Source organism: Trachurus trachurus (genome assembly GCF_905171665.1).
Source record: "Trachurus trachurus genome assembly, chromosome: 12".
NCBI classification, from domain to species: domain Eukaryota; kingdom Metazoa; phylum Chordata; class Actinopteri; order Carangiformes; family Carangidae; genus Trachurus; species Trachurus trachurus.
In genome coordinates, this window is record NC_139908.1 from 21,870,226 (window position 1) to 22,002,575 (window position 132,350).

The 132,350-nt window shown below is 42.0% G+C and overlaps 5 protein-coding genes across 10 annotated transcripts; 4 read left to right on the forward strand and 1 right to left on the reverse strand.

Moving 5' to 3' along the window:
• The first annotated feature begins 18,253 nt into the window (after nucleotides 1–18,253).
• Nucleotides 18,254–30,971, forward strand: stom (stomatin). 2 transcript variants are annotated; one of them, XM_083982911.1, is made up of 8 exons: nucleotides 18,254–18,400; nucleotides 19,323–19,343; nucleotides 19,661–19,770; nucleotides 20,028–20,100; nucleotides 23,933–24,015; nucleotides 24,217–24,420; nucleotides 27,359–27,493; nucleotides 28,634–30,971. In XM_083982911.1, exons 1-8 carry the CDS (start codon nucleotides 18,346–18,348, stop codon nucleotides 28,817–28,819), a joined length of 867 nt encoding a protein of 288 aa, XP_083839037.1. In that variant the 5' UTR covers nucleotides 18,254–18,345; the 3' UTR covers nucleotides 28,820–30,971. The 2 variants fall into 2 exon arrangements, with proteins under 2 accessions (XP_083839037.1, XP_083839038.1); XM_083982912.1 differs by lacking the exon at nucleotides 19,323–19,343 and having other exon boundaries at nucleotides 18,256–18,400.
• Nucleotides 30,972–31,037: 66 nt separating this feature from the next.
• gsna (gelsolin a) lies at nucleotides 31,038–54,499 on the reverse strand. Of its 3 annotated transcripts, none has more exons than XM_083983580.1 (17): nucleotides 54,376–54,499; nucleotides 44,775–44,975; nucleotides 42,570–42,724; nucleotides 41,934–42,095; nucleotides 41,620–41,769; nucleotides 41,439–41,528; nucleotides 41,003–41,135; nucleotides 39,832–40,136; nucleotides 39,337–39,470; nucleotides 37,363–37,453; nucleotides 37,129–37,155; nucleotides 35,552–35,722; nucleotides 34,336–34,510; nucleotides 33,390–33,511; nucleotides 33,150–33,227; nucleotides 32,993–33,053; nucleotides 31,038–31,913 (listed from the first exon to the last, which is right to left on the reverse strand). In XM_083983580.1, the coding sequence occupies exons 2-17, from the start codon at nucleotides 44,968–44,970 to the stop codon at nucleotides 31,744–31,746; spliced, it is 2,220 nt and encodes a 739-aa protein (XP_083839706.1). In that variant the 5' UTR covers nucleotides 44,971–44,975; nucleotides 54,376–54,499; the 3' UTR covers nucleotides 31,038–31,743. The 3 variants fall into 3 exon arrangements, with proteins under 3 accessions (XP_083839706.1, XP_083839707.1, XP_083839708.1); XM_083983581.1 differs by lacking the exon at nucleotides 54,376–54,499 and adding an exon at nucleotides 50,311–50,466; XM_083983582.1 differs by lacking the exon at nucleotides 37,129–37,155.
• Nucleotides 54,500–61,447: 6,948 nt separating this feature from the next.
• Nucleotides 61,448–74,454, forward strand: ppp2r2ab (protein phosphatase 2, regulatory subunit B, alpha b). Of its 2 annotated transcripts, XM_083982892.1 has the most exons (10): nucleotides 61,448–61,740; nucleotides 63,782–63,850; nucleotides 66,537–66,634; nucleotides 66,933–67,098; nucleotides 67,292–67,404; nucleotides 69,086–69,263; nucleotides 69,603–69,767; nucleotides 69,953–70,122; nucleotides 72,320–72,411; nucleotides 72,825–74,454. In XM_083982892.1, the coding sequence occupies exons 1-10, from the start codon at nucleotides 61,734–61,736 to the stop codon at nucleotides 73,102–73,104; spliced, it is 1,338 nt and encodes a 445-aa protein (XP_083839018.1). In that variant the 5' UTR covers nucleotides 61,448–61,733; the 3' UTR covers nucleotides 73,105–74,454. The 2 variants fall into 2 exon arrangements, with proteins under 2 accessions (XP_083839018.1, XP_083839019.1); XM_083982893.1 differs by lacking the exons at nucleotides 61,448–61,740; nucleotides 63,782–63,850; nucleotides 66,537–66,634; nucleotides 66,933–67,098; nucleotides 67,292–67,404 and adding an exon at nucleotides 67,949–68,031.
• A 485-nt stretch (nucleotides 74,455–74,939) lies between these two features.
• On the forward strand, nucleotides 74,940–88,717 carry bnip3lb (BCL2 interacting protein 3 like b). The gene is made up of 6 exons (XM_083983556.1): nucleotides 74,940–75,480; nucleotides 80,150–80,390; nucleotides 82,495–82,573; nucleotides 82,846–82,949; nucleotides 83,986–84,135; nucleotides 86,019–88,717. The coding sequence occupies exons 1-6, from the start codon at nucleotides 75,423–75,425 to the stop codon at nucleotides 86,065–86,067; spliced, it is 681 nt and encodes a 226-aa protein (XP_083839682.1). The 5' UTR covers nucleotides 74,940–75,422; the 3' UTR covers nucleotides 86,068–88,717.
• Nucleotides 88,718–97,061: 8,344 nt separating this feature from the next.
• On the forward strand, nucleotides 97,062–127,490 carry dpysl2b (dihydropyrimidinase like 2b; the record flags this gene model as incomplete). Of its 2 annotated transcripts, XM_083983734.1 has the most annotated exons (15): nucleotides 97,295–97,325; nucleotides 99,465–99,753; nucleotides 111,693–111,781; nucleotides 113,551–113,735; nucleotides 115,345–115,509; nucleotides 116,080–116,141; nucleotides 118,383–118,463; nucleotides 118,881–118,949; nucleotides 120,271–120,391; nucleotides 121,259–121,415; nucleotides 121,551–121,692; nucleotides 122,172–122,342; nucleotides 124,771–124,950; nucleotides 125,317–125,482; nucleotides 127,359–127,490. In XM_083983734.1, 14 exons carry the CDS (start codon nucleotides 99,712–99,714, stop codon nucleotides 127,448–127,450), a joined length of 1,722 nt encoding a protein of 573 aa, XP_083839860.1. In that variant the 3' UTR covers nucleotides 127,451–127,490. The 2 variants fall into 2 exon arrangements, with proteins under 2 accessions (XP_083839859.1, XP_083839860.1); XM_083983733.1 differs by lacking the exon at nucleotides 99,465–99,753 and having other exon boundaries at nucleotides 97,062–97,325.
• Between the last annotated feature and the right edge of the window lie 4,860 nt (nucleotides 127,491–132,350).

Genomic DNA, 132,350 nt, shown 5'->3' on the forward strand with positions numbered 1-132,350 from the left:
GATTTGCGGGGCTAGAGGCACAATCCTTCAGATATTTCCCAGAGATCTAAAAGCTGGTTAATCAGCCCTCCCTTCATGATCTCCCTGTCTGTTCATCTTCCCATGGACGACTTCTATCAGTCTTTTTTACAACCAGCCCCCCCACACCCCCATCGCGCTTTCTGTGCTTTTCTCCCGCCGTGTTTGTGTTTGGGATTTGCCCAAGTGGCCCCCAGATCAGTTGACCTGACCCCCGGCTTGGCAGATAATGGTTCCAGTCTTAGCCGCTGCCTCTCTTACATTTTAATCACAGCTCTGGTGGTTCTCCGTCGCTGCCACACACAGAAACACACCAAACTTTTTTTTTCTTCTTTCCCCCCACAAGGTAAAATGATCTGCACAGTTGATGCTACGATGCTTCTCTTTAACCTGTACTTTTAAACCGCGGTGAAGATAAACTCGTCTCTCGCAGCGTCTCCGGTAATTAAGCTTGCTGTCTTTATTTCTCTTGGATCACCTTGCATTAAAAATTTCCCCCTGGATATCAAGTCCCCCCCCCCTCCACCACCACCACCACCAAACCTGCCTCATCCTCCTTCCCTCCCTCTTTCCAACTACACCCCCCCCCCCCCTTCCTGTGCAGTTTGTCAGCTGAAGTGATTGCCTCCCTCTCTCGCCCCCTCAGTGGCATTTAGCTATTCTCATTTGCATGTACATGCCCTTGCTGTGCGGCCCGTGGGCTGGCGAGATTGATCAACAATGCCACGCCGTGTTTTATTACATGTCAGTCGGGGGAAAAAAAGGCTGGTTACCAAACGCCACGGGCACGCCATGTGTGAGAGAGCGCAAGCGAGCGTGTAACACCACCGGTGGGTAAACACCACGTTGTGACGCGTGCATGCGCGCGACGGGCACCCGCGCTGCTCACTAACAGAGAAACACACACCTCCACGTCACCACCACATTGACACTTTACAAACATAATGTGTGTATGTATACCTGCACACTCGAGACCTGGTTAAAAGGTATGGAAAACACACACATCATCTTGGACTGTGCACCCCGCGGGAGTTCGATGGGGCTGTATCAGCTGCTCAGTGGAGCCTGCGTTTACAGTGTAGTCTATAAGCCTTCATCTCCTCATATTACATACTGAGCTGACAGATATTAATATGCAAAATAGCAGGATGCTGAACAAAATGCTGATAATTAAGCGAAGATGTTCTGGGTAGAATCGCGCTTAAGAGTGTGCACGTGGGACCCAGCACATGGTAAGCCATATGCCTCTGCGCAGTTAGCACTATCCTTTGGGGTAGGGGTAGGGGGTGGGGGGGTGTTGGAGCCTGTTTCCACACAGGCATTGTACAAATGGAGCCTGGGAGACTTGAACTGTATCCTTATCCTACTTTTATAGAGTCATCAGAGGAGAAGGATGCTGCTCCCACTCCGCTTCGCCGAGCAACACGACGTCGCTCGACTGTAGCAGGAACACGGAGGGCAAAGGTTGGCGAGATCTCCTCAGTCTGACATCAGCCGGGTGCCACTGTATGAAAATGGGACGCAGTTAGTTGTTATATCTCACAAAGGCGCATCTACCTCCCTTACCCACCACCACCATGCTCCTCCTTCCCCTCCTTCTTTCCTTCCTTCCTTCCTTCCTTCCCTCCCCCTCGGCTGATCTCTCTCTGCATCCCCAGAGGGGGTGAGGGAAGTGGGGAGGATTTTTGTGCTGCCGGGGGCGACAGGCTCTCTGTGCCATCCACTTACACAAACGGCAGGATCAGCGCTCCACACAAGAATAATTAGAAGATAATGGGTAGTAATGCGGCCCGATCTGTCCCGATTATCTCCTGGCACCGACCAGCACAGCGCCATCTGGTGCCAGATCTCGGGGCAGCGGCTGCTCTGCCACATGAAAAGAAGGTGGGCTTAGGCTTAATCTCACACCCCGTTCTGTTATTGACTGTCTGTATGGTGCTGTGTTCAAAAAAGTGAGTGTGCGTGAGAGTGCGAGAGCGAAATGTGTGTCAGTCTCTTGTCTGCCCCTCTCGAGTCGGTCGATATATATCACAGAGAAAACGTGAGATTGCATTTATATTACATGTATAGGTGACAGCCGGTGTTGCTGAGTGTCTTGGTGATCGACAGTAAAGCAGAGTGTTGTTGAGAGCCCGGTGTGAATTTCTGCAGAGCTGTTACATGGACAAGTGTCTGTCATGCTGGGCTCTCTCTCTCTCTCTCTCTCTCTCTCTCTCTCTCTCTCTCTCTCTCTCTCTCTCTCTCTCTCTCTCTCTCTCTCTCTCTCTCTCTCTCAGCTTAACTCCCACCCTGCGTCTTCTTAAACAGCCTCTCTCCCACAGCTCTGGGCCAATTCAATATGACAGTCCATTGTATGGCCGGTGTGGCTGGAAGGTTTAGTGTATTAAGGCTCTTTGTGCTTTGTGTTTACAGATGCTTTACGTCCCTGGCAGAATTAAAAAAAACCTCCCGCTCACCCCGCACCTTTTGCACAAACCAAACGGCCTAATTCTCATAATGCTCCCGCTATTGTCTGTTTGATTGAACAGAGGCACGCCGCTTTATCAATTATCCCATCACGTATTTCGCAGACAGCCGGTGCCATTTAGGAAAAGCTGTGGTGTTCTTTTTTCACACAGTGGTCATGGATTGATTCCCGCCTGTGTGAACAGAGGAGAACCTACAAGGTGTACTGCATCATTATTTTCTCAAAGTTTGGCACTTTCTTGATATTGGTGCTGAAGGAATTAGACTGAAAAGTTTAACTGCTGAGCTTGAACATCAAACTTATGGCGTAGAAAACAACTTTTCTGTTTCAAATACCGATTACTGAACAATATAAACATTTTAATTTCATTATACAATCAGTTTAATAGTCTAATAATCCTAGAAAGAATGAACTCGTTTATTTTCAAGTTAACAGTTTATTTATCAATGGAAACAACTAAAATACACACACACATAATACATACATATCTGTGTACAAATGTAGTTATTGTAGTATATTTAATGTATTGTGTGTATATTATGGAGATAATGGGAGTTTTTCTTTTCTAAAACCAGGTAGCCTAAACAACACATGTAAGAAAATAATCTAATTTCAAAGGTCCACTTATACTTACCCTCTGCTGCATCTTATGGTCTTCCTGAACAAACCTTGTATGCTGCCATAGACAGTATATTACACTGTTATCTATTCAAATATGATACATAAAATAAAGACTTATATATACACACATATTGCTGTCATATATTAGATAATTTTGATCAATTCAATTCAATTCAATATACTTTAATTGTCCCCGTAGGGATATTCGTTGTGGGCTTCACTGGTGGTCTGCAGTTTGACAATAAAACAATCAGACAAACAATAAAAATCGAGGGATCAGTAACCCGTACTGCTACAGTACACAGCAGCATAAAATATACATCAGTCAATCAATCAATCAATCAATCGATCAATCAATCAATTAATAACCTGTACTGATACAGTACACATTAAACAACATATGTTACCCATACCATCACAGCACACAGCAGCACACATCTTCATGATCATTTATTTCTCACTTTCACTTTCACATTAACTGAATACTGTATATTGTTTTCTAGATTATTTCAAAACAGTGCAGATCAGCATATTAGAATATTAAAATTCCATAGCTTTTCTTTAGCACTTCTCATTCTCATCACATCATCTTCATCTGCTTACCCACTTGCCATTGGACTCTGCAGGCTCATAGGCTCATAGTCTCTCTCTTGTCCATGTTGAGTTACAAATTTAATGCTATGAAATTATAAACCATATTGAAATGTGAATCTTATTGGAGGATTACCTCAGTATATGACCAGGTCTGAAAAACCATCAGAAACAAACTGAGGTGTTTAGGTTTTTCTCCAACGTGACACCTCTCAGATGATGATGCCCTGATCCAACACAGTTTCTTTCAGTTTTCATAAACACACTTCGGACTATTCAGAGTCCCCCCCCCACCCCAACTGTGACTGCATCAACCACTGCCCCCTCCCTCTGTTATTCCACTTCTGTCCTTATCCTCAAACCGTCCCTCTAATTTACTCTCCGTACACAACCTTTGCTGTTTATTGAGATGCTAGCTCTCTTTATGAGCACCTAATCCCAGGGCAGGGGGGATAATTTATGAAGCATTTACATGAAGAAGCCCAGCTAATTGGAAGCATGTGTCTGGGTAAGCCTCGGCAGTGCAGACACACTGCAGATGAGCAGGCCTGGATTCTCACTCGCTTGTAATCTTACATCATAATCATTGCTTTATCTCACAATAAAAAAAATTTCTCCGAGAGACTCTGCGAGGCCGGTGCCATATGTCACAGGGGCCAAAGCTCGCAGCGCAGAAGAGTCTGGAAAGCTGCCTTTTGTTTGCCCGCGCACGTACTGAGGCAGCATTCTTCTCAGGGCTAACTGCCCCATCAGCAGAGAAATGAGCCGTTGGAGCAGCACTCAGCGCTGCCTCTCAAGGCTTGACCCTCGATTCTGCTGCGTCCAGAGGGAGGTCAGAGGTCAGGTAGGCAGGTCTTTGCCAGCCAAGCCGAGAGGGCACTGGCCATTTTGATGTCAGATGACACCTCGGTTCTTCATTTACCGACCTTCTCCAGCATCCGTGGCCCTATTCTCTCCAACGCCTTAAAAACCACCACCCCCCCTCTCCCTCCCATCCTCATTTACATCAGGTCATTTGTTATGACTTTATGATTATATATGGGGCTTTGTCTGGCTGTGCATGTACCTTCACCACTCCCAGCTGGTCCCCATTAATAACAGGGCCCCGGTGTAGACAGAGCAGGAGAGATGGAGGAGCTTGTTAGCGTCATCGCCGAGCGCAGGGGCTCAGCATGTGAGAGTGGAAGGGCCGACAGGACAGGAGGGAGATGCACAACACACACACACACACACTTACACACACACACACCCATAGTCACCTGAAGTATCCTCTTACTCTCCAACCACCAATTTGAAGTACATGACATGATGTCCGGCATTTGTCCCAGGAATTGCACAAAAGCCATCATGGCGTATTTGTATGGACCTACATGTGTAAATGTGTCAGTGTGCTTCTGGTTGTGTGAGTGTGTGTTTGTGGGCCACTGGGCATGTGTTGGGGTGAAAGCATAATGAGGCTGACTGGACGGAATGGGCCCGCCATGCAGACAGGCTCCATTGTGGGTCCCAAACGGCAGCAGAAGCTCCTAAAATCTGCGTCCCCTGATCTACGCTCCAGGAGTCGGTTGGGAATAAAGGCGTGGAAATAGGATTTATTTAGCACGCCTCATCAAAAGGGAATTAGCAGGGTTTGGGGAGTGAAGACGGGGCTCTGTTTAGAGCTAGGATGAATGGCAGGATCATCTCTGTAATCCCGGGCTCCCCCCCCCCACCCCCAGCCCCCCACTCCTCTCCCCTCCTCTCCTCCTGCATCCCAGAAAAAAAGAAGAGAATCACCCACATTAGCTGTAAAGGTGCCTCATCCTGAAACCTCACGCCAGAGATCCTAAAAAAAGAGAGAGAGAGAGAGAATCAGTTTGTTAGATCTTGGCAGGTGAGGTTAAAGCACAGCACCTGGATCCTTTCTTCTCCTCACCCGCCCATCTCTTATCTTTTAATTCCTCCTCTCCCCTTCAAAACATGGCCGCGGAGCTGTCAGACTCGATGATAGCGCGGCTGACGGCGGAGAGCTGGCGCGCCAACATGCAACAAACAACGAGCGAGCGTGTAAACTAAAGCAAACAAAGCCCCTCTCCGCTCCTCCAAAAGGCAGGATCCCTCCCACCTGCCACCCGGCGCCGCTGATGAAACATACAGTAACAGAGAACAGCCATTAAATGGGCGAGCGGGTAAAACCGACTTGTACAATGTGAGAGGGAGGTGTGTGTGGTGGGGGGGGGCGGCTTGTTGTGGCACATCCCGCTCTCAGTCACACCACGCACGAGCTTGTTCATTATCATCCCCCTGCTCGTGTTTGTGGTTGCTTTTTTTTTCTTCCTTTTTTTTCCACTTTCTCTCTCCTCCTTCGACTCCTCGGCTCCAGACATGGCGGCTGGGGCTGGGTGCATTGTGGGGGATTTGTTATACCTGAGGTAAAAAGGTGACAGGCTAAAGGGTGCTTGACTGGCAAATCTCTTGTCAGTGAGGCAATAAATTCAAGGTTTTGCTCAGGTTCCAGACAAATCTCATCAACGCCGCTCTTGGTATTTATATAATCAGATTTTCGGAGGTGGTATCGATAATTGACAGGGAGCCCATAGTTTCCAGAAGCTGGGGAAAATGAGGTGTAACTATCTATTTTTGAAATCTCAGGTGTTTGCTGTGAATGTTTTCTGGTCCAAATCTTAATTTCTCCTATTTAAAAAAAAAAACTACCAAGCCACCAAAGGCTTAAATGAGGCTAAAGTCCACACATTTAGACAAATGAAGTTTTAATTGTGGTAAAGTATGCAACAGTATTAATCTACATTTTCTGCTCCCAGGGGCTCATCTCGCTCCCACTTTGCTTCTCCCCCCTCCTCCTCCTCCTCCTCCTCCTCCTCCTCCTCTTCGTCGTCTCAGGAGCATGGCTGATATAATGGGCTTGGCTAGAATAAGCAATGGTGCCGTGCCCGTATATATCTCAGCGCCTGGGTAATTTCAGCTCACTTTATGTGTCCTCCAGGCTGCGTCGGGCCCCCGGCAGACCCATAGCTCCTTTATGTAACACCCAGGAGAATCTGCCCCCTGCTCAGGTACAGGCCTTGGAGAAACAAACACCATCAGTAACCTGTCTGCTGCTGTGCACGAGGCTGCCGGGGCCCACCTTCACCCCTCCTCCTCCTCCTCCTCCTCTTCCTCTTCCTCTACCTCTCCTTCTCCAATCCATCCGTCCTCCTCTTTTCCTCTTCTCCCTCTCTTTCTGCACCCCGCAACCTAATCATCACCGGCCTCCATTCCCATGATTTATCGCTCCACGCGCTGCTGAAAACCAATAGATCAGGTTTGCGGCGGGGGGCCTGGAAAGGCAGAGAGGGGACAGAGGATGGGGATGGTGGCGGAGCGGGGGCCCCCGGATGGGATGGGATGGGAGGGGATGGGAGGGGAAGGGGGAACCTGGAGAAAAACCCACCTATGATGAAGTGCTCTGTGATGCGGAGGGAAAGCAACGGCAACATCACAGCTCGCGGTCGGCGTCCTGCCGTCCCTCCGCGCGCATCCCTCTTCCTCCCTTTACTCCATCTCTGTGCAGCCTTCTCTCCAGCGTCCTCCTGTGTCTCTGTTGTTATCATCCTTCTTCTTTATGAAGAGCTGCCCCCCTCCTCCTCCTCCTCCTCCTCCTCCCCTTGTTAAAGCCCTCAACTGTTACTCCATGAGGGCTGAATTTCGATATTAGCACTGGGATAATTTCCTCAATTAGTTTGGATCAGCAGCCTGTGCTCAGTGATCGCTGACATGGAACAGGGACGTAGCGAGGATTTTGAGAAATACTGAAGTGATGAGCACAAGTTTTCCCCAGTGAACCACCCACCACCCAGGAAAACATTGTTTGTATTCTGCAAAGCAAGGCAGCGGGAGCCAATATCAATACCCAGCTCTTGTTCCTGATCAGTTATTCATTATGGTATATGCCATAACCCAGTCAGATTGAAGCATGCCAAATCTAAACCTGCTGGAATCAGTCATGTGTAAGTGCTTAACTGCACAAGTGAATCCATTATAAATTCCCAGAATAAATCCCAAGACCTCAGTGTCTGCAGCAGCAGGTGAAGCCTTCATGAGTGAGGGGTTGTGGGTAAATTAGTGGCTGTCAGCTGTGAAACTGCCTTGTCAAGGTGGTGACCACTGACCCTGACACACACTCACCAAGTATCTACGAGAAGAAAGAGAGGCGCTGATCCTCTTCTAATCCCACTTGTTCCGGCTTCAGCGAGCTATGGAATATTCTCCGTCCGCAGCGTTTTTGTTTGATCATTCTCCAGATTTAATCGATCGCAGTACATCAATATGATATTTTCATACATATTCATTATGGATGTGGATGAAGGTGAATAGAATACAACTTCTGGAAGGGTGATCGTTCTTGTTTGCACATATTAAATGACAGAAGTTGAAATGAATTACCATCTATGAACACCGTGCGCTGCTAGAGATCTCAGCTGCCACCTGCAAACGTTCACATGCAAATAGGCCGACTTTTCCCAGAAATCCACTTTGTGTGAAACTGGTGCAATAATAAAAAAATTGTTATTATTGTGAAATTATGAAATCATCCAATCAAAGATCAAACAATTAACAGAAAATAGGCCCTCATGGTTTTCTTCCAATCGACGACCTTATTTACTGACAGCACTAGAGTCACTTGAAATGGCCTAAGGAAGAATAAATAATAAACTCTGTACAGCTTGCAGAGTTTGTCTGAGTGTAATAAACCGCGTATACGCTTAGTCATGCTGAGCTGTCCGCATCTTTACACCAGACCTGTCAATCTAAGAGAGGACATTCAGGATCACAGACTGAATCTTGGCCTTGGAAAAGACTCAGAGTGGCACAGGTATACGACCGAATACTTGACCCACCACCGACCACCTGTCCTCCGCATTTTTACGACGCACACATGGTGTCGGTCCTCAGAGAGTACACTTCATTACAAACATAGATTGGATTATGTCTTCCAAAACAGACTGACCGTGTCCAATCACTCTAGAGCAGCTTTGAATGAAGAATGCTCACCTTATGTCTGGACTGGTGGGTCGGGATGGCTCACACACACACACACACACACACACACACACACACACACACACACACACACACACACACACTGAGAGACCGGTCCTCCTGGGGACTGGTACATGGGGCTGACAGGGGAAACACGGGGGCATAAAGAGAAGCGAGGGGGGAGTGAGAAAGAAAGAGAAATGTCTTTTAAATGACATCCCCATTGTGAGCTGGAGCAGGACGATGGCACTTTGCAAAACTGCTAACAATGAGCACAGGAGAAATCCCTTATCCTACAGGGGCCCGGCAGCATGCTCGCCATTACCATAGTCATTTAAATACAGTAATCTCATTTTCTGCCTCAGCCGAGGGGGCATGCTAAATTTCCCAGTGTGAAGGGAGGAGAGAGGGGTGTGCATGGCGTCCAGGGCATGCAGGATTAGTGTGTGTGTGTGTGTGTGTGTGTGTGTGTGTGTGTGTGTGTGTGTGTGTGTGTGTGTGTGTGTGTGTGTGTGTGTGTGTGTGTGTGTGTGTGTGTGTGTGTGTGTGTGTGTGTGTGTGTGTGTGTGTGTGTGTGTGTGTGTGTGTGTGTGTGTGTGTGACTTTGTGTGGCTATAAGTGGCAACACGGCAAAAAGCTCCATCTTACTTTGGTCTTATTGTTGTGGTTTACGGTCAACAATTGTTTGACCAGTGGTAACACTGGAGTCACAAAGTTAAAGAAGAACTATGCAGGATTTTAACCTCAACTATGCTACATTTTTAACAGCTTCATAGTGATTGTGATGGTTTAATAAGTGATTTCGAGGGGGAATGGAGACTCTCTGCATTCCACCTAGTGTCTCTTGGCCGAAAACCAACCTTGCAAGATCAGAGCCTCCCACCCGGTGTCACAGATCTCGTCTTAGTGGCTCCACGACGCAAACCCCCTGCCCCCTGACCTGTAATCTCAGATAAGACAAATATACATGTCGTAACATCGTATATGATATATAACGTACGTTATCCACCGCTCCATGGACTCCATGAGGAGGGTTAGCAAAACAGCGAAAAAGCGACCCTACTTGCATAGTTCCCCTTTAAGTGCTGAGATCTATCAGGGAGTACATTAATAAACAGAAATCTGATGGGTCAAGAGGTATGAGCAGTCAGATGATCAGGCTGGCTGTAAACACGTGTTTAGATTAACTGAACAGTTCTAAATTAAACCTGGGAAAGATAAATAGCAGTGAGAGGAGTATTTAAACATCCATCACAGTTCTCCAGATGAGGGATTACAAATGACATTTTAAGTAATTTGGCTAAATTGGTTTGTTTTCAGCCCATCTGTGATTTTTCTTTTTCTTTTTTTTTTGCAAGATGCCTGTGTTCCTACATCTCAGACATGTCCATGTTTGGTTGGAAGAACTTTATTATGTTTGACCCAAGTTTTAACACACTGGATTTGCCCCTTAAAACAAGTAAAAGAAGCATCCTGTTCAGTCAGTCAGTCAGTCAGTCAGTCAGTCAGTCAACTACTTTTTCACAGCTCAAATCAACTTTCAAAAATAGATGTAGACACAGCCAGCAGATATTTACATTCTCAGCTGATATGTACAGTTATGGTTCTGTCTGTGAAATATAAGAAAAAGGGTTCCTCATCCCCATGGCAACATCTTGAAATATCTTGTTTTAACCAGCCAACCATCCTTAAACCCAAACATATTCACTTTACAGAGACATGAAACAGAAAGAAAGAAAGAAAGAAAGAAAGAAAGAAAGAAAGAAAGAAAGAAAGAAAGAGCAAATCTTCACAATTGATGAACTTTAAAGAGTCACTTCACCAATTAACTCATGCACTTCCACAGTGCTGCAGACGAATGAGATATAAGATTTAAAAATAGAATAATCAAAGAAGCACATTGAGATTTATTGACTTTTAATTATAGGTTTGGATTTAGCTTTTTTTTATTATTTTTTATAAGAGGCCTGATCCTACAAGTCCCACAATGCAACCAGTAACAATAGAAATATAGTTTTCAATCCTAACCCCAAGTAATCCTGAAGGCATCATCAGGGGTTGAGAGACTTACAAGGTTCTCGTAGAAGATATTAAAGGTGTATTGTCTGTTTGTTTTCAGAAGATATATGTTCAACGTACACTCATCCTGATATGAGGAAATGGTTGAACCGCTCCTTTATTGTTCTGACAATCAATTCAGTGTTTCAGCAATAACATCAAACGCCCTCTGTCTTTGTTCTTCTGTGATGTCCTGCTTCAGAGAGCGACCCTTGCGTTGAGAAAATTCTTGAAACAAGTTGATGTGCATGTGCAAAAAAAACAGGAAACACAACTTTTAAGGCATGATTGACAAAAATGACGTGATGAGGGTGGACATTTCTTGCAGCGCAGGTGTCTGTCTGCATGAGCGAGAGTGTGCGTTTCAGGACGGGAGGCGGTGTGTGTGTGTGTGTGTGGGCGGGCATTGGTTGGGGTTGCTGCAGCAGCTTTGGGGATATCATATCAGATTGCACAACAAAAGAGGAGCAAGGGAGAAAAAGCTGTTTCCACACAAGCTGTTTTCATTCTTCTCTGCTTCCGGTCCAGTGGAACAGTTGATGAAGTTTAAATGAAGCAGAATTAGGAGATCAAGCAGACACGGGAGCCGGTGTTGATGGTATCTGCAACTCCCCCCACCTCCCCACACACACACACACACACACAGAGACTCCTACACCCAAGAGAATCGAACCGGGGGCAGCTGACCTGGATGAAATCGAGAGAAAGAGAACTGTGGAGGAGAGGAGGGGGGAAAAAAGGGTGGGGGGGAGCGGGGGAAGGGGGAGGGGGGGTGAGAGAGATAAGGGGATGAAGTATCTCCTAAATGTGATAATCTCCAATCACCTCTAACATCAATTCTGTCAAGGCCTGGGTTAATGAGCTCACAGCCGATCAAGCGTTATGCACCGCCAGCCCCGCCACCCCCTGATTCTCCCTTTCTCTCCCTCGCAGTCGCTCTCATCATCATTGTTGTTCTTTTGATTTAATCCCTCTTACTTCAGCTGATTTGAGCAAGAGGGGAAAGAGGGATGGAGGGAAGGGAAAAGCCTATTACCCAAGCTCCTCTGCTCTCAACTATCTAAATGCTAACGATGTGAGGGGGCGAGAGCGAGGAGGAGGAGGAGGAGGAGGAGGAGGAGGAGGAGGAGGAGGAGGAGGAGGGGAGGCTGTAGGAAAATGATGATGGGGAGAGGAAGGCATCGAGGGGAAATGGAAAAAGAGAGCACGAGTGTGTTGGCAGGAGAGGACAAGACGCAGCAGAGGGGGGCTAATCTGCTGTTGCTCGGGGTCTCCGGGAGCAGTTTGGTTATTTTGAAAGCAGGTTAGCTGAGGAGAAAGCCCAGCGTCCTGTGAGCTGACCCTTCCATCCCCAGGGTCAAAGCACCACATCTTGGTTCTTTACTTCCTCTTGAACAGTTCTGACACCCCAACACCAACAACAAGCTCATTCTTTTTTCTTTTTTCGTTTTTTTTTTACCTGTGTTCACTTTTGTATTGATTAAAACACAAGGGGAGCGTGTCCGCCTGCTGCACAGAATAGATTTATAGACTTATGGATTTGATTCGCTTTGGCTGGTGTAGTTGGTTGGAAAAGACTGGGGTAAAAGCTGTGGGTCACCTTGAACTGAGAGTAATGTCTGTTTCGATCTGGGTCTGTGCGGCGCACCGAGGGACCGGAGGCATTTTCACAATTGTTTCATTATGAGTTTTTGCTCCTCGCTCTGCCTCCTGAACAATTGTTTTCTTAGTTAGGCTTCTTGATACAGTACCCAGAGGCCCCTAAAAAACAACTGAGTAAATATTTGGCAATTGCTCGAGCTGAAATGATGATTATGAGCCAAGGTTTGGCACGACCACGGGATGCGGTGTCTGTGTGCCACCACAGCTCGAAACCTACTGAGCTTTAATTGGACTACAAATTCTCCAAAGAGAGCACACGCAATCCAGTGTTTCCCTTGTTTAATTTCGCTTTTGTGAACTTTGCAATTACACGGCGGTAGGTAGCGAGGCACCTGTGTGTCACAAATTAATTGCCTTGCAAGTTCGCATGGCAGCTTGGCTAATTTACATGGTGATATGAGCGAGAGGAACACAGAGCGATGTGCCATTCCTTCGGCTGTAACAATCATTTTGACTTGTTTTTTCGCCGCCTTGGCACTCAGCATTTCAATTCATCTCGAATACACAAGAACAATGGGAGGAATTTGCTCGAAACACACACACACTCATTGGGCTTGTTCACGTCTGCCTTGAGAAGCACAGTTACTTATTCTGTGCATAACAACTCCTACCCCTCAGATTCTCCTCTTTCAAGAATCCCATTTGATTTGATATTGGCCAATGAAATAGTAGAGGGTGAGAGGCAAGTGAACAATCAATCTTTGTAATGTGATCCATGGATTGAGCGCGGTGAGTAAATGTTTGCACAGGCAGTCATCCAAGCCCGCAGTCAAACGAATTCTGCAGAAAAGGAATCTATCCAGGGCAGGCCTCTCTCTTTATCTCTCTCCTGCCCGACAGCAGCAGGTTATCAAGCACATTATATTCCAGCGCTCTGTGCATTTTTCATATAGGCTCGCCTTTTATGTTTTATGTACGCCAGCTCAGGGGAGAACAGCTGTGTGGGCGCCGCATCCTCTGTAAGTTTAGAGGGAGAGAGAGAACTCATTTCAGTGGGAGAAGTGGAGCAGAATGCCAAACGCAGCGAGCGCGGTACCTGCGAACAAACAGGAGCTGCAGACCAAGGCCCTGCCTCAGCTATTACATTACCATAATACACGGAAACAACACCTCGCATGCTGTTACTGCAGTAATTTGAAAACAGATTGACAGGATTTACAAGTTCTCAGCTTATCTTCGCCGTGACCTCTGTGACCTCTATCTTCACTGTCAACTTTTGGAGTAAAGTCATATGTTGGAGGCTTATTCACAGTTGCTGCAGACTTTTCCAGGATAATCTGGTATTATATATAATAATGGAAATTGATTTTTTTTTTCATGTTGCATTTGTTTCTGTGGAAATGTAGCCAGACTAACACAAGAAAAGAAGAATATATATAGTGTGATTTTATAATTGACCTTACTTGCTCTTTCATGCAGAGTTGATAAATCCCCACAGGCTTCTCCTGTGACTGTCAGTCTGTTAGAATATAATACACTTCTTATATGGAAGATCTCATTGGGTGAAATGTCACAGTGGTGATAGAACAACAGCTCTTTGAGACACCGGCTACATTGTAGATTAGTTCATGTGCTTTCTATAGGAAATGTAATAACTTCTCTTTCTGCTAATGTCAATAGAGGGTCAGTGAAAAATAAATATATGTTAATAACAGATTTTGGTCTTATAAAATAAAATACACAATTATATAAGCATCTGACACTGACACTTTGTGTTTCAAAAGATAATGTGAGTTTATAAAATATTTCTAGATTTTAAATAAAGTTGAAAAGGTCTTCATGCAAATATGTTAAAATGAAAAATCAACACTCCATTATAGTTGAATTGAAATGAATATTCACAAAAAGGCAATTTAATAATTTATCGTTTGATTAATTGAGTTAATCAATTAAAGCAAAAACAAAAACTTCCCACTGAGTGACTACAAAACACAGAACATAATGATAATGGATAAAAAGGAGCAATTTTAATACATAGTTCTCTATCTAGGTTGATAGAAGTGAATTAGAAATAATGCTCAGTGATTTAGATCCTTGGCAAACACAGTTTTAGTACAGTTGACCTCTTTTAAGCTTCAGGCCGGTCAAAGCGAGATGAGGAATCCTCTAAAGTCACCTCAGAGACTCTCACTAACACAGACTGAGCTCCTCTGCTGGAGACAGAGGGTGAAACCTCTCTGTTCAGAGGGACATACTGCCACCCAGTGTTACAGGCTGTGAGGCAGGAAAAGCTGCACCTCACTGAGGTTTGACCATCTCTGAGTCCAGACTCAGTCACTATGTAATTATTGTATAATCACTAAAGTCATAATTATATTATTAAACAAACAGTTTCTATGTTTCATCACAATTATTAGAAAAATACTAAACTTTCATTTTCATAAGTCATATACATCTTAGACTTTATTATAATATGTGTTACTAGATGGATTCTCTGTCTTGTGTATGTTATGTGTCATTATATAATTTATCACATGGACTACATTACCTGTTAAGCTGATTATCTTGAAATTATAGAGAGGTTTATTTTAGAGTTTGATTCATATTTTAATGAGAGAAAGCTGAGAAATGGGGATTTGTACTTTTTATGCTGATTTTGTGTTTTTCTCGTAATCACAACAAACATCTTCTGCCCATCAATGCCAGCTTCAGCAGGTCTCTATAACCTGCTCACCACAATGAAACCTTGATGGTTGAAGAGTGTGTGCGTGACAGATGCCAAATGTCTCCTCTGAGGCTCAGTTACAAACTGGCATCTGTTGGTCAAGTTTCCTCTGGTTTGCGTTTTGAAAAACTTTAGAGTGTGTGTTAATGCTTCATCCCTTACACTGTACACATCCAACATCAGCAGTCAGTCAGTGTGTCTTAGAATATCTTGATGCTGATTAAATTTTCTTCTGATTTTAAAATTAGAAACCTCCCCCTATTTAATTTTAACACTCTTGAAATCACAGTGGTCGTCAGAGAGCAGGTTCAACACTTAAAACCTGGCTGAAATTGACAACATTTAAGATAAGACGTAAAAAAAAGGAGACACTAGCTGTCTAAGAAAATGAAAGGATGAATTCACACACTGACCGTTAATCGTTAATCTATTAACAAGCATTTTCACCAGTTCAGCTGCAGAACTGATCCATTAAATGTCCTTTGTTTTAATCAGTAGTTGATACACAACTATCCATATATGAATGGACCACAGTCCTGTAAACGAACGAATGAAACTCATAATAATCACCCTGAACTCTCCACTTCAGTTTTCCACAGAGCCGTAATTGTGTTTTTGGCTCTGATGGGGGGAAAAAATGCGTAACATATTTGTTAATTAAAAAACATTGCTCATTCCCTGTAGAGCTTTGGTTCTTTATCAGACCTGTGCTCAGTGTTTTTTTCTGCGCATAGTGACACAACATCAAGAGGGAATCTCACTGGAACCACCTCAATGACCCCTAGTGGCCACTCAACCAATCCTTTATCAAACGTATACAGCCAGGTTTTTACAGAAAGTAGAGCCCCCCCACTAACAGTAAATTTTACTTTTATAAACCCATGTCTTTCATGTCAGCTGGATTCATTCCCATGTGCCACCTGCACTCAGATTCCTCTGCATTCTTGTAATTTAGAACAAGACTGTGTGACTTTTCACCTTGTGCTAAATTGAAACAGTTCCTTTGAAGCCCTATCTTAGTGGGCTGCACGGACTATTTGATTCTTTTGTTCACCGCAGTTCCCGATCAGCATGAGGTTCAAGCCTTTATTATCGGCCAAGAAAAGAAGAAGGGAATGTAGAAATGGACAGACAGAGCATGAAGAGAGATAGTTAGGGATGGAGAGCGATAACGAGGAGGGCAAAGTACCCTGTAGGCTTAGCAAAGAGGGTGGATAATAGGGAGCAAGTGTGACCGCAGATACAGTAGCCTATCAAGTGAGAGTGAAAAATGGGGGGAAGGATTGGAAATGAGCGAATCATATGCTGTAACTTATCCTCCCAGTTCACCAGAGACACTTTTGTTTGAGAAGCAGGAAAGCCCAACTCCAGGTAGCCACAGGGAGATGGGGGGGGTGGGCATTTTTTCACGCTTGAGAGGGTCTTTGCTGTACCTAACTGGCCACACTGGCCACCAGTCCTGTACACCAGTCCCAGCTTGGTGCTTTGTCAATGTGCTGTGACTAATCCAGGAGGGGTCCCGCATTTTCTCTCACCCTAATTAAAAGAGGATTAGATGGGATGGAGCGCTAGGCCACTCCAACATGCATAGCCACCATCCCCTTTGCTTTCCCAGGATAATCACACTCACTGGAATTGCCTGGATTTTCTGTGCAGACCACCACCTGAACTCAGCGAGCAGGTCCCCTTCTCCGAAATGGTTTGGAGCTTGCAAAATTGGTACAAAAGAAAAAAGGCACTGAAGCAATTCTCTAACTGGAGTCTTTATTTGGTCTACACATGGCAAATCTTCTTTCTTATAATTTACAACTGATTATAACATTTAATCCTGATGACTTGTGCATTTGCTGTCATGATATTTAAAGTGAATTCAGTGGCCTGTTTATTTCCTTGAAAATCAGCCTGAGAGCGACTTAATTAAGCTCACAGAAAATATGCTAAATCGAGCTCAGGCCTCTTTATCTTCAATTTTATCCCAATACAAATTATCCGACATTTCACTATTGAATACATTAGCATTTCAGCAACATAAGAAATCGAAATTAATGAAAGAAAACAGAAAGAGAAGTGCCAATATGAGGATTTACTGATTTAGGGATTTTAGGATTTTTCAGAAATGCCCACATGACATGTAGGACGCTCAAATTGATTCAGCCTCAAGTTCTGTCCAGTAGGCTACATGTCACAATGCTCTTATGATGTAGTCATTTAAAGCTCTTTTCACTTAGGCTACTACAATTCAATTAAAACTGCTATTTTGCTATATTTTTTCCTTGGTGTCAAGAGACAGGCAACAGCGTCATGCAGACATATAATGCAACACATGAACATGGCTGGTTTTCACAATAGAAAGTTAGTTTGGAGGGTTATTAATGGAAGCTGCTGTCAGCTGTTAACTAATCCTGCACTGTGGCTTATAAATAGCCAGCTGAGATGAGCTAGTTTAAAGTGCTGGCTAATTTAGCTGCCAGCTGCCACAGAGAGGAGGGTTTCACTCCCACTGCACAGAAAGGTATCTGGAGAGGCCTTTAAAAAGTGGACCTCCGAGACCTCTGAGTGGCCCCAGAGCGTGAAGGCCGCAATATATTTTCAAGCTCATCTGCAGTGTGATTAGTCAGTTGCAGTTTGGTGTTGATTCAAACCATCCTGACCACAACACAAGCCAATAGAAAATGTCAGTTATCATGTGGTTTCTTCTTTTACTTGTCCCATTAAATATCATTTTAGCTATTTGAAGTTCTGCTATCCTGTGGAGAGTAGCTAGAATAGGCCTACAATAGTGAAGAGATTAGGATTTTAGCAGAGAAAGTAGCTACTTTTGATACAAGCTTTCAACCATGTCCCACAGTCATATGCATTTTTTTTTAATCCATACATTTATATTTTAAGATAACTTTCCAGTGTCATTGAATAGGCTACTGCAATTTTTTTTTTTAGCACTATAGTAGGTAGGTTATTTGGTTGTGAGGTGGAGCGAAAAGTAGCTTAATGGTTTTAACACTGTAGCCTATTTGAAAAGAGGTTTTAACCTGGAGCAATAACAGACCTTTTAAATTACTACGGTGTTTGTGAGCCGCGCCCACTTCTGTGTTCCGGGAAAACAACCTTCTGCGTCACAGCAGCGCCTTCCAGTCCTCACTCCGGGTGAAACACAGCACCAGTCCATCAGCAGCTGAGTCTCGCAGGGCAACGGTCCCTCCACAGTCCTCACATATCGGTCACATTCATTAGTTTGGTGTTTATCATGCAGGACGAACGCGTTGCAATGAAAAACACGCAAAGACGGGAGCGTCAGACAGGTAAGAGTTTATTTGTTTACATCACACGGCGTCTTTCTCTGTCAGACGTACCCACACAGGTTGGCATTTACCGTAGTAGCTAACGTTAACGGTTGCGAGCTAACGTTAGCAGCGCTGACCGACCATGGATAATATAACCATGTGGCCGACCTAAAGCAACGCCTCCTCTGTCAGTTCGGCTGATATAAACAAGTTATTACGTCCCAGTGTCGACTGCAAATGTATCAGTGCGATTTAAACACTTTTAATGGCGCCGTGGTTTGTATCAACCACCCTAGTACCCTGAGACACAGGGTGGGAGCAGTTGGTGAACCGCCATGTTGATCAGTATTGATTGTTTTGTATCGACAGACTGAGTGAAGTAACGTTAGCGGTGAAGTAACGTTAACGTTAGCGGTTACCTACGTTACGTTACCTCGGGAAATGATGGTTGAATTGTGACGGTCGGAGACTGGCGCCTAAACACAGACTAGTAAAGAAAAAAAAGAGAGGGAATATCCGCACACTGAGTTAAAGCTCCCAATTATTGTATTTATTTATATGTAGCCTAATTATTGTTTGTAGTCAAGACCACCTACCCCGAGACCGAGTCAAAACCAGAACCAGGACCAAGGTGGGGCGAGACCGAACCAATGCGAGACCATTTTCAAGACCATTACTCTATTCAGTAACGTTACCAGTATTCATAATGATCAGATGGCTCGATAGTTACATATTCCTCAGATAAGAAAAAATAATTTTGGACTGCAGCTGTGGTCTTGAGAAAAAATCCAGAGTCCAGCTTGACCAAGACAAGACCGGGTAAAAATGTAGGTAGTTGATTCCGAGTTCTCCAATATTTAAGTTACTGACTTCTCACTGAATGCCTAAAACTGTAACATTGATCCCAGTCGTTAAATGGCATTTTCGCCTCTGTCTCTAGGTCCAAGCAGGTATGATGAAGGTATGGACCTCCTCAGCTGTGTTTGGTTGCATGTCACTGACAAAGTAACCACTGATCAGCTGAACATGCAAGTGTATTAAACATGACTAACCATATAACGTTACATCTAGAAATGTGTCTGTCTTCAGAGTTGGGTGAAAGCTGTGTCTGGATCAGAAATTTAGTTTAACAAGATATCAGTTCTGTTTAAATGAACTTGCTTTTTTGACTTACTGTTTGTAAATGTTTAAGATATTTACAGATTGACACTGATAATTTGATCCAGGTGAATGTATTGCAGCACATGTACTATTTATCATCTTCTTCTCCTCCCTCAGCTTTGGAAAATGACGATGTTAGCATTGGCTTCTGTGGCTGCGTGTTGGTCATTTTCTCCGTCCTTCTCATGCTGCTTACTCTGCCCATATCCATATGGATGTGCATAAAGGTCAGTCATTTGTAAAGTTCAATATTTAGCTAATTCCCACTGTTTGAGTGAAGCATAGGCTAGCACATAGAATGGGTGACCAAGTCTGTTCAGGGTTTCAGAAATTTGAGAACTTGTGCTGCAGTGTTACATGTATTTATACAGCAGCCTTTGGAGGTTTTTGTATTCACATAATTAAAAAGCTCTCAGTCAGCTGGCTAAATGAGTAGGAAAAAGATATTGCTCTTGTGCAAGTCATTTGTATTTCTTCTGTACAGATCGTGAAGGAGTATGAGCGAGCCATTATCTTTCGCCTAGGGCGTATTTTGCGAGGAGGAGCCAAAGGACCAGGTCAGAAACCATCTTTTTTTCTTGTTTTGCACAACATCATACATATTTTTTATCCTACCAACGTCATCAATTTCTCCAAAAAATATTTGAGAAGGAGCAATCGCTGCGCATTGCCTTCAGTTTCTCGGTAGTAATGTACTTCAGCCATCTTTCCTGCATATGCATTACACACTTTTCACTGATTGGACAAAATTAGTTTTCTGGAACCAAAAGATGGTCTATGTTCCCACGTATCACTATCCAAACATTCATTCCAGTTTCCATTTAAGGCAAGATTAACCTAAACAAACAAAGGTTTGGATGAGAGCCTAGAACTTATTGTAAATTGCTTAATAGCAGGTCTCGGCTTGATTACTCTCTGTCATCTGTTTCCTATTGAAAGAACTTTAACTAAGATATCTTTGGGACCAGTTGTTTCAGAAACACATTTTTAGACTTTTGGTTTTATCCTCTTGTGAAACTTACAAACCAGAGGGCTTCGGGTTTTTTACTTTGTAAAAACTCTGGGTAACACTTTATAATAAGTACACACTATTAAGCGTTAGTTAAGCATTAAATTCTGAATTCATAATTTATAAAACATGATTACTCATTAGTATGTAGTTTATAAACACAGTTTTAAAAAATTACTCGTTATTGATAAGCACTAACTGTATTTATAAACTACATTCTATAAGTATTCATGTATTATAAATGAAGAATTTAGTATTTATTAATGCTAAATAATGTGTACTTATTATAAAGTGTTACCAAACTCTGTTTTTTTGTAATGTGTGCATGTGGAGGAAGATTGACAGATGTCTCCACACATGTCTTGCAAGCAACGGAAATCATAAAGACGATGATAAAAGATATTGGTTATATACTGTATTATCTAGTATGATGTTGGTGCATGCCATGCCATTTGTGGAGAGAGTGTGCGCCTCCGGTTTGTTTATCATATTATTGTGCTCGTGCCCTGAGCGTCAGTTTGAGTTTACGCTGACATACAACAGAGCTGAAAGAAACCAAGCGCTGCTCTGACATTGGGAAGACGAGGGCGTGGTGCTTGTGTTGGAAATAAGGGAGAGGTCACATGACCAGCTCTTCAGATGATCTTGCTGGTCCTTGGTCGGTAATGAATTGGATTCCTGATTGATGGCTCCTCCTTCTCAGCGGACGGTGACGTGGGCTGCTATGACAACACGGATACGCATTTGAATAGCCACTAGTGTTTTGTTGTTTTGACTCTGTGTTCTACTATATAGGGTTTTAGATGAAACAATAGCTGTGAGGTTTAAGACTGTCAGTTCTAAAGTAAGGGTATTTACATCCTAATATTGTGCAGCTTCTTCTTAATGTGTGTATGGGGAATATGTGGAAACCGATATCTGCTGCATACGTGGTGTCTGTCAGAGTTCTGATTACCTTTATCATCCTATTCTCAATGATGTGTTTTTTTTTGGGGGGGGGTTTATTTGTTTTGAAAGGCAGCACATTTGTTTAAATAAAAATACACAGACTCCCACAAGGAGTAATTTGCATACATATCATTATTCACTGTCTCTTTTAGCTTTGATTTCTTGTTTTTAATGGATCTAAAAACCAGGCAGTGTCCTCTCAAAATGCTGAAATGTGGCTCCTCAGAGAGCCACCGGGCCTGTTTGACAGCACGTGGTAATAATAGCTCTCTCCAGTAAAACTCACATTCCTTAGGTGCTGAAGGAGCTGAGGATTCAGCATCTGGTTTTTCCCATAATGCCCCTCACCCTCATCTCGCAATTAAGCTCCCACTCCACTTAAAACAGATGTTACACAGTAGCAACTAAGGACATTATTCCCATATATTGTGGTTGAAACAGGCTCTTGAGGACAGTTTATAACAAGAGCCGAAGGGTGTGTTGGAGCATTCTTGACAACAAACAAATCTTTTTTTAGGATGCATATCAGTGGAATTTCCCTCTGGGTCACATGACACAAGAGCAACTTTGACCTCATCATTTGCCTGGTGTAAACTGAAATGGTTGAGGATGCCGGGGATGTCATGGCGGAAATGGCACAAACAGAATTCCTTTATCTTGCATTTCCCCTTCTGAACAGATGGCAGTGATCCCGCCATTTAAATGCACTAAGTCTTCGGAGGAAACACAGCTCACAACTCTCAAATTGACGGGGGTATTAATGTTTGCAAAATGATTGCACACCTAGCACATGTCTATTTCGCTCAGGCACATGCCTAGTAATGTTTATTGCACTAATTTAATTATTGTGACGTGAGACAGGCCCCGTTGAAAGCTGCAAATATCAGCAGCTTTGCCTCGCTGTCAGCACAGCTGCAGTCTTACAAAGAGAGCTCGACTTGGCCTCCTGTCAGAATTTCATTCATCCTGGTGTGTTCACACCAAGCCTGCAAACAATGAGGAGAACCTGCGATGTGGAGTTCGATATTTGTTGATTCATTGCAACTGTGATCACAATATCAAAGTGTGCATACAGCTCCTACGTCTTCCTCTACCATTGTGCAAGCTAACCTCACAATCATCACCCAGTTGACACCACCACCCCTCCATCCAGGCTCCAACTGAGGAGTCAAATGTTCACATGCTGAGTGTGAAAGCAGGTTTACTCTTAGTTTGAGTTTGCAGCAGTGAGACAGTGGAGGAAAATGTTATAATTTTTCAGTATCAGACAGCTTATCTAGCTCGTCATTGATACTAGGTTCTTATTATTTCCATCAAGAATGAACATTTCCACAGGATTAGAAATCAAAAAGTGTTTCCAGAGTAGCAACAATAATGTTTACACTACAGTATGTGAACTCATTACTATCTCTATGTCAGTAAACAAAATAATGTTCCTGGCATGAAAACACTGACACAGACAGCTACTTACTATCAGCTATCTCCATCATTAGCTTGTTCAGTAGTGGTCACTATTTGCTCAAAGGGGAACTATGCAAATCTGGTCACTTTTCCGCTGTTTTGCTAACCCTCGTCCTGGCCATGTGCATTTGTTTTTAACAAAGCCGGCGAAAAATCGATCCTTGGAGTGGAGGATAACGTTATTTCAATCAGGACAGACTATTAAGAATGGAATAGACGGGATGTGAAACGAAAGACATTTATTGTGAGCATGCTTGGAGAGATAGTCTTCCTGTCTGCACTTTCGCTAAGCTTCATATAACACATACAATGTTACGACGTGTATATTCGTGTTGTCATAACTGTCATAAACAAAAGATTGCCAGTTACGGAGCGCGTTTGTGTCGCGGTGCACAGAGACGAGAGCTGGGACACCAGAGGGCGGCCAAGTACTACAGTGATGTTACGAGGTTGGTTTTCAGCCATGAGACGCCAGGTGGAAGGTCACTCGTAACAAGTCACAAGTCATGTAGTTAACACAATTACTCCGGAGCTATTTCATTAAGGTAAAACTGTAGCATAGCCACGGGAGAAATCCTGCTTAGTTCCTCTTTAACATTAGCATGCTGCGTTTGAATAGAGGAAACTGTTGTGGATGGCAAATGTTAAAATATAGCTTTTATCTGTGTTTAAATCTTGTTCTGATGACACTTGATACAAGTGTGGTTGTTGTTATCTAGTTTCTTTCCAGCTCATCTCCACACAGAGATGTTGAGCATTATTTTATTGGTTCATCCGGCTCAGGCTCTGCACCTTAAAAACCTCAATGTGAATGTAAATAAAAACATTTTCTTCTCATTCATCACATCGCTCTTTGTTGTGATGTGTTTATTGCACACATTCATGGAAAAATCTTTTAGTCGGCTTTCTTATCGTTGTGTTGACAATGACTTCAGTCATTAAAACTGCTTGCTTTTCTTGTGATTCTGCAGGGTTGTTCTTCATCTTGCCATGCACCGACAGCTTCATTAATGTGGACATGCGCACCATCACCTTCGATATCCCACCACAAGAGGTTGGTACCACTTGCACACCCCATCGTCACATTCCCTTGGAATTCAAAGGGTAGCAAGACGATCGTGCAGATTCTTTACAGAGGTCGCCAGTAATGCCCTCTGATAAACTGAGTGGTAGATATCAGATGTTTCCTCAAAATGCATCAATTTCGTCCTGTATTCACTTCATTCTTAGTATATTATCACTCTCCCGCTCTCAGGTTCTGACCAAGGACTCCGTGACAGTGAGCGTGGACGGTGTGGTTTACTACCGGGTCCAGAATGCTACTCTGGCTGTGGCTAACATCACCAATGCCGATGCTGCCACCCGCCTGTTGGCCCAGACCACCCTGAGGAACGTCCTGGGCACCAAGAACCTGGCGGACATCCTGTCTGACCGCGAGGAAATCGCACAAAGCATGCAGGTAACCAACAGTGGCAGCTACACAGTCGGATCATGCTACATGCTATATGAGACTTGTTGGCATCTTTCTATATCTATACACAGCCATCTGCTCTCATGTCTGTCTGTATTACACCTGTTGTCCATGTTCAGACTCATCTTTGTTCCCTTAGGTTTTTTTCCCCAGTTAATATTTTTGAGTTTAAAAGGATTGAAAAACAATTTAATTATTTATATGGATTTTAATTCCACTTAAAGTAATTTATGAATCAAAGTAATAGATGAAGTATTGGAGGTGTAGCTTCAATACTTCTTTTACTTTAGCTTATCTTGACAAATTGACAGGAAAGTATCAATAATTTAAACACAAAACAAAACTCTAAACACTGATAAAGTTGACCTTTGGTGGTTGGTGACCACACTAGTGTCTTTTTACACTCATCAAAAAGCCTTTGACCTGCTTTTTTTTTGACAATTGAAAAGGCTTCAATCTTTAGTTTGAATGTCAGAATTTAATTCTGAATTTCAACTGTTCTTATTACCTAGAACCAACTTGTCTAATCTTGTCCCACCATAGTCTCAGCATGAATGGAAAGTTAAGCTTCTCATAATACAACATAAAGGATGTGTAATGTGTAATGTGTGATTTGCTGTTGCTGTGTGCAGCAGCTAAACCCTACACCCTCCCCTCAGGGTGCACAGAGCTGCTACGTGTGCATGTATCAGGACTGGGTGCACTGGTCGGTCATAACATGTTATCAACTCGCCACAAATAGAGTTAAATTCTGCGTGAAATGTTGCACCATTATAATAGCAAATACCCAAAGGTGCAAGCACAGCTGACTTATAAAGATAATGGTAGACAGGGCTCTGATTGGTTTATTGCGTGTTATGCCCAAAACACTCCATGAATAATTGAGAGACTAAAAGTCCAACACTTGTGTGTGGTTGGAGGCAACAATATGAGACTCCAGTAACAGTGTTGCTCTGACAGGATGGAGGATTACAGTGCCACCTTGCTTCGAGTCAGGTTTCCCAGCTGCTTAATACGTCTGTCACCTGAAGTTAGTGTCAGTGTCAGAGTTACACAAGTGAACTGTAGTTACAGACAATGGAAACTCCTTATGTCATGCTGCAGTGAGAGATTAAATATAGAATTTATTTTGGTTTATAGGTAGAGCTGGGTATCGCTACTGATTTACTGAATTGTTTTGATTCCGATTCACAAGGTCCTGATTCGATTCAATTCGATATTGATTAATTTAGAGATATTTCAGTTTAATACAAATTAGTTTGGTTATGAAATAAATTTTCACAAAACTAATGTTGCAAATTGTACAAAGATGGAACTATCTAACCTGGTCTATTATTAAAAATATTCATGTTTACCTTAAATTGACTGAAAAACAGTTACATTAATGCACATTTATTCAACATGACCCATCCAGAAGTACAGTGCAACACTGCAATGGCATACATTAAAGGTCCAGTGTGTAATAATTGGCATGGTTTATTGAGAAAATCTGTATACTACCCATGAATATATGGGTAAGTGTAAGTGTATAATCGCTATAAAATAAAATTCGATTAGTTTTCGTAGCCTTGTAATTATTCTTTTATATACAGTATAGCAAGGGTCTTGCTTTAGAGAGTGTTGCCATCTTGCGGCACCATGTTTGTACGAACAGAAAATCCAGCCAGCCAGAGAGCACGTTTCGTGAGTTTCACGTTCATAAATAAACCAACGAAGAAGGCGAAAGGAAAGAAGAAGGAGGAGGAAGCAGCAGACATATCGTAAAATGGTTTAGATCTTCACCTCATCACTCCATGCTCCTAAAATACCCCCAGTCGTCCCAGTCGTGGTAAACACGTTTTTTTGTCCTCGGAGGCGACGGGAGGGGTGAGTGCGAGCGAGTGAGTGAGCGCAGCAACGCTAGATATCACGGTTCCCCCTCCCCATTTTACACACTGGACCTTTAAAAGATTGATTTAAGGATTTTATGAATCAATATTTGATATTTCAAATGAAGATCAATATGATGCGGAAAATCGATTTTTTTTAGACCCAGCCCTGTTTATAGGTCAGTGTGTCACTTCACCATTCCCACGGACTGCAACAGATAATCAGTTTCATCCTCCTGTGGTGTCTTTAAAATCTGTGCGTATCGGCTTTCATCTGGCTTTGAGCCGAGTTGAATTAAGAGGCCACTTGGACATTTGCATGTTTTTGAAAAGGACATGTAAACTGACAGGTGATAACTCTCCAGTTTAGTTCTCAGACAACTGTACAAATACATCTTGATTTTAAGTACTGAAACACAGGTATTTGTTTACCCACATAGATTCATTCACTGCTGCATGGAGAGCTACAATTGCCGCTCAGTGGTGATACAATTATTGACAGCATGAACACACACACAGATTAATTTACAAACACGTTCAAACAGCTAGTAGAACAGAGCATAGCCTTGTACCTTTCATTTTTGTTTTCACAGTAGGAGGCTTTGTCTGATTTGATTTGATAGAACAAAGCTCTTTTTCTCCAGCAGCCTCAGCCTGTACTGAGTACAGAGACCAGTCTGTGTGTGATGATCATGTGAAACACTGTTAAAATACTTCATGTATTCAACCTGAAATAATCTGACACTAAGTAAAATAGTAATTGTTTTAATGTGGATACTGGTGGTTGGTGACAGATTTGTAAGTGTTGCTTTATGTAGACCTCTATGTGTATTACCTGTTTGATGAACATTTATTTTTAAAGGTGAAGGTAATCTAGATGTGATGTGTGTTATTTGCTGGACAGTTCAGAACAAATACATGTTGTCTGTTTCTATGGGAGCTGAACAAGTGGAGCTCATTGGTCCACTGGGGTCAGTGCAGACTGTATGGGCAGTTAGATAATCTCATTAGGGCCCTTCTGGAGTAAATATTAACCACTTGCCTCTCTGTCCCCTCAGGCCTCTCTGGACGACGCAACAGATGACTGGGGGATCAAGGTGGAGCGGGTGGAGATCAAAGACGTCAAGCTGCCCCTGCAGCTCCAGAGAGCAATGGCAGCGGAGGCTGAGGCCACCCGCGAGGCCAGAGCCAAGGTAAAAGTGGTTCTTTTTATTCAAAGTAGGGGATTGTCTCAGAGTGCACATGAAAAAGTCACGGGTGTAAAACCACCAAACTTTTCCGTCATACCGTTCCTGCATTACGAGCTGTTTTTTATGTCTCGTCAAAGAGAGAAAGTGCAGGTCAGAAATCCCTGCAGTGTAGAATATCACATGTTGCGCTGACATGCTGCCACACAAACACACTAACAACAGAGAAGAAGACGTGGAAAGCTTGAGAGCTGTATTTCACCTCCAAACATTATCGGCTAAATGTTGACTGGCCAGTCCAAATACGCTGATCGTTGCCAATTTTGCGTTTCAGGTGCAGTATCCGAGTTACCCGACAGTAGTCAGCAGTTGTTGTTGTTGTTACGTTACATCTAGCGGTGTGGCTCAGGTTACAGTAGGTTAGAGAGAGGTGGGACTGTGACAACATTGTTTCACAAAAGATTCATTTTGGGTGTCTCTACAAAAACTCTGGGGCAGCTTTTTAAGATTTACCCACTCTGGGACCTGTTTCCAAAAGATAGCCTCCTTAAAGGACTGCATTACTTTGATTTTATTTAGAAGAATACAATTATTTATTTGAACTAATTAACATTTACTTATTCTCCAAATATTGTATGTTATGTTATTTAACAATAAAACATTGTGTTCAATTGAAATTTTTTTTTTTTTTTTAACCTAGACATTTCAAAACAACACCTTTTAGAGCCGTAATCGCAATACAGCAACACCGTGAAACTGTGAAACCGTGATGTTTTATCATACTGTCAGAATCTCATAGTGGCCCATGCCTAATGAGGACTAATGCTTCATCTAATCCCAGACTACACAGAGTTTTTTTTGTAGTGCATTGTTGAGTTTGTGGAGGAACAATTATCCCAAAACAAAAGTTAATGTTGTATGTTGATATTATATATTATAAAATTATAAATTATAGCAATCACTGAAAAGTCACTGCACAGCAGGTAATCAACATATTAGTCTAACCCATAGTTTTAGTGTATAGATTTTGTTTATCTTGTAAGGAGCAGATGGAAGATGACAGTAGATGTTTCCTCCAGTGAGCTGTGAGATCAAAGGCCTCTGTCCCGTTCATTCACCTCCCTGTCCTGGTGTTTCCCTCTCAAGGTGATCGCAGCGGAGGGAGAGATGAACGCTTCGCGGGCACTGAAGGAGGCCTCCCTGGTGATCGCAGAGGCTCCGTCAGCCCTGCAGCTGCGTTACCTTCAGACCCTCAACACCATCGCTGCCGAGAAGAACTCCACCATCATCTTCCCGCTGCCACTGGAGATGCTGCAGGGCTTCATCAAATAATGAGTTCCACACACACTGTTCACATGTTCACTCTACACACATCATTTACACACCTACAATTAGGCCCTGTGTCCGTTAAGTACATTTCTTTTAAACTATAAGACTCTGACAATGTTTTAGGAAGTTTTGATTGTGGGTCATAATGCAGCAATGACCTGTATGTAATGTCCTTCCATTTAAACTCATCACAGATTTTATTCAGCGGCAGTATGTTTGCACCTGTGTTAGAGGAAATAACTCAACACGAGTGGTGGTGTTGGGCTGTCTAGAAATCCATGAAGGAAACCTTAAATGCATAATTTTTTCTTCTTTGTTTAATGTATTCCTAAGTGCCATGTTGCAAAAATAATATTTTAGCTCAGTAAGAAAACTTCAACAGATCAGCAGAAATGAAAAAGGTCAGTCAGAGCCAATGGTGCCTAACACACAGTCAAATCTACAGTACACCAGTCAGAGTGGTGTCTGCCTAGAACTAACCAAAGTGGGTGCTTTGCTTGTTTTTAGATTTGCTGTCATTGATCACACTGATCTCCAAAGCCATAGTGCACTGTCTACTTACGCTGTTGTCCTGCACTTTTATGTTTGTCTTTGTTTTACACTACAAATGGAGAAGGTTCAGAGACTAAGCATGGAGGTAGGAAGCCCAAATCTTCTCAGCATCCAATTTAGGCCTCCACACATCCTTGTATTATAAATAACATATCTTGTTGATGTGGCACTCATGCAACCACTGCCAGTATCATAGTGCCATTACCATTTTATACCCAGTATGATGATATCCAAATCTTTATACCTGTGTTTTTAAGATACGCCTCTAACAGGTTCTCCCTGAGGTTCAGTGTTAAACTCCAAAATTTAAAGTTGAGGTTAAAGGTTCAACCTCACACTAGGACATACAGTATATATGAGGAAATGCTGATAAGATCCCCTCTTCCTGTTTATAGTGGAAGTGTAAATACAGTGATTGTTGTACAAGACCAGTCTGACTAAACAATGAAAGATGCAGCAAGTAGAGGTTGGCTAGGGACACGCACACATACACACACACACTCACACACTCTGTTACTGCTGTTCCAGATTAAAAGCTAAAACTCAGATTCTTCCTGGTCGTCAGGCTGGATGTCACTATTCTATGTTTACGGTGTACTTTCTATTCATATATTCTACATATATGTAGAGGTTGGACAAAATGTTATGAACACTTCATGTTATCTCAAAGATGACTTGTACATTTCTCGTACATAGTTAAGTGTTTCAGTGCTGGGAGTTGTTGCTGTTACTTTGTCCAACCCTTGTCTGGCTTCTTTAGTTTACTTAGGAGGAGCACCTAGTGAAATTATTTGCAAATCTTTCAGCCAGAAAGCCTTAACTTACTACCATTGCTTATTTTACAGTCTGAGATGACATCTCTATGCACTACAAAGGGCAAACTTTTTTTTTTTTTTCAGTTTGCAAAATATTTTATCACAAATGCTCTATATACTCAAGCCAAATAGTAGTTTAGTTTGTGTGTTTTTCCTGCTTTGTAATGTGAAGAAGGGATGCTAGTATAGAGAGAGATATACTGTATAGATATATATGTTCACAGTGGCAAGAAAAAGTATTGAAATGAAGTGAAATGAAATAATGACCTTGTTTGTTCTTCTTTGTGTTGTCATAGTATTGTAGTTTTTCTGTGTAGTTGAATGGTTCAGTTTGTCAAAACTGATCCCTAGTTTTTTATGATAGACAGACATATTATAGTTATTGATATTTCTCATCTAGCTTTGCTATGAAATATGAAGCCTGTTACATTATTTTACTATGGTAACACCCGTTTGTTTGTTTGACTGACTGTTACTCTGCTACAGCTGCAGTAGGCCTGTTACTGGGGCAACCATTCAGACCTGCTCTTAGTTGAGTTTAAACACGCTTACTCCAAGAAGAGAGGTGGTTGAATCAAACCACAGCACGCCTCGGTGTGACAGACCTCTGGTCTCAGTAAAGAGTGAAAAACTTCATCTCTTGAAAATGAACACTTCCGCATGCTTTTTCTTTTTTTTTAGCTAATGACCTTTTTTGTACACATTACTAACGTTTGATATGGTTTTATTTTGATACAGTTCTTGTATCGATAATATACAAAGACTTAAAATAAAGATCCTATAAATATAACTTTTTTCTGGATTTCATTCTTTCACAGGAGCGCTGCTTGTTAAAGTACTGACACGACACTGTAACATGTTTAATTTGGTTTTATTGAAATGATAACAAGGCTTAGGGAAACCTCAGAAAGTGTCACAGAAGGCCTAACTGGTTTGTAAAGCAGCAAAGCGTTGGTTTCCCATTGCAGCGTCACACAAGCTTCCTGTCATTTAAAAAAAATAATAAATATCATAGGTGACATCAGGTGAAGGTGCAAACAACTTGTCTATAAAGGCATCCTTATACTAGAGCAGTACCAGTTATAAAGGTTGAAAGCTAAACATGTTAACTGTAAACTAGAGGAAAGAATATTAAGGCATCGGTTGTATTGCTTTAAGAAGACGTCTTTTCTTGGCAGTGAGTTTTCCAATGCTGACACCATGGCTTTTAAACTGACATTTCACTAGTGAAAAGGTTTTACTGTCAAAATATGAAACAAATGATAAAAAGGTTATAGTAGATTGTTTAGTGCAAAACACTACAGGAAGCCTGTGTATCTGTTAAAGATAAATCTACTGTTATTGGTTGGTTTTCAATAATGGGCCTGAAGGCATCACTGTAGCGTGGGACACAAAATGAAGTAAAAGTTTCCTTAGGCGTCTGTCCTTTAGAAACACAACAAAAGGTTAAAAAAAACACACAAAAAATTAAAAAAGTCTTTCTGATTGGAGCTGGGTGCTTGCGGTGGAGCAGCGGGGTGAAAGGTCAGGGCTGGCAGCGAGGTAGGGTCAGGTGGAAGCTCACAGGGCCAGTTCAGCCATAGCGCGCTCCAGGGGGTCGCTGGTCCAGTAGTCGTGGTCCCAGCCCAGGAACCAGCCGGTGAAGGTGGGCGGCTCGAAGTCCTGCTTGATCCTCACGATGGGCGTCCTGCGGTCTCTGTTGGCCGGATCTGTCTCGATGTAACGGGCCGCTGAGGGGGAGAAAGGCTGGATTACTGACAGTACGGAGTGTGTCGTACACCCACGCCCTTGTGTGATCAACTGTATTGTATCCCTGAAATAGACTGGAATGGTCAACAACAGGAGAGAAATATGTAAACGAGTTGATGTGCGTACAAACACAAGATGTATCTCTCTATTGTATGAGACATAGAGCACAAAGCAGAATAAAAGACCAAACAGATACTAAATGACAGCAGTCGCACGTCTCAGCTGAATAAAAATCATATAAGATTGTGTCCATGTTTCAGAGGCCCCAAAAAACATTTGTTTCAGCCACTCCTTTATTGTGAGTGGTGTCTGACATGTAAAATATATAAGTGGGTGGGGCTCTGATGGAAAATAAATTATATCATGTCCAACGTGCACCAATAAGGATTTTAAAACATTTATGAAACCTACATATTAAATCCAAATAAATAACTTTTTACTTAATAGTTCATGCTATACAGAAATAAACTAGTTACCCTAATATGGGGCTATTAACAGTTTAAATTTGAAATTAAAAATATATTTTTAAAAAAACTTAACATTGTGTAATAAAGAGAAATGATACTAAAATATATATATATTTCTTTTTTTAAAGTGATGTGTGGGTATGCTTCACATGACATAACAAGTCAGGTTGTTGTGTTATTAAGACTAGAACCACGATGTGTTTTTAATTCAATATACAAGGTTATTTAGCTCAGTTAGTACAGTATGTGTTTCAACAAATATTTGATTCTTAACTGAATAATCTAAGCACACTTTACTTTGGGAGATTAAATTCAGCTTTAATTATTCTCAAATATGATTTTATGACTCGGCGATGATTTCTTATTTGAGTGCAATATCGTCTTGAGGCACACACTATAAATATGTTTAAACTATCTGAGAGGGCAATTAAGGATGCCACGGAAAAATGGAGTGAAAATTCTACTGGTGTTTTCACTCGTTTTTCACAGGCCTAAATGATTTCAACTCGTGAGTGAAATAAATATTTTATAGTGCGTAATTATTAAAGAGTAATTTAGAGATGTCAAATCTTAATGAGCTGAAATGTATTTACCAGATGCCATGGCTTCAGTCTTCTCTTCCTCTTGGGCCTCATTTCCGATCCATACAAACACCTAAAAATGGGAATGATTAATGCATATTTGTTGTTTTTATTCTACTGACTCTCAATTCATACTTCAGCTACAGCCGACTATCTCTGGTTTCTTTACCTGCTCCCAGGTGTCAAGGATCATGACATCATCAGTGGCGAGGTCATCTTGGGTCAGCTCCCCAGGTACCTCCTCAATCTGAGAGAAGGGCAAGGATTAAACAGGCAAATGTGCATTTTAGAGAGAATATACAATGTGTCCGTCTTATTTCAGTGTTGTTCACTTTTTTATTTTAGTTGTCCAAAAAAATATTTCTTTGAGCCTTTAAAATCACAGAGGAAGCTCAGAGAAAGGACTCACAATGAAGTTTCCAGTCTTGTTGGAGCAGGCAAAGAGTCTGGGTGGGTGAGCGTCCATCTTGTCCTTAAGTCTGGTAGAAGTGCGATATTCTGTCTTTCCTCCCATAATCTCCCAGAACTGATCTGTGAACAGAGCAGACACACTTCTAGTTATCCAGGAGTTAAATGAGAATTAAATGAGCAGTTCGGCTCAGCTTAGCATGGAGAATTTCACAGGCGGAAACAGCTAGGTTGTTAACAAGCTATAAATAGAATTTATAAAATGTTCGTTCATAAGCTGTTTACCCATTTAAAGTAAGTGCCTAACACACAGTTTTACAAATCACACAATCACAGCATAAATCTTGAATAAAGAAGGTTATTATAAGTAATCTTAAGCTCACAGACATAAAATGATGCATTTCCTAACCGATGGCTCATTAGCCCAATTTCCACCCATGTTATTGTCTATGTTTTGGAAAATCTAAAGTACATATACTGGTATGTGTGAGCTGCTGGACAAGTGAATTTCCCTAAGGTGATAAATAAAGTATCTGTCTGGGCCTATCTATCTATTTTGTCTTTAACAGCCTTCAGCTGAGGCCAGTTCTTAAAGGCAGGGTTTTTATAAAAATTTGATGTGTTGTGTTTTAGCCCGAGGTTCTATATTTGAAATTGTTCGCAGAGAATCCAGTTTTTTTTCCAGCTTTGAAAGCAAATCACAAGATTACTGAACATCTGAAGGGCTGATACAGTCGTGCCTTTGTTTTAATATAGATGAACACGAGCACTTAGTGAAGCTGGGATACAAAAACACTACTTAGCTTCACACAAAAGTGCAATATTCACATCTTGACTGAACTATTTTCAGATTGAAGCTGATACAAAATATATACAGTATGTACACATACTGTATCTGTGAATAGTGTACTAGTATACTGTGGTGTTCATATGTTATGTTTCCTCACCAGTCTCTCCTCCCTCAGACAGCTCGGAGGCCGACACTCCCAGGATGTCGCACAGCTGCTGAGCTCCCTGCTTCTCTGTGTCGCTGGCACCCACTCCCACCCACATGAAGGTGTCTCCAGGGGTCGCCAGAATAAAGGCATCGTTGGAGTTCAAGTTGGATGCCGCTGCATCAAGCTGCATAAACGCACAGATGCTGCAGGTTAGAATACAGTTCTACTGGTTTGAACTAGCTCTACTGTGCATGTTTCAGCTTGGTTAGGGTTTCCCAGTAAACACACAATCAATGGGCCAATAACGTTCATACTGTTTTTATTTTAAGGCTTAAATTTTTATAAATTTTCAGCGCTGCTAGGCTGTAAATGTTTTCTATTGTTATCTATTATAAATTCCATCAATTAATTTTCCTTTGATATTCTTTGTGCAATTTTTTTTTTCCAAAAGTAAACTCTACATAACAGATGCATGGATAATATCTTACAGTATCCTTTATCAGCCGGGCACTGAGATAGATAGATAGATAGATAGATAGATAGATAGATAGATAGATAGATAGATAGATAGATAGATAGATAGATAGATAGATAGATAGATAGATAGATAGATAGATAGATAGATAGATAGATAGATAGATAGATAGATAGATAGATAGATAGATAGATAGATAGATAGATAGATAGATAGATAGATAATTCATCCATTTTTATTCTATTTGATCCTACTACACCTGTCTATTTTACTTCATTTTATCTAGTGTATTTATCTTCTTCTCGTTTTATCTATTTTACTTCATTTTATCTGGTGTTTTCCCCATTGCAAATGATTGAGTGAGTGTAAGGTAGCGTTCCCCCGATGTCTCTAAAATCCAATGTTCGAAAATTATTGTGTGAATGCGTATGTATATGTGAATGTATGTGTGTCTCCCAATATGTGTGCCCTTGTTTTTATCATGTGAAGCACTATATACAAATACAGACAGATAGACAGATAGATAGATAGATAGATAGATAGATAGATAGATAGATAGATAGATAGATAGATAGATAGATAGAAAGATAGAAAGATAGAAAGAAAGATAGAAAGATAGAAAGATAGATAGAAATCCCTTCAGGAAATTTTGGTTCCAGTTGCAGCACCATGATAAAAGAGAAAGGGAAATAATACACACAAAGAAAAATGTATGATGATGATATGGTTGGATGATGTATGTGGTCTTACCTCCACAGCTCTGGTGTGTCCTGCAGAGTTGGATCGCACCTGGAAGAGGCGATTCTCCGCAGGGGCGGACTGACCTCCTTCTCTGGACGTCCCCCCCCTGTACACCACCATGGGCTGTCCTCCAAACAGACTCATCATATGGGCCGGCTCCTTCCCCTGCACCACCCTCACCTGGTACACCAACACAACACATTAATACTCAGGAATGACGACACGGTTGTTTTACTAACTCCCCCCGTAGCAAAACACTTCATGCATTTTGATGTAGTGAGATATATGAAGGTGGTGCAACCAAATCACAGCTGACAGATCCTCCCCTCCTCGTGTCTGGTGAAATATGCATCAACAATATGTAAAAAAAAAAAAAAAAAAAAAAACAGCTGCAGTTCCCATTACAGACACAAGATGGCAGCATTTAGTTGAGCCACGTGTTCAGCGTCCGTGCCACAAGGTGGGGTGAGCATAGAGTCGAGGTTTGTGAGATTAGAGACGCAAAGTGATGACACAGTGTCATGTCTGAAACAGTGTTATGAGTCTCTCTGGTCTGCAGCTTTCGTCATAAATATTTATGACAGTGAGGTGGTGCAGTCAGCTCTCACTGCAAACTACGACAATCCTGAGTTAACATGAGCAAATGGAGACATTAGTACAATTCACTGAAGAGATTACACACTGTTAGTCCACAGTTTGAAACTACAAACAGAGCTGTAAACATTCCCAGCACACGTACGTCTGGTTTGATGCGAAACTGTTGCCAGTTTTATGCTTTCAAGTTCTTGTGTTTAATAGATTTTGTAGAAGAACTTCTCAATATTCTTCAAAACATTGTTTCGGTATCTCTACCAAAACTTATTCGGTGTGGTAGTTGTATCAGAAACATTCAGGTGACTTCCAGACATCGCCTGGTGAATTCAAGTCGAGTTTAGTTTGACAAACTGTGGATACAAAGGTGACATGTGCAGGACGGCTGTGCAGGGAAACACCTGGAAATACAAATATGACTTTTTATAGATGTTTTAACACTGGATGAAATTCAAACACACACACACAAACATATGTTCATGCTGAATGCAGAGTCAGCACATATGAGGACAAAAACACAAAGGTTGTACGTGCAGGGTAGAACACAGAGATGAATGAATGAAGACTCAGGTGAACTTTTTTGAGCTCCATATTTAGAAATCTAATAAATATTATTGTATTACATATTATCACTGACAGGTTGTGTCGTCATGGTGTCGGGTCAGGTCAGAGTGTGGAAGCTGGGCTGTTTATGTGTGGCAGACTGAGCTGGCGACAGAGCAGGAGGGAACCTCCCATTAACACCGACATCGGAATGTCCTGTTTGTGTTTGACTGCGATGGTTTCACTGTAGATTTAATTGAAGCTGTTATCGCACTAAAGGAGCAATAAAATGTAGATTTAAAGCCCCTTTTACTATCGAGATATTTATATTTATCTGGAAATAGGCAAAGAAAGTTTTGGTTGTTTCTTTTCATCTCTGGCTCTGGACACAGTCATATATGAGTCATTGTGAGGAAGAGAAGGAGCAAGGAAAGGATGGGGACGGAGGATACCTGAGTGGTTATAGGAGCACCAACAACCTGAAGACACAGAAAAGGTGAAAAACCAAGGAGGAGGAAGGAAGCAGCAGCCGGGAGGAAGAGGAGAAAGAGTGAAAGGATTTAAAAGGTCAGACAGGAGGTGACAGGGATGAGTGAGCCAGAGACATTCATAAAATATGGATGATAAAGTGAAGGTAAACTGATGGAAGCAAAAGTCAAACAAACTAAAGGAACAATGTGTTTTACCTGGACGGGACCACCACCCAGCTCCTCATCCAGCTGAGCACCCAGGATGGCTGAAGCCCCGATCTCATCCTGACTGGAGTCCATTCCCTGCCTGGGGAACAGGTTAACCATGTTAGCATCACATTCAAACACAATGAGAGGAACAGACTGGACACTAATGGTTTTCTTGTTGAGTGGTTACACATGTTGTTTTTTTTATTTTACTTATTTGTATTCCTCTTTGTTGCAGTTGAAAGGACACCATCATGTTTTCTACTAGTGCACATTTATGGAGCCTCGTCTGAGGGCAACTCTAACCCAACCCTGTTCAAGTGTGTGTGTATGAGCTTCCTCTTGTGTTTGCATGAGATCAATCAAAACAAAGGTCCGCCCATGATGGCACCAGTGGTCAGACTTTCATATTGGGCCTGGGAAGTGTTGTAAAGCACTTTGTGATTTTATCTATGAAAAGCTAAATTAAATTTACTTACTTACTTACCAAAAACCCTATAGTCTTAAGCCTGCCACACACATAAAGATAATCGGGCTGATTTTGCCCCGATTTTCCCCCTTCCGACCACGGACAGACATCGCCCGCTTATCTTAAGCTCTTAAGATTATCTTTTAAGATTCTCTTGGTGTGTGGTGTGCTAAGAGTCAAAATTCCCCCGACAATCGGCTCGGAAAACGTTCGGCGCCGATAATCGTAAGTATTAAACATGTTCATACGATTATCGGGGCCGACAACCGTGGCCGTTTCAATAGGTAGGTTCGCTACCTTTAATTGTCGGTGCAAGCTATTTTTAGAACGGCGGAGCCGAGCCGCGAGCTGCTCAGAGCTATGCTAAGGAGGCTAATGGGATTTCTTGGTTTCCCTCATGTTGTGACCTGCACATTCACCACGCTATGAGATAATAACGGAATGTTGCGAGACAGAGTGAGTTTGATGAGGGAAACCAAGGAATCCCATTAGCATGGATGCAAACAGCGCGCCGAAAAGCGAAACTCGCTTTTTTCATGACCAATTAGGTGACTTGTGTGAATCGTTCAGATCCGAAGAGTTTTTGTTTTTGGGAGGGGGGGGGGGGGGTCTCAGCGTCTCAGCTGGGGTCAGTAAAATGTTTTTGTAACAGGCTGACAGTGACAATCACGTGAGGCGAACTCATTCATGGTTGTCTCTGATTATACTGATAACAGCCTACCTCCAATGTAGACGCGTTTGCATCCCTGCATTAGCCTCTGTAGCGTAGCTCTGAGCAGCTCACGGCTCTGCTCTGCCGTTCTACAGCTTGCACCGACAATTAAAGCAGAAGTGAGTGATATATTTGTGTTAATATAGGCTAAGTCTTAAATAGTTATATCTTCCGACAGCAATCACTTACATAGAGTGTTTGGACTGAAACACGGGTCTCTCAGTCCCTCTGCTCTGCTCTGAGCCGAAGAGAAAACATTTATCGTATCCTACAGTTTTTATCCAATGAGGAGAGAGAACGGCATGCAGGGCTGTGTGTGCAGCCAAGGAACGCCGTGAATGTGGTGACGTAGCGACGAGGACTGTTATGGTGCGTTCAAGGAAACTCGTATTTTTCCGACCGGGAAGTGGTACCAGTTCGATCTGGTACGAGTTCACCGGTCGGAAGTTACGAGTGGCCGTTATAGTGACTTTCACCGGTAAAACAGGTCGGAAAAACACGAGTGGGTTGCCTGGAACGCTACAAAGTCGTAAGTTGTGACTTGAAGCTGTAATTTACGATTTCAAAAGCCTGCCTGGAACGCAGCATTAGCGAAAACGACCGGATCACTCACTTCTGCTTTAACTCCTACTCCTAAAACTATAGGGATTATGGCAATGGGCCAATTTGCCAAAATGTTGAACTATCCCTTTAAGAGCCAACTCAAACACATTGAGTGTTTCATGCACTTTTGTTTATCACTATCAGGCCATACAAACATGTTTCTGATTTCAGACTGCTTTGACATTCATATTCTTCTCACCACATGTAGATGATGTGTCCCTGACGTCCTCCATGACGGTAGTTGTAAAGGATGATGTAACTGTCTCCTCCGTAGAACTGTCCATATGTGGATGGATCCACTGCCACTTTGTCTGCTCCCTCGATACGCCAGATCTGTGAGGCAAAAACAAAGAAACACAGCTGTGAGTAAACTCTATTTAATGTGTTTGTTTTTTTAAAGCATTTTTTGGGCTTTTATGCCTTTAATAGAATTGAACCAGGGCCGTCTGCAGCGAGGACCTCTGTGGGGCGCCTGCTCAACCCAGTGAGCTATATGGTGCCCCATGTTTTGTCCTATTTATTGCAACCTACCGTATAGATAATACCAATTACATTTCACTTTGTAAAGATTCCCATTTCATTATATTTTGTAAATCACAAATGCACATTTATTTAAATTTAGGCTAAGGAAGAAAGAAGAAAGAAAACAGAAACTAGATGACCAAGGCTGCACTCCGTCTGACAACTCTCTCACCTGCTTCTCTCCGCTGCCGTCGTCCACCATGCCGTGCTGGGCGGCCATGGCGGCCGAGTCGTGCAGGCTGGCGGCGTCGAAGGCCACCTTCTCGATCTTGGCGATGCTGTTGGCGATGTAGGCGATGCCCATGCCCTCCGTCTGATCCTTGTCGCGCCAGTTTTTGAAGAACTGCTTGAAGAGCGGCGTCTCGCCCATCTCCGGCAGGATCTGCACCTGCGTGTGTTTGGGGTAACCCATCTTCTTGATGAACTGATCCGCTGCCTTCATCGCCTCCTTGCGCTCGTCCATGTTGGCGTCTTTGCCTGAAGAAAAGAGAGAGTGAGGATTGTATTTTTTAAATTCAATTAAATAAAAGCTAAAATTTTCAGGACTATTCTAGAAATAGAATAGGCTAATAAGAATAATTTAGGAACTTCTTGCGTGGGGAAGTTGTTGTAAAATCTTATCAGCTGAAAGTAATTCCACTTCTTGCACTTCCTTTTGACTTTGGCCACATTTCGTAGAAAAAGTTGACTTCCCCATTATTGTAATATTTTACGAAATAAGGAGGAACAAACAATGATTAATCTAGGCTACTATCAAAGGTTTTATGGGATAATGATTTGTCAACTCTAACTTGAGTTGAGTTACATGATGAACAAGTTTTCCTGAGACTGGCAGGGAAAGGTGATCGACAACTGACACACACATCTATGAACTCTTTTAAAGAGCGGCGTCATTTATCCACTGCTACATGAACATACGCACCTTATTTTTCTACACAGTTACACACATTGCACATTTTCTTCTTGCACTAAAATCAACGCTGCCAATTTGTTTTTGTATATAATTATGTACATCACATTTTATTTTATTTGCTATTGCTATTTTATTATGTATAGTTTGTTCTTTATATTTTACTATTTTATTATGTATAGTTTATATTCTTATACTATATGTTGTTATCGTCAATGTGTGTCTGTGTAATGCTGCTGCTGCACTGTAATTTCCCAGATTGGGATCAATAAAGTATATCTATCTATCTATCTATCTATCTATCTATCTATCTATCTATCTATCTATCTATCTATCTATCTATCTATCTATCTATCTACATGCTGTATCCCCCTGAATCCACCGCAGCCGCCCCCCCCCCCCCCCCCCCCCCCCCCCCCCCCCCAGCACTGACCTTTCCAGACGAAGATCTTTCCGTCGGAGCCGTGGTCCAGGATGAAGCAGTCACTGGACTCCAGGGCGCTCTGGGCGAAGGGGTTCTCTGCTGCCACCAGCGCGATGGTCATATCTCCACTGGCATTGGACACCTGTGACAGAGACACAGAGAGTTTGATCCAACAGCTGTGGAGAGTGAAAGTAGTTCAGGCTGCACTGCTGCCTGCTGGGCTTTTTAACCTGGTAAATATCAACAGTCATCAAACCACTTGGACATAAAGAAGAAGAAAAGCTCTGATGGCAAAATGTCTGTGATGAAAAACAAATAACTGAGCACCATCCACTCAAGAAAACAAGCTCTTCATATAAAAAACACAGTGAAGAACCATCTAGAGATTAAAAAGTGTAGCAAACAGTAAATGAACTGATTACCACCCAGCAGCCATTTCTCTCACCTTGTAGAGTTTGGCCTTCTTCCTGTTTGACGCGTCGGCTTTGATGTCGTCTGAGGCTCCGACAGGCAGGTCTGGTTTAGGACCTAAGACCTGAGAGCAGCAGAGGCCACAGGTTTAAACAAAGGGGTCGGACACAGTGTGAAACCAGAGTCACCGTATTCTCACAATTCACTGATCTCACCTCCAACATCTTCTCTCTCTCCATCCCCTCGTCACAGACGTAAACTCGGGCCCTTCCACTGCGCTCGTTGTCACGGATACCCTTGGCGACCGTCGTAGCCTTCAGCTTCTCAAAGCGGTTGCTCTGGGAGCCGCACCACTGGAAGATCTCCTGTGAAACAGAAAGAGGAGCAGATGGAAAAGAAGGTGAATAAAATCCTTGGTGTTGTTTTTCTTTTATTAACGACTACTAAAGAAAACTCAAAATGTATGACAATCATATAATATAATAACACATAGCCTAATATTATTATTATAATGTTCAGTCGGACTCACATCACCCAGGTCCAGGATGAAGCAGTCTCCCTGGTTGAAGCTGTCCCAGGCCACTGGCACCTCTGTTGCCCGGACAACACGGCGACCTTTGACCTGGAGCACCCGCTGCACAGTCACCTCGTTGGTGACGACGTGTTTGAACCCAGATGCCACGCCCCCTTTCTGGAAGGTAGGAGTTGCATGGTTTTTCAAAATAAAACATCCGCCTTTTTAGAAAAGTTGCTCTCACATCAACATAACTACAGTTTTAAGAAATATTGAAACTACTGGAAAGTTTAGAAATGACACTGAAAAAATAATGGCATCATAATTCATGTTATGTTGAATGGTTGTAATAATTATTCAGCAGAACATGAAGAGGTCTAAATATATTTATATTTTGAACACTTGTCTAATGTTGTTCAATAAAGTTTTCAATCAATCAATCAAAAATTGTTATGGATAGATATTTAGAGATTTAAAAAGTTAACAAACTTTGACAAAATAGTAAATCTTTTAAAATATGATGAACCCTAGATTTAAAAATGCCAATTAACAAGCAGAAGGGTTAAAATACTTTAAAGCAAAAGCAAAAAAAACATGTGACATACAGTAGTTCTTGCAGATAGATGTCTATATACAAATACAACATCTTACCATGTATTTGATTCCAGACTTGAAGTAGCCCAGAAAGGTTTTGGACTCGTGTCCCTGGACCTCGCGGTACTGGATGGGTTTCCCCCCAAGGAAGTCGTCCATTTGGACAGTAAAGATGGCCGCCGAGCCGCTCTCATCCTGAGTGCAGAAATCACCTGCAGCAGAAGAAGCACACAGACGCTCCATATTAATCCTGGTCTTGTCTTACTCCACATCAGCAGACATCCTGCGCATCCACACAGAGCTGCACATCTAGTGTGGGACCAGTTGTCTGACTGAGGACTGAGCCAGGAGATCGATGGGTGGGGACTGAGCAGCAGGAGGTCAGACCACGGCAGACACATTAATACGTGCAACATTATTCTACTGCTGCTCACTGCATGGAGTTCAGAGGCATGTGGGAGGGTTACATCAGATCCTGTTTACTGATAAATGCCGCTTCCATGATCAGTCGTGCGGACTAAAAGCACATGGAATCAATACAAAAAAAAAATACCAGACTCAGCTTCTGGCTTTTCAGTTTGCTCTGAGCTAAATCATAATAAATGACCCAGTCAGATGCACCTTCTGTCAATACTTCTGGCTGAACCAGACACCACTTTGATTTAAAGTACAGACACTGAGATCAATAACAGTCCAATGAAAACTATGAACCTCCATATTTGGTGATTTTGAAGTTTTCAAATATGCTTAAAGACTAAACTCTCCTTCTGTTCCCACTGGGTTCAGACAGTTATTCTTAGATATAACTGACCACAGCAGCAGCTTACTTTGCTTTAGATGTTAAATACAAAACATCCAATGAGTTTATACAGTTTGGATGTCGGATTACAACATGTTGCATGTTATGTAAAAACAACAACACCTGTGTGGATTGATACAATTAATGTTATTTTAAAATAAGATTAATATTAATTATTCATTAGCATGTGAAGTAATTCAAATTTGCATCACTGTTGCCGGCTGCAAAGTACAAAATGCTTCCTGGACGTTGATGTGGTTCATGAGGGAAAAATAATCCACTGTTCTGACTTTTAACTTTTAAAGAGAATTTAGGAGTATGCAATAAAACAGAAAGGAATAAAGGATATTTTATGTGCCGAGATGTAGGCACAGAAACATTTTGAACATCAACAAACTTCACTCTCGACTTAAAGCCCCTGTACAGACTTTTCATTTACCGTAGTGTTGATTTTGGCGGCCCCTGTGGACGAAAGCGGCGGAATGAAGACCACATTTCCCACTGTCATGAAGACGTTTGTCTGGCCGGCGCGTGTAGATTTATTTTGGAAACGTCGGAAAGAAGACGGGACTTGCTTTTTTTTTTCTTTTTTAGCAGCGTAATGTATCTATTCGTATCGTTTCGTCAGTGGTCCAACCCGACCATGCCTTCCAGAGGTATAGAATTAGACTACTTAGAAATAGCCTATCTTCACACTGATGGGCTCATTTGCTGTTGTAGGTAACAGAGACACATCAGCAGAAACCAGGGACTTTTGCGTGTCCAGTTAAAAGCTCCGTACAGGGGCTTTAAGACGTCATTAACAGTCAGACTCTGAATCCTGAGCTCCACTTGAAATTGACTATTTACAATCTTGTATTGCTGGTATTACTGTACTTAAAGCAGGTGTCTGAATACCAAAGGTAATATTTTTGTTCATGCTGAATGTTGCTGAAAAATAATAACAGGATAAAACACCTTATACTGAAACAAAGAAATTGGATTTAATGTTAACAAGCTGATATTACAAAAGCACATCTGTCTCTTCGTCTTTAAAATGAAACGTGACAGAGACATCAAACACAACAGCAGCTGTGTCTGTGAGCTCACAGTGGACAGAACTGCACACTCAGTCTCTACATCATGTCACATGTACAGTAAAACACTGCAATGCAGCAACACTGTCAGGTGGAATTACATCCCAGGGGCACAGATGCAGATCCTCATGTGCTTTGCAAGTTAAACCACATCATAGCTTCAATGAAAAATATAAGATCACTTCTTCTATGTTCCACCACATACCGTATGTATATATGGAAACAAGAAAATTTTTGTCAGCTACAAGTGATTGTGTCGTGTAGCTCGGAAAAAAGCAGTGATCGCACGTCAGCAGGCTGCAAAGTGTTAATAAGTTCATCTGGTATCTATACATTTGTAATGGATTTTTCCTTTCCCACTACTTATCCCCGCCTCACTGCACTCACCCAGCCAGAAGTGAAGGTCGTACTGCAGGTTCCCGGAGCGTTGCTTGATGGTGTTGAGGATGAGGTAGGCGTCTCCGGTGTAAAATCCCCCGTACAGGTTCTCTGGGACGGGCACCAGGTCGAAGCTCTCCACCCTCCACACCTGGAGACCTGGCTTCTGTCCGGCCCGCTCAAACTCTGCGTGGTGCGCTGCCATGCTGCCTGCAGAGAAATCACACAGTTGAGATTTTTGGTGGTTTTTCTACCCCAAGGGTGTTCCTGTAGCAACAAGCTGTGATTCTTCCAAGTCGGTGGTCAAATACAGCAGAGATAAGAGTCGTAAAGCTTTGTAATAACCTTATGCAGAGTGAGAGTGGGGCTCTGTGTTTGTTCCGGAAAACATGAAGCCACTCCCCTTATGGTTGAGTTGTTGCTATGGATATGAAGATAAAGTTTAGGGTTATGGCTTAGATATTAATACTCAGCAGCGTGAGTCACTGTTGCCCTGTGCTCTGGGTGTTTCCTCCAGTGAGAAGGAAGAGGAAGTCCTGGCTGGAATGACTCAGGCCAAGTCATAACTGCCAGTGATGGTGGCTGTAGAAACACTGTGTATAATTATATAGGAAGGAGACTGATTGATAGTAAAGCTTATTTCCCAACCATCGTAACGCTGAGCACGGCAGCACAAAGGTCTGCACGCCATGGTCTATTACAGTACATGGACTCCTGAGTCCAAAGAAAAAGAGTAAAACACATAAAAACAGATGCTTCTACAGAAGAAAGAAAGACTCTGTGAATGATCAGTATGAAAAAGATGCAAATCAGTTAGAAAATCTTGTCCTGCATCACTGTCCTCAAAACAGAAAACGAGGGAAGATGTTATGGAAGAAAGGAGTTCATATTATCTCCAGCAGGGCTCAGGTGACTGAGAGGCACGAGGCATTCTCATAAATAAATCACACGAGCAGATGGAAATGTCCACTTTCAGCCGACCCTGTAAATGAATTACCTCACAAATCAAAGTGCTTCATTAAAGCTGCTGAGTCAGACTTGACACTTTGTCAGAGACCCCCCCCCCCCCTTCAACGTTTTGACTTGATACTACAAAGGAAAAAGAAAACCTCTGAATATTAAAAAAGAATAATAATGAGTCGATGACCTTGTCTCTGCAGCTCCATCATTTAATCATTAGGCCTGTGCATGAAAGAATTTGTGGTACACAGTTTTGGAAAATGTGGCTCATTGGGAGTAAATGCAGACCATTCATGCCTGAAAAATGCTGTACTCTACTCATGTGATTAATTAATTTATTAATTGATTGATAGTCTGTAGGGAACTTCGGAGATATATATACAAAGTAGCGATATGCAACTTCCTGTCTGTATTTTGCATACTTCCTGTTTTATTTTGTAGTGCTTAGCTTCTCTTTTTTTTCATGTGAGGAACTTCCTGTTGCTCATCTGTTTCCTGCCTGTCATCATCTGCACCTTTGCTCAATTACACTCATGGTCCTGATTATCTCCATAGTGTATACAGTACACCCGCCCGCCCTGGTTTCTCATGCTCTTTACTACATTGTCCTCCTCCCCTGTGTATCCACTACAGCTCTAGTTGGTCTAGTTTGTGGATTTTTGCCAGTGCCCTGCCCCCTGCCTGCTTTGTTTGCCTTTTTTGGACTGTGTGTGACCTTTTGCATGGTCAGTAAATACTTCTTACCTCTAGTGGGTTTCTCTGCATCTGAGGCTCTGACCCAGTAGGCCTAGTAATCAGTGTTTTAGTCTCTAGTAGACCTGTGGTTCAAGCTCCAAAGACTGTACATCCAACACTTCCGATAAGGCAACTCACATCTTTACATTTGAAACTTTTCTTTTTTTTTTCTTTTTTTTTTGCAGCAGTACTTCTGTGTAATCTTATTAAGTTAAAAATGTTTGTTTTCCATTTTCATGTGCTGGACCCCAGGAAGATAACTTGTCGCCAAGGCCTCAACTAATGGGGATCCATATTAAACAATACAAAAAAAAGACACTTTTCATTATGTTTCATTAGTTGCACCATGTCCTACAAATGAACTCACATTTCAAACTCCACGCTCCAGTTGTTGCACTTTGTTATAAATGTGTGATCTTCAAACACAGTGGCATCAATTGAGTTGTTTTATCAGAACTGATTGAGTCTCTCTCAGCAACAGAGAACATCACTGTGCATTACTATTCTCAGCTGTCAGAGACACTCACACACCTAAACATCCATGCTCATGCTCACTTCAGTCGTATCATAAACACATGGCGCCCAATCAAGAGCCTCAAGTATGTGTCTGTGCCGCACTGGCTCACGGCCCGCCGGCCTCTCATTATGCATGTGTGGATGTTTGAGATTTTTTAGATTGGAGCTGAGCATCCTGTTAAGATCTTTGCTTTGGGGCCGTATGGAAACTACTTATAGAACGAGATAACAGTGAGGAAATCATGGGATGCTGCTGGTGTGGACTTGTTTTAGATGTCGGTGACAGAGACAGAGAAGTTCTGATTATGCGGGGAAGGATTAAAAAGAGTGTTACACTTCCTGTTTGCCCCACTTTGATAAATAATGCAAACAAATAAGTCACTGGCCTTTGTAGTTTTAAAGATGCACATTACATTTTTGACTTGTACTGTACTTCATATTTCAGTAACACTTCATTAAAGATGCAGATTCCTTGTTTAAGATTATTATGTGAACAGTTCATCTTCCACTTCTGCAAACTGTTTTTGTGGCTGAACCTATTGGCGATGTTTTGCGAACATGTTGTTTACACAATCGACTCTGTGGAGCAACTCTTTGGCCATGAGTGTTTTTGCTCACACGTTGAGAGACTCCAACAACCTCCATATTATCTGAGGCTGGGCACGGTAAACACCACACAGAGAGCGTAAACAGTTCCTCTAAAGTGAAGCTGTGTTCTCAAACTGGAACCCGACCTCTCTGAAAGCGGCCTCTGTCACCTCTCGTGGCGCAACTCTTTATTTCACTTGTTTATTTAAATGATGGGCTTATAAGGCATCCATAAACACCAAATTTAGGCATTACCAAAAAAAGAAAAAAAAACATGTGTAAAGTGGAGGTCATGTAGTTCATAATGGACACAGAATCCAGTTTTCCACAGGAATGCTGCTTGGACCTGCTGCCTCTCAATTTGCATGACTAACCATCCACAATGGAACAAGAACCATCCATTCTTCTGCACGGCCGTCTGCCCACAAACATGGCAGGAATCTGCTGCTGACCCTGGAAAAGGGAAGTGGCTCGGTATCAACGCAATTGGTCCAACAAATGTGGGGATCCTTCTCCCCCATTTCAGCTCTGCTGTTATGTAACACCCAGACAGCAGCACTGCACAGCTCTGTAGCTAAGGGGGAGTTCCCACATGGAAAAGTGAGTGAGTGGATCATTTTGGCAACAACCGTTATGGTCACAGTCAGAACTTTCCTGATTTTATTTTTTGCCACATTGTGCTGGAAGATCTCTCTTATATAAATGATTTGGACCAATATCTGACCATCCTGGGTTTTGAATACTGCACTACTCTTATAACTGATTAATACTCCATGTGTACAATGGCGATATGGAGTGAGTATAGTCAAAACAGTGACAGTGTAGTCAAAACAACAAGCTGTGCCGGAGCCGTACAAAGTTTTGCATACTCTCTTTTGAAATTGACACTGCAGCATCTGTATCCATGTTTTGGCCGGACAGACAGCAACTGGGGGCTGATGGGCTGATGGGCCGGGGCGATTCCATTACAGCCTAATCTGAGGATGTGGAGGGCTGAATTTTTCCTACAGTAACTCTAAAGTGGCCATGTGTGGATTTTCCAGCTGTCCCTCCCTAAAAAAAAAGTGAGACAGCAGCTCTACAGCCTCTGTGGACACACAGACACATTCACTGTAGTTAAGCATTAACACTTTAATCTTTAATCTATAAAGTCCTGCTGTGTGTAGTCTTAACACACAGAGAGCAATAGATGAATAATAACTGAGAGAGGAATAGGCCTTCACTGACACACTTAGTCATCAGCTGATTTGGTCTGTTTTAGTGTTTACAAAGGTTTTTAGTGTCTCTTCATGGTCTCCATGGTGATTTTTTTTTCATTACGGAAGAGTGAACAGAATGTTTTGGGACATGGAAATGATCAAATATGGAAACTTTGAATATCAGCTGACAGCCAACAGACATATTAAGTATGAAGTAAAGGTGCTGTAAGATTTTTATTCCAATTTTATCACGATAGTGGATAAAAAATGTTGTGTCTGGCCTGGTTAGTGTGCTATTCAGAGCTGATACTAATCCAGCGGATCAGATCAGGGCATTGCAGTTTGGGTAATCCTCTGTGTCCCGATGAGCCAGGTTCAGACCAAACTGAATTCAGTGATACAACGGTCCAGTCCTCCTGAGTCACTGTATACTGTCTATAGTGCAGCTGTTGAATTTATTCATATCACTGAATAAATACCAGCCAAACAAGAGAGAGTTATTACAAAGTTTCACAGTATTTCAACTGCTGCAGGAAGGAGCCCTAAAACCTGGATCACTGTCATTTAAGGACTTCCTGTTCCAAAGTCTGTGGTTCATAGTCTAACATTTAGCTTTTGACTTCTGGTGATTGTATTTAGACTTCAATTGTTATTTTCTGCTATAATCCAAAAGCTGGTGTTGAAACCCCATTGGCTCTTTGGCAGGTGATGCTAACTTCTGGAATGGTCCACGAAAATACCTTCTTCTAGAGCTCAGGATTTTGGAGGCCATGCTTTTTTTCTTCATTAGATACTGACACCAGTTGAAATCAATATGTCATTATCCCACGCCTTAAGACTGCAAACATTCTTTAGGCTAAGAAAGGCTAATAACTTCCCATTGACAGCTGCACATGTGACCCACAATCATGGAAATCAACAATTACTGAAAGCATCTTCTATGACAGTAATGAGTTTAGTGACACTAGTGACCCCAGCTGACATCATATGATCTCATGTGGCAACAGATCGTCATTAGCATCAATCATTTCTTCCACGCCACTGCTTCCCAAATATCTGGTGACAGAACACAGTAACTTTATGATCTCAAGCAACTGTGGAATAAATCAGTAACTTCTGCGAGATAAACTTCATCCATTCGTTAATGTCGCCCACGCCCAGCGATATGTGAACAGCTTGCATGCGCAGATCTGAGCAGCGCAAGAGGATCCTCACTAACACGGAGACGGATGTACAGCAAAGGAAGCCAAGTCCCTGAAGGCAACACGGAGCATATTAACACCGAAAAACTGTGGACAGTGTAGAGAGCAACAGGAAGAAAAAAACTTTTGTTTTTACTTCATAACCGCTTGAAGTAAAGTTTTGCATCTTTGTGAATTTCACAATAAAAGTACCCATGTATCTCATTCAATCCTCATGATGAACGTTCAAAAACATACCGCAAAACTAACTCTCAAAGTCTGAAAATAGAGGTGTCTTTTCTTTTAAATCTAGAAAACTTGACTAGTTCAATGAGACAGCCTTTTCATCCAGTAACAGCCACATACCTTTACTCTGAAAAGTCTTCACTCTTGGAAAATGGAACTTGGTATCCTAAAGATCTGAGTCTCTGCGGCACTAAATAAAAACGGCTGCCTTTGACTCTGATCTTTCCCTTCTGATGGAGAGAAATGTTCTTCTCTGTCTCTGCACATCAAAGCTGTTTCATCCCGGAGTCAGAAACAGTCTGTGACTTAATAAAGCAAACATCAGAGGGAATACACAGCATCTGAATCACCTCACGCTTTGAAAAATCAAAGCCAGTATTAAAAAATGTGATAACAACTCTTGACAAAAGCTGGATAATAACAAAAAAAAATCTAGCAGGGAGACAAAGAGTTTAAGTTTTATGGAATATGTGTGTGTATTTGTGTGTGTGTGTGTTTGAGCGACAGCTGACTAGAACAAACATTAACCATTAAGTGTTTCTGGCTGCTGCAGTGACTCAAGGAGCTGCAGTTTGACTGAGCCATGAGCGTAAATAGAACAGGTCACATGACTGCTGGTTAGTGGGTCTTTACAGGCCTGCTGGTAAAAGCAGATGGTGTCTGCAGGCCGACCCCACGCCTCTGCAGAGCCCCAGCTATTTTGTCGATTTTCTACACCCACATTGTGCTCCTCCCTCCCTCCCTCCCTCCCTCCCACCACCATCCAACCCCCTCCTCACCTCCAAACAAACACGGAGCGAGCGTGTCTCATTCCTAGTGCAGTTATTTAACCCCCTCCCCCCACTTTTACCACCCCCCTCTTTTGTGTCTGCCTTCGAGGCCTGAGTGAAAACTCACAACTTGATCCGCTGTGCACAGATAACAAAAGTGGATTCATGTGACATGGGATATACTTTCAGCCTATGTGATGTGTCCCACCTCAAAAACCAACTCTAGATTCCTCATTCTGTAAGAAGTATGGATTTCTTGGCTCTGGTCTGGGTTTCGTCTTTCGGGAAGGTGGGATTCTTGATGACTCATTTTCTCCGTGCATGCCACTCTCAGTGTCTCACGGCCTGCTGGGCTTCCCCGCAGCCCAGGACACATAAGATGATATTCGCACACACACATGCAGAGACCCTACACTATTTACTAGAAGCTTCCCTCTTGTCTATTTACACAGTGTAAAGCAGACACAACCAAAATGACAGTTAATGGCTTATGATAGGCTTACTTCAGGAACAATCCACCTGTGAACACTTAATGGAACCACTAATGAAGTCCTATTTTCCTGATACAGAGTTATAAATGTGGATTTATGCATTTAATGTTATCTAACTTTAAAGGGATAGTTCAACATTTTGGCAAATTGGCCCATTGCCATAATCCCTATAGTCTTGGGAGTTTCCGGAACATTACGAGACAGAGTTGTTTTCGAGTAATAGACTGCTTGCCAAAAAACAAATCAGCGGTTTTGCATGAATTTACCTTAAAAACAACTCTCATAACGTTCCGTTATTATCTCATGTCTCCAACTTGTTGGATTGTGTATTTGATGATGAGTTTGATGAGGGAAACCAAGAAATCCCATTAGCCTCCGTAGCATAGCTCTGAGCAGCTCGCGGCTCTGCTCCGCCGTTCTAAAAATAGCTTGCACCGACAATTAAAGGTAACAAACCTACTGCTATGACTATAGGGATTATGGCAATGGGCCAATTTGCCAAAATGTTGAACTATCCCTTTAATGAAGCATCATCATCATCTCACATGTCATTGACAATGGTGGACAGCTATACATAGTGGACGGACACAGGGTGTCTTGTACCACAATACAGTATGTTGGCAGAGACAGTGAGGACGAGACAAAGACAACACATCTGTATAAAACCTGTTTTTTAGATGAACTATCCCTTTAATATGTGTGTATGTGTTTAATATGTGTAGATACAGTATATATCAACTCAATGTGTCACAGTAAATACAGTGATGCAGAGTTTTTAAACACACTCTATAAGATGACAGTGTGTGTTTTGTGTGAGGCGTGTGGCCTAATCTGCTTCCTTGTCTGGAAAAACAGTGACAATTATGAAACTCTGTGGGGGAAACACCAACTTTTTTTTTTTTTTAAATACTGTGGGTGACTCCACTTCCTCTAATGTGTATTTTCCTATGGAGATTACGATGGATACTGTATCATGAGGAAGACATGAAGAGGAGAGTGTTTTAGAGTTTCTTTGCTCAATTTACATGTAGGCTACGTCAACCTTTAAGTGCATGCAACTGGGTTTCACCCCCGTTCTCTGAAACTCAAATTTCAGTCCAAGCTAAATTACCAACTCTGTCTTTTCAGTGCCACACCCAACATCCAGCCAAAACACTGTTAGAAAAATGACTCAGGAGTGTTTTCTGCTCTGCCACCCTTGTGGTTATGGTCTGATAAATTAATACAACTGAAACCTTGAATTGGTTATTTTCAGGCCACAAGACATCAACATTCTTGATTCAAATTAAGCGTAAAAAAAAAGAGTCTTTGAATGTCTAAGTACAGCCGCTGTTGCGTAGGCATAGAGATGTGACACACATCTAATTTGTATCAGCTACACAGCTCTGGCCCAGTTTGAATAGGGTTATAAGAAATATAATATATAATATAACATAATAATATAATAATAATAATAATATAATAAATAATAATAATATAACTTGTAAATTACCAAATTAATGTTTAAGCCTCTCTGACACTTTGCACAGCAGCATAACGATGTCCTACCACCTCTACGATGGTTCCTCAGAGGACCAGGAGCACAATCGCAGCGTGACTGCATAAACCACAATAAGCCGGTTGTCAAGAAACTTCAACATAACCTGTGTTTACGTTTAAATACCATGAGACATGCTGCCATTTTTTGTGAGGACACTGTCCCAAATTTAGATGCTCTGGCTCATGACGGGGACAAAACCCAAACTTCAGGCTTCAGTAGGGCAACACAGAAACTGTTTGGTAACTTCACTGTATGTTGGGACAGTTTTCAGCTTAGGTGAGATATTTCAACAGAAGAGAAACATCTAAAAGTAAACTGGGATCTGCAACTAGCACTATTAAGTGTTACGACTTTGGAGTAAAACTGAGACTTCCTTGATTTAACCAGACAGTATGTCCACATAGGCCACAGTCAGTCTGCACATCAGCTGTCCTGTCCTCTGTGTGGACACAGTTGTTTCAGGCTTCTATCTGAAAAATCTGAAGTGGGTGCAGTCGGCGGATTCAGGCATCCCATAATCTCTTGTGACAGCTGAGCTGAGTGTGGCTCGGACACAGTTTTGTCCACCACATCCTACATCTATAGAACCATTATAGAACACCACTGTCTGACGCACACACCTCATGGCTGCTGTCACAATCAGCCACGTTCAGGATGTTGTGACTAACTATGAGCATTCTCAATATTTGGTTGTGCGGTGGTGGGTTTCTATGGCAACTCCAGATGTCTCCAAACAGACAATATAGGCAGCTGCTGAGGAGCTTCCTCTTCTGCAGTTTCGTCAGTGTGACTCTCAGCAGCAGCAGCAGCAGATTTAGGTCTATATACAGTATAATCTATTTAGAGGCACCTGTAGTTCCCATAGAAACGGACAATCAAATAGTGAGACCTCAGTCGCCTATAGAGATGAGTCACCACAGTCTGACTCCCAGTTTTAAGGTGTGATGCTGCAGCAAACAACTTTTTAAAAGTTCAAGTTAGATGTTATCACATCATCTTACACAGTTAATATGGCCAGTTAAGGTGGCACCACTAGGTTTTTAATCAGGATCCAGCTTTCCACTGCCTGTCCATATATGGCAGCAGCTGCATTGCACTTTTTGACAATAAAAGATGGTTTACACCTTTGTGAATGAGCCCGACAGAAAAAAAAAAACTTGAGTTCAAGTGACCCAATGTTACATGCAGAAAGAAAAGACATCGCCTGTATTACACCTTAATTTCACATGAGAGCAGAATAGCTTTGTTCCAGTGTGCATAGAAACTAACGGTTCATTTTGTATCCAGCTCTAATTAAGGCATCAGATTACCGTCCTACAATCTGTGCTCTATTGTTCCGCAGACGATAGAAAGAGGAGGGTTTGAACCAAAGGTTTGAACGTACCTGGGTGCGTAGGGTCGTGACGGACGGGTTGGGGCTGACTGAGCCGCGGTGAGCGCTTCTAGCTGCAGCGGGAGCAGAGAGGCGTCGAGACGGCGTGGCAGCGGAGAGCAGAGCCGCTGTTTATGCTCTTGGCCCGGGACACTCCCCGTTATGACACTCCCCTGCTCGGCCTGCTGCACCGCCTGCAGAGGGGCGGCGGACACATGGGCGTACACATACACACACATCTATATAGCCTATCTGTAGTGTGTCAATGTAGGCCTATCTATGAAGATATAGGCTACGACTAGATATCTGTCTGTTTTTACAAGTCCATAGCCTTTAGTGATTCTGTGTAGGCCATCAATCCCAACGTAGGCTATTGTTGGTGTTTAGACAATGTTTGATCAACCACCACAAATTGCTTCATCATCACTCACATGATCTCTCTAGTCTCCATAAACATTTGAGTGCAAATGTGATTTTTGATTTTATTTTATTTTTTACTTGCAAAGGTTGTAAATGTAATCTCTGCCGTGAGACGTGGCAATCCTGAACAACACTGCCCCTGTCTGTCGTGGTGGTGGTGGTCCCCTGCATAGTAGCCTACATAGACAAACCTTCATTTGATGCCTGCAAACTGTTGTCTTCATGTGATATAAAACACAGTTTAATGACTGAAACATCATTGTTTACATGCATCAAAAACAATACCTAGCCTATCAAGGGCAAAGTAAAGCTCTTTGAGATTCTGTCTTCATTTCTTTTGAAAGGGTGAGGTCCTCTACCACATGCCCATATAAAGATTATTCTATAAGAAAATGTAAAGTTAGGCTTAATATTTTACCTGAGGTAGGCTATATGCAGTCAAGGTGTAATGGTCTCACACTCATGTGCAAACAGTATACATTTATCATTATTTTTTCCATCATTTTCTATTAAAGGGATAGTTCAACATTTTGGTAAATTGGCCCATTGCCATAATCCATATAGTCATAGCAGTAGGTTCCTTTAATTGTCTGTGCAAGCTATTTTTAGAACGGCGGAGCCGAAAGCTCATGAGATTTCTTGGTTTCCCTCATCAAACTCATCAAATACACAACCCCACAGCTCCAAAACGCTCTTGTGGACAAGTTAAGACCTGCACATTCACCACGCTGTGAGATAATAACGGAACGTTGCGAGAAGGGGTTGTTTTCAAGGTAAATTTATGCAAAACCGCTGATGCACGTTGTTGGATTGTGTATTTCATGAGTTTGATGAGGGAAACCAAGAAATTCCATTAGCCTCCGTGGCTCTGAGCAGCTCGCTCACCGTTCTAAAAATAGCTTGCACCAACAAATAAAGGTAATGAACCGACTATACTGTAGGGATTATGGCAATGGACCAATTTGCCAAAATGTTGAACTATCCCTTTAAACATACAACACCAGCCAGCAGCTCTTATAAATTCATAACACTGTGTCTGAAATGTCATTAATTTTCAGACAGCATCAGTGCTTGATAGGATTGCATTATCTGCAGCAGGTGCATGGAAGTGTATTGTAAGAGTCTGCTTTTTAAGATCTGAAACAAACACTTCTATTTATCAAAATTACAGAAAGAACAGCTATCGACTTTGTATGAATATGTTAAATTATGTTTTTGAGATGTGTTCTATCTCTAAAAAGAAAGATTTGGACTTTTTGGACTTTTTTTTGGACAGCTGCCATTCAGGGGTTTAGAGAAATAAAGAAGTCGGTGGTCCAGCATGAGCAATATGTTTATGTTTTACAAAAGTGTTGTCTAAAACTGGATAATAAGAACATGCAGCCATCTGTAGCAACTTAACCAACAAACAGCCTTGTGGGAGATGGTGAAGAGTCTCTGGATGTTTTTGGATAAGAGACATGTCTGTGAATATGAACTGGTTAGCTCTGCCACAGGGATGGCTGCAGGTATCCTGTCAGCTCAGGAGAGGAAATAACCATTGTGAGAGAGTCTCTCTGACTGAGAGCCCTCCAGTATCACATATCTGCCAATTTTTTTACATGGCTCCTGTTTACATGTGTAGTATGTTATTATTTCATGATCATGAGAGACACCATGTTCTGAAAAAAACAAAACAAACAAACAACTGGCACAACGATGCTTGTCCTGCTAAACTGCTTCAAACTGGAAGCTCTGGAAAATCTCATAAGAAAATTAACTGCTTATAAAACTTTCCGTTGGACTCACGGTAATTATTTATTATACACAATGCTGAGACAACAGAGAAAACAGCTGTCCACACCTGGCAGACAGCCATCAAAACTGGGTTTCTATTGTTGTAGCCTACATGTTCCGCTGTCTGCCTTGCTCCACTGTTACTGTGCTACTAATGATGCAGCTGATGACATGCATAATGAAATGCTATCAGAAATATCTTGCTTGTGTGGATTTTAATTGGAGCACATTACATTGCCTGAAAGCTAAAGAAGGAGAGTTGTCCTAATGACAATTGTTGAGGACTTCACAGGTTCTTTTAAATGCTTATACAGTGTCATTACTAATGAGGATTCACTAAACAATTTAAACAGTAATTCAAAACAGTTTGTGTTTGTTTTTACCCAGCTCCATGGAAAGTTAGTCTCTGTTCTGGGGTTAACTGTGTAGCTTTTTCAGCCTTTCTAACTTGTCAATAATGGAAAATAGAGCCACAGCAACTGACTGTATGATCTGGTGAGGTAAAAATGAAATACTTCATGAATTTTTCAACTGAGACGTTTCATTACAAGTCCCCAAATTATTAAAAAATAAATGTAATATTGAGATTTCTTTGAAACTGAAAAAAAAAGGTGGACATACATGGCACATTGAGGATGTAAGGCTTAACATCCGAAACATCTTTTAATGCAGAAGCAGTCCACAGATCAGACACCAGATCTGACAACTTCCTCCACTCTTTCTACAAAAACAATAATTCAGGAGATATTTTAAAAATACATTTCACCTACCTGTGGAGGAGGAAGCTGATGCATTTCACACTGCAAGCCTGGAGCTCAACATCTTAAAAACAAAAGTAACATAACTGACTTTTATCAGTGTGATACATTTCATAAATCCTGTATTATTTGAAACAAAATGCGAGCATTTGCATTTCACGTTTTGTTGGTTTGATAAGCCTGTTGTGTAATTTTGTCATATGATTACTTTTAGAAAATGGGAAATAGAGAAAATGATTTCAACTCTTCAAGTCTTGGTGGCCCTCTAGTGGACAGTAGACCACAAGGCAGGGCAGTTCTTACCCAGACATGTATTCAGTTGACTGAGGGAGGCAGAGAAAGTTGGAAGGAAGCCTTGTGTTTAATGAAACAGGAAACTGCATTTGAATAATGGGAAAAATTAGAAATCAATCTCTTTCCTTGTATCCTCTTTAAAATGTATTTAGGCTTAAACATGAATGTAAGTTAAGAAAGAAAGAGTTTCTTACACAGTGTTTTTGTTGACAGTATCCTATTATGGTCCATGGTAACAGCATAGTAGGACAGCAGGAAAATAGCTTTGCTCCCCTTGGGAACGAAATGTTAACGACAGCTTTATGGAGATTACATGTTGCCTCAAACAGACACTGAATTACCCTTCGCTGTTGTATTGCCTACTAGTATCTACAACAAGGAGAAATAATTCATGCACACATTGTGCAGCTCCAGTGAAGGATGAAAACATCCCAACAAGAAAGTCTTGTTTTTGTGCCTTCCTGCCTCAGACAGTAAGACATTCAGCCTCAGAGGAAGTCCAGTTCTCCTCAACACACACACACACAGCTGATCTCTTGGGATTTGGACTTGAATTAGACTTGAAGGGTTAGCTCATCCATTAGCCGCAGCTGTGGCTAATAAGCAACCTAGCACGTAGACACTATATAGACTAGATAATGTGAACATTACACCAGCTAAACAATGCATGTTATCATTGTCACCGTAGCATTAACCTGCACCACTTGTTGCAGTATTGTCTCATAGCATAGCCTTTGTCTTGATATTCTGTTGAACTGAACTATGGGGGGCCGTTTAATACTTTTTCTTTGTAATTCTTTTTTTTAAAGGAAAAATCGTCCACATTTACATTTAGAAACTCAACAGCAACGTCTGGGGCAGCAGTGGGCTGCTGGGTGTGCTGCTGTTGGATCTTGTCTTTGGAAAATGTCACTTAAAGGGTTTGAAATCATTGAAAGGTGTAGTGGGTCAGAGAGCCGTGCCAGGGAGTGAATTGACAGCTTCACTGACTCTAATAAGATACTGCAGTTGGCAGTTTATTCCAACCGAACATGCCTCCGGCGAAGAAATATTCATTTCGCTTTCTTTCTCTTGTAGGCCTGGGTATTTGATGGTGTTCCTCACATTCCTGCATTTCTAAGCAAGCCACTGCTTAGGAATGCTGAATTTCTCTTTTCTTCAGCGGGCAAACTCACTCTGAAAAAGATAAAAGATCTGAGGTGTCCATGTGGGTGGTGAAACTATCACTTCCACTTGTGAAGGCCTCTGTTGTGCCAGGGAGTCTTACAAACTCCTCAGTCCTCCACAGAGACCACCAACAGACTGCGGTTCCTTCACTGTGTGTGTGTGTGACAAACTAAAAATAATGCAAGCAAGAGAAATATCTTGTTTTGAAATTTTGACAGGCCCGTGAAACTGTGGATTGCATCATGATAAATAGTATAGGCTTAAAGGGATAGTTGAACATTTTGGCACATTGGCCCATTGCCATAATCCCTCTAGTTTTAGGAGTAGGTTCGTTGCCTTTTATTGTCGGTGCAAGCTATTTTAGAACGGCGGAGCAGAGCCACAAGCTGCTCAGAGCTACGCTACGGAGGCTAATACACAATCCAACAACTCCAAAGCGCTCTCGTGGACAAGTTGTGACTTGCACATTCACCAATGCTATGAGATAATAACAGAACATTACGAGACAGAGTTGTTTTTGAGGCAAATTCATGCAAAACAGCTGATACGCATTGGGGGCAGTTTTTCGGCAAGCAGTCTCTGCATTTGCCTTGTAAACAACTCTGTCATGTACAGTATCTTCTTTTTCTGCCCACCAGTTCACCTATTCAACCACAGACAAGCTAAAATCATTGCTGCGATTGTCTTTCAACACTGACAGCTGCAAAATATTGGAGCTCGCTTTAAGAAAAAGAAACGAGTTGAAACAAAGAGAAACTGGTAAGTATTTCACAACCAAACTTTTTTTTGTCTGAGATATGTGACTTTGATGTGTGGAGGGCTAGCACTATATGATGTCATTAGGAAGAATTTATGCCACTTTTTAAGCAAAGTCCGTGTACAACACACACTGTTACCTTTGAGTTTTCCTCATGAAGTGTAAAAGGTTAACCAAATGATAGGCATAATATCTAACCCTAACCCTATCCATCATATTGGCCACATGATATATAAACCTAACCCTGTAGCCTTGAAAACTTCTCCATTTAACCTAGTGGTCTGCTTTATGGGCAGTAACTCACACCATAACCTACACTTATTTAAAATTCAATAAGTGTGGAAAAATAACAAGATATCAGTTATGTTGTTATAATTGTGTATAGATAGGTAGGTTATAGGACAAACAGAATCCTAAATACATTTCATTTTCTAATGCACTTTTCATCAAACAAGATCTCAAAGTGCTACAATGTTAAAAAGTTAAAACCAAGGTGAATAATAAATACTTGCACTAATTTGGCTTTTTGAATACAGAATTGGGTTGAAAAGATAAGGAAGTTAATCATATAATATTGAGAACAGAGACTCCACACATAGAGTATGGATATACATAGCCTATGATGAGGAATGAGGAATAAAACATGACATTTTACTTGTGGTTGTGTTGTGTGCAAGCCAAACCCCCAAAACTCACAAAATATAGACTACAGCATCAATGTGTGTGCAGAACTGCAGACAATGAAAACTGAGACAATCAGCTTGGTGCCCTCCAAGCTGCTTGAGCTCTGCGGTTGGAGTAGCCTACGTAGCTGTGCATTTCTTTTCTTTTTTCTTTTAGAAAAGCACAATCCGTGTACAATGACAGCACATTACCTTCTGACGCAAAACAAAGTGCCACTGTGCCAGTGGTAGAACGAAAACAGTTCATATTTTGTATAGCTAGGCTATATTTGATTGAATTAATGTGCCTTTAAGTGTTTCTGACAACTTCCCAAGAAAGTTGACAGGTTCCGTTCCTCCAAAGATCATACTGATAGCTAAAAACGGTATTTGCACAGCTGTAGGTCTGCCATTTTAAGAATGCAGATAGAGGTTAGTGGTGCAACAATGATGATGACGACAATCATGATGACTGAGCTCACATCTTTGGTTTACTGAATAGGCCTATCTTTTCCCTGCTTTTGTACTTTCAAAAATCAGAAACACATTTTATTCATGAAGTGATTTTCATCATCTTCTGGAAAGCAAAATAATTTTTCAGCCTGGAAGATGCTCTACTTAGATTACTTTTTAATTTTGCACTCTTTCCCCGCATGAGAAACCAATTCAGAATCAAAATAAACTTTGTTGGCCAAGTAGAAGTCAAAGAATTGTCTCTGGCTCTCTGTAGCTCTTCGACAGGTTTAGACTGCACAGGAATTATGGTAGTGAAAGAAAACAAAGCAAACTGGAATAGGCCTACAGAGATGATTTCTGTGCATATAGTTTATCTTATTTCTTTATAAATGTGTGTGGGCTTACATTTCGGAAAGATTAAAAAAAATCTATTATGTTCATGAATTTGAAAAGGCTGTGCTTGGGTGTCCTCAAACTGCAATGTGGTGCATTCATTGTCACCAAATGTCCAAATACGTATTTGGTTTGCAACACAAGAAAATGCTTCTTCAGTAAAGTTAGAATGAAAAAAAAATTGTGTTAATACCATAGACTGTAAAAAGAAGGTTAATACTTGAATTAGCGAGCCTATAATACCTTTTCTATTCTCAGCTGGGAGTCCATCGCTGTGCACGCGCGTGGCCGTGCATCCGCCATGCAGTGTGCGCGCGCTTTATAAAAACCCTTTAGTGCACGTGCAGCGAGGCTGTGGAGGGGTGGGGAAGAAGAAGTGACTTGTGGGATGTGAAGTAGCCGGCGGCAAGAGAGACAGAGGGGAGAGAGAGAGAGTGAGTGACACACACAGGGAGAAACAACAGAGAGAGAGAGGAGCGGGAAAGCAAAACGGGGGGACCCATAAAAATAACCAGCGTTACGGTTAATTTAGCGCCTGACATCCAGGTTTTTGCGCAGACAGACACAACAACAGCGGAGATTCAGCGGAAGAAAAGAAAAAAGTTCAGATCCCACGAACCAGCGCGTGGGAGGGAGTGGGAAGCAGGATCGTGACGGACTGAGGCAAGCTCCACTGTCTGTCTCGTCATGGCAGGTAATTCAGTCAAACAATTATTACACATAAACACACAACCAACCGACGGACCGGCGGGTTTTTTTCGCAAGGCGACTACCGACCCGACGAGCTTTCTGTAGCGACGCTTGGCTACCAGTAGCAGCTACCTTCAGTGTCAGTTTAGCTAACAGCAGCTAGCTAACAAACCTTAGCTAGTGCTAACGTTAGCTAGCTAGCTAGCACACCGGAGTGTCGTCGTCCACCCGGCCTGTCTTTGCCGACTAACGCTAGCTAGACTGCTGCTGCTGCTGCTAGCAGTATGATAGATGTTTACCACTGTCACCGGTCCGGTACCAGCCTTAAAGGCTAACTCTTGTTCCGTGTAAGCGAGACACAACAAGCTATCCCCGGTTGATACTCCGGGCTAACTTCTCGTAGCCGTAACGGCAGATTGTTAGACTTGTGCACGGCTCTTATAAACCGTTCATTAAAAGTATCCAGTAGCTTGTACTGTTACGAATGGAAAATTACTCAAATATATATCGAACATAAATTGGCAGTGTCTATACCAGTGCTCATATTTCTCAAACATGCCACGACCGGCTTGACAAGCCAGGCGAGCTAACGTTAGCTCAAACTTTGACATTGCCCACATGCAGGCTAGCACCCCGGGCCTGCTGCAGGTTGATGAAGCTGTTCAATATTAGGTGCAAATGACTGAAAAGACTTAAGAGGTAGAGAGTGCGTGTTTGGGACACAAATATACAATGGGACCCCCCGCCCCCTCCTCAAATAAAACCTAAAAATACGTGAGAATTTGTTCAGTCCATCGTAGCCATTCAAATCCCATTCATCAGCTCATAGGAGAGCAGTGAATGCCGGAAATTATCGTGATCGAAATCATGACCCTCACTTGTACCATGTAAGCCAATTAGCATTAATGGCTGTTCAGTCATATATCATAAATTAGGTTATCAGTTATATATTTAGTACTTGCCTTCCATTCATTTGGGCGGGGAAAGGACACTGATCTTCAGGTATTGCACCTCAAAGTTGAAGCGATTGGTTAGCCGATTTACATATTAAAACACCTGTTTGCGTTATGCATTTTCCTCTGCAAGGGATGCTTGCAGTCCTTCAGAAGGCTACTTTTTTTCTTTAAAAAAAAATCCTCTGTGGCATTTCGTTTTAAATCATGATTCAGATCAGAGTACGTGTATGATGAAGGCAGAGTGACTCATAAATGTCCTTGATTATTCTGCAGAGCGTTTCCACTATACAGACATTGTTATTGACACAGCCAGGCCAGTTTTAATTGTGTAATAACAGATTGTGGAATGAACAATGCGGAATTGAACTAACTTACCTTTCTAATGCAGTGATATGCTGATGGAGAACCTGTTGAGGCTAGAGATGGAGATCATTATCAATGAATGCAGCATGTTTTTTCTTGTTGATTTTTGACAGAGGAATTTGGTATATGCACATCTCTTAATTGTAAAACATTAAACCTGGTTTTAAAGAATGAAATTTCATGACTGATTTATCTATTATTGCTCCTATCTGGAGTTAAATCAGTATTTTTGAACACAATTGGTAATCTACTTTTACTCTCTAAGTGAGAACCACAGCTGTACAATAATGTTTTGAGGGATATGTTTATACACTCATTAAATGGTAGAGATATATGATATGCTAATATGCTCGTAATGTAACTGGCATGTCATGTGTGAAGTGGTATCTACTGCTAGATGTTTTAGGAAACATTAAATAGTCTCATGTGAGACTGATTTCATTTTTTGTTTGGAGGCTGTGCTTGCAGAAGCTGTGAGAGGATATGTGCACATGTGTGACCACACACATTTTCACAATGGATCTACCATCTGTCTGTAGTTCCAACATCACTTAATTTACACTGCTTCAAAGTGACAGTGTGCTGAAACAAAATCTCTCTCTCTTTGAGTTGTTTCCTCTATTGAACCATTTGGTCCAATTGGATATATTACCACCTCAATAGTGGCTGAGGAACTTGCAATCAGCCAGACTTTGACTTGAGTGTATTTTTTTCTAATCTCTGCAGGACCTGGAGGTGACATGCAGTGGTGCTTCTCTCAGGTGAAAGGAGCCATCGATGACGACGTAGCTGAAGGTATGAGCTCTGCCAAAAAAAATTGTGTATTTATAAATGTAAAGCATGGAAGGAAAAATAGGGGAAGCAGCGGGTGGTGTTGTGGGTAATACACAGCGGCTTGTAGTGATGGAGCAGGTACCAGCTGAATGCCTTTCCCTGTTTTTCCATTTCCACTAGCTAGATATAGCATGACTTGGCTATATTGCCATGTGATGAGCTGTGAGCCTGTCCGTTTCGACTGCCCACTCCCTCCACTTTGGCAGCAAGTTGATGGGCCTTAACCCTAATTGTAATCAAGCTTTGTCTCTGCACTAAACTGACCGGCTCTTGATCTTCATGCAGATGACTTAAGAGAAAGGAGTGGTCCCACTCCTGCGCTCTGTCCTTACTTTAATCTGACAGCAGCCTGTTTGGTGAATTATTGGTTGCATTTAATGTGTAATTCCCCTGTAAAGGTAGTTAAAATATACACCAAACATGCACTCACTCGTCAAAAGAAAACAAATACTCATTTTAATTTATATTCATGCACAGTGTGTAGATTGGTTTCTTAATTAAAACGATTACAAGTGTTGGAGGTTGGTAGTGATGTGAAGTGGCGTGGGATCATTGCAGTCTGCTGCGCCCTGTTAGGATTCCCTTACTGTCAGTCTTTCAGGAGGGTTTTACTGGGAGCTGTATCTGCAGAGGAGTCCTTTTCCTTTCCAAAACAAACAGACCTGGTGAATAAATCCAGTAGAAACACTGAATAGCGCAGCTTCATGTTAAAATCAATTTTTCTCTGGCGCTGTACGGCTGAGCCGTATGGGAGGGGCTGTGAGCCGAGCTGCCACTCATGTTTGCTCAGCTTGGTTCTCTTATAGATCATGATCCAGATGTTCAGACCAACAAACTCAGTGATTTCAATCCAGTTGATATCCTACCTTTTCATCTTTACTAGTATTAACATTTCTATTTGTTTTCATTCGCTCTTTTGCACAACACATGCTTTAGTCATGATAAAACATTTTTTTTTGGCTTTTATGCTTTTTAATTGATATAACAGCTGTAGAGGGACAGGAAGTGAGGAGAAGGAGAAAGGGTGAATGGAGAAGGAGAAAGGGTGAATGACATGCAGCAAAGGGCCGCTGGGTGGAATCGAACTCGGGGCCACTGCAGCTCCAGACTATAGCCTCTGAATATGGGGCGCCCGCTCTACCCAGCGAGCTTTGCGATGCCCCAGTCATGATTACCGTAGATTTTGATTATGCAAACTGCAATTACTCTACTTCCTCACTTTGGAAATAGTGGAGGTGTCGGTCTGATGTGCCTCTTCTGGTGAATTGTGCCCAGTTTTGGACTATGTATGTCTCACACTCTAAAAAAAAAAAACTAGAATGAATTTTTGATCACCAGCACCAGGCAACTGTTGCAGTGGTCTTTCTGGGATTTGCCCCAGTATACCTGATAGTCAGCTGATGTTCCAATGTAGTAAGTTTTAAAATTGTTATCCATAAATCAATAGATTTTTTTATGTGGAATTCAGAAAATGGGGAAAAAAGGAAAATGACAATTTATTCACAGCCCAAGGTGATATTGCATGACTTAGTTTGTGAAACAATAGCCCAAAACCCCCAAATGAATTGATTTACAGCGACTCTGGAAAGGGTAAACAATGACTGACTTGCTGTCAAAGTGAAAAGCCAAAGAACTTGGCAACATTTGGATTTAAACCCAAAGTTAAAAGGAACCTCATGCCATTAATCCAACAATATTCCCTAACTAAATGTCCAGTGTAAGTGGTAACATCGGTGTTTTCACAAGTTTAGTACCCAGGGGAAACAAATCACACACTGTTGTACCCCTAATTTATATATTCACTATGAATCATCTATTTTCATCTATTACCCCTTTTTCTTGAATGTAAACACTGCATTTGAATTTGAACATTTTCTAACCAAACAATATGTTCTTTCCCTCAGTAACTTCTTTTCACTTGGCTGAAATATTCAGTGTGTGGAAAAATGTGAACTTTATGTTCTTCTGTCTCTGTTGACTTTGCTCATCAGTTCACGCTGTGGTCTCATCATCAGAAGGTCACAGAGTTCACTTCTTGTTCAAGGAAGGCAGCTCTCTTTCCATGTCACTGCTGACAATATGTTGGATAAGTTGTTGAGATAAAAGACAAATAATTAGTTGCTGCCTTAATATCGCAGCTTTAACTATGTCTTCCTGAATAGTCCAACTACTAGCTCACATGTATTAGCGTTTAGTTTTGGCCTCGGGGAGTACAGTATTCACAAAGGCCTCCTGCTACAACCTTTGCAGCATTATCTTTCTGCTCCAATGGGCAACAAAGGGTTAAGTGTGTGTGAGAGGGAGAGAGAGAGGGAACAGGCGTGCTTGGGTTTTATAAAGCAACATACTGCTGCTGGGGGAAAAATGTGATGCCGTCTGAGCGAGAGGAGAGAGAGAAAAGAAGAGAATCTAGGTTACTGATCATTTTCTGTCTGCTCTACATGCGCTGACATCCGTCTGCATCTCCGGCCTACACACTCATCCTTCTTGTGCGCTCTGATTCCCAGACAGTAATACACACACGGGTTGGGATTAACGAAGCCGTTCCTCACCGCCTTTTAGTATTGTAAGGATGTTCTATTTTTGGATAGCGATTTGAATATGAGTATGCAAGTTTAAAAAAGTCATGTTTGTGTTTCCTCTGCAGCGGACATCATATCCACGGTTGAGTTTAACCACACAGGGGAGCTGCTGGCCACAGGAGACAAGGGTGGGCGTGTAGTCATTTTCCAGCAAGAAATAGAGGTACAGTTGCATGTTTGTCTTTTTCAGTTTTTGGTTTTTAGAGTAAGTTACATCCTGAATTCAGTTACTTTGATATAATTATTCTAAACTATTTTGGTAACAGAAACCTCAGTAGTTTGAGTTTCAACTAATGACATCCCTGCCAGTCGTATGTCTTGTCAAACATAGTTCCCCATGTTATGTGAAATATTAATTTATTTTTGAAATGAAACTCAACAAACACAGAATGTTAAACATCACACCAACTCGTTCTTGTCTTAACGCCCGCTCCTGTTGTTTTTGTCTGATTCGCTGGCAGAACAAGAATCAGCCCCAGTTCCGGAGCGAATACAATGTTTACAGCACTTTCCAGAGCCACGAGCCAGAGTTTGACTACTTGAAGAGTTTGGAAATAGAAGAGAAGATCAACAAGATTCGCTGGCTTCCTCAGAAGAATGCTGCTCAGTTTCTGTTGTCAACCAACGGTAACTCAGCCGTTTTGCTTGAGAACATAATCAAATGTATAATCACAAACTGTGGTGACTTTGGCTTTATATGCGCATAGGTGTACTTAATCAATTTGTAACAGAGAAATGTATTCTCTGTTATATCACCTCATAGTTAAAATATACTTTTAATTTGGTGTACTAATTCCCTACCCTTTTCCATATTGGGCAGATAAGACAATTAAGTTGTGGAAAATCAGTGAACGAGACAAGAGACCAGAGGGCTATAATCTCAAAGAGGAGGATGGCCGCTACAAAGACCCCAACACTATCACGTCACTGCGGGTAAGTGTTTGAAGTCAAACACAACCTAGATGACCTATCAAGATATTTCTTTTTTTTTTTTTTTTAGAAAAGCAAGATTGTTAACTACACCAGGGCTCCCACACAGAACTGTTAATGATCCTTACATATTTATTTGACTTAAAGCAGAAGTAAGCGATCCGGTCGTTTTGGCTAATGCTGCGTTCCAGGCAGGCTTTTGAAACCGTAAGTTACGGCTTCAAGTCACGACTTACGACTTTGTAGCGTTCCGGGCAATCCGTTTTTCCGACCTGTTGCCTGTGAAAGTGCACTATAACGGCCACTCGTGTTTTTCCGACCCGTGAACTCGTACCAGATCGAACTGGTACGACTTCACATGTCGGAAAAACACGAGTTACGGGTTCCCTTGAACGCACCATAACTTCTTGTCAGCCGACGGAGTTAGCAGCCCCCGCCCTCGTCATGGATCTATTGGTCCTCGTCCCTACGTCACCACATTCACGCGCATCCCTTGGCTGCACACACAGCCCTTCATGCTGTTCTCTCTCCTCATTGGATAAAATTTGTAGGATACAAGAAAAGTTTTCTCCTCGGCTCAGAGCAGAGCAGAGGGACTGAGAGACCCGTGTTTCAGTCCAAACACTCCATGTAAGTGATTCCCGTCGGAAGATACAACTATTTAAGACTTACATTAACACAAAAATATCGCTTACTCCTGCTTTAATTTATTATCAGTGAACCAAAAACACCATAAGTATGGAAATAAAATAAATAAATAAATTGAAGAATAAAGTAGTATAGAAGAATGGAAGAATAAAGGTGGGAATAATTGTTGCATGTACTAATGGTTGTATTGAAAGTAAAACCTAAAATGTCAGCACACTGAGGTAAACATACCGGTACATGCACACCTACCTGCTACAGAGTTGGTTTCCTGTAAAAGTGTCACCATATGTCAGTTTACAGCAGGGTATAATAAATCACCTCTACTTATGTTAATGCAGTGAGTTGTTGTTACAAGTTACATCAGTATTTTTAGGAGAAGACTTAATAACCATTGCACAAGTTGAGTCAATCTCACTTATTGAAAACATAAAGACCATGTTAATGACATTCAAAAAGCTGCTTGTATGATGTGTTGCGTCTAATAATAAAACGTATACTGAGATCACGAAGTTTGTCCAAGCTCCCTGCTCTAGCAGGTGTGACAGAACTGGTCGAGCACTGTCTGTCCATGACTAACAACCGTTAACGATGTCTCATACTGTATATAGGTGTGGTGCATCTCCACATGATTGCTTTGTATGCCAAGGAATATAAAGGCTTGTAGGTCTGACTTGAAGGATAAGCTGCTTTTTGTTATTCTATTTTTTTTAGTACAACCTTGGATTGCTAGGTATTAAACAATAACCGTGGGTGTGTTGGCAGTGAGGTGGGACCAGTTTGGCTACAGTTTTGTTAACAGCAAAGATAACCGCAACTCCCGATCTGTGCAACTACAGTCACTCTTAGCTAATGTCAGAACTCTTGTCAGAACCTTATACCCTTTTATTATGCTCTATACATCCTGTATAGAGATAGCATAATTATGTTGTATTTCTTCCAGCTAATTGAATACATGATGATTATGGGAAAAAAATGGTTAAAAAATGTAAAAGACAAAAACCATCCCACAATTCTCTCCTGTTTGTTCTTTCCTCAGGTACCGGTTTTAATGCCCATGGACCTCATGGTGGAGGCCAGTCCACGGAGGGTGTTTGCCAACGCCCACACCTACCATATCAACTCTATTTCAGTCAACAGCGACAATGAGACTTACCTGTCTGCAGATGACCTACGCATCAACCTATGGCACCTTGAGATCACCGACCGCAGCTTCAGTATCCTTACCAGCAATAGGCTGTGTTTCTCTATACGCACCCTCATTATCTATGAAACTCACTATTAAGTCATTTTAATTAATGCATGGAGTAGAATAATACTTCCTCACAAGACAAAGAAGTCTTTTATATCTCGTTGGCTAATTGACATTCCAGTCTCTTTTCGCTGCAGGCTCTTGCAATCTTTTGTACTGGAGCATTATAGTCTAATGGTTCTGTGTGCTTTCTTTGTCCTTGTACAAACAGCCAGTGCAGGGGATAGGTATGATCTTTAGAACACGACTTTGGAAAACATTTGGTGTTGTTACGGGTTATTGCTCTTAACCGTGTGCTCTCCAGATATTGTTGACATTAAACCAGCCAACATGGAGGAGCTAACGGAGGTGATCACAGCAGCAGAGTTCCATCCCCACCAGTGTAACACCTTTGTCTATAGCAGCAGCAAAGGAACCATCCGCCTGTGCGACATGAGGGCCTCGGCACTATGTGACAAGCACTCCAAATGTGAGTACCCACTTTGTTCACTTTTAATCACCTTATCTCTACCTCAACAGGTGGATTAAGCACTCAATTGATTATACTAAGCCTCTTGAACTACACTTTCTCAGAATGGACCTTTTGAGAGTACAGCAGTTTGACGTCATGTCTTGTTACTCATGTTTGTGTCATACTCCTTTTTTCTTGACCAGTGTTCGAGGAGCCAGAAGATCCCAGTAATCGCTCCTTCTTCTCTGAGATCATATCCTCAATCTCAGATGTTAAATTTAGCCACAATGGACGCTACATGATGACCAGAGATTACCTGTCTGTGAAGATTTGGGACCTGAACATGGAGAACAGGCCAGTGGAGACCTACCAGGTGAGACTGACGCAGCTCCACGGTTACAAAGCCTGTTTACAGTTGCTGCAGAGTTGTAAATGGGCAATTAAAGATCTGTCATAAGCTCAGAATTACAATGTGATGGGCCCCTAGTGCCAAATACCCACAGCTTGTAGAGCAGCAAATATAGTCCATGCTCCCTAAAGTGCAAGTTCTTATTTATTTGAGTCTCTTGTTAGTGATATTTTGATTATTCATGACCAGATTTTTGATTATTCTTTAGATATTGGTCATTAGGGGTGCCAAAAATAATCGTTTCAAAGATGCATCGAGATTCTTAATTGGACGATTCGATGCAGTTATGTCGCAAAATTGATTTTTAAATTCAAACAATTCATTCCTGCATAGAGAATTTAGTGGTGGCCGCCACCGCTAAATTTCTCACCGCCTCACCGGTCTGGTTTTTCTAGGCTTTATATGCTTTTTTTTTTTTTTTTTTTTTTTTTGAAAGGACAGCTGGAGAGAGAAGGGGAGGGGAATAGAGCAGGAGAGGGGGGAATAACATGCAGCAAAGCGACTGGGTGGAATCAAACCCATGGTCACTGCAGCGGGCATGCTCTACCAAGTGAGATGGAAGCCGCTTACAGCCCCGCATATTTAATCATCTGCGGAGCCCGCTCCGCATAAAGTCCGCCGTTACCATACTGACTGGCTAACGTGTCCTTTCTAGTTTAAAATCTTGTCTCCTGTTGTCAATAAACATACCTGGAGACGGTGCTGCAACCAAACTACACAGCTGTTAAATGATTGGCTGTTTGCCTGTCACTCATAGCATTCAGGGATGTTTCAATGTCCCACACAGGGTTGAAAATAAGCACTCGCCCCTCGCCAGATGTGTGTAAAAATATGTTTCTGCGAGTAAAATAATTAGGTCACTCGCCATTGGCCGGCAGCTAATTGTGAATTAAATAACCCTGTCCTGTTTTGCATCAATATGGGACCGGATGTCCCCTTTTTTCGAATTCACTTGAATGCATCACCACCCCACTCGCATTCTGTGAAGAGCTGCCCGACTCTGCCCGTGATCAGGTGAAACTCTGTGTTTTGATCACAGACGAGTGGGGAAAAATTCAAACACTTGGCTCATCAGTGTCGGTGACACTGACTATCGAGTAGTAAACTATGTCTGCGAGTGTTTCCTTTGGCCTGTCAGACGTGCACTCTCCATTAACAACAAAGCAGTGCTGTGATCTGTTAGGTTGAGGTGTACAGTCAGATACATACTGTAGGCATTTATTTAATTAATTAATCTGTAAAATGTAGTGCTGTAAAAACAACAACAATGGTATGTTATTATTTTTTATCTGGAAAGTTGCATCATTCTATAGGCTAGGATGAACAGTAAGTAATCTATATAAAAGAAGACCTGTGTTCACACCATTTATTCAGTCTGGTTTATGCACTTGAACTCACATCTCCACATCTTTCTGTCATGTCAAGGCAGTTGCCTAACTATAATGCACTCGGGGAAACACTACTGATTTTAATGACCTTGTGTTGTGAGCAGTTCGGTGGCTGGTGAAAACATATTTTGGCTGGTAAAATTTCATACCTTACCTGTGATTGGCAGGTAGTTCAAAAAGTTAATTTTATACCCTCTCAAGGATAAGGGACTCCCACATCCTTGAGTTTTACACTGCTGACACTGCTGACTTGAATCATCATACAGACATGTCCTGTGTGGCAACATAGCAAATTGAGGATGTGATGCAACGTAGAATCGAATCGTGAGGCCAGTGAAGATGTACACCACTACTGGTCATAATAGTGCCTCACCACACAGACAGTGTTTGTACTATAGGGAAAGGCTGTTGCCTTGTTTGAGTGAATCAGCATTGTTCAGCGTCAGGTGATTTGTTTTCTTACAGTCTCAACTAAATTTGACATGTATGTAAATATATTTGTTGTTACAGATATTATCATTAATTTTTAGACCTGATATTTCATTGTCCAGTTGATAAACCACAGTAGATTGAATCTTTTAGATTTATCATAGTGGCCACACCTTTTCTAAAAAAAGAATTTGTTGTAATTTTACAGAGAGACCACTAGGAGGCAGTGTGAATGTGTTGTTCATTGGCTTTTGTATGTTCCAGTCTGATACCCTTTCCAGTATAAAAACCTACACATTAATTTAGTGTGACTTCATGTAAGTCTTTGCCTCTGATCATTACAGGTTCATGAGTACCTGAGGAGCAAGCTGTGCTCGCTCTATGAGAACGACTGCATCTTCGACAAGTTTGAATGCTGCTGGAATGGCAATGACAGGTGAGGACATGCAGCTGGTGGACGAATTAGCACCGCTTGAAAAATACTTTTGTTCTTAAATTGATGTTGGATAAAATGTAGTATTCTGTTTGATGCACCTGTAACTCATTGAAATCTCACATTGTTACACAGTACAAGAGCGAGAGATTAGAGTGCTGATTACACTCATGTTATGACTTAGAAATTCCTCTTTTGGCACTAACTTATCTATCTTACCTGTATTGTGTAAATGTTTTGTAATTTTGATTATGTTACTTGAAATGCTTTTTAATATTAGTCTTTTAGATTATTTGTCCATCACCCTACTGCTCTGATTTCCACTGAAAGCACAAGAATGTTTTTGCTAGGGACCATATCCTAACAAAAAGTGTTTAAGGCTCACAAATGTTATTTTCCCACATTTCCTCCATCAGTGTGGTGATGACTGGCTCATACAACAACTTCTTCCGGATGTTCGACCGCGGCCAAAGGCGGGACGTAACCCTGGAGGCGTCCCGAGAGAACAGCAAGCCCATGCAGGTCCTCAAGCCCCGCAAGGTGTGCGCAGGCGGCAAGCGCAAGAAGGACGAAATCAGCGTGGACAGTTTGGACTTCAACAAGAAGATCCTTCACACTGCCTGGCATCCCCAGGACAACATCATCGCAGTGGCGACGACCAACAACCTCTACATATTCCAGGATAAAGTGAACTAACTACAGGGGGGGTGAGCTTATACGAGATCTGGCGCGGGGTGATGTGATGTGTACCACCTGCAGCCTCACAGCCTCATTCAGAGCGATCCGTGGTAACACCGATAACCAGCATCCCTGTCCGTTGCTACTTGGTGACCAGACTTTGCCACTTTGTTCTAGATGTGGACAGAGGAAGCCTCACTCTAGCCCACCATCAGCCTGTCTGTGGCAGAGTGACACCTGCCTTGTTGTTTAAGTGATGTTGTGCCAATTTCTTTTTTCCTTTGGTATGTTTTTGTTTTGCCAGCCCACCACCTGCCCTTTTCTTCCCCTGGGGTAACATGGGTTTAAAACCAGTTTAATTTACTTAAATTCTGAATACAGACACTTATTTTTATAACTTTACCCCCAATGGCTCTGTGGTAGAAAATAAAAAAAACACTTATTTAGTATGTCCCCCTATTGTCCTGTGCCATTGTAGTGTTTATTTTTCTAAGAGAAATTTGCCAGTCTTTTTTCTTTTCTTTCTTTTTTTTGTGTAAACACGTTTTATTGATTCATCCGTTATACTGTCATAGTATTCTTTGATTCTCTTCACGTGTCTCCTGTCATTAAACCATGCATACTCCACAGTCACAACAGTATGCTCAGTTTCTTTACACACTTGCTGCTCAAACTCCTCGGTGGTTGCCTCCAGGAGTTTGAGAAGTACAGTGTGTCTTCACAGATTCAAAGCCAGGTCCAGTGAGATGTCATCTTGCTTACTGTCACTGTGCTTTAGACTCTGGCTGGCCAGATAGGTCTAGTTTCCAGAAGAAGTTTTTGTTTAGTTTTTTTTGTTTTTTGGATTGGCTCTGTCTTGACATCTTTGTGCATCGGTTCCTCTTTCTCCTTTTGTTTTCTATACAACAATAGTCAGGTATAAGAGATAGCCTATTCAAAGATAATTATGATTGTCATATTTATATTAAAAAGAGAAAAAAAAGTTAAAACGTCACCAGATTTGTTCCGTCCTATTTTGTGAAATTAAGCTGGACCTCACATCTTTTTTTTTTTTTTTTTTTTGAGTGATCTTAAGTATTGTCTTCCCATGGTGTACCACAACTCTGAAGCAGTACTTCACACAACAGGGAAAACTTTTGATTTGACACTGGACTCTCTTACTGCACCAACTAAAGTACTTGGATGTCTGTGTTGTAAGACTACAGTTTAAAAGAAAACATTATTTGAGGCATTAAATCACTTAAAAATGTTTGTTTTAACTACTGCAGACATTATTACTGCTACTGTATGTGATGGTACAATAAGCTGCACAAGGACTCGCGCAGCAGTTGATGTCTCCACACCGTATTTAAATTGTGGACAGTTAAGACTCTATTGATGCCTCCAGTAATGTATAACTACAATTTTAATCTATGACAGTGAAGATAATAAAGGAACTACTTTTTGCATTCTTGTGATTGCCTGATCGTTGCTGGGATTTTATCTATTTTCTGTAATGTTGTTCCATGTTGATGCCCCATAAGATTGTACATTTTATTTGCTTAATCAAATTCAAGATACCAGATCAGTGATTATACAAAGGAAAAAGCAGGTGATAACACTGATTTGGATACCTTCAGACAGAGAGGCCTGTGCTTCAACGCTGTAGCACTCTTGATTCTATATTTAATACTTTACTTGTTTGTTTGTTTTTTAAAAAAGAAAAATGAATGGATGTAATGAACGACCCTCTGTCTGGTCCTTGATGAACCACTGAGGGTTAATTGAAATCAGCTGATGTGGTGTCTTGTTTGCTGAAAACTGGGCTTGGCCACTGGCACACATCTGCCTCATGTCTGCACTGGCGTGTTCCCATGTACAGTACGTGTGTGTACGCACGCCTCCTCCGGCATGGGCGGATTGAGCTGTAGCACATCCACTGATACCGTTTTTTTTTTTTTTCGAATTTCCACTGTAGGTTAATAGTCGGTGCTATTGACACATAAGCTATGTGGTGAGCTGTGCGGGTGGGTTTGTTTTGTTTTTCCAGCTCGTTATGTAACTCGACTCCCTCTCCCTCTTTTGTTATCAACCGGACGGTCTGACGTCATCACCCAGCTCCGGGAAGGTCTGAGCGGCTCGCGGCTGCTGCTGCCTTCAGAACCAGCTAACGGACGAAAACAAACGGCAGCGGTGCTTTAGCTTGGCTCGTAGCCGCTCGCTGTTGTTAAAGGGGGCAGCAGGTGACACGGGTCAGTGGTACTATCGCACGTCTGAATGTGTGCAGATAAAGTACTGCGCGTTTTTGCACTGACTTGAGCTTTTTATGCAACCAGCCCTGCTCACCAGGAACGACGATGTCCAACGCTGCTAACAGCACTTCAACAGACAACAACGGAGACTCCGGGCTAAACGGTAAGCTAACGTTTTATCACATTTGCTTGACTAGACCAGAGTGTCAGTGTGTTTTCTCTCTGGGGTGGTGTGTCGGGGAACGCCGCTGTAAGGATGTATTCATTGAGGAGGTTTAATAATTAAAGTAGTTTTAATTTGCTCGTTAATGTTTTTTTTCTCGCTTAAAAGCTACATTCAAGGGGGAGGAGTGAGAACGCTATGTTCCGTGTGTTTATTGACAGTGGGCGCACCAATGGCGTTTCGACATGGTTGACTGACAGGCAAGTGAGCCAATCAGCGGTTCACGCGAATGGGTGAAGGCGGGTTTAAGAGTCGTCAACAAGCTGAGATGGAAGAAGTCGTCAGAACTAACAAAAATGGGGACAGAAAAATACAGACTAATAGTTAGTGAAATCCTTTCAATAACCGACCAGCGTACGTGAACTTCATGGCTGCCTTTAACCTTTTATGTACATTATTTCAAATTTCAGTCCATATAAAAGTAGAATAATGTTTGTGCAATGTTAGAATAATCTCTTTCAGAGTAATTATGGGTTGTTTAATCTAATAATAGTTAAATTAGCATTTGGCGAATAGTAGCCTAATTTACACAGTGCCTTCACAGCACAATGTCATGCAGTGGAAATATATCACACGTACACTCAGTTATGGATGGGATATGATGCACACAGGTCAGGACCTCGGCTTTCGCCGGCCATAGAGACGTAAACAAAGGCATGTTTATTACACTGACTCAGGGGCCACAGAAAGCTACTGTGGTTAAACTTTTACCACACTATGGGGGGCCGTGACTTGGCATGCTATTTATGGCCACAGTGACAAGGAGACAGACGTTTTGGACGTGCAGAGGGTGGGGAAAGTGTTCCAACACAAGACAGAGAAGGAACATGGAGGCTTCTCGATTGAAAGCCACAGCGTGGACAGGAATCCAACTTTCCAGCCACTTTTACTGAAGAGTCAGTATTTGAACAGGACTGGGCAGCAAGCAGTGATAGTTATCTCTTAAAATATAGCAAGTAAATTGTCAGCATCTGGCTGGTCTGGTCGTCAGTGAATGATCTTCTATTCTGGATTATAAATGTCAGTTGTATATCATGCTGCATACCCCACTCCTTGTATGAGATGGAAACTTTAACAAGTGCTGTTTTCTGTGGTTGTCCAATAGTGTGATTTAGAAAAGTCAAACCCACTGGTTCTCAGTCTTATTAAAATGATCATTATTTATGTAACGCACAGTATTTATCATAGCCTACTGTATCTTCATTTTGACTATTATTCTTATATTGAAAAACACGTCATGGGTTAAATGGACAGCTGTAATATCATACTCAAAAGTTTCTCAGAGAGAAAAACAGGGCTTACATGGTTTTGAAACACTGGTTACACAATAACCACACTGGAAGATGTGCATTGGTTGGAGAAGGTGTGAATCCATACGAGACTGGTAAATATTTTTTTTCTTGTTCTATGTCATTTTACTTACATTTTGCTCATTTGCCAAAAGCACGGACATTATTAGACATGCCTCATGCGATGCGTAATGTATAGGTTTCAGTGTTCATGTCTTGAAAATTGTAATATGTAGGCTAACAGCGTGGCACAATGTATTCCATTCAGGGACATAGAAATGATTTTAAGAGGAAGAAACTATAATTTTCTCCAGAGGGAAAACCAACAAGTTTATATTGTAAATGCCATGTTGGTGAAATTTCATGGATGATACTTTGTGTCCCACTACCCCGAAGGCAGCATGGAGCTGTGCCACAAAAAGCTGCCAGAAACACTCCAGTAAAGAATTGTTATGTAAATCAAACTCTGATTGTTGTCTAGAAAGCATTGGGGTTAACTGCCTGGTTTTACTATTGCAGACCACATTCTTTTGCAAATAGTTGCAAATTTTAGCTTGTCTTATTGTGAATATTTGGTTTAACTCGCTTTGCCAATTGCCCCTGAAGAACAGCTTAATGCCCCCCACCCCCGGATAATGTTTCCAGCACCTCCCAATGTTCCCAGTGAATATTGTACAATATTGTATTAATACTGTATCTTGAAATTCGTATCTGGAGAGGGCTTGTAAACACTGCAGAAGTATTGGCCACTGTTATTTCTTTGTCAGTGGTCCCATTATCCCTTAGTGCCTCATCATTTTTGATGAACACATTTTTGCATTTGGCTTATAAACTTAGTGGTTGATATTAAATCTAACTGAGCCACAATCATTTATAAACTATTAAATTCATAGCAGGTTTCATAGACACACTGGAGCAGCAGAACATTATAAACTGTAATGTTAAATGCTGAGACACAGCTTTGGGTACAATAAGACCTTTATCAGATGGAGAGGTCAGCTGTGCGTTATCTGAGACTGTGTGTTATTCTTGGCGTTTCCCCGAGCTCCAACCCCAGTGTCATAAACATTTTAATCTAATACCTGGATCTTCAGGCAAGAGGCAGCCTGAGCCCCCCCCCCCCCCCCCCCCTCCCGTCTGAGCCTCAGCATCAGTGGATCAAAGAGGTCAGATCATGTCTGCCTCCTCTAAACCACCCAGCAGCTGATAACCGCTCTGCGGCCAGAATGTTCGGAAGCGTCGGCTCCATGGCAACGTGGTTTTAGTTCACGGAGCGGAGACAATGGGCTGTCAACAGCAGCTTGGCTCGCAGTCCGCCGTGTAATCCACGGGATGAGTGCGAGTGCTGAGTCGAGGCCTGGGGGGGGGGGGGGAGCTGCGCTTGGGTAGTGGGTATAGCTGGCCTCATGCCTGTGAAATACAGTCCCCTGAAAGCTCATATGAACATGGTGTTTACTAACTGTTATGGGAGTCATCTGATCTGATCGGGAGGCCTTCCTCTTTTTTTTCTTTTTTTTTGTGGTGAAGACAGAAGGAGAAAGTGTTTTTAAAGTTGCACAAGGACAGACATTGTAGAGCTTCTTTTTTTTTTTTTACCCTCCTCTCCAAATTCTTGCCCCGGCTGCCCAGCCCCTCCTTTGTGTTTGTCACCCAGCTCCAGCACGCCGTGGCTCCTCAGCTGCCAGTGTATGCCAGCGCACGTACAAACAGGGAGGGCATCATATATCACAGTCAAGGTCTACAAGCAAGCAGCCACGGCACACATACACAGGCAGGCATTTTTACTGCCCTTTCATCACACAGCAGTAAACGGGGGGCTTTAGTCTTGAACTCGTTTGACTGACGGTCTCAGGCTGTCCGTCTCGTTGTTCCCTCCCAGTATGATCAGGAAATCATTTTGACGGCACGTCGCCCCTTTCTTTCTCATGCCCCCTATTTTTCAGAGGCCCTTGTGCTTCCTCTGTGGGAGCGCTCTGGCTTCTGTGACAACCCCATACTAGTCAAAAGACGAGCGATAGATATTTTTGACATGTCACTGCAGGAAAAGCACAGACACACTCAGTATTGATGATGGCTGTAAATCCATTTAGATGTGCCAGTTCCCAGGCCTGTGTATTGTGTATACTAGCTCGCTAGGACACTAACAATTGAAAAGAGCCCTCATTAATCTCATCTGTTACACCTGTGCTCGTCAAGTGCCTGCTGTGGCAGCTTTACTTATGTAGCTCATTTGGTACCAAGGGGCAACACAATGTGCTTTACATAAAAACAAAACATTTAGGCCTAACAGTAAAAACTGGAAAGGGGGAAAAAAAAAAAAACATACAATTTTTAGAAATTAAAATAAAACCCCAAATCATAAAAAAATTGGAAATATTAAACATACAATTTAAAAGCAAGAAAAAAGAATAAAAGAAAGTACAGGAGGATATACAGTGCAAATCCAAGATTACGTTTTAAAGTTCTTTAAAAGAGCTCAGCCATAAGCACATAAAAAGAGAGCCTGGGTTTAAAAATGCTTACAGTTGGGGCTGATTTCAATGATAGTTTGTTTGTTGTGGGGGGAAAAAGTCTTTCCACACTCTAAGTACCTTACAAAAACAACAAGACAGTAGGGGCTCTATTCAGAGCTGATATCTTAACATGCAAAGCAGCACAGGTGTAATTGATATGATCATGGTTGGGTAGATATGTCTTCAGTTGCAGGAATTATTACTCCCAACCGTGCTTTTCCTGCTACTGTGAGTCTAAATGTGATGTTAGTGATGGCTCAAAGTGAAATTATTTGTCAGGGTGTAAACAGTGATTGTATCAGACCTTTAGAAGAGGTGAGCAGTGTGTTTCCCAGGCAATAATATGCGTGGTAATACGCACCAAAATAACACGCAGTTCAATGACACTTCCAATTTTTCATGCTAATAATTTTAAATGCTGGTGCAAGCAAGAAGCCTGCTCCTTGGGGCATATCAGATAATGAACAGGAGATTGGTTTATTGCTCTGAACAGGATACTGGCTTATTGGTTTATTTACATAATTTTCCACTGGCTCCGTCTTATCAGGCAAAATTGACACTTGTATCTCGACATGTTTAAATGGAGAACATCTTGAAAAACAAGATCTAATTTTAATGGCACAACATACTCTTAGCTGTTTAGCATAAATATCTGAAAACATCACTTTATTAATGAAGTTAATTAAATTATTACATAATAATAACATTTTCCAAACCAGAAAACAATCATCAGACATGATATCATTTGGTTCTGTAACTGAAGTGACTAAATGAAGCTTGTGTGTGTTTGTCTGTCTCTCGTCACAGGGTCCTGGGTGGAGTTGGAGATGAACAGAGGTGCAGCCGGCTCGGTCGGCTCGGCCCAGTCGTCCTCCACAGGCGGCCCAGCCTCTGTCCTGCTGCCTCTCCCTCAGGTGGAGGAGGAGGAGGCCATGGTAGGGGGACTGGAGCACGTGCCGTCCTCATCTTCGATCCACAATGGAGACATGGAGAAGATCCTGTTGGACGCCCAGCACGAGTCGAGTCGCAGCAACTCCTCATGTGACAGGTAAAAAATCATCAACTCCGAGTGCCCAATTCCTCCAAGGATACTGTTACATATCTGAACCTGACCTCCTTTTAAAGTTAACGGAAAATAAATTCAATGCCACTTATGTAATTTAGTAAGTACAGACGAAGGCACGGGATTTTCCACCGTAATAGAAAACATCAAAGAAAGTCACGGGTTCTTGGATTCGTACGTGCCTGTGTTTATAGCGGCGGAAGATTAGACCATGTGGTTAAGTCTGCTTGACTTTGACTTACTTTGGAGCTGTCTGTTTCAGGAGACACATCACTGCTGAAACCAAAACAAAATCACTTAATTATAACCCTGCAAACACCTCCATTTGTTAACAAGTTTCAAAATGACACCTTGGCCCTCCGTCTCCATGGAGGCTGTAATAGAGAAGTAATGAAACCGATGAAAAGACTTGCGTGTGATCACTTGTATATTTTACATGATAATGTCTTATTGTCAGTATAATGATGATGAGGTCTGTGTTGTTAAGACTGTGTGGGCCGTGCCTGAAATTACGCCTGGGCATAAAGTCAAATTGTGGTCAACATTTCAGGTTTCAGTCTTAATCTTAGGAGCTACAGTTTCCAGCACTTTGTCTGTTAATATTAGCTTCATCTTTCATTTGCTCTCTTAACTTTCTATGACCAATTGAACCACAAAGTGTTTTCTACAGACAGGAACCACAACTTCGCAAGCCAAAGATGACCAATCAAATAGAAATAGAGAAAATTAGCTTTCTTGAGATATACTTGTATGCTCCCAGACTGGATGCCCAGGTGGCCGTTCAGCTACTAGTAAGCCAATAAAAGCTCACTGGAGAAGCTGTTTTGTAGGTAGTGTTTAATGTTAAAGTGAAACCTTTTCAAAATCCCCAGTTTTCAAGTGGAAAACAAAACAACCTCACAGACTCAGAGCTGCTCCCCTGTCGTACTCTAAACATGAGTCAGCTTCCACTCGACCTGATAGCTGCTCAGAAGTTGAGTTGTCTTATGAAAATAAAATGATGTCTTCCATCACAGCATTAGAAAAAATCCTGACTCTTCATGTGGCAGCCATATCACATGTTTGCGTGTAATCAGCTGGGCTGCGATAAAGCAGAGTTTATCAGAGAGCTGGGAAGTCAGCTGTCAGTGAGTCACCTGAGGATGTTTTCAAGCATTTCAACCAAGATCCCTGCATCCACAAACTGCTGTAAAATAAGCAGAAACTCACACATAAGCATGGCACTACCTGAGCACTTTAACAATCCAAGTGTCATATGGCACAGAGGTAATTAGGAAAATGTTTTCTTTACTTATCCCCAAGACGCACACCTCAGTACACATCTTATCAGAGAGGTCAGAGCACATGAGCAGCTGGACTTCACCTACTTTGTGGAACTAGTAAAAATCCAACTTTTGATTATGCAAGACAGTGAAAAATGTATTGATTAATTTAATGGTCATTGTTTTTTTATACAAAAAATATGAATAAAATATCTATGATATAATCGTAAATAAATACATATTTGTATGGCAGACCAATGAAAAACAGATATACGGACACAACAGCAAGTAATGAAGCAAAGCAATATGAAAATAAATATTTCTATAATTTTGAAAAACACAAACACATCAAACAATATTTGTTGGCTGATCTTGATAGGTGGACTCTTCCACAGTTTTGGCATATAGACTAGGCAGTGTTCTTCTGTTGTCTTACATGAATTCCAGTTTATTATGTAACATTATAAAATGAATAAGAGACCAATCAAATCCAGTAACGTGGGTTTGGAAACATCTTTGATGAGAAGACAACACATTTTTTTCTGTCAGGTCGGTTAGAGTATTTTCTACATCCTGGCATCTTGGGTATGTATTATTATGGTTAGTTGTCTCTACAGCTTAACCGCCAGCAGAGCCTCTAGACAAAGCACTGTTGCTATGGCTACCCGTCTATTTTTTGTGCTCTGATTTGCATTGGTTGTAAAACTTTTGAGCTGAACAATGTTTGAACAACAAATGTTTTCCATATTATAAAACCTATAAACTCCCACCTGAGGTTTGTCACAAGGGAAGCTCTGAGTCACTGTTGTGTTGGCCTTCACCTGCAGCCCCCCACGGCCCCACAGTCCCCAGGATGACGGACAGATCATCTTCGACGTGGACGTGACCGGCAGAAGAGACAGCCAAGTAAGAGCTTGCGCGCCTCTCAGGTTCTCCCATCCGTCTGTTGCCATAGCAACTGCAACTACTGGCCCTGAAGCGGTGTGTTTGTGCGTACATGTGAATGACGGGTGCTGCTTGCCTTCAGCTTCTATCGCGATGGCCGTCGCAACCCACAATTCCTGTTTCTTTCTCACAGCATGCGTTGTCACCATGACATGAAAACGCTGACTTTTCATTTGAAAACGAGTCGCTGTGTAAAAATATTCAATGTTGCTATACTGTGTGTGTGTCTACAGTCAGAAGAGGACACCTTGGACAAGGAGAGGGACATGGACATCCTAATGAAGGACGCAGATTGGGTTGCTGACTGGTCTAGTCGACCGGAAAACATTCCCCCCAAGTAAGTTTCAACTCGGTAAACATCAGCATAATGTTTCCATGGCAACTGAACACACACAGCTGCTTGTTTGTCCTGTAAAACTGGTTAGTCATTATGGTAATAAAGTAGATCTAATGCACAAGCATAAACCCAACTGGCAGAATTTAACTATGAGGTTAATGTAAGAGAACGTATATCCCAGAAATTTGTCAGTTTTGTTAGTCACCATCGTGTAGACCTGTAGATCTTATAGACCTTTTTTTATTTTGGGGAAGATCAAAAAATGTAATTGTTGCTAAAAACTAATGGGACCATATTTGGCCAGAGGCTTGAAGACAAATGTTATGCTGTGACAGTATGTCATAGTTTTGGGTGGTCCATTATATAAAACCTGCAGCTCCATCGAGTCAGCAGCAATAACATGGGCTCAGATATGTGTGTTTGGGTGTCAGTTTGCAACAACATTGCAAACAGCAGCCCTGTGAAAGGCTCAGATGAATATTGCCTGCGGCCTGGAATAAGAGCAGGTTCCTCTCCCTCACACTTCCCCAAGCAGCAGACACCACACTTTAACCAACAGCTCAAAGACGAAGCTGCTCTCACGGCTGCTGAATTATGACCTTAATTAAAACTAAGGAAAAGAGAGAAACCGTTCTCCTAGTATCTGTCTGGAAAGCCAAATTCGATACTTTTTCCTCCCCATGAAAGAATTAATAAATAATTCCAGTGGAAGCTTTGAAAACAACTGTAGGGTTCATGAATTTATCTTCCATCATCGATTAATCAGTTAATTATTTGTCCATTGTAATTGCCAGAGTTGCTATCAAATTTCTTAATCTTTTGTTGGTAGATCATCCGAAAAAGCAAAGAATTCTCAATGTGATTTTATAGAAAACCTAGAAATGAAGCAGATTGTGACTTCAGAAGCTTTTCACCAAAGAGTATTTGTCATCTTGAGAAATGACTCAACAGTGAGATCTGGGGGGGGATGTGTTTACCTCGATTGTCAGATTGTCAGTCAGCTGCTGTATACTTAAAGTGACTGTGATTTGTGCAGGGAGTTTCATTTCCGTCACCCTCGACGCTCAGTAACGCTCAGCATGAGGAAGACCGGGGCCATGAAGAAAGGAGGCATCTTCTCTGCCGAGTTCCTCAAAGTCTTCATCCCCTCGCTGCTGCTATCACACATCCTCGCTCTGGGGCTGGGGTAAGAAGCAGACACCAGACACCACAGACCAGAGTGAACAGCACAACTGACAGTAAAGTAGCTTAATGAACTGACTTCCACTTTGTTTGATCCATTTGGCCCATTGTGTAAATCATTAAGACTAACTGAAATGCTAAGAAAAACTCTGCATGTGCAGTCCGTTCACCATAATCAGATTTTTTTTATGTTCACTATTTGCTGCTAAGCTCCAGCAGGGGGAGCTGCAGAGCTGCAGAAACACCAGTTGTGTCCCTGACAAACTGAGCAGCTGCCGACTGAAAGGCTGCACACCTGCTGTCTCATAGTGAGCTCCGACACTCCCCAGAGCACTCTATGTTTGTAATGACACATTTTACATTAATCCTGGTTCCTCAGTCCCAAAATGTCACAGCACTGATATCTGAGACGGAGCTCTTTTCTTGGACATGATGTAATGTGCAGTGTCATTAGCAAACCTGTCAAGATCAAGTCCTCATTGGCCACATTGACCACTCACAGGTTTTCATGGTGACATAATGAGTCGCTATTGTGTATTTACAGAATTGCAACAACATTTATTATGTTTATGAAAAAAGCCAAAATTTGCAAATAGCATAGAAATTGTTCCCCTTTTCTTATTGTTTCCAGGGTGTATTGCACTTGGTTTTAGTTATTTTGGTTTCTGTGAAGGGATTCTGATATTATTAGTTTTGGCAGTTATATCTAATCCTACTGAAGGCGGTGAACACACTGGATGAGTGGCGTGTGTGTGGCGGCTGCAGAACGTGATGATTTTCATTTTATCGGGTTAGAGCGGACACACTGGCTGTAGGAGTCTCACATAGTGGCCACATCGCGTTGCCACCTGTTGCCCACTCTTCACACGAGCCACATACACCTCCCAGCAAAAATAGACAGAGTAAAGACCAGTTGATGCAACATTACATAAACCAGCTTCTCCTATAGCTGTCTGTCTAGGCTGAATCTGAATGTGTCACATAAAAATTAGACATAATTGTAACCGCTGTAGCAGCTGCATGTGGCAGACAGTGACGGGTATTTTCCTGTCAAAAATGACTTAGAAATGAATTAATCCCACATGCCAGTAACTGGCAGGTGACACATCACAGCAGAGACACACCCAGTGTGATCACAAGCCTGATTCTCTGCAGCAGCTCAGCAGCATCTGTTGCCATGCCTCACACCACACATATAATGTGTTTATGGCCTAAAACTGAATCTATCTAATTGCAGATTTAGTATATTGGGTCTTTATTGTCACATCATTGATTCCTGTCCTGCAGCAGACTCATAGCCCTTAGTGAATATTTTGACATGTAAACTGGAATATCACAGTTGTACCCAGCAGCATTAATGAAGGCTGCGTTCATGTCGGTGAGCTGGGTTTGTGAGAGGTTTGACTGGCGATTCTTCGATTACATCATCTCGCCGCGCCCTCTTCCTCTGCAGTGGTTTCAAAGGCAGCCAACTGGATAATTAGCTGTTGTGGAGCTAATATTTGCATAAGAGTAACGGAGCGGAAGTGCCCTTTTACCACAAGTTTTCATTTACCGACATCTGTTTATGACATGTCAAAATTAATACAGTGGAAAATGTTCCCCAGTTTGACATTCAGCTATTTGTCAGGAATCCGTTGAGAAGTGAAGGCAGAATGAATAATGGAGCGTCAGATGATGATTTATAATCTGCAATCAGGGTATTGGCAAGAGGTTTAGCTTTTTTTTTCTTTTCCTTCTCTGTAGACAAGGAAATGCCTTGCATGCCTCATTGATAAATCACAGCGTTTTTCACTATAGTAGTAGAGTTTTAACAGTGAAATTCCCTTGCTGCAATGCACGACAGTGATTTGTAACTGCTCTGTGTCCGTGCGCCTTCTTTTTCAGAGTGTATATCGGAAAGAGGTTGACCACGCCACCCGCCAGCTCCTTCTGAAGCTGAACCTGAAGAAAAGTGCCTGAGAAGTGGCCACGAGTTGTTGGAGAAAGCGTTGCTGACGTGAGAGGAACGAACGCCCGTCTCTCCTCCCTCTGTCCCCGCCTGCCCCTGCTCCTCCCCACCCCCCTCTCCCCCTTCGTCCCTGAGTTATGACATGTTCTCAGGAGAAATGCATCTGCCTTCCCCCGCCCCCCCCCTTTTTTCTTCTTGATTGGCTGTTCTCTGGCTGTCTGTGGATAACCTCCGCCCTCCTTCTCCCTCCCTCCCTATATCCTTCACTCATTTGTATAAGCTTTTCAAAGAATGAATAAGGTCATGTTTCCCTTTCCTCAGTGACTGTGTTCAGATGTTTATAATGGGTGGGTTTTCAGGGAGGGTCGCAGCATCAAACCAAACTCTTGTACTACACACGCTGTCCCATCGCCCTACTGACAAAAGGGAGGACTGTCCGGTTTTAGAACTGACCACAGATTGTGCCACCTACACAAGTAGCCCAACACTCGACCCCCACCCCCCACTCCTCCAAAAGGGTTCGACCAAATTCAGAGTCAGCTACGCAAACTGAAAATGCGATCATGCCTTTTTTTCTTTTTGAAAGTAGCCATCTTCTTTAGGTAGTATTGCCTTTTTTTTTAAAGATTTATTTCACAACAATGGTGGTGTACTGAGAAGTTGTAATGGAAGGAGTTACCATAGTGGCCATCCCAAACCACAAGCGCTCATGAATTGCACTGAAGGAGTCTCTGGCTCTGTCAGCCAGAGGAGAGCGATAGAGATAGAGAGAGATAGAGAGGTGAGACACTTTCACCTTTTCTGTGATGGAAACTGGGAGTGAAAATCAATGAAATTCTGCAGCTGAGTGAATATTTTTGCAAAGTGACAATAACTGGAAACCAGGGTTGTAGATTTGTGCCTTGCAGGCAGGTAGCGTGTCCCTCTCCGTGTGTGTGTGTGTGTGTGTACACTAACAGTATTTTTGTGGTCGGGTCAACAGCGCTGTACGGTCCAGAAACGTCTGTCCAAACTGTCTGTGTCTGTGTCGTCCTTCCAGTGAGCCTCCCGGTCTGTCTGCAACATATCGTAGAGCTGTTTTGGTCTTGACTGGTCGGTTCCTGCTTACATTTACTCCAGACTGGGCTGGATATTACATTGGACTGCGCTGATTCTGTTTTTTTGTTTTTGTTTTTTTTAGTGTGGCTTTTATGAAATCAGAAAGGATATGACACGAAAAAGCTTGAAAACATGAGCGATAAAGGTACGAATATTTGTTTTAATGATGCTTGATTGCTTTTTATTTTCAAAATGAAAGATGTGTCATAAAGCGATATAAGTTAAACATTCAACTTTCAAGATTTATACAAGGTGTTTTACTTTCAAGCTATTAGGAGAAGGCGATATTCTTGTCCAGTAGTAGCCAGCCCTGCATCATGAACACTCCGTCATGTTTGCCAAAAAAATTCAGAACCAAACAGGTAGAAATGCTTCATCACTCAGCTGATGAAGGGAACTGACAGCAGGGTGGGTCTTCATCTGGACAGGCTGAAGGTACCAAGTGATCTTTGTTTCTACATGTGTTTGTCTTCCTTGAGTGACGCCTCTGACTTGCAGCAACTTGTAACTGAAGGGAGGGGTTTTTTTTAAGCACAGGTTCTTGGTTAGCATGTCCAGTGAGGTCCTGTACTCACACAGCATGATGTGAAAGGCTTGATATCAGACATTAGCTTCGCTGCAGTATCTCTGAGGTTGGACTGTGGTCAATTTACATGCAAGTGGACCTTCTGTAGCCAGACCTGGTTCATTTTATCATCCAACACCAGATCCCTAGTTCTTGCACGTCTTGTTATTTTACTTTTTTTTGCAGCAGACCTATTCCATGCAGAACTAATTCCTACAGATCTAGTTTGCAGAGGATTTGTTTTGAATTCCACCAGCTTCCTGTGAAAGAAATATCTTACATTGTACACATGTTGAGCTGCAAAAAAGACTCTAGATCTAGTTATGAAGGTGATGTTGCCTCTCCATTGAACCTGCAACATTATTTCAACACTGAAACTCAAAAAAGAAGAAAGTCTTTTCTGAGGGCTTCATCAGAGCTAACAACTGCGCATGTACTTTCTCTCACAGTAAATTCCTGATGCATTCTGGTTAATACTTAGAGACCCTGCAGGTTGACTCAGGATGTGCCATCTTCTTCTTTAACCTGTTCAAATGAGCTCATTATCGACCATCAGTGACCACGTTAGGGTGTCGACTGTGCTCCGTTTCAGCCACGGAGATACTGCACTGTTATTTTGTGTGGAAGCCATGTTTTTGCCTGTGTTTGTATGTGCAGCATTTTGAAACTAGTGGATTGTTCTTTTCCTGGTTGTTTTTGTTTTTTCTCGATGTCGGAGGAAGATTGTGAACGCACAGAGCGGGAGTCGAGACGCAGATCATGTTGAAATAGTGTGAAAATGAGAACCCTATTGTCGATGGCAGGGCCTGATGTGAATAGGAAATGGAAAGTGTGGAAAGAGAACCCCCCCCCGCCCCCAAGATTGCAATGGTCTAACAGTAGCTATTGTAATGATGCATTTGCTTTAATTTTTTTCCCCACTACATTGGAGAAATTGATAAACATTTTGTCATTAAACATTACCTGAATGAAGTCAGTCTGAGTGTGCCTTTTTAATTTGGAAACCTCTGAATAAATTACAATGAACCTCCTACAGGAAACATTCAATTTCAGTTGTTACAGAAAACTTTTATCAGCTTCCAAATGGATTAAATCCTTAGAAGTCAACAGGACAATGAAAAGTTTTACACATACACATTTACACAGTTCATAATAATCTGAAGAACCCCATCTGCTGAGGAAGAACTAAAGGTAAAAGTCTTGTGCCATCATTGTTTTCGAGTGTTACAAGTGTATTGTTTTTTCCGTCCTCTCTTTCTCTCTCTCTCCACACCCTGTGGCCCTCAGCAGCTGGCATAGCCCACGGCCCAGTTGTATTGGACGAGGCTCAAGTCCACCGCAGCAGAAGCTCTGTGCATGCCTGCTCAGTTAGCGCACGCAGCTGAGGTCTGACGCACTGGGCTTCACGGGAAGTCACAAGATGTTTCCTAAACTCACTGGAAATTCCAAGGAGCGTTGTGTGTTTTACAGTTACAGTATGAAGACAGACTGGGATGAGTTTGAACAAAGCAGCAGAGGTGAGAAGAAGAGGCTGCGGTTGAGATTATTATTTGTCCTCATTTGCCCTGCACTAACAAATGTTTGTTTAAAGCTCTTCCTGTTTATACAATTATAACGTTTCCAGAAGCACTGAGTAGTTCTTTGCTGAGCCCTCGTATGTCAGACATTTGACCCTGTGTGACCTGGATGCTTGAGCCGCCTCAAACCAGAGCAGGAAGACACCATGTCAACACTGATTTTGGCTATTTGAAGCAGCTCAGTGAGGCCCCTGAAGAAAACAGACAGCCTCCATGTTTCTGTTCTGGGGAAGCACTGCACTCCAGTGGTGGATACTCTGCAGTGCTGACTACTCCTGTTCTCTTTCAAATCGTCATTCAGTCCATCCATATTTTTTTCAATCGTGAAACAGCACCTCCATCAGACATTAATACGACACCATAACACCCAAGACGCACCTGCACCGATGGCAAGGGCTGCCGTCACAGATATTTATACCTGCTGTGAACTGTGTTTTCATCAGAGATGATTCAGTGATGTCACTCAGGCTTGCTGTCGACCACTGATCGTCCCAAATGATGGATATTCAAGCCACTGACTTTGCCCCTCTGTCACCCTACTCTCACCAGGGTTATAACCACCCTTCCCTGAATAAATAACATTACTTGGATTTTATTTGCCAAACCCCAAAGCTGAATGATCAAAGTGAAGCATCTGCAAAGAATTAAAATTTGTTTAATCTAGGATTACGCACAGTAAACATACTGTTACTGGTAAACATCCCTCATAAAAAACAAGCCAAACTGAGATTGTTTGTCGTAGCAGAAAAAGGCACACAGACTGAAATGGGCTAAATCAAATCCTGACCAAGACTCTAAGAAATTATTTTTCAACCAAATACCACAATTAGGTGTTTTTATATTTTCATTTCTGTAGAGGGGACTTCGGGTGGTGTGAGCCTGGCTATAAGTACAGTATTGTGGAATTTTATACCAGTGTTTATGCTAAGGTAAGATAACATTATACTGGCTGCATATTCAATAGCCAGATATGGAAATATCTAATCTAACTCTTAGCAGGTTAGATTAGATTATTCCTTCAAAAGTGCTTTGGAATAAAACCAAATGAAAGCTGAACAATGTTCTCATCAGTACACTATAATGGCATGCTGATGTGACTGTGTGCATGTGTCAAATGGATATTTCAGTTAATTTTATAGTCTAATCTAAAAGATATGAAGGTCAAAAGTTCATACTATTCAAATAGAACAGAAAAATCAGTGTATGATGAATCAGTGATGAATTATGTCACTGTTTATCGTTTTAATCAGGTAAACAAAGACTAATCTGGAGGTACAGCCCTCTCCACCCCAAACAATGCCTCCTCCAGTCCGCCTCCGTCTTCCCTACATGGAACCTCAGAACACCTGTTCCTGACCAATCCAGACACAGTGAGCGAATGTAGCTCCTCCCACTGCAGCTGATGGCGTTACCATGGGTTACAGGGTGGTGGCCAGCTCCCATCTCCATCCCTCTTGGTGAGGAGAGACATTCTTCCTCACCTCCTCAGGATCCGGCAGCACCACGCACTAGACTGCAGCAGCTCCCTCTGCGCTGACTGTCTGTCAGGAATGTAATGACAGTAATGATTTACTGTGGCAGATTCCCTTCTGTAGCTGCCGTGTCTGCAAATTAAGACAGCTATTATGTGTTTCATATCAGTTGTGTTCGTGCTTTTTTTTTTTTTTTATTAAATCAAATAACAGCTGATAAAATAGCTTTAATAACTATAAGTGAACTGTGCAAATTCTAGACACAGTAACAGCCATGACATACTAGAGAAAGTAGCTTCTGGTGTATCTGACATGTCTGTTCACATGAGAAGGAAGGGTCTGTTTGTCTGCCCTCCTGCCCACTTCCTCCACTGACTTGGACTGAAATCCCCTTATCACCAGTCACAACTCTGAGTCAAATCACTATTTCAGATTTACTGTCCATAGTGGGTTGCACAAGTTTGAGTGTACAGGTCTCAGACTGTGGGAGCTACAGACATAAACATGATTGTGTAGTTGTGTGCAGAGACAGCCTCTTGTTATCAGTGGTGCGTGGTTGTTAAGAATATAATATCTACACTGACCTGTGTTGATATTTGTGATTATGTTTTTAAGCCATCCGGTGAACTACAGCCTGATTGTCTGCAGACTAGAATTAGCAGCGGATGTTTCTGGGCTGTTTCCATGAAACATAGAGGTAGGCTTCTATAACAGACTGTTACAATGTATTTTTGTATGAAGATGTGTCCCTCTGAGTTGCCGTAGAGTTCAGGTTGGCGGGCCTTTCCGCTGGTTTTGTTGTGGCTGTGTCTGACAGGTGAATAAAGATACGGTTGCTGCTGGATGTCTGTCATCCATTTGTTGTTTAATTAAATATATGCACAGTAGGCTACAGGCGAACCCAGGACGCTTAGTTACAGTACTTAGCTAAATGCTAACTGCTAAGATTCAGCAGGTGTGTTTAAAATATTCACCATCAGCATGCTAACATTAGCTAAACTAATCCAGCTCCATCTGATGGGAATGTCCTAAATCTTGCAGCAGTTTCAGTATAAACATTCAGGACTGTACTAACTCAACACTGGACCAACATGCACAATATCTACTGTAGCCTATGTATTTGACTTTCAGAGACAGGTCTGGTCTGGATGACTTACTGTGCACCATGGCCTCAGTCGACAACCAGGGGCCCAAAGTCTCAACCTCTTTGTCTCTGTGGCCCAGTTCATCATTAGGAGGCTGCTGCACAAACACTGTGTCTTGGTGCATGCTGATGATGAAAGAAAGAAGCCTGAGGATGAACTCTTTTTATTGTAAGTATTGGGTTTCAGCTCAATTGAAAAGCTAATTGTGTAATAGTAAAAAAAAAAAAAAAAAAAGCATCAAAAACTCTCTCTTGTTTTTGTGAAACAAAAAGTTTTGTGTTGTCACTATGGTTTCTGGGCAACATGAGCAACAGTAAGGGCAGGCACAGCTGGTGACGCAAAGCCTAACTCCTCCTGAGGCTAGACTGTCTGACTTTGGTTTGGTCTTCATGGTCTTTGACAGCTACGCTACAAAGGCCACACACACAAACACACACTCCATCCACAACCCTGTGGATCCTCAACTGGGAGACACTCTGTGTGTCAGCTGGTCTGTTGTGACTTTAGCAGCCGAGACTAGTATTGCTTTAACCATTCTCTGTGAGTGTGTGTTTGTATGAGAGTGTATGTGTCATCATGGTAACGTGGTCGTGGAGACACCTACTGTGGACGGATTGCGGAGAGTTCAAAATGCTGACCCATAAATATTCAGTATTCATGAGAGTAATAACAAATAACATCATGATGGGCGGATGATTGTAAACTTTTATCTAGCCAGTATAGTCTTATTGAGGTTGGAAACCCACTTTGGAATGCAGACATGGCCGTTAAAACAGCAAGTTCAGACAGTTCAGTGGGGGGCCACGTCTCAAGTTTGCCCCAGGGCCCTAAGCAGGTCCATCTGTCTGTGGTTGGGGAGAAATATGAGGAAGCAAACTTTCACTTTTCTTGGTTTTGGTTTCTTTTGAAACTTGAGCATTAGTTTCATAATGTCTGCTGACTGATTTCACTCTCTAACATATTTGGATCTGTTTTCCTGTAGAATCCACCAAATTGGTGATACACGGTTATATACTATTAAAGGGGATATATTATGGAAATATCACTTTTTGAAGGCTCTTTAACATATAGCCTATTTGGGTGTTTGTCTTGCCTTCCGGCCCCCAAAATGTGTGAATTGACAAAAAAATCTGTAATGTGCAGACTCACTAGGTTGAAATCCAGGTGGTTTTAAGAGCTGTTCCCTCAGTTGTCTTTCAGTGATCTAACTAGGATTCAAATTTGCATAATACCACCCCTACCTGGGACTGGTAGAAGGGGTGGGGTGGGGCAAGCAGTGGTTCATTTGCATTTAAAGGGACAGGCACTGAAACCAGCCGTTCTGAACAGGGCTGTTTTGAGAGTATGAAAAGAGCTGTGATGTTTGATCCTTGGGGTATTTTGACCAAAGCATGTCACAGATATGTCTTTAAGACACCTGGGAACTATTTTAATTTGTGGAAAGGGGGCAGAATATGTCTCCTTTAAACTGGCCTCTCACCACCGCGTAATCTGAGTTGCACAGAGTTAATAATCTAATCCAACAAACAGCTTCTGTAGCCGATGATTTGAGGAGGAAGAGCAGCCGATTAGAGAATCCACACATACTGCTGATCCGACTACTTGTCCTACATCTGTTCCTGGATGCCAGGACCGTGCCCTTCCTGTCCAGAGACCAGACCACTCCCCCCTATGTCTCTTCCAACTGTTTATTGGGCATGCAGCCAACTTTCCCTTCTAATTATCTAACACCCCCCCCCCCCCCCCCCCCCCCCCTGTCTCTGCCCTCAGCAGGGGATGTTTGTTTTGTTTTGTGAAAAGACAATTCAGCAAGAAGTGGGGCCGGGGGCATAGGGGCTGCCAGTGGACTGTGTGGGCCTTTGGGTGTGGCTGTACCTTCCACATTCTCACCATTCAGGATCCACCTCTGACATTCAGACAGCAGACTTTGTCGGCCCTCTCCTGCAGACTTGACCACCCACCCACACATGCAAACGCACATGCAGCGGCCCTCACAGTCCTCTGGGAGAGGAAATAGTAGCGGCAAAGCCATTTGCTGCCCACCACGTTGTTATGGAAACTGGGTTGACATGGCGTCAGTGTTTAAATGTTTTCCATGGCCACTTGTGCAAGAGCTTTTGTCTGTTATATCATGAGTCAGGAGTTAACTATGTGTGTTAGAGCATGCTGTTGCTCCCTGTTCTTATTGATCACCATGCAGCACTGATTTATTTATACCTCACAGGCGTCCATCCTGTGCAAAGCTCAATTGTGAATGAAAGAATGTCCATTACAAGGCATAATTAATGTAGATGTCAATTGCCTAAGTTGACAGTCTAATTTCTGAACTCTGAGTAATACGTCGTTCATGAAGGTGAATGTTAACAGGGCAGTTGATTTTCCTGTTGTCAAAGATTTAAATCAATCAGTTCGTGGTAACATGTTATTCTAACACCACATGAAACTTTGGATAGGATATTTAAAAGTAAAGAAACATTTAAAAGGAATAAGATTCCAGTACCACATTCATGATGCATGTTGAGATATTAGCCTATCGTATTTTTTTATACAGAGCACTGATGATGTGCTTACAGCGTGTGCTTGACGACTCGAAGGTCGTTATAAACAAACGTTCAAGTGATGTTTCAGAGGAAGTAAGACTGACAAGCTTTATGAAAGCTTTAAGGTTGGATTTGCAGTTGAAGACACAGACATGCACATCAAGAAAAAAAGCTGTAATAACCCCTTTCTTTACTTGACTTACATCCATTATTTAGGACAGTATAAATCTGTGGGATTGTGGCTGCTGCAGATCAATGTACAGTAGGGGCATTATTCTGCAACATCAGAGTAAAACGCATCAAATGCATTTAATCCTGTGGGAACAGACAATAAAAAGAGTTGAGTTTGCAAAGTCTAAACACACTGGTGTAAACAGACTTTTACAGTGCAGGGTTTTGCAGAAGGGACAATCAATATCAGGATTAAAGTGGGTGTATTGAGGATTATACTACTGGATTGTAAGGACTTGAACTACTATACTGATAACTATATAGGTGGCGATATAAATAGGCCCTAGTGATTTGTATTTCCCAAAAAATGTGGGGATTTGTTAGAGACACACTTTATAAAATAAAATCTTGTAGTAATGGTGAAAATAAATATTGTGTGCCCCTTATTCCCAGGTCGGTCAAACTCCAAAAAAACAACTTTTCTGCTTTATAGTGCTTCATATACAGTAGTGCTTTATAGTATCTTCATGTTTTGTATCTTAACTTGTCTTACATGGCTGCTAAGACATTTCAGTTTGGGAATCAATAGAGTGGTGTGATACCGCACATATCCACTTATTGTTTTCATTAAGTTTATATACAGTCATTAAAATAAAATAGTAGCATTGTTACAAATCATAATGTCTTTGTAAGTTGTAATAAATGGCTTTAATATATCATTTATAGTGCCTTATAATCATGCCATTCATAAGAACAAGTTATTGCCAGGTTATTAAAAATCTCAATGTTTTATATTCTCCACTAGGATAACTTGCTTTGTTCAGCTGCTCACCTTCAGGAGTTCTGCAGTGTATCTGCAGTAAATTCAGTTCATCAACTCTTTTTGCAAGTGAACAGAAGAAACTGAGAAATACAGACCACGAAACTGATTTTTCTCTATCAATGTTTCTCTTTGACCATTTTGCCCTGACAATGAAGAATACCTTTCTGCCCAAGTTAGAACACTTTATAATTCTGTATGCTCATTGCTGTTTTGAAGTGGGCGGGGCTTCATTGGCAAAGTGTGATGTCATGTAGTCAAACCTGATCAAACCCCACTGCTCCTGAATTAGCTGAGCTCTTCAATGTCTAACTCTTCAATAAATAATTACTAAACATGTATTTTTAAAAACTTTGATCTATTATTATCAAGATGGTCGATATGTAGAAGCCAAGTTTCCAGTGGCTTTAATGATTTACAAGGCAAGGCAAGGCAGCTTTATTTATATAGCACATTTCATACCAAGGGACAAGAGATACTAAAAACTTAACTAAAATAAAGGCCAACATGGATGGGTAATGAACTAAAAATATTTCTTTAGGCTATATAAAAATGCCACTGCAAATAAGATAATATAAACCCATGTTGTTCCCAAACCATCTCCTTGTGATTACTTACACCTTCGTGATCTGGACTGTTATTCATGCCAGGCAGCTGGCACTGAATAGTTCAAACCAAACTAAGTATGGAACATGAATGTGCAGTATGTGAGTGTGGGAGCAGAGGGTGTGGTGCTGAAGGGACAGCGCCCTTCATTGTTGGACTGGGTGTGACTTTGTGGAACTCTCCGTGGTGCTGATTGCCTCTTGACCCCAAACTTGTGCCAGCAACGCCCTGACACACAGACACACAAACACACAAACACACACACAGGCTGCAGACACGACATGCCGAAGTTATTAGATTACACACAGCCTTGAAGCTCTGTGGCGGGCAGGTCACCGGACCCTGATGCGTTGGAGCTCTGGACAACAAGTCTTTACTTTGGACTATAGAAAAGGACCGATCACTTCCGGACAGTCAGAGCTGATGCGCTCCTGACACCACCAGTCTCTGGACGGGTTCACACAGGCTACAGGTAATCCCTCATCGGGAACCATCCTTCTCCTCACAGCCCATTGGATCTTTGTTTTGACACAGCGAAGGTCTAGGTCTCTCGCTCATATGCTGACTTATATCTGGCTGGCACAGTGATATTTGGCTGAATAGGCTATAGGAGCTAATATAGACTCATGAGTAAGCAATTCAAAAGTGTTTGCTGATCATAGAGCAGGGACACAGGAGGAGGATTCTCTCATATCGCAGACCTGACATCAGACAACATCTCGCACATTTTACAGTGCATTCTCTCTCTCGACAGTGGGAGTGTTTTCATGCAGCATTAGCCCTTACAGATTTTCCTTTTTTTTTTTTTTTTGTTTGCGCTTTTGTCACAGTGCGACCACCTGCGCTTGAGAACCGGCAAAGGCGGTGGCTGTCCAGGGCGCGCGGAGCTGAAGAAGAAGAAGGGGGGAAAAAAACCCACACTGAGCATCTGTGCAGCTACACCCCGAGAAAACCTTTTACAGCTCCCTCCCCGCCTGCGATAGGCATGTCGACCACCGGGGAAGTGCCAGCCTTCTTCAAGAGCATGGGCTCTGACAGCCCCGGCAGGCCCAGGCAGAAATTCTGTGGCATGTTCTGCCCGGTGGAGGGCTCGTCGGACAGCAAGACGCTGGACTTTGATGCACTCTCGGTGTGCAGGGGTAAGACTGACCGGCCAGTCATTGACCGGCAGACCGACATCTCCCAACCGAGGGTGGAGATAAGGGAGAGCACGGGAAAAGAAGCTCTACAGAATCTGGATGATAAGAGGGTAATTATCTTGTATTTGTGCATGCATGCCTGCTGCGTAGCCTTTCTATTTACACCCCTCCTTGTCAGTCTGTCTCTCTCCATCTCTAACATCTGTCATCCAGCAATGAGATTGCATTGCACAAACCTGCGCCGCTCATTTAAGTTTGTGTAAGCTTACAGCCCTGTGTATAGCAGACAACTTGCCATGACTACATTTCCCAGAAAGCACTGTGATGTAAAAGAGTCCATGGATGGAGGGGCCCCATCATGCAGAGCTGCCAGAGGGAGTGGCTCCTGTCCGTTACCTATAGGCCTGAGAAGTGTTGATTTTTTTTCCTCCTGCTGCAAACAGATGGCTACGTGCTGCATATGTGTCAGTGAGCTGCTGAAGTGTCCTCGAGCAAAGCATTAAACACCTGCCAAATCAGCAATAACAGGTCTGAATGAGGAAAAACCTGCAGTGAGGCATATGTCATCCATTCATCCATCCACACAGGCCCGGTCATAAACCAGACACACACACACACACACATGTGAAAACACAAGGTTGGATGCTTCTATATGATGTAATGCATGGGTGCAGCATTACCATGCTCAGAGCTGAGGGTGGGGAGCTGATGGACAGGAGATGGCAGCTCTTGCACTTGCATGACTTGCAGGAAAATTTGACAACTTTTTTTTCTCCTGCTGGTTTATGCCATTGTCCAGCTTTTTTTTTTTTTTTACAGCTGGGTTCTAAACCGAGGCACCAGAGCATCCTTTGCTTAATATTTAAGCACACAGGATGCTGGTAAAAGCTTTTTGTAGTGGTGTTGGCCCCTGGTATCGCGTTACATATTGATTGGAAACATTAGCCACACGATCCACTCCTCACTTACCTCCTCTGCCCGACAACTATGGCACTCACTCTCTTCTTCCCTGATACACATGGAATTAACTGATTTGTTCTTGTATATCAATATTGAAACAGATACGATCAAATGATGGGATGTTTAAATGCTATCTAATGTCTTAGGGTCATGTATGATAAAGAAATTAAGCTAACGAGTAGACTGCAGTGGCGGAAAGTAAAAGCACATTATAGGCTACTCATACAATGTACAACATTAGTACAACCTTCAGGTATTTGTATCTCTGCTCCTATACTTCTACAGATTAATAATACAAGACAGTAAATGATGATGTTTTATTTAAGGTTACAGCAAGAGCCACGCCTTAACTCATTAACGACTTAAAGTATATAACTTTGTAGCCTACGTCAGGGAAATATTCAATGCATATACCCATATATATATAAGAGTATTAGTACAAATCTGAGGGTTAAAGCTGAACTTCTATGGCTCTGTAGCTGAGATCACTGACTGCAACATCATTTATTATCTGCACTTGTGCTACTTTTCACATTAAGAAGTAGCGGGCCACAGATAAACATTGAATGGTGTATATAACACAATTAGCCTGCAAGAAAATATGCAAAAGAGAAACAAATATTGAGGTAACCTACATAATCTGCTGCTATTAGACAAAACTTCAAATCCATTAATCATGAGGATTTTAAATTCACTCTGAAGTTAATTATTTCTCTTGTGTGCAGGAATCAGGGCATCCATTGTGTTATTGTACACAGAGCACACACATACAGGCCTCATATAGGTAGCTGGCCTCTGTAGTGCAATAAAAACACTGTTGGTTTTATTAACAACAAAAAAACAACAACATTAAAATACATCAAAGTATGAGAAATATAAATCCCATCATCCCCACACACTGCTCACTCATTGTGTCTGGTCACATCTTGAAAACCTTGGGACCTCTGAGACCAGACTGGCTGATGAAAATGGCTGAAAGAAGTTTATCAGGGCCAGGACTGACTGAGGTTTTGACTTTGGCTCTGGGGGAATAAACATCAGGTGTTTTGAGAGGCAGCAGATAAAGTGAGTGAGTGGAGTTAAGATGGCTGCTGGGTGTTTCTTCATTTGTTCAGCCGGTGCGCCCTGCCTTCACTAATCCAAAGAGAGCAATTGATGGCATTAGTGGCTCTCTCCTGTCAATGGGAGCAGGGCGAGGCTCTGCGCATGCTCCGTGCGGTTCTTTTATGGGGAAGAGGCTCACGAGTGGTCCCTCCTCCCTCCCCTCTTGTCTGACTCCGTCTGGGAAGGAAAGGTTTGGTGCATCGGCGGAGAGTCCGGGAGGCGCAGCCAGGACAGCGATCTGGAGTTTGAGAGATAGTTTGATTCTTCGCTTTCCCCGCGGGATCAGCTGGCCCTTCTTCTTCATCATCACCACCACCATCATCATCATCCTCGTTTCAACCAGCCAGTAAAATCCCCACCCCCCGTCCCCGCACATCCCGTTGCATTGATAGCGGTCCACGGCGCGGCGCAAGACGAACCAACCGGTGAAAGATGTCTGGCTACCAGGGCAAGAAGAACATCCCCCGCATCACAGTGAGTGTTGGGGGGGTTGTTTTTAGTGCTCGTGTAGCCTATAGTTGCGAGTGGGTCCGGGTCCAGAGTCCGCGGGCTTCGGGTGGTGCGGGCCTGCGGGTGTGGGTGCAGGATGTCACCGGGGCGGCATGGTCCCTGCGCCGCTGCCGCTCCTCCGACATGTCTGAGCTGGAGGATATGACCGCATGAGTTTCTCTCTTCTTAAATGCATTTTGCAGATGCACATCGGTTGTTTAGTCAAATCCAAATCCACTGGAGACTGGGCGCATGTTATAGCTATAGGATCGATAAATCTCGGAGGCCAGCCCCCTCCCCTCCCGATGGTGTGGTGAGGCTATAAAAAAAAATGTGATTTTTTTTTTTTTTTGCAGCATCTTTGCGACAAGTGCTCATCCCAAAATTAACCGAGCTCCCTCTCCAGCTTTAAATATTTATGTCTGCTGCAGATCCACACTCAGTCCTACAACCGCTCCTTTGTCCGTGGCATGCATGACAGTGGAGATTTCACGCCGGTGGTCTTTGTTAGGCGGAGTGTCTGGTGGCCGGGTATCAATGCACACCAACTGGTGGGGCAAATGCTTCCCTGCATCCGCTGTAACGCTCAGTAGCCGGCCCCCTTCTCCCTTCTCTCTCCTTTCACAGTGGAAAGAAAAAAGACTCTCCGATTTGTTGCGTTTTTATTTTTCAAAAGGTGCAGAAACATTAAAGGACACTTTGACTGTGTCACCGTGGGGGCAGATTGTTTCCCCCTGGATTCATAGCGGAGCTGCAGGGATGGTGGAGGTGGTTCAATGGAAAGTAGAGAATAGGGAGGGGAAGGGAGGGGAGCCAGGGGAAGGGAGGGGACAGTGGGTCCCATTTCCTTCCATGTTTTCTCTCTCAGCTGTGTAATGAAGGGAAGATGCATATATAGGCAGAGCTGATCAGGAAGGAGGTCACTGTCTTGCCGGTAAAGTGAAATAATTGGGTTAAAAATGTGCAGCCTGGCTCCGACACAGCGTGGATGAAGCTGAGTGCTTCTTTTTATGCAGATCTTAAATGTGTTTCATGCTTTTTTCCCTGGCTTTCTAAGTGCTTTGCTGCAGATAAAACGAAGTGATTTGTTGTTTTATACTCATTATGTAAGGTAGGGTTTCTCAACGGGGGCGGTACCGCCCCCCAGGGGGCGTTCTGAACTTTGTGGGGGGCGCTGGGAGCGTGAGGGCTGAGAGGAGGGCGCTCAGGCAAAAATGGGGGGCGCCACAACTTGGCTCCTACAAAGTTCATTTGAGCTCTACTTTTTAAAATTTAATGTTTTATCAACTTTTTAAGTGCAAATAACTGACATAAATAACCTATTTTTCAACTGATTTAACCCTCAAATCTAACACTCATAATGCGGGAAATTCCCGCACACATGTCAAACCAACCATAGTGCGCACTACAGGAGCGCTGCGTCAGACGGTCTGACTTAATTGACACACACACGTCTTTGTTTGTACAGTATAGCCTAGTTTACCTGTACTGAATGAAGTCGGATGGATTTTTTTAATACCAAGTACAGCCATTAGTGTAGGCTACAGGATGAAGAGAGAGGTTCAGCAGAGCTCCTCTTACAGCCCGTTACTGCAGGAGCAGGTGCGCCGTCCTTTTTTTTTTTTTTTTTTTTTTTTAAGCGGCGCCGTCTTTACAGGTGAAGCACACGCACATGTCCGCCCGACTTTACCCGACAGGGTTTTCCTGCCGATCTAAAGTGACTTTTGGCCGCCACCTTAATAGTTACAGCGTGCCTGTGGGGTCGTTCAGATTGAATGATGTTGCGTCTTGCACAAACCCCCGTTTGTTGAGGGATGCCCGTAAATCGTCGCCTCCAAGATGTGCATTATAGAAGAGAAACACAGATCTAAGGACCTCTGACTTGTATCATTAGAACAGGTCATCTCCTGTGATTTTCACCCTCCTTTCATATTTAATAGAGGGGGGAAATATCATAAAGACTGACACTGAGTTTGCGAACTGAAAAAAAAAAAAAAAAAAAATTGAACCGCTGTGTAGTTGCAGCAGGGCCGGATCAATACCCCCAGGGGCCCCTGTCCCCCCTAACATCCACACCCTGAGGTTGGAGGCCATTTTCTACATTTTTTCCATTAAATTCACCTTTTTAAAGTAGTACTTGCAGATGTAACAATACCTGGGTCGTCAAGTATACCCCCGCATAACCACCCCTGCCTGTAAAGCTAGGTTTCCACCGAATCAACAATCTTTTTTTTTCTTTTTTTTTTTTTACCGCAACATAGGGTTCACCTCATGATATCGTTTGTATTTTGAGCATTAAAACTTCCATAGTCCATAGTTTTCTTTGTTTGATGTGTCAAGAGACTTTTGGTTAAGTAACAAACCATGGACATGGACAGCTCCCTCATCATTACCATCATTACAGGCCATTTTTGTTCTAGAGAACTGTAAAAATAAATAATTTGGGCCAAATTCTGGAAATTTGAAGTCCGATTTTTGAAAATTTTCAAATCCCTTGTGAAAACACACCTTCAGTCATGAGGACGAACTGTTTTGGTGCTTGAAATATGTTTACCAGAGTCTTAGCTTCACAAAAGCAGTGAAATATAAATAAAGTAACAGATAAGTGTAGAAAACAAGTTTTGTAACAAATTGTTTTTTTTTTTTGGGGGGGGGGGGGGGGGGGGGCAGTCATAGGATCATGGTATGGTCAGGGGGGCGTTTGTTCAAAAAAGGTTGAGAACCACTGATGTAAGGGGTCTGCCGGGAGGAGGCTCAGGGGCCCCAAGGAGTTGGATGGCTCTGGAGCCAGAGCTTCTTGTGTGAAGTGTCTGATGTCAATATTTGAGTCACCTCAGTTTGAATTACTTACGGAAAACCTCCTCACTTTGATGCGGTCATGACAAAGACGCTATCAGGACACTAGCATGATGTGGGTGGGGTTGGGTATAGGTAGGATGAGAGGCCTTGTCTCTGAAATCCATTCATTCTTATTCAGACTTTATGAGAAGAGACCTCAACTTCCATCCATCCTGCAGCTTGTGGAAGCAGACAGTGGTCAGAGTCAACTACAGTATAACTGACGGGACCAACAACTCAGACAGGACAGACGTCGTTACGGAGCATTTCTGCTTGAAAGGATGAAAGGTTGATCGATTGACTAGTTGATGGATAGAAAATCAATTGACAATTCTGACAATTGGTTTAAGAAGCTTAGCTATGCAAAAAGAATTCCAAACACTCCAGCTCCAGCTTTAAGGATTTGCTTCTTTTCTTTCTTGTAAATTGGTTTTGGACTGTTGGTTGGACACAGCATGTCATTTGTAGCTGTGATCTTTAGCTCTGTGGACCAGGAGTCCAGAGCTCGATTCTTTCACGCTTCAAAGACTACACATCTCATCAATTCAAGAGAGTGTCGTGACGATAATTTCAAATTGTATTTTTGGACTGTATTGATCTGTGCGACCTCTCATTTTCCTCTGAACTCTGGCTCTGACTCGGGAGAGCTGGCGATGCAGCACCCAGTCGGAGGAGAGATCAGAGGATTAGTTGGAGTTGTAGTCCCAACAGCGATTAAGTCAGACCTAAATGGATAGACTGCCTATTCCTGAACGGTGCGTGGAAGGAAAAGCAGGTCAGAGACACAATTGCCTTCTTTCTAAACCAGATTTCTTTTTTTCTTTTTATTCTTGAGAATTTAGGATCTACATGCTCTGCTCACACAGCATCCCAGTCATGCACTAGTACACAATCATATCAGGGATGAGGGGAGTATGATGAATGTGCTGTATGAGGCTGTGGCTGCTGAACAGGAACAGGTATTCCAGTCAGTTAATGGGTTTTATTTGTTTAGGCTCCTGGGTCTCGACCCCTGTGAGCTTCAGGTAACAGACACCCACCTCACTGGAGCCCGCTGCGCCTCCTCGTGGAGCAGGAGTCGGTGTGAAGGGGTGGATGTGTTTAACAAACCAAACAGAAGCTGTAGAGGAAATGAATGAGGCTAAATTGAATCAAAATTAAACAGAACAGGCTGCAGCACTGACAAGGAAGCCCTGTGTGTTCCTAGGGGTTTTCATATGGACCAATCAAATTATGAGTTTAGATTGATAACATAGCGCAGAATTGACTCATTCGATTTTTTTCCTCATTTGTTAAGGATGGTCTGCGATGTTCACACACACACAACATTAGGGGCTGACTGGTCTGTCCCCGGGCAGATGGAGACGTACTTAAGGCAGCTCTCATCAAATATGAATGATCCTCCACAAGTTCACCACCTGGAATCTCTGTGGCTCTGATTCATGCAGCTCAGCCACAGCATAGTTTTAACAAGAGAGCAAGTAGGTCTGAAACTAATGATCACTACACCTCGCTCACCCAGAGTTGTCATGGTCTTCAAAGAGTTCAAACCTCCCAAAATGTTTGTCCAGTTGTCATCACTTATTCGTCATTTAAAGAGATAGTCCAACATTTTCGCAAATTGGCCCATTGCCATAATCTCTATAGTTTAAGGAGTAGGTTCGTTACCTTTACGTAATTGTCAGTGCAAGCTATTTTAAGAACAGTGGCGCAGAGCCGCAAGCTGCTCAGAGCTACGCGATGGAGGCTAATGGGACTTCTTGGTTTCCCTCATCAAACTCATCAAATACACAATCCAACAACTCCAAAACGCTCTCGTGGACACAACTTGCCTCGATAGCGTAGCTCTGAGCAGCTCGCAGCTCTGATCCGCCGTTCTAAAGATAGCTTGCATTGACAATTAAAGGTTACAAACCTACTCCTAAAACTATAGGGATTATGGCAATGGGCCAATTTGCCAAAATGTTGAAATATCCCTTTAAACCAAAAAGAGCCAAACACTGTCTGGTTGTAGCTTGAAATGTTGTAAATTTCCTGATTCTACTATGTTTTCTATCATTGCAAAAATGAATATCTTTGTCTTCTGACCCAGTGGTTGGACACAATTAACCGTTGATGTCACTTTGGACTCTGGAAACATGTGATGGGGATTTTTCTGGCATATTTTTAACACTGTAAACACATCATGAAATTATCTGCAGCGTGATGTAAAACACAGGCAATCCTCACATTTGAGATGAAGGAACTTTTGCTTTGATATTGGCCTAATGAATTATTAATTATGACAAATGTTGTCAAAAAAGTTTATCTCAGTGCATTGAGTTATTTTTTCTCCTCAGAAGGAGCAGCTTGTCTTCACATGTTTTGCAGCAACGAGAACAAAGTTGATGTTTTGGTAAAATCAATGCCCAATGTACAAAGTTAAAGGACGGTAAAAATAGAGTGAGGCTATAATAAGACCATCCTGGATTAAAGTCTCTGTCACTACAATCCTCAGAGGATGAGAGATCATTAGGCAGCCTGTTAGTATACCTATAGTACAGTAGTTGTCCCTGGTGGCAGCTCAGTGTGTGTGTGTGTGTGTGTGCGTCTGTGTGTGTACTGACTGTTAAGGTCGTTGCAGCTCTTTCGTGCTGTTACCTCACTGTGCACAGCAGCCCGGGGCGCTGTCTGTTCACACATCACACACACAGCCTGCTGGCGTCCAAATCACCACCCATTGGCTCAGCTTCGTTCACACTCAGTATCATCCCAACCCCCCCCCCCCCTCCCATTCATAAAGCCAGAAGTCAGAAAATATGCAGTGTGTGTGTGTGTGTATGTGTGTGTTTGTCTGTGTTTGTGTAGAAACGGAACTTTTTTCATGAATCAGCACCTGAACAAAGGAGAACAGTGTTGAGTAAAACAGTCTGTAACAGGACCGTGGTGCCTCCAGCTGCACCATGTCCTCAGCAGCCTGCAGTGAGAGGTCAGTGAGTGGCTTCACACAGAATTTAAATCAGTATTCAAAAGTCAGAGCTAGAATTAAAGGGATTTCCCTGGTGTCAAGAGGAAAGTTTCATTGACTTTTTCACATTGCAGATGACAAGAGAGGATTTTTCACCGTCTGCCATGTAGTTCAAGTTAATATAGTCAAATATAGTATTTTATTGAGTTTTCAAAGTTAAAGACACAATTTTAAAGTAATTTTTTCACAGCTGAGACACAGTTTAATGTATTCAAAGAGAGAATGAAATGGACATTTTAATAATGGAAAAAGAAACAAAGAAAACTTTAGGAGGTTTTTTCTGCCAGAGGGAGAAATAATATCAACTTTTCATAGGCACTTAAGACCCCAGGGAACTGGTCATTAGTGAAAAGAACTTGAGAGTCTTTTCATTGTGAAACAGAGGTTAAGAGGATTTCAAAATAAAGAGAGAATGTAGATTAAATTTCAGTCTAAAATATTATACAAGTCAATATTTCAGTCTAATACAATATAAAAAACAGAATTTAGTTGAATATTTCACAGTGAAAAATAGTTTAAAGCTCATGTTCAAGTGGAGTTTTAGGTGATTTTTTCAGAATAAAATACATGAAGAAGGTAATACCAACCCAAAGCCACAGATCTGTTTTATATCCCCCTTTTTTCTAATAACACAAAAATCACTGTTTATATATATTTTGTAACCAGTTTGTGGTGTATCTGTGTAACCAGGATGTTAACTTATTTCCCCTTTGGGAATACATGATTCCTGTTTTGAATGTGTGAAAGCGCCATTTAGAGAAAAAAAAGAGTCGACATGTGTTTTTACAGCAGTTGTTTCAACATGTACGGAGATGGTTTTGGTAGCAGGCTGGTTTTTCAATAAAACAGGACCCGCATAAATCATAGCGCTGAATGTCTGACCTGGCAGCATTCTCCACCTGACTTCACAAATGTTCCCGGGATATTTTCCATTTGGACAACAACACAGCACGTTGCCGGGTTACGTCTAACACTGGCAGACGTTTTCATAGCGCCCAAGCTGATTTTATTCTTATTTCACTACACTCTGTCTTCTCAGTTACCAGCCGTCTTTTATTTTTTCTCCTCCTCTGTGGAGTGTTTCGGTTTTCACCTGTGGTCCTGTGGCTTTGTTTATACATGTTTTTAATAGTGAGAGCTCACAGGAGTCATATGATACAGCACATTGATCTGACTGGATGTAACAGGGGAATAATCGTTATTCCCACACTCTATTGTCAGTGGTCTGTTTCTCTCATGCTAAGTAGTGTTCAGAATTAATACTAAAGCTAAAAAGATGTTTGTTTACAGCTGTCATAACCAGTATTTTTACACAGCCAGTGGAGGAATATATAAAATGTGAAAGGTGCCACTTGTAATCATGACCCCACGGAGTATTAGCACCTTAATCTGCACCTCTCTGAGCTTTTTTAATCTTTTAATTATGACTCCTTGTGTTTTGATTTTGCTTGTCGTGACTCACAACACCTCACCACTCTCATTAGTGATGTTTTCAGCTGCTGCAGGCAGAGAAAAAGCTTTGATAATCCCACTGCAGGTGACCTACCTAGCAGCAAACAACAGAATATTAATCAGGCGGTGAACTTGGTGAACTACAGAGTCTGATATTTCAGACACAGAGCTAAAAAGAGAGTGGATGTTGGTCGCTGGATGTGTAAACTGGCAACTGCTTGGTAACACCTCGGAATATGAATTTTAAAAGGTGAAACAGTGTCAGTGTTGCTCTTATTCTGCTGCCCCCAAGTGGCTGAACAGAATGTGTTCATTCAGTTTTCAGTTTTTGAGCGTTATTGTTTATAATTCATTTTTAAGGGCAAGAATAGTGAGCTGCACCGTCGATTCGCCTCGCAGCAAAAAGCTTCTGGGCTCGGTTCATGGCCCTGACGTCTTTCATGTGTTCTCCCTGTGCTCTCTCCTAGTAGTCTGATTTCCTCCCACAGACGTACACATTAGGTTAATTGCATGGTGACTAAATTATCCGTAGGTGTGAATGTGACTGTGTGAGGTTCTTTGTCTCTATACGTCGGCCCTGTGATAGACTGGGGAGCTGCCCAGCCCTCACCTTATGTCAGCTGGGATTGGCTCCAGCCCCCTGGCACCCTGCACAGACAGGCGGTGTAGACAGTGGATGGATTAGAATAGTGAGTCATCAGCTTTTACTCAATAATGACATTCACAAAACAGAACAAAGTAAATCAAATGTTATTTTATTAAAAATGACTGTATCATGGCTGCACAGTTAGTATCATGATACCAGAGCTGGCGTCATATACCACACTTTTCTTTCTTTCTCTGTTTGTTATAAGACAGAAAACAGCTTCATTTCCACTCTCATTTTTCCTCAAAGTCTGACATGCACCCACTCACAGCGCCCACGTTGGGCTTCCCCCCATGTCGTAGAAGAAACAGGATGTTTTCTTTGACAAAACACAGATGAAAGATTTTGGGGGAAAAACAAAGTGATTTTTCTCCACAGAATAATCGGTGAAGGATCCATTGTGCAAATTGTTTGGATAACAGCGGCCTCTTCCCCGATGCTCCACAAATGGCACGGCACTGCCATGGCGTGTACATTAGTGCGGATAAGTTTTGTAGTCCGGAATGAAAAACACGGCTCTATAGCAACAGTGAGCCCATTGAGCTTTGTCCACATCCTGTTTGTGAGGCTGTAAGAGGTTCCCATGATGAAAAGGTCACTGTCATGTTTGGCACAGATCCACTACAATCAGAAACACTCTCCTACCCCTGTGAGCTCCACAACAATTAGATGATTATACTGTCCATGTCTGGATTCCAGGCAAGTCACTGTTCCACTAATTTCACGATTATTTCTAAAGTATCCTGCAGCTGAAAGTGGGAAATTGAGCCTTTTAGGACCAAAATCACCTTTGAGATTTTTTTTCCTTTTAAGATGATCTCCCTCTCCCTCACAGAGTAAACCCCCTAAACCAGACCTACTTCAGAAAATGAGTAATTGTTTCTGAAAAGATAATTTTGCCTCCCAGTCTTGGCTCGCACGACTTTGAGTCTGTGTCAAAGTCTGAGCGTCGACCGGAGTGCCGTAGTCCGTTGCAGAACTCCAGTACGTAATGTGATAATGACAGTCATGATGAGGCACATGATGTAACGGCAATATTTCAAAGCAGTTGTTGGGATGAAAGCTAGGCCAGCTGTGGGCTGGAGCCGGGCCAGTCGCTCCACCACAGCAGTCTGCTCCGCATAGATCGAAGATTACCACATGATCTATTTGCATTAGTTCCATCAGCGCTGTCAGAGCATCGCCACACCTTTCAGATGACAACTGCAAAGCATTTTTCAAGTTCGGCTGCAGTCAGCTGAAAATCCTCAAGTGTGTGTCTACAGCACTGCATACATCAGCGGTTAAAGAGAAGTTTCCCCTCTGAAAGCAAGAAGGATTAGGCTTCATACAGATGTGTTATGTGTCTCATTACTTTACAGCTGTGATAAGATAAGATACGATTTTGTTTGTATAGTAGTTAAATATAACTTAACACCCCAATGGAAAAACTTAAGCTCAGACTGGTGTAATATATTTAGTGAATTTATACTCTATATTTCTGAGAATAGCTGAAGGGATATTAGCCTACCTCTTATTTACATCACCTGCTATTCCTTGAAAAGGAGCAGGACTGCTGTCTTTTCACAGGTATTTTTGGACAACTACTGCAAAGAAAAAGAAAAGAAAAGGGGGAAAAAGTTGTTTGAAACCTTTCGTGGCTTCAGAGTCTGATAAACCGCCTCAGCTGATGTCACTTGAGTCAGGAATCACTGTCCTGCAGTGAGGTTACTAGGTTAGAGACAAGGCCTCTGTATTGAGGCTGTGTTACCCACTACTAGTGTAGCATACCTGCATCTCTGGCCACACTATCACTATTTAAATTGGGTCGAGTTGAACTGTGGATAACGTTGACATCAGATTTCGATCCATTATGAGTATGTTTAAATATTACCAGAGACAAAGATTATGAAATGAAATGAAAAAAAGGTGCAATTTACAATGTCATAGGACAGAAATAGAAAGAAATGTGTCAAGCAGAGGCTTCATCATGTGCTGAAAAACTAATTCCACCTGTTCCTGCTTTTCCTTCAATGTAAATGTAGCTGTTTTGTTCTCCACCAGCATTTTGGTTATTAAGACAGGAACCTTGAAAGCTATTGAGTAGGATTTCAAAGGGCTGAGTTCTGCAGTGCGGTGGAGTTGTACAGTACATGTGCTGGTTCTGATGCAGGGCGGGGCTCTGACTGGGAGCCTCTGCGGAGCGGCAGTTGTGCTCGGGGCCAGAGCTGCTGGCCCGGCAGCAGCTAGCGGCGGCGGCTCAGACAGAGCGGCCTTTGTTAGCCGGGGATGCTGGAGTCCTTGTGACCAGAGCTGCCACTCCCTTTTTGGACAGAGGGCCCAGGCTGCTGGGGTGACTGGAGGGGAGGGACAGGGGTTGAGAGGCTGTGGAGAGGTGGAAACTCCCCCTCCCTTACACACTGACAAGTGGCATCAATGATTGATTATGCAGTCCGTGCTCTGATTGGTTGCCTCTTGTGCCTGTTACTACAACAGCTCACACAACATGAGGAGGACAGAGGGGTGTGTCTGGAGACCGGCTGCTGTCTTCATTGTTGTGTCTCTGAATTCTTCTCTTAATTTTGGTGCAGATCATGGTTGTTTAAAATTTGATAGTGACTGAAGACCTGCATTTTTTTTCTCCATTTTTCATTCATTTTTCAAAAACTTTTTTTTTTAAGTTTACCAACCTTCAATCATGGCTACTGTAACTCACAGGATCCTTGTAACATGGATTGAAGATTACAAGTAAAAAAGATTTCTATCATGTCTTTACAAAAAAGACACCCCAAATAGTTCAACAAAACAAATACAACTTTATTACCATGAAATACAAAAATTCAAAAACATTGTGGGAAAGATATCTTAATGGATTGAAAATCACCAGAACCCCCCTCCCCAGAACAAGTAAATTACAACATTTAAATGTCACACAGAACATAAAACAAACCCCCCACAAAAAGTAGATACTTCCAAAAGCAACTTAGCTTAGTACAAAGACAAGAAACAGCCAAACCAAAATTTGGCTTACTAACTAATTAACATTTACAAAGTGTAAAAACAACACACATGTGTTTTACGAGTGTTTGCAGCAAACCAGTGACCTTATACGGTCTCTGTAAGTTGCAGATCAACATGTAAGCTAAGTAGTTAGCTCTGTGCTGGCAGACAGATTTTGTTAGTGTAAGAGCTAGCTGTTTCCCCTGTTTCTTGTCTATATTGTATGCTACGTTGGCTGCCTGCCAGTGGTATCATAACCCTGGGATCTCAGTCTGCTCATTTAAGTATCAGTGAGACACATTTATGCTACGAAAAATATTGCTTGACACTCACGTTCATAGACGTGTTTGATGGCTTTAAAGAAGTCCAGATGTGGATTACAGGGTGATTCAGACTGTGGTCATATCGTGTGTGAGCGATCATCACACATTTTCTTATTCTTCTCATTTGACTCCTCTCCTCTCGTCCGCCCTCTCTGGCTGCATCTTGTTGTCCTTCTTTAACTCCACAGTTGTGGTTGAAACATCCACACATAAACCTGTTACTGATCCAAATGTCACAGATCTTTGTTCTGCGTGTCACCAGCCGTTTCCAGATCTGTCCATGTGTCAGATTATCGAGTACCGAGACTTTTGAATGTGTGCAGTGTGTTCTCAGGTCACTGTGTGAGAACTGAAGCAATCCGATATCAGTGTGGTGTTCCTTATCAAACTTCATCCTAAAAAGGCCAGGCTAGAGACTGAGTATTTACATTTTGTCGGGAGTGCCAATCCGCCGCTTCATGTGACATTTCCCAAAATGTCTTTCATCAAACGCACTTAATCCCACATCCAATCAAGCCAGATCAGATGCTCACCCTCATAAGCTTATTTTTATAGGCATCCATAAAACTCCAGAGAGCTCTGGATGTGTTCAGATCTGCAGTGTCTGGTTCCCACAGCTTTTTCTACTAAATTTAATATGTTTAAGGTGCAGTGACTAATCTTCTCTATGGTTTTGCAGAGTGACCGTCTCCTGATCAAAGGAGCGAAGATCGTGAACGATGACCAGTCCTTCTGCGCTGACATCTATATGGAGGATGGAGTCATCAAGTGAGTTCTTAGTTTTCCTTCAAGCTGCTAACAACTGAGTAAAAACTCTCCTGTTGCAAGTAGTATATATGTCTCTTTGTACAACAGTGTTCATGGTAATACAGTAGTTTATTCACACTGACACAAAATGAACTTTAAATTATTTCAGTCTGCGCCTTCATCATACTGCAGTGCAGCACAATAATAGACAATTGATTGAAATTGGAATTTTTCTGTCTCTAAGTAAAGACCACAAAATATTGAGTTGGACAATCTAATTTCTGGCCCTTTTAATCATATTACACGGTCTTCCTCAGCATGATATGTTTTCCTGGTTGTTATGGAAATATGAATGTCTAAATTTCCATATTCTGGGCACTTCATGCACCTCTCAGCAGCAAGCAGCTGAATCAGGAGCAAATTGGAATTACAGAAAAACTTCCAAGGGAGAGACAGGGTCTGGAGCACACTTCATTTTTAACAAGGGGCAGATAGACCAACGTTTGACATTCCTGTATCTTCATCAGTTGGTCAACGTGGCCAAAAACAATGAGTGAGTAGGTTTAGATTTGACACTGCATTACTGGGTTTCATATATTTTAATAATAATAATAATCATCTGATAATAGATCAATGGATCAACGGATTCAAGATTAGGAGTTTCCACAGCCAGTGTCCAAGTGCCTCATACCTTGTGGTCTAATCACAGTATAAATAAAAGAAGACAGATGTAAAGTACAAATAGTGCAAGAATCATCAGTTAAAGGAAGCATGACTAATTTTGAACGTCATTTAGGATAAAAGGCTCAAACTGTTAAAGCACATGAATCCAATATGTTTCTCAGGAAAACTGTATGAATCTTTTTGCATAATCAAAGGCTGCAAATTAACCAGATGTTATAACTGAAATCTGTATCTTTCTTATGTTGGCATTTGTATTAAAGCAGAAGTGAGTGATATATTTGTGTTAATATAAGTCTTAAATAGTTATATCTTCCGACAGCAATCACTTACATAGAGTGTTTGGACTGAAACACGGGTCTCTCAGTCCCTCTGCTCTGCTCTGAGCCAAAGAGAAAACATTTATCGTATCCTACAGTTTTTATCCAGTGAGGAGAGAGAACGGCATGCAGGGCTGTGTGTGCAGCCAAGGAACGCCGTGAATGTGGTGACGTAGCGACGAGGACTGTTATGGTGCGTTCAAGGAAACTCGTATTTTTCCGACCGTGAAGTGGTACCCGTTCGATCTGGTACGAGTTCACCGGTCGGAAGTTACGAGTGGCCGTTATAGTGACTTTCACCGGTAAAACAGGTCGGAAAAACACGAGTGGGTTGCCTGGAACGCTACAAAGTCGTAAGTTGTGACTTGAAGCTGTAATTTACGATTTCAAAAGCCTGCCTGGAACGCAGCATTAGCGAAAACGACCGGATCACTCACTTCTGCTTTAAGTGTAATTTACCTTTTATATTTATGCTTGTACATGAATTTACCTAAATTTACATTATTGCTACAGTACTGTTATGTCTGGATAATTACAATTTGTTAAGTAATATGCAATTAAGAAAAACATAAATGTCCATGTAATTTATCCTGTAGGTTATCTGAATTTTTTGTTCCATTAGTTTCCGTATTTTGTGACTGTAAATTAAACAGGGGAAGAAAACATAGTTAAATCCGCATAACCAAAGGAAACAATGACTTCTGCTAATATATGAAACTGTAAAGTCACTTGATCACCCTTTATGTTTGTGTCTTCTCTGTTTATAATCCATGATATTCTCTTACTCAGACAAATTGGGGAGAACCTCATCGTGCCCGGCGGGGTAAAAACCATTGATGCCCATGGCCGCATGTTGATGCCGGGCGGTATCGACGTGCACACCCGTTTCCAGATGCCTGATCGAGGTATGATCGCAGCGGATGACTTCTACCAGGGGACCAAGGCCGCGCTGGCTGGAGGCACCACCATGATCAGTGAGTGAGAGTTCAGATAGAGGGATCACGCTGTCACTGATTCTTCATCTCTGTGAGAGAGAGGCTGACCGTGGTGTCTGCACAGCATCTGTCCCCACGGTGATCCTCCATTCACTGATTGGCTTTAATTGAAAATATCTTAATGAGAACAGGAAGGGTGCCAGACCGCTTCATGGCCGCGGCCAAAATATAAAACCGTCCATCTGCTCTGAGGACTCAGAGCCATGAGGTTCTCACTGTTGCTGTGGCAGACTGAGCCAGGAAGTGAATTAGTTTCCCTGTGGACACACACACACACACACACACACTGCAGATCGGTTGCTGTTATTTCACAAACACTGCATGGATTGCATTATGTTTAATACAAATCTCAGCCCTATTTTTTTTCCCTTCCTATTTGCGGCTCAGTTTCCTCATATGTTGTGACATAGGTGTCGCTGTTTGAATATTAGCTTTGATGTAAAAACATAATAAGGCTTAATGAAAATGTTCCCTGTAATTATCACAGCGGCCCTCCCTCTGACTCAGCAGCTACACCCTCCTCTTCCTCACAGCAGAACAAACACTCCCCCAATGTCACATCTCCAGGCTGTTACACTGGCTGCCGCAGCCTCAGACAGGTCTGCAGCTGGGACCAAACAGTGCAGCGGCCTGGTGACTGTGGATTGCACATCACCAAAGTAGACAGATGTAATAGCAGTAAAAAATGGAAAGGGACATTCTCAAATGTGGTTTGAGTCACATTTCGAACCACAGATGAAAGTTCATGATTAAAGCCCGTGTTCCATGTGGTCCAGACATAATAAAATACATCTAACGAGACACTTGTGACCACATGTAGTATGACACAAATTAGTGCTCTGTCCATGGATAATTACACAATAAAAGCTTTGGGAAATCGTGACAGACATTTTAACTCATTTTTTGTAATTTTACAGCCTCATTGACTCAGATTATTATTTTTTAAATTACAGTCGACAGATTAATTTAATGCAAGTAATTGTTTGCTAGTCGTAATGTGACGCGCATGGTTTCCTGAACCGCCATTTAACCAGCTAGGTCCACTCATATTTGTATGTTTAGCTATTGCTACATAGCCAGCGTTAGCACTAACAGTTATTTACCAAAATGGTTCAAGTTAAGCATCAAAATGTATTCCTCAGTTCCTTCAGTGGTGGAAAACAATGTTAACTCTTGTCTTTATATTGAAGTTAGCATGCTAACCATGCTAACTTAGCCCTGAGACCTTGATCATTTTCCGATAGCGACTCACTGGAGCAATAACCTCTCTTATAAACACAATAGTTCTTGTCAAATGACATAGATAGATAGATTTGGGACCCATGAGCTAAAGATGTTTGTACTTTGTGCAGGCTCTAGTTTGAGTAGAGACAGGAGTCTTTTATCTGACTAAAGATCAATACTCTTTGAGTAGTCACTTGAGACTACTTTGGAACAGACTGAGCCGCCATGTGTGGATCAGTCTGCTTCTGGGCCTGGACTCAACATTAGTAGATCTGGAGAACAGATAACATCAAATACAAGATCACAGGGTCTGAATCACTGTGTTTATGTTTGACAATCAATGTACTTGTGTGTGTGTGTCCAGTTGACCATGTGGTACCCGAACCCGGCATCAGCCTCATCTCAGCCTTCGAGCAGTGGCGGGAGTGGGCCGACGGCAAGTCCTGCTGTGACTACTCGCTGCATGTGGACATCACCGAGTGGCACAAGGGCATCCAGGAGGAGATGGAGGCACTGGTGAAGGATCATGGTGCGACCACACCCAACACAAAGTCACATTATTGATAATAATAATAATAATAATAATCATATAATAAACATTATTATTCATTAGTCATTGGAATTTCTCAGACTAATATGTTCAAACCAGAACATTAAAAGCTGCCTCTTTGCTTGGTTTGTTCATTTGATATTAGTTAATAATCTCATCAGTTTTGTAATCCGTTTACAGCAAATTGAATGTGGCACATTTACATGTTAATATCAAAGAATCTGATCTTTTTTAGTAAGAAAACAAAAAGGCTAGATAGAAAGAAGACTAAGACACCACAATACAGAGACAACAACACCACAAACCACTTTATTAATCTAAATTTGCCTTTGCATTCCCACTTTTAAGTGAGTAGTTTACATATCTAAAACAGCACACACAGCACATTTTGAAACAATGATATAATATTATATGTCACAGTTTGATGTATTTTCCATTGAGTCAGAAGTCACAACTTTACAGTCAGCTTGGTACATTATTGTTCAAAGATTTTTCACCTTCCATTTTAATCTGACCTTCTTTTTTTGATATCTTTTATGTTTTTTTCAGGTGTCAACTCTTTCCTGGTCTACCTGGCTTATAAAGATATTTTCCAGCTTACTGACGCTCAGGTGGGAATATTAAGAAATTCTAATATTATAGTAAAGCTCAGAATTACAGTGTAGTTATACATCCCAAGCCAGGGTCTAGTTTAAATGATACTCAGTGACACCAGCTGGCCTTCTTGAGGTGCAGCAACTCTGTCACTAAATCTTATTAAAGTGAAATCATTTAACATGCGACCTGCTGCTGCTGCTGCACATAAATCTATACAGATACAATACTGCACAAATTGCCTCATAGTGATCACCGTCAGGAGTATTACTTGGATTAGCCAACGTAGCATCTAAATCATAACTTGTTATTATTACATTATTCCTGGCTGAGAGCTGAGCCAGAGGAGTAACAGACAAAAAAAAAATAAAAAAAATATTCGAGATATTTTTGTTGGCCCGCCAAGACCTTCACCATGTTTATATTTGCATCTGTTGTATCTGGCAGCACACTCTTCAGTGGCATGAAGTTATAACTAGAAGAAGCAAGCAGAGTGGTAGCCTACAATACGTCTGACATTATAATATAATAAATGTCATATCTCACTCTTGTTTTTGGCTCTCGCACTCGTCCTACAGTGTGAGTTACAGTTGCAGCCTGTTTGTCTTGGCGAGGCGTCACCTCCCGCTGGTTATCTGTGTGTTTCTCTTAAGAGACTGAGGAGATAATGAAAGCCACATCTTCATAAGAGTGTTTCTTTGAGTCATGCTTAAAATAAATTAATCCAACTTGAAAGTCGTGCTGAAACACAAATGTGTTGGTCCCTGCACCTGTGTGAGGAATGTTTGCAGGCCGGTGCAGCCAGGGTTTATCATTCTCTCTCCCATGTCAAACTGTGACGGCTCTTTATTGCAGCATGTTTGGCAGCTGGGAGATGATGACTCATTCAACACATCAGTTTTCTTTCAGTCTGTGAAGTCATCTTATCGCTTAAGCAATCAGAGTGTGGGAGACTCACACACACACTGTTTGAAATCCTGGACCAGTGTTTCATTTCAGCACAGAGTCATTAAGGTTGTTATTGTTGTCATGCATCATTTTTTGGACTTCGTATCCCAGCGTAATTAGAGAATTAGTGTAAACACACAAGGTCTGATTGGAACTGCGGCCTTCATTATTCACAGCTGATTCTGGAGAGAAGCAGGTTCAAGCCAAAGCAATCATTTGATTATTTTATTTGTGAGTTGACCAAAAATCTATTGACAGCTTCTCTGACTGATCAATATGCTCTTAAATCATTTTTTAAAGGGAGATGCCAACTGGCTACAACTTCATACATTGTGCTGCTTTTCTATGATTTGTATGATTTCAGATCAATTCTCTTCAGGGTTTAAGACTTAAACCCAGCCATGGGAAATGAATGACTTTGTTTAATAATAAAAAAGCTATTAGTTGCAGACTTAGATCATAAATCATGCAAGTGTTCAGAACAGCATATCTGATCTGAACAGCTACATCAGAGGAAAAAAACATGTTAGTCTCATAGAAATGAAAAGTTAAACACTTTCTGATATTAGGAAGGTATGTGAGCTTTTAGCGCAATTCTTACACGTGTTTAACAGTTGTGTCATCCATGTCTTTAACGTTTTGTTAGCCTGTTAGCTCACAGTTCTGGAGATTTAAACTCACAATCAAATATCAAACTCATGGCAGAAGTAGAGCAAACGTAAAATAATCACATTATTCATTAGTCATTGGGATTCATCCTCTGGGAACTGTGAACATCATTTTATATTAAATCATCCGATATATCAGTGAAACCCCTAAAGCCATATGGCTGGCACGACTAAAACTCATGCAAAAGTCTGCAGTGATAACTTTGACAGAATTTGTGATATCTCCCAGATTCCTCAGCTGCTGTCTGACCTTGTGTTTTCTTCTCTTTTAGCTTCGATTTGCACTGAATAAAGACATAGTCAAGATATTCAGTATTTTTTCTTGTCAGTCAGAAAAAAAGAATGAGCCAGAATACTTACTCATGAAAGGACCATATCCCGACGTCTAGACGGAGTCTTTTCAGGACTAAATATAGACCTGTCTTTGGCCTAATTAGTCAAGTATTCATTCAGACGCCCTTATGACCATTAGCACATTTGAAAAAAGTACATCCCCCACACATTACGTGTCAGACATTAAAGGAGAAACTGGGTTATGTATTTTTCGAGCTCAGTCATTAGTCTCATGGTCTATAACAATAGATATAATGAGGAAAATTGTACTTGCACATCTAAAGTCATAACTGTGTGTCTTTGCTTCAGGTGTACGAGGTGTTCAGTGTGATCCGCGACCTGGGAGCCATCGCCCAGGTGCACGCTGAGAATGGAGACATTGTAGCTGAGGTACGACACTTCAGTCCACAATGGAAGGACTTCCTGCTGGATGTTCCTCTTACTATTGGCAATAAAAGAGATTTAAAAAAAAAACCAAATCGTGTCTCAACAAGGCATTGCTCAACACCGACACATGTAGCACAAGGCTGAGGGCCTCTCTGTGCTTATAAAAACCTGTAGTCTATGAGCTGTGTCACATCATTTTCTCCACATAAATGATGAAATATTCAATACTGAGCTCTTAATAGCCAACAGATGAACAGGGTGAATATTCATGGAGGTCATGACCATGCTTCGTTTTTTTTTTTTACTGCCAAGGCTGGTCATGAGGAACATGCATGAATCCACCTGCACATGACTCACTATCTTGCATTTCCACGGTGGTTTGCGTATGTGTTCATCTGTGTGCGTTATGTGCGTATTTAGGAGCAGCGCAGGATCCTGGATCAGGGCATCACTGGGCCTGAAGGACACGTGCTGAGCCATCCCGAGGAGGTGAGACAGAGTTTGACCACTGTGAAAGGGTGAAAAGCTGGGTTGACATGTTAGTTAACCTCTTTTTTCAGGCTTATCTGTGTCTGCAAAAGTCTGTTTCCCAGATTTATATCTTTCCCTTTGAACATTAAGATAGAGAATGAAATTTGACATTAAATTTTCCAAACAAATTGTTTCTGCCCTGAGTGAAGTATTGCTTTATAGAATGGTGACAGAATGGATTTACAGAATGAAGATTAAAACCCCCTGGTAATAATCAGTGCAGTCACACCATGAAAGGAAAGAAAATGTGAAATTGAAAGCAGAAAAATCCAAAACAGAGAAGATGAAGAGTCCACTGTGTTCTTTTTGCCCGGGACATTTTGTCAGTATCTTATTAATGACAAATCACCACGCTGGTATTTCATTTGTCAAAATAAGTTGCCAAAGTTCTGCACGCTCTTTTTCTTACTGCAGAGAGGAAATACATGTCAGCTTTTTTTGCCAAGAGTGAGATGAGAACACTGATACCAGTCTCATGTGTATTCGAATCTACAACCTACAGCTGTTTAGCATAGCTTAGCACATAACAGGAAATGCCTAATCTGCCCATATCTGAAAGTAACAAAATCTATGCACCTACAATACTAACATCACTATTTTAACAAACTATGTCATGTTCGTTTAATCTTTATGACAATGTACAGGTGCACTCACTTTTTGGGTTAGCCACTTCCTGCTGCTTACTTATGCTAACCTGCTTTTGATAGCTTCTTGTTCAGCTGCTAAGGAATTAGAGTTGTATCAATCTTCTCATTTTTTGGCAAGAAAGTTACATTTTTAAAAGAGTATCAAAGTGTATAACCAAAAAACTAAAAATAGAATGAATTTATTTAATTGGTTTTTGCAATAATTTATTTATAGGAAGAGCAACTCTTTATCTTTACAGTTTTTAACTCCAGATGTTACAAAAACACAAACATGGTCGACATGCTGTTTTTTTTCTCCTTCCCTACATTTTTGGGGATCAAAAAGCAGTAAGAATCTTGTGGTATCAATTTTTGTGTGGAAAACACTTTGCAAATAAAGTCTGAGCAAGCTGGGGATACTAAATTGTTTTGCACAGACAGAAGGAGACTCAGACCTTTCAAACTATGTATCATTTGTTGAGTCCAGTGCGGACCAAAAACACATGTTAAGTTGTTTTACAAGGGCCAAAGCCTCCCGTGGGTGTAGCAGCGGATTGTAAAAGGTTAATTTTTATTATCTTTACTTTTTTAAGAGAGACCATTGCTCAGAGTTTTATATCTACTGTTTTTTCTGCCACTTCTCTCTCCCTCAGGTGGAGGCGGAGGCTGTGAACCGCTCTGTGACCGTGGCCAATCAGACCAACTGCCCCCTGTACATCACCAAGGTGATGAGCAAAAGCGCTGCAGACGTCATCGCTCAGGCTAGGAAGAAGGGTGAGCCTAAAACAAGTGTCTGACCATGGGTTGAACAAATCAACAAAACCTCACTGCACTTTTTTAACACTGACATAAACACTACTTCTTTTTTTTTTACACAATTAAAGCTATGGTTTGGATAAGAAAACAGCTCCCCAATTAAAATAACATCCAATGCTCATTAGACACAGTAGTAAGCATGTGTATGGAAACATTCAGAAGTCCACATGGCAATGGCAATGACAACTTTATTAATATACTGTAGCACATTTCAGACCCAGAGTCATTCAAAATGCTGCACACAAAATATCAACATACAGACAAAATAAAAAGTACATAACCACACATTAAGTCACACAAGAAGAGAAAGTTGAAGAAGAAAAAATTGAACTGTATGACGAGAGCAGCAAACCAAAACACATGATGCATGTAAGAATAAATCAACAAAACCTCACTGCACTTTGTTACCACTGACATAAACACTACTTTTTTTTTTTTACACAATTAAGTTATGGTTTGGATAAGAAAACAGCTCCCCAATTAAAATAACATCCAATGCTTAGAAACAGTAGTAAGCATGTGTATGGAAACATTCAACAGTCCACATGGCAATGGCAATAACAATAGCAATGGCAATGACAACTTTATTTATATAGCACATTTCAGACCCAGAGTCATCATTACACAGTACACACAGCCATTATACAGTATCAAGACACAAAAGGACAGCACAATAAGTCACACAAGAAGAGAAAGTTGAAGAAGAAAAAACTGAATAATATCCACACACGTTACAGAATGACGAGAGCAGCAAACCAAAACACATGATGCATGTTAGAACCTGGAGGTGCAGTATCTGGTGTTATAGTGGGACTGAACTTTCAGGCACCGTGGTGTACGGAGAGCCAATCACGGCCAGTCTGGGAACAGATGGTTCACACTACTGGAGCAAGAACTGGGCCAAAGCTGCCGCCTATGTCACCTCCCCTCCCCTGAGCCCCGACCCAACCACACCAGACTATCTCAACTCCCTGCTCTCCTGGTGAGACCGTGATCCAAAACATCTAAAATGTCACAATGACCTCATCTTTGTTTCACACTTATGCTCTCTAACAATGATTCAACTTAACTCCATGTGCTCCCTGTTTTCTATCCACTCCTTTGACCTTCTATGTAGCGGTGATCTGCAGGTGACAGGAAGTGCGCACTGTCCCTTCAACACCGCCCAGCGTGCTGTGGGCAAAGACGACTTCAGCTTGATTCCCGAGGGCGTCAACGGCACGGAGGAGAGGATGTCCATCATCTGGGACAAGTGTGTGGTACGTATTTTATACTTTACATAATGAGCTGGGGGTAGGTAACATCATGGATAAAAATGTAACTTCATATCATGATATCTATACACAGTTATGTTGACGGACTGCTTCCGGATAAAATAATGAGGCTGTTTTTGGTTCATCCAGTGAATTAAAGGCCTCACAAATCCAGATACTTCATCCATCACATTGATGAAAAAAATGATGTAACAGCGCTAAGAGTTTACATCCATGCACCAAAAGCAAAACACAGGCAAGAAGAAGGGAAAAGGTGTGTGGATATAACAACACACACAAGCAAAATCCATCTTAACAGTGAAACTCACATTAATCCATTCTGTGCGAGAATGATTGACTAAACCCTGCAAGAAAATGAATGACAGAGAGAAGACTAGATTTAAAAAAAAAAAAAGAAAAGAAAAGAAAAGAAAAAAAGACTGCACCTCTTGTTCAACCGTCACTCTCGCTCTGATTTATCTCAGGTGACAGGTAAGATGGATGAGAACCAGTTTGTGGCAGTGACCAGCACCAACGCCGCCAAGATCTTCAACCTGTACCCCCGCAAGGGTCGCATCGCCGTGGGCTCCGACGCCGACCTGGTGCTGTGGGACCCAGACATAACAAAGATCATCTCCGCCAAGAGCCACAACTCGGTACGATCTCCGCTCATAAACACGCACATCCGATAACATTAACACCTCAGCAACAAGTGAGTTCTCATGTCGCCTAGTGTTACAACCACTATTTGCATCATTTTTATGAGCTTTCTGTCCACCGCAATGTCATATCCCCACTGGGGCCACTAAAGTGAGAGGATATCAAATTCGACCCAGACTGCAAATTAAACACAAGTACACACAGGGGTGTCGCATACTTTTTAAACATTAGCCGTTGAGTTAACACGACTCCAAATGAAAGTAGGAAAAGTGACCTTTAGCTTCTTTTTTTAGAAAGATCGAGGTAGTGAATTGACATTAAATACGTTCTCACAAAACATATAAAACTCTGCTATGTGATAGAGATTGACAACAGCAATGATAATAATGCAGTCAATGTAATTGATGGCAGAGCAACTGGTTTATTAGTCCACTTCTCCTTCGTTGGATGGGATGTTTTGGGTTTTATGGCCGCCTGACTGCTGAACAGGGTGTGGGCCTCACACGGCGTCAGGGGAGTGATGTCATCCTTAAAATCTTCCAGAGAACTGGAACACATCATTTCTGATTGTTAGCAGGCAGATCACTGTGTATTCATGAGTGTGTGTGTGTGTAAGAGAAACAGAGGGGCCATTGGTGCATATGTTCTTCTAATCCTGTCATGTTCTTTGGTTTCTTTTTATTCCACTTGGTCAGAAAATGACGGACTAATGTTCATGGGAGGAATTGCTCATTTGGATGTGTTTATGTGAGTGGAGTATAGCCTGTGTGTGTGTGTGTATGTGTGTGTATGTGTGTGTGACAGGATAGCCCTGCCTTCTGGTGATCTCATTTCAGGCTTTCAGCGTCCACCAGATTGCCATGACCTCAACTTTAGCTCCAGTAGCTTTTAGGAGAGAGCAGTCAGTCAGCTTCCAAACTGGTCACACAGCAAACCTCCCCACCCTCCTGGTCAACACACACACACACACCAACACACACCAACACACCCAAACACCCAAAGCCCTGAAACAACCACACTTCTTCTTCTTCCCTTGCCCTGAACAGCAGTTCTAGCTTTGCTTTCATTATTAGCGTTAGAGAACCAACAGGACGCTTTTAACTGTGTGCGAGTTAAATCAGTAAAGCTCCTTTCACAAGTGCACTTTAATACATAATCATTTTGGCAGTTTTACATGGCGGCATCATGTGTGAACACAGACCAGAGTCCATCAACGTTTCTCTGGCAATTTTTCGGATAATGACTTGGGTGAGATTTACATAAATCTGCAGCAACAGCATGTACCTCAGGGAGGTTATGTCATCCGTGCGATGGGGGGAAAAATCAGCGGGAGAGGATGAATCATTGTATCTGTGTCTTTGAAGGTATTCCTGTGATGATTTATGTAAGAAAACATCACAGGAACACAGCTGTCAGACATGAACTGCAACTGAGAACCACTACGGATCTATCTTTAAGAACATCTGCAGGAGCGTGTGATGGATAATGTTGTGTAATCCTGTGGGATTAAAATCCATCACTTTGGCAGTTTGTTTGAGAATTCTGCTTTGTCCTTAATTTCCCATCTCGGTGATGTTATCCAGCGCCGTTGACACCAGTTGTGACTACGAAACATCCATCAGACAATCATGTGTAAACAGACTCAGCATGGTTATGGTTAGGGGAGTTCTTCTACAGAGGAGCATAACACTCCCCTTCACAGACAATTTACTTCCCCAGCGAAAGAGTCTTGGTCATTCATGATTGTTACAATACTTGTGTAGCCAAATTATGTCACCTGACCAGAGCATTTGTGACCATAAAGACTGAATTTACTAATTTATTTATCATAAAATGACTTCACATAGTAATGTCTAATCCTGATAAACATTAAAACAATCAGAATGCACTGTAAAAAAAAGAAGAATAAATTAAGTGATTAATCCAATTTTAAAATATACTTTTATCGGGTGTATACTTTGTATGTACTGTATGCGTAGTATGTTTGTGTAGATATTGTGAGTTTTGTACTTAAGGCTGGGGTTGAAAACAAGCCTATAGCTCCCGATATCTTTGACCAACCAAATCTATTTTGGTCTGGGGGGAAGTTCCTGATTGGTTGAGGGGCTGGTCCTACTCTGTTCGGAGTCACTACTCTGTCCTCCCGATTTGTTAGGACAGAGTATAGGGTCGGTCCTTCAACCAATCAGCAACCCTCAGACCAGACTAGATTTGATTGGTCAAAGATATCGGAAGCTGTATGCTTTTCAGGCTGCTGCATACAGAGACATAGAGAAACACTGTGATTGCCCTAAACACACAGACCTTTCCTTACTGATAGCTGAATGGGAAAACAAAGTTAATATATATATATATATATATATTTTAAAACAAATCCTGCCTATCCCAGTTTTAACTGTCTTTCCATCTTTTGGTTTCCTACAGGCTGTGGAGTACAACATCTTTGAAGGCACAGAGGTGCGTGGCGGGCCTCTGGTGGTGATCAGCCAGGGCAAGATCATCTTGGAGGAGGGGAACCTCCACACCACCGAGGGCTCAGGACGCTACGTGGCCCGTAAACCTTTCCCTGACTATGTGTACAAGAGGATAAAGGCCCGCAGCAGGGTACCGTAATGTTGTCTTCTTTTTAATGTCTGTGTTTAGTGTTTATCAATCACCATTCAGTAGCCACTTTTCATTTTATCTAAAATCATACAGTGAGGTTGTGCTTGTTGGAGGCAGGTTTTTTTTTTGGCCTGATCAGAATTTCCTTTGTTGAAAGGACATCTTGCGTAAATGCTGCTCTGCACACTCAGCAGGTTTTTTTTATAACCATTCTGATTGTTTCATGGCAAGCTGGAGGGATGATGCAGCTTGTTAGGGACCGGTCGTAAATGTGTGTGCGTCCTTCTTGGAATGAATGGATGGGTGGAATATTTGCTTGTTAGTTTTCTCTGGCTTGACTCTGGTATCTTGTTTCCCAAAATGCAGCTGGCTGAGCTGAGGGGTGTTCCTAGAGGACTGTATGACGGTCCGGTCTGCGAGGTCTCAGTCACCCCTAAAACCATGACTCCCGCCTCCTCCGCCAAGACCTCACCCGCCAAGCAGCCCAACCAGCCCGTCCGTAATCTGCACCAGTCTGGATTCAGCCTATCTGGTCAGTGACACATTAAAGCAAATGTTCAGTTTTGGGTGGGGGGGGGTTGTTTTTTCTCTATGCTCAAATCAACTCTCTCAGGCTCATTCATTTCTCATGTTGTGTGAAAGTCTGCTTCAGTGAGCTTTGACTAAAGTTATTCACTACATAATTAATGGAAACAAGTAGCTGATCCATTCAAAAAAAAATAGAGACTGGAGCTTTAAATAGTTTTAGATAAATAGCTGATAAATTATATGTTAAAATTTACGCATTTGTAAAGTTTGAGATGTTTACTGTCTATCCAAAAAATAAGCTTAGAACAAATATAAAACATAAAACCTGTAGAAGTGGAGAAGGTGGATTTCTCTGTTCTTGATTGGCTCTGCTGTTAATGCCATCCAACAGTCATAAAAATGAGTTGAGCTGAGTTAAGTTAAGTTAAGCATTGAGCCATGTTATGAAATTTCAAGCAAATGCATAAAGAGCAGCATCCATGAAATTTGGCAAAAGGTCTGATCTCATCAGAATTTATGAGCAGGATTTTGAACCACAGTCAGTCCACTTGAACAGAGTCATCACAAACACATTGATTCTGTCTTTCTGAACATGAAATCCATGCACAGGTCAACTTACTGTAGGTGAAGTTTGAACTGATGATCTCTTACAGACAGTTTTCTAACGATGGGTGTAAAATGGATACTGGGCTCCAAGATGGCTCCCATTCATCCCAATAAAAGTTACTAATAGTTTTTGTTGTAGTAACGCAGTTTTCCACTGGAAGCAGGGCTGACTCCCCGTGGAGTATCTGGAAGGATCTCTTCTCCAGTGGGGTCAGCCAAGCTAGCACTACAGCTTGTGATGTTGTTTTATGGGTTTTTAGGCTAAAAGTTACAGTAACAACAGAAAATGATGAATGAAAATGACGTGTACAGTACTTTTTATAACTGTGACACTACAATGGTTTAATATGTGATTGTAAAAATATTAGTTAACAAATTTAGGGGACATAGGCAATACTTAAACTGAACCACAGAAATTGAAAAAGAAAATGGGTAAAAATGTGAATAAATATTCTAATTTGGATGGATGTTAAAGGGATAGTTCAGCTTTTTTGAAGAGGGGTTGTATGAGCTACAGTACAAATGCCCATTACACTAGATGTATTATTTTGAGACGGGACTTCTCGTAGGCGGCGAAAATATGCTTCATTGACAAGAGTGTATTGCCTGTGTCTCGGTGCAGCACGATGCTCCGGTGTTTCTCAGTCGGGGAGAGGAGAGACCTTTCTACTGCATCTAGTGTAGCTACTTAATTGGCATTTGTAGCTCATACAGCCCCTCTTCAAAAAAAGCTGAACTATCCCTTTAAGCTTGCTACATGTGTGCCACATGCATTTAATGAATTAAGTTTAATCTAGCAAGGATTCCTGAAATTAGCCTTTGTCTTCCATTGCCTTGTGTGTCATGGTGGTTTTCCTGCAGTATCCAGCTACATGACTAATAGAATTTATTACTTCATTAAAAATTGATGCAGTAAGATCCTGATGAACAGATCATTCTCTCTCTTTGATGCAGGGCAGAGCGATATAGGAGATCCTTTGTACCTTTAGCCATAAGGCTTTTTAATTCTTCTCTAAATGGGAGATGGGCTGCCAAATTAATGAATGACGAATGAATTTCCCTTTGGACATGAATAAAGTAATTCTTATATTATCTTATATGCTCTGAAACCTGTTTTGAATTATTGGCAAGCTAGCTAGCCAGGTGTCACAACCAGCTGGTATGACAAGGCTGAATAACTGGTTTGGAAATGTAGTAAAAATAATTTGAACCGTGAAATATAAGGTCGCTTTACATCTGAGCTTAGACGGCTAACTTTCCATTCGATCACACAGGTGCTCAGGTCGACGACAACATTCCTCGTCGGAACACCCAGCGCATCGTGGCGCCCCCCGGTGGCAGGGCCAACATCACCAGCCTGGGTTAGAGCTCCAGCCCCCCGGCCGCTGAGGGGGAAACAAAGATCTGAGGGAAGATGGCCAACAGGAGCTGAAGGGTCGAGAAAACATCATGTCACCGGGTGCCTCCCCCTTCTCTACACCAGACCACGGCCATCCTTCTGCCTTGATCTCTCACTTCCTCCTTCGCTGCTTTTTCACGTACCCACTCTCCTCTTCCCTGAAACCTGACCCTAGAGGACACAGCTAGAAATGAAAAACAAAAAAAGTCTGCCTCATGATGAAAAAAAGAGAGAAAAAAAAGAAAACACTCCTTATTTGAGCACTTTTGACAGCATTATTTAGTTTTTTTTTTATACTGTACTTTGTCCCTGCCATGTATCCTTTTGTTGTTTGTTTTCCTGTTGTTTTAATAGAAGGGTCCAGTGAGACTAAACTGAATTAATACAGAGGATCATTTTCATGCAGGATCTCAATTGTATTTCCATTCTTTCTCTTTTTCTTTTTCGTTTTGGGAGTAGTTTAACTGATGCATGGGTACAAAACCAATATTGTTGTCATGTTATTTTGGTTTGAAATAGGCCAAAACAGTAGGTTGCTTGAAATTGAATAGTCTTACAGTTTATTCAGCCAACAAGAATCTAATACTTCCTTCAAACTGTTGACTATCTGTGATTTGTATTATGTTGCATTTCAGTCACTTTGCTTTCCACCGCATCGCCATCTGTCACACACTGCTACGATCAATATCTAATCGATTATTTGCCATGAATATATGGCCTTAAGATATGAAAAACTGAACAACAACACCGATCTTTAATTAGAGCCATAGACTCTGGCTGCTTTGGCTCTCCTCTTGAGTTTTTCCGCCTGTGGCTTAGCTAAGGTACAGAAGTAAAAAAGAAACATATTCCATATTTGGCAGCTGCCTTTGAGCTTTTGAATTGGCGGGAAAAAAAAGTCTTGTGCAGCAGAGGGAGCTTTGGCAGGTAGTAAATAGAGCTTTATTCCTCATCGCTGAGTGTTCGGCCGTTGTTAAGTGAGAGGATTGAAGGAAAGATAGAGGGAGGAAAGAGAAAGTTGTATTTGCTGTCACATCACACTCAACCTTTCCTTGCCTTATTTCTTCTTTAATGCCGTCCTTTTAGAGAACATTTTAAAACTGCGGGAAGGTGCCATTCACGACGCAGCTACATATTTTCCAGTTTGTTTGCATTCCTGTGAATCATAACAGTCCAAATCTTTCAATTGACAGCTGTTGAAGCATCTGATAACCGTCCGTCACCAACCAGTGCATTTACATTCAGAATGTTTCTTCTCCTCCAAATGTGACTGTTTTATACTCATCAAAAATCCCTCTTTCCTTTCTACTCTTTATGTGCCTGAACCCACAGAAGTTGTACTGATAGTTTGATTTTTATTTCTTGTTTTGTTATTCTTATTGAGGTAAGTGAAGGATGTAAGATAAAAAGATGTAAAATAGCCAGGATTAACCGATTCAAAGGTGCCAGATTTTGCGCTTTCATAGGGCCTATTCTGCTGGTAGAGCCCCTGTAAAGACGAAAAATGCTTGATATCTTATAATGTTCTAATGTTTTAGAGTTTTTAACTTGTTGTCAAACTGCTTTTTAGTGTCATTCTGTATCTAGGTGCCTAAGGGCTGAGCACTATTGATTTACGCTTGAAAGTAGACATGAGCTAATGTACTTCTGACTAGTGTGCAGTGTTGATGTGTGAGGGATGGGACACACAGCAGGCTCCTGTACAGCACTCTTTACTGTTGTGGACTTGATGTCGCTGCAGGCTGTGCTGAGCGCTCATACGTTCTTGTTCCTTTTTTTTTGTGTGCATGATCTGGATTTCATTAAGCCAAGCAACTGACTTCCTGTGTTCCCTCTTATGTCAGCGAGGTCTTGGCCTCCAGTCACAATCTTTCTGCAGCCTTTTTCTTCCCCCATGACTCAACACGGAGCAACAGGCTCAGCCTGACATGGACACAAGCAGGGGCCAGTTACATGAATGTGGATTAAGACCTCTTCACTTTAGATTGGACTTGAATTCCTTGGTTAGACTTGTCTGATTAAGACATGAATACCAATTTATTTTTGAGTGAACAGAGTCAGAAAGCTGAGTAAAAAATGGAAACAACCAGTAAGGATATGCCCTTACAGCTTTGCTTTAGTTTACTGGACACATCAAACAGTGTCAATGGTCTTATCTTATTTACCCACAACCCAATGTCAGAAACCAGTCACCCCAGGATTGATAATTGCAGTCACTTATATAAACATGTTTGTGCTCATCTTGAACGGCCACATACATCAGGAGAGTGAAACACACTGAGGACACGACCTCAGTGCCTTCAGGAGCTGTAGCTATCTGCTGTAACTCAGTCTCATCGATCTGTGTCAAATCAAGTCCGTCTTGAGATTAAACTCAAGCCTGTCTCCATGCAGCTGGCCCCTGACTCACACCAGTATGTAACATATATAGATAAACTTGACACCATCTCTGTGTTTGTGCTTTCAACCCTTTAGCTTCTCCAGGCTTCCTCTGCTCTGATTGAACTGGAGGCCTATAGAAGGCAAAGTCCATCAGCGTTACCAATGATATATGCATGTGAAGAATCTGAAGCAGGAGGAGGGGGGGGGTGTAACAAATGTATGACTCTGAAGCATTCAAAGATGAGTCAAGATAGGAATGGGAAAATGGAAACTGGATCTCCACGGCAACTTACACATCACATAACAAGGTTTCTGTAAGTCAGGAGTGAGGCAGCTTTTCTCCACTCACTGCGGTCTACTGTTTCCTCTGTGTAGATGCTGTGTTACTTACTACTATGACAGCCGTAGCTACTTTAGGCTGGAGGGTAGATGGGTGAAGTGAGGTGAAGTCCTCAAACACTTAATTTTGGCAGCAGACATCACTCATCTGACGGTAAAAGTACACTTTCTTGTATTTTTGTTCTTTTCCATTTTAACCCCTCCCTGTATCCCTCTTTCTCTTCCTGTCATTCTCCCTCTCTCCCTCCCTCCCTCCCTCCCTCCTTTCCTCCATGCCTGGCTCTTTCCTTGTTTCTGGCTGTTGCCGTGGAGACAGCCCCCTCCACTCTGTCAGGGTTCTGCTTTTTTGTTTGTCATGGCAACGCTTGTTAGATTGCAGGTTGCCATTAGCAACTCGTCCCGACCTGGTGCTATTAGTACAGCTTTGCAGACGTACGCACAGGCACGCACGCACGCACGCAGACACACACACACATGCACGCACAGACACATTTTTATAATTAGTCTTTGACAGTGCTGCAGCGTTTCTACATAATCCTGTGCTGAGTTGTGTTGAACCCAGAGTCCTCTGCTGCTGAAAGAGAATCTGTTGGAGTTGAAAGCACACTGCACATTGTGGTGGGAACACACACACACACACACACATATAGTCACACACATGTTAAACAGCAAACAGCCGTCGCTGTGCTGCAGCACCCACGCCTGAAGAATTGACTTGGATATTAAAAACCAGCTGTCAATGCTGGCATCCACGCTGTGTCCCATGCCTCCTCCGTTTTCACACACACAGGCACACACAAACACACACTAAAAACACACACTAATACTCCTATTATGCTCTGTCAGCTTGGATGCTTTTCCTATGCCATATTATGCTAATGATATATGAGTATGTACACTATGTGCTGCAGACTGAGAGGAGCTTCCGTCCGTTCTGAGGTTGTTGATGCTGTTGAACACCTTGCCCCCCCCCCACCCCTGAACCCATTCGTTCCCCCCTCTGTAAGCCTTTCCCCTTTGTGAAAGTGAAACTGTTTGATGGTATTCGTCTTTGGTGGCTGTGGGGTTTCTGGGATGCTTGCTCACTATGGAAAAAGTGTCAAATCCCATGGATGGTGATGTAAAAACACAAAAAAAAAGAAAAGAGAAAAAAAAACAACAACAACAAGGACTTCAAAGAATAAAAAAAACATGAGAAAAAAATGGAATCTGTGTTTCTGAGTTTTATGTTAATGTCAGGAGCCTTTTCATAAAATATAGACACACACACACAAAATATGCAGGTGCTGTTGTAGACACGGACAACCGTGTCTTGGCAGTGACCACATCTCTGGCTTTCCATTTACTGGTGACTGGAAACACCATTATCCACTTAGATTAGTGGGCACATATTGTACTGAAAAGTTAATGAAGTACTGTGAAAGGTACAGGAACAATCATGGTGTGAAAACTCCAAGCTGTAGCAGATATGTTTTTACACTAAACCTATAAAAGTGTTTCAAACCAACTAGGCATATAGACATATCTTCTGACTTAATTTGAAGACAGCTGAGAGACGCTGCACTCCCTGCTGCATTTTCACTTAATGACAGTTAGGTTAGAAAAGGTTTGTCATCATGTCACCATGGCAACAACAAGAAACAGCAGCGGGCAACAATACAGGAGCTTATTTCACTGTGTCCGAGTTGAATGATGATGCACCTCCTCCACAGCAACAACAAGCATCCCTGAAAACATCAATGAAAAGTCTCATTATTAATAAGCAGGCTAAAAGTGAGAAGAAATAAAAACATGCTGCAGCAGTCCTGTCAACCATTTCCTCTGCTTCAGTTACAGCTTACTCTGCAATCCACTGCCCAGCAGATCCCTATAAACTCCTGTAGTCTCGCCACAGTGAATTCTACAAACAACACTGCAGCACACTTGTCGAGTCTCTCTGAAGCTGTTCCTGACGTTGTTCTCAGCTTTGCACACAAAGAATAACAAAATAGTTGTGTGAAGAATAAAGATGGAGCTTGAGGGGGGAAGTCCAAACCTGTCTACCTTCACACCTCCACATACCTATCTAGTCGCAGTCAGGGAGTGAGTTTGAGACACTTAGATGATCCATAAAAACACTGGTCTGAAGCCTACTGACACCTTTTGC

What these genes read in the sequence shown, in the direction of transcription:
- stom (XM_083982911.1), top strand. Translation starts at nt 18,346, where the DNA reads ATGCAGGACGAACGCGTTGCAATGAAAAACACGCAAAGACGGGAGCGT. An exon ending in TCGATATCCCACCACAAGAG is followed by an intron (nt 24,016 to 24,216) that starts GTTGGTACCACT and finishes TCCCGCTCTCAG; the next exon opens with GTTCTGACCAAGGACTCCGT. An exon ending in CCCGCGAGGCCAGAGCCAAG is followed by an intron (nt 27,494 to 28,633) that starts GTAAAAGTGGTT and finishes TTCCCTCTCAAG; the next exon opens with GTGATCGCAGCGGAGGGAGA.
- gsna (XM_083983580.1), bottom strand. Translation starts at nt 44,970, where the DNA reads ATGGCAGCGCACCACGCAGAGTTTGAGCGGGCCGGACAGAAGCCAGGT. An exon ending in CGACCTTCACTTCTGGCTGG is followed by an intron (nt 42,725 to 44,774) that starts GTGAGTGCAGTG and finishes CTTCTGCTGCAG; the next exon opens with GTGATTTCTGCACTCAGGAT. An exon ending in GACTGAAGCCATGGCATCTG is followed by an intron (nt 31,914 to 32,992) that starts GTAAATACATTT and finishes TCTCCCCCTCAG; the next exon opens with CGGCCCGTTACATCGAGACA.
- ppp2r2ab (XM_083982892.1), top strand. An exon ending in ACACTATCACGTCACTGCGG is followed by an intron (nt 67,405 to 69,085) that starts GTAAGTGTTTGA and finishes TTCTTTCCTCAG; the next exon opens with GTACCGGTTTTAATGCCCAT. An exon ending in TGCTGGAATGGCAATGACAG is followed by an intron (nt 72,412 to 72,824) that starts GTGAGGACATGC and finishes TTCCTCCATCAG; the next exon opens with TGTGGTGATGACTGGCTCAT.
- bnip3lb (XM_083983556.1), top strand. Translation starts at nt 75,423, where the DNA reads ATGTCCAACGCTGCTAACAGCACTTCAACAGACAACAACGGAGACTCC. An exon ending in CCGGAAAACATTCCCCCCAA is followed by an intron (nt 82,950 to 83,985) that starts GTAAGTTTCAAC and finishes TGATTTGTGCAG; the next exon opens with GGAGTTTCATTTCCGTCACC. An exon ending in ATCCTCGCTCTGGGGCTGGG is followed by an intron (nt 84,136 to 86,018) that starts GTAAGAAGCAGA and finishes CTTCTTTTTCAG; the next exon opens with AGTGTATATCGGAAAGAGGT.